At 38.2% G+C, this 127,482-nt stretch overlaps 8 protein-coding genes and 1 non-coding gene across 14 annotated transcripts; 6 read left to right on the top strand and 3 right to left on the bottom strand.

The window, feature by feature from the left end:
* Positions 1-11,280: 11,280 nt before the first annotated feature.
* On the bottom strand, positions 11,281-19,806 carry LOC141767119 (uncharacterized). Of its 2 annotated transcripts, XM_074634357.1 has the most exons (7): positions 17,936-19,806; positions 17,640-17,767; positions 15,550-16,314; positions 15,125-15,248; positions 14,686-14,760; positions 13,601-13,753; positions 11,281-11,975 (listed from the first exon to the last, which is right to left on the bottom strand). In XM_074634357.1, the coding sequence occupies exons 1-7, from the start codon at positions 18,284-18,286 to the stop codon at positions 11,772-11,774; spliced, it is 1,800 nt and encodes a 599-aa protein (XP_074490458.1). In that variant the 5' UTR covers positions 18,287-19,806; the 3' UTR covers positions 11,281-11,771. The 2 variants fall into 2 exon arrangements, with proteins under 2 accessions (XP_074490458.1, XP_074490459.1); XM_074634358.1 differs by having other exon boundaries at positions 17,640-19,806.
* A 7,611-nt stretch (positions 19,807-27,417) lies between these two features.
* rpl27a (ribosomal protein L27a) lies at positions 27,418-32,024 on the top strand. Its single transcript, XM_074633752.1, has 5 exons — positions 27,418-27,503; positions 28,182-28,245; positions 28,332-28,407; positions 30,211-30,385; positions 31,842-32,024. Exons 1-5 carry the CDS (start codon positions 27,501-27,503, stop codon positions 31,968-31,970), a joined length of 447 nt encoding a protein of 148 aa, XP_074489853.1. The 5' UTR covers positions 27,418-27,500; the 3' UTR covers positions 31,971-32,024.
* On the top strand, positions 29,653-29,781 carry LOC141767158 (small nucleolar RNA SNORA3/SNORA45 family). The gene has a single exon (XR_012593811.1). It is a non-coding gene; the product is annotated as a small nucleolar RNA SNORA3/SNORA45 family (small nucleolar RNA).
* A 1,049-nt stretch (positions 32,025-33,073) lies between the features above and the next one.
* Positions 33,074-36,792, top strand: akip1 (A kinase (PRKA) interacting protein 1). 3 transcript variants are annotated; one of them, XM_074633750.1, is made up of 5 exons: positions 33,074-33,218; positions 34,814-35,005; positions 35,095-35,169; positions 35,253-35,393; positions 36,347-36,792. In XM_074633750.1, exons 2-5 carry the CDS (start codon positions 34,847-34,849, stop codon positions 36,494-36,496), a joined length of 525 nt encoding a protein of 174 aa, XP_074489851.1. In that variant the 5' UTR covers positions 33,074-33,218; positions 34,814-34,846; the 3' UTR covers positions 36,497-36,792. The 3 variants fall into 3 exon arrangements, with proteins under 3 accessions (XP_074489851.1, XP_074489850.1, XP_074489852.1); XM_074633749.1 differs by lacking the exon at positions 33,074-33,218 and adding an exon at positions 33,219-33,360; XM_074633751.1 differs by lacking the exon at positions 33,074-33,218 and adding an exon at positions 33,238-33,254.
* c4h11orf16 (chromosome 4 C11orf16 homolog) lies at positions 36,782-43,228 on the bottom strand. The gene is made up of 8 exons (XM_074633747.1): positions 43,089-43,228; positions 41,632-41,845; positions 41,173-41,535; positions 40,621-40,742; positions 40,195-40,330; positions 39,357-39,594; positions 38,118-38,621; positions 36,782-37,055 (listed from the first exon to the last, which is right to left on the bottom strand). Exons 2-8 carry the CDS (start codon positions 41,836-41,838, stop codon positions 36,832-36,834), a joined length of 1,794 nt encoding a protein of 597 aa, XP_074489848.1. The 5' UTR covers positions 41,839-41,845; positions 43,089-43,228; the 3' UTR covers positions 36,782-36,831.
* On the bottom strand, positions 42,160-47,700 carry LOC141766697 (nuclear receptor-interacting protein 3-like). Its single transcript, XM_074633748.1, has 7 exons — positions 47,379-47,700; positions 46,292-46,468; positions 46,099-46,181; positions 45,870-46,009; positions 45,704-45,756; positions 45,000-45,088; positions 42,160-44,180 (listed from the first exon to the last, which is right to left on the bottom strand). Exons 1-7 carry the CDS (start codon positions 47,544-47,546, stop codon positions 44,156-44,158), a joined length of 735 nt encoding a protein of 244 aa, XP_074489849.1. The 5' UTR covers positions 47,547-47,700; the 3' UTR covers positions 42,160-44,155.
* Positions 47,701-50,826: 3,126 nt separating this feature from the next.
* On the top strand, positions 50,827-66,140 carry znf143b (zinc finger protein 143b). Of its 3 annotated transcripts, none has more exons than XM_074633742.1 (15): positions 50,827-50,954; positions 55,190-55,305; positions 55,675-55,863; positions 56,022-56,102; positions 56,561-56,757; positions 58,147-58,215; positions 58,301-58,417; positions 58,594-58,669; positions 59,767-59,892; positions 60,872-61,051; positions 61,366-61,593; positions 62,372-62,520; positions 62,679-62,831; positions 63,918-64,046; positions 65,780-66,140. In XM_074633742.1, the coding sequence occupies exons 2-15, from the start codon at positions 55,200-55,202 to the stop codon at positions 65,861-65,863; spliced, it is 1,884 nt and encodes a 627-aa protein (XP_074489843.1). In that variant the 5' UTR covers positions 50,827-50,954; positions 55,190-55,199; the 3' UTR covers positions 65,864-66,140. The 3 variants fall into 3 exon arrangements, with proteins under 3 accessions (XP_074489843.1, XP_074489846.1, XP_074489844.1); XM_074633745.1 differs by having other exon boundaries at positions 63,918-64,086; XM_074633743.1 differs by having other exon boundaries at positions 50,842-50,954; positions 55,193-55,305.
* Positions 66,141-67,909: 1,769 nt separating this feature from the next.
* On the top strand, positions 67,910-77,278 carry wee1 (WEE1 G2 checkpoint kinase). Its single transcript, XM_074633746.1, has 10 exons — positions 67,910-68,884; positions 71,144-71,355; positions 71,777-71,843; positions 72,786-72,958; positions 73,366-73,634; positions 74,405-74,494; positions 74,614-74,699; positions 74,801-74,971; positions 75,658-75,803; positions 76,118-77,278. Exons 1-10 carry the CDS (start codon positions 68,378-68,380, stop codon positions 76,272-76,274), a joined length of 1,878 nt encoding a protein of 625 aa, XP_074489847.1. The 5' UTR covers positions 67,910-68,377; the 3' UTR covers positions 76,275-77,278.
* Positions 77,279-80,609: 3,331 nt separating this feature from the next.
* swap70b (switching B cell complex subunit SWAP70b) lies at positions 80,610-116,597 on the top strand. Its single transcript, XM_074633741.1, has 12 exons — positions 80,610-80,817; positions 84,137-84,277; positions 94,235-94,408; positions 96,384-96,611; positions 97,604-97,750; positions 98,021-98,129; positions 99,560-99,741; positions 105,438-105,545; positions 107,492-107,658; positions 110,175-110,373; positions 111,227-111,323; positions 113,948-116,597. The coding sequence occupies exons 1-12, from the start codon at positions 80,722-80,724 to the stop codon at positions 114,064-114,066; spliced, it is 1,767 nt and encodes a 588-aa protein (XP_074489842.1). The 5' UTR covers positions 80,610-80,721; the 3' UTR covers positions 114,067-116,597.
* The last annotated feature ends 10,885 nt before the right edge of the window (positions 116,598-127,482 follow it).

Raw genomic sequence — 127,482 nt, 5'->3', positions numbered from 1 at the left:
TCGATTTCACAGACGCTAACGTCAGCCAACAAAATGAATATTCTTCAGACTAAAACCACTTCTCTGTCCCCCCTGAACCTCCTGCATGCGGTATTTTTCGACCCATTTCCAAATTATCTTCATTATTATCTCTGCCAGGAGATAATAGGATCGGTCTTGTGAGTGTGTGCATCTCTGTGTCTGTCCACGGCTAATCTCGCATACTGCTGCACCAAACTGCAGAATATTCTGGGGTCATTTTTGGCTGCATGCTCAAAGACCTCTCGTGGTTGCAGCGACTCACACGGTCTCAAAACACCTTCTATTGCCTGTTTGATACTGCCATTGATTGACTGCTGACTCCTCACTCACTACTCTTAAGGCCTTCACACACTGGCAGCGTTTTCTTTGTATTTTTAATTTGCATGTCAATATATTTTTTCTAACTGCTGTTTTTGTCATGAGTACTTTCACACAGAAAGCGAATATCATTTTCATCCGGAACAAAGTCAATTTTCTGATCTTTTGCACCACGAATAACATCACCATCAACCAATCGTGTTCTGTGGAACAGGTTGAGTTGTGCCTATCTTTATGAAACAACAGCACGGAGGCTCTGTAGTCCGAACCAAGACGACAAACTTTTTTACTCCTTTCAACGTTGACAAAGGCAACACAGACCAGATCCACTCCTTCCAGTCTTACCTTTCTCAATAAAAGACCTAGATATATATTATTCGCAGGCAAGTATTTTGCATTTTTGTGTTGTTTATTCATCACGCCCCCGGTGTGTAAAGACCTTTAACCAGGCATAAGTGAGACACAGTTTGCTCACTTTTATTCTTTTGGACTGCTAACAGCTAATGGAACTACAGTCGCAGCTGACTGTATCACCGCTGCTCAGCCGCTGCTCAGCCGCTGCTCTGCAGCCAGAAACACAGTTATTCTGTGCCTTTTTATTGAGTATCAACATCACTTTTTACATGCGTTTTGTCAAAAAAAATAGACTTGAGGCCTAAATAAACGCTTCAAGTTACGGTTACACCCGTGAGACGGCAGAGAAAGGTCTAGAGAAAGGTGATAGCTCTGACGCATGCGTCTCAGCTCCGTCTCCAACCTGATCTCACGGGAAGGCGTATAAATGACACGATATTACAAGGACATTTCGCATGTTAGGAGAACATATTTTAGTCTTTTTGCGTGTTATTTCTATGCACACAACAAAACTACGGGAACATCTGCAGTTAGGCAACAAAACCACTTTAGTTAGGTTTAGGAAAAAACATCATGGTTGGGATGAAAATAACTACGTAAACTAAGTAAAATATGTATAGAAACAACTTAACATAAGGACAGAAAACATGTCACAAAATCACTAATGTAACTTACAAAACAAAACACCAGTCTCCTGGTTTAAAGTCCTGTGTTTGTTGGACCTGCCCACCAGCTCTGAGCATAGCATATTTATGCAGGTGCCTTTACATTGCAGTCAGTTCAGACTATATGGCGTACAAATGACACGCCAAAAGCAAGAACAGAGATCTTATTGCACGCCTTTGCCTTGCGCAGTATTGTGTCATTTATACGCCTTCCCGTGAGATCAGGTTGGAGACGGAGCTGAGACGCATGCGTCAGAGCTTTCACCTTTCTGTTTGCGTGCAAAGTCGGTGACCCTCTTTCAAAAGAAAGTCTTAAGATTTTTTTAGAAGCAGCTGTCATGAGTTGGCTGCACTGTCTTGGTGTTAACGGCATTTCACAAAAAAAATACAACACTGTTTTAAGCCTTAATTTTGGGTTTTTACATAGTTTATATATAATTTATAATGGTTGGAAAAAATACCCCAACATTTAGGATTACCATGGCCCGATCCTCTCAAACATTACAAATGTAAACACAGATTTTACAGTTTAAAAATACGGCACATTATTCCACATGTTAGTCTTTGCATCAAGAAAGCTGTCAATCACTCTGAGAATGAAGAAAATGTTTCAAAACCTCCTTTTTTTGGAGTTCGAGCCGCTCCCTTCGTGTTGACTTTAGGATCATGGAGTTGGATCTTTAAATACAATAAAACAAAAGCTGAAATGAAAACAGCCTGGCCACATTATGCGTGTCTAAAGCCATTTATATTCCACGGCATGCCGACTGGATGGGCTTTTGAAATGTTTACCAAATTATGCTCTTTCCATTCAGCGATGTTTAGATATCATATACCCTGCAAATCAGCTTGCATGAGGCAAAGTAATTGGTACCACGTTTTAGGGGTTCAGATGAGGACTGAAATCACTGAAAACACGTCACTTAAATGATTTGGACTCGCTCATCAAAAGGAAGGGGAATATTGGAAAATAGAGAGATTAATATTGTATATTGGGAAAATGTGTTTGCCCCAATCACGCCTCATCTCAAACCAGAAAAGTATGAATTTTAATCAGCCTTGAAACTCTTGAGCTTCGTGACCTCCATCAGCTGCAGAAAATACATTATGCTCCAACAATACAAGAATTTAAATAAAATCACATTTCCTCTCATGCTTCTCATCGCCCGCACAAAAGAAGAAAGAAGTTTATTCAAGTATGATATTAGTATACTTCTTTTAAAACTTAAAATAAGAGAGTATACTTTCAGATTACTTTTCATGTACTTTTAAGAGATGAACTTAACAAAATTATACTGAAGTATACTTGGCTTATACTGACAAGTATACAGAAAAGTCTAAGTATACTTGGCTTGTACTTGTACTTAATCTTTTGATCGAGATATATTTTATAAAAGTATAATTAAGTATTCTTGCCATAAGCCTACAGAAAGGTCTAAATGTACTTGGTAAGTATACAGAAAAATGCAAGTATACTTGGCTTATACTGAAAAATATACAGAAATGTGTTAGTATATTTAACTAAGTACTATAAGTTAACTTACAAGTATACTCGCAGTAAAAAACTGAACTAAACTAGTAGTTTACTGAGAGTATTCTTTAAAGTGTACTTTCATAAAAAAAAAATGGGCTACAAGTATATAACTAGTAAACTAACAGTATACCTAAAGGTTCACTTGTAGTATAGTTCATATTTTAGTTGAGGTACAAAATACAACGTGGATGTAAATTAGTTGTGTACTTAAAGTTTACTATTGTTACATTTAAAGTATATTTTTCTAAATTAAAAAGTGGGACAATTTAGTCCCAAGAAGTATTGAAGTAGTACACTTACAAGTATACTACTAGTACATTGATATTAGTATACTTATTATATAAAGTATACTTGGCTTATACCAACAAGTATACAGAAAAGTCTAAGTATATATACTATAAGTTAACCTAAAGAAAACTTGCAAACATACTTACAGTAAAAAAAAACTAAACTAGTAGTTTACGGAGAGTATTCTTTAAAGTACACTAAAAAGTGGGTTACAAGTATATAACTAGTAAACTAACAGTTTACCTAAAAGTTCACTTGTAGTATAGTTCATTTTATAGATACAACTTGGATGTAAACTAGTTGTGTACTCAAAGTTTACTCTTACATTTAAAGTATACTTACTTTCAGAAACTAAAAAGTAGGCTAGTATTGAAGTATTACACTTACAAGTATACTACTAGGACATTGATATTAGTATATTTATTGCATAAAGTATACTTGGGATTATACTTGAACTATACTTAAGTTTACATCATAACATAAACTTGAAGTATACTTCTTTTTTGTAAGAGCGTCAAAGCTTCTCAGTGGATGTTCCTGTTTGTTCCCGTTGTAATCAGGAAGAACAACATTCCTGTGTTTAACGTGCAGACAGCGGAGGACTCAGCCATCCGTGGCAGCTTTTAATCAGGCAGAGAGGAAAACACCGTTTCTCCTGAGCTGATCAACACGTGGCTGCTGAGAGGCTTTCACATGGGACGACGTCATGTGCCCACTAAACTACACACACACACACCAAGACACACATTATTCTCAGCAGCTGCACACACACACATACACACACACACACACATACAGGAAACCTCAACAAATCAATATCAAAGGGCACCACAGTACGACATCATTACATAACGTCTGTGCACCAGGAATCCGTCTGGAAGGTTTCTGTTTATTCTGTGAATAATGAGATTATCTACCATGTTTGACATGAGAAAAGTTATGTTGGACTGGAAACGTCCTCGTGGCCGCGAGCCAAACAGGAGACGCCATTTCAAAACTAAATGGTTCCTGTTACTGAATGTCACTGCAATTAGGATCCTGATATTTATTTCAGAGATCTTGGAGAAAGAAATATTTACTTGTGTTTACATTTGGCTCTGATGCGTCTTCAGTTTAGTTTTGTTTTGGTTTAGCTTATCTTAGTTTAGAGTAGTTCACCTTGACTTAGTGACATCGTGAGACTAAATTATAATACAGAAATAGGCCTACTTAGTGTGTAACAAATTAAAATATATATTAACAAGGTAAATCGGATGAAGCATGTTTAGTTCATTTAAGCTCACTTAGCCATCTTGGCTTAGCTTCATTTGGCCTTATTAGGTAATTGAGCTCAGTTTAGTGCTCGAGTAGTGATGTTATAAAAACAAAATAATAATTGTAAGAAGCTTGTTTAGTTCATTAGCGTAGATTAACCACCTTAGCTTAGCTAGTTAAGTTGTTTCATTTGTTGTACCTTATCTTAGCCTTAGCTTAATGTATCTTAATTTAGTTTAGTTTGATTTGACTTAGCTTAATGGCCTAGTAATGTGTTAAGAATAAAATAAACAAAAAATGCTCAGTGTGAAAAAAACTGGGTGAAGCTTATTTAGTTGTTTAGCTCATTGTAACGTTGTCTTTTTATAAAAATCTTTAAAAAAAACAGATAAAGCTTATCTTAATTTGGTTGTCCAGTTTATTGTAACGTAGTCTAACATTAACTTAATTTAGTTTAACTTGACTTGGGTTAGTAATTTAGTTAGTCTATGTAATAAAAAACTAAATAATAAATCCAAAATACTGATTGTGCAAATAACAAACATATAAACATGACAAGCAACATGGTACAAAATGATACAAGACAAGATACAATCAGACTTAACTTAGACTTATTATCATAAAGCTTTTTCCTAAATTTGTTTTTGTATGTATGTCTGTAAGCGTTAAAAAAAAATATATATATATATATTGGCTTTTTTGTGGATGTATAATTCATGAGCAGTTTGCAATAAAAGTATTAAAAATAATTAATATCTACAAATAATCAGCAAATAATTACCACCTTAACTTTGAGACAGGTGATCACAGAGAGGATTGTTAATCTCTACCAAATATTTACTTATGTTTTACTACAGTTGAACATTTTTTATGGAAATGTTGTTTTTCTTTATGCCAAAAAACTGGCAGAGCGTTGTTGTTCTTGTGCAAAATGTGTAAAAAACGATGGAAGGATGGAAGGAGTGATACATGGAAAGAAAAATCCCAACTATCTATCTTTTTCAAGAAAGCCAAACATTGGATTTTGTTACTGGAAAAGAAAAGATTTATGGGGAAACGTGGTCTTAATCTTCAGCCACTTTTACAGAAACACCACTGACTTGAGATGGCAGCTATCGATCATTTCCAACAGAGGTCTCACTCTGTAATTGTTCCAAGAAATCTGAGTGACTTTCATGTTTAAAATGGCGCCTTTTCAATCCAATGCTCATGATCGTCCTTTTACTGTCCGGTCACGTCTGTTGGGTCAGTCGTAGTCGTTCGTTCTCTTCACAGATTCACACAAACATCTTGAACATGTTACTGTACTGAACCAACGTCGTCAGTGTGACAGCTGGATTGATGAAGTGTAGAGGCAGCGGCTGTACGATCACAAAGAAATTGTACGACACCCTTCATTCCCCTTCTTCTACTTCTGATCTCCCCTCAAGTTTGCTGCCCAAATTTGGGCATCGGGGAGTCGTTTTCGACATGTTTTTGACATGTTTCCACATCTGAGATGTTGAAATTGATGAAGTGGAAACGACTGATGACTGATGGTGTGTCGCTGGTCTTTGAGCTTATTCTATTTTGAGGATTGTGGCTTTAAAAGCATCCTAATATCTGTCTTCGGCGCAAAAACTCTCTCAAGTTAAATGTGAAAAATGATGTGCAACATCATCTTCTTTATGTGTGATATATCCCAGAGCTTTCACACTGAGATACAGTCATAAATAAAGTCAAATACGTCTCTGCTGAGCCAGCTTTCCTACCTCTATAACATCAGCTTTGGTCATAAAACTAAAAGGATGTACATATTTTTCAGTATCCACTCTGCTCTCAACACCGTCCAAAGAAAACATCATACACTCATCCCACTCTGAGACATGATAGTGCTATAATGCATTAACTTATCAACACCATAAGTGAGTCAGAATGACCCTAAATAACACAAAGAGTACCAACAAATCTTCCCTGATGAAAAAGTAGCATATCAAGTTTATTTTATGAAGTATACTTATGAAAAGAAGGAAAGTATATTTCCCCCAAGTATACTTTATGTAGAAAGTATTATCAATGTACAAGTAGTATAATTGCAAGTGTACTACTATTTAAGTACACTTAAAGTGTAAGAATAGTTAACTTTAAGTACACTACTAGTTTACATCTGAGTTTTATTTTGTACTAAACTATACTATAGGTATACTGATAGTTCTTAGCCAATGATTTATGTATTACATAAAGAGACTTGCTCCTTTTTCTATTTGACTGGACGTTTTGTGATGATAAATAAATAAATAAAATTAGTTTTTCTTGCATGCCTCCACGGTGAACGAAAAATAAAAAAATGTACATTATAGTAGTATATTTCCCCGAAGTATACTTTATTTAGTAAGTATACTATTATCAATGTACTAGTAGTATAATTGTAAGTGTTCAATGCTTAATTAATAAAAAATTGGCCCACTTTTTAGTTTATGAAAATATACTTTAAATATACTTTAAGTCTAAGAATAGTAAACTTTATGTACGCAACTAGTTTACATCTGAGTTTTATTTTGTACTAAACTATACTATAGGTATACTGCTAGTACTTAGCCAATGATTTATGTATTACATAAAGAGACATAAATCTAATTTGTTTTTCTTGCGTTCCTCCACGGTGAACGGGAAATTGAAAAACGTAACGTAACGTAAATTCATATCAAAACCATCGTTTACAAACGCTCATACACTTTAATAGGCTACTCTATCAAAAAGAAAGCACAACTGCAAGCCAAGCATATACCTTTCTGTAGGCCTATAAGGCAAGAATACTTAATTATACTTTTATAAAATATATCTCGATCAAAAGATTAAGTACTAGTATAAGCCAAGTAGACTTTTCTGTATACTTCTCAGTATAAGCTAAGTAAACTTAAGTATACTTTGGTTAAGTATATCTCTGATAAGTACATACAAAGTAAACTGAAAGTATATTAAATTTAATAGAAGTATACTAACAGCACTTGAATAAACTTCTTTTTGGGTTGGCGGGCAGCTTTTTGGAGGCTGCATACATCTTAAACAACTGTCCCCAAAGTGATGAATGTAAATATCAGGTGTCTAATCGTGGCTAATGCATGCTCTTGAGTTCGGGCTAAACATTAGATGTGGGTCTTATCTCAAAGACGAACCGCTGCAGCTTCTTTTTGTGTGATTCACCAAAACTTCAGACAGCGAGAGAGGAGCTGCAGGAGTCTTTTGATGTTCTTAAATGAAACATCTGCACATTACAACACAGAGAAAAAAAGAGACGAGGGAGAAAGAAAGAGAGCAGGCATGTGACTGAGGTTTACTGGGCTGAATAAAGTGGGTTTAAAAGACACAAGAGGGGAATAAACCTCCCTTTGAAAACATCTCACGGCCAATTTCCCCCCCATTTTATCTTAACATTAGCCACAGGGCTGCTGGCCGCCTCAAAGCTCCCCTCATCTCTCTCTGGATGTCTTCATTCAATGGCTGACATCTTTTAGATCCCAGTGGACGTACGCACAGATCAAAGTGTTTAAGGCCGGCACAGAGTGGGTTTTATCAGTGGTTGCTACAGATTTTGTCCATTTGAAAGTCTTTTATTGGGTTCGGGGAGTAAAAGCACTCATGGTGCAGCTTGCTTGATAGATTATATTACATAGAAGAGCAATTTGACAAAAGTGTATGAAAGTATGAGCTCTCTGGCTCAAATGGCAAAAAAAAACAGTCACTCTGTGCTTTTTCTTGTTTGACAAATTGCACTTGGAAGAACAAAATGTCCTGAAACAATTAAAAAAAAAAGTAGAATATCATATTTAAGAGATGAAAATTGAAAAACCACAGTCAGAAACTGACAGCAACAAGGCAACAGAGAGCAGACCACCGAGGACCGCAGCAGCAGAGTCCAGGACAAACAAAGCAGATGAATCGTGAGAAAACGTTTTATTTATTTAGAGATAATTCAAAAGAAAACATGAAAGAAATGCAACATGTCCTCCTTTAAATGATTAATCTGACACAAGTTATAAGATGTGAGGATCCTGTGGATTTCAACGGGCGTCACCGCGACAAAAAGAACAGTTGCTCAGTTTATCATTATAATTTATTCAGAGGAAATTCCAAGGAAAATGTGAAAAGCATCTTGTTATTACTACATACCAAACTATTCCATTTCTGATAACTCTGCAGTTAAAGCAACACGTTCTCATCCCAACTCGTCACACAATGACGCTTCGTCAGGACCCCTTGGCGTCATTTTCTAACACACTGGGTGACCCAGCGCGTCAAACTCTGCACTGCTGTTGCACAAAACACGTGGTTAACAATGTGAATTCAAACAAAAACGCTTGCTTATTGGTTTAGGCAACAAAACCACTTAGTTAGGTTTAGGAAAAACATCATGGTTTGGCTTAAAATTACTGTTTGTAAAGTGAAAGTGGAACTTAACGTTGAACACAAAGACAAACAACACGTTGTTGGTTTCACACGGGACATGAACAGTCGTCTTTTCGCTCATTAACCTACGTCACCACACTGCCCGACCAATTTATCCACTATATGGGCGTGACCAAGCGCAAGTATTTGGCGCTTTAGGAATGAGAATGGTCTGGTTATAATAATAATATTAGTAAGTCATTAATTAAGGTTTTTGAGTTTGTCATTTCTAAGCCATCGGTACGTTTGTCAATCAACTGCGTTTATAAATGTTAATAAATAACATTTAATATTTAATAAATTAATTAATATAGTAATTGAAAGTTTTTATAAATATTTTTTTGTCCAGACAGGTCAAACACTCTATATATCGGAGGGTTCTTTTAGCTAAAAGGACAAAGCAAGTTTGATAATGGAGGATTTTCCACAACCTGCCAACCCAAACTTTTTTCTTCTGATGGCTTGCAAATTAAGTATTATTAAACATTTGATAACCATAAATAAAGTGATTAAAAAGGCTTATAACTCTTTATATAGGGAGTAAAAAAGTACATAATTTCCCTATAAAATAACATAAATTGGAAATACTCAAGTCAAAATTGTCCATAAATACACTACTATACAGAGGGCATCTAGTTGAAGCTAATTATTATACACAAACTACAGCAGATTCAGGATAACAACAACAAACTGCATGTTTCTGTCTTCCTGTGACGCTCCCCCACTGAATCCCAGTCACAACAAGACATTCAGTTCATGACATGAAGCATTTTATTTAAACCTTCACAGTGTTTCAATGACATCACTCTGCATGATGTCATCGAGGTCACTGAGACATTACAGCCCCGACAGGATGATGGAGTTCATCATCAGCGGATCTCTGAGGTGACGCCAGCAAAGAAATCTGATGGAGAATATATCGAGTTATGGTCCTTTTTACTGTCTGAGGAATTTACATTTCACCTAATTATTTAGCAAATCAAGCCATAGGCCTATAAAACTTCAACATTTCCTTGTTTCTGTACATTTTTAAATCCAGAGCATGTTAAATATAGCTTTAGAGGTGCTGCTGTCCGAGCTAAGATGCCTGAAATGAGAGGATAAAAGAGTGGTTTTGAGAGATTATTTCTTGGACATGATATGCATTTTCTTGCTGTTGTTGTCATGTGATTGATCAGAAGCATCAGAAGCGTCATTTCATAAAGATTTTCAGCAGTTTTGTCTAAAAATCTGTGTCCACATTGAGACATGCCCAACCATCTAAATGCACACAATGATATAAAGACACAAAACTCGGGTACAATAAAATGTAGGACAAAAAAATAAAGGAGTAAATCTATTTAATTTTAATTTATTGTCTTGCTCTGTGGTCATTTTGTCCCTCAAAGCAAGATTGAGTGACAAAATCAAATCAGACGAACCCTGATGATCTCTAAATCTGCTGACTGAGTGCAGAAACCAGCAGGGAGCGATAAGGATCATTTATATGGAAAGTAGAAAGCACTTATTGCTTTAAAAGTCTCACTGTAATTTCAAACCTTTGACTGGATGTTCAAAAGATCCAATATAAAGTCTGAGATACAAACACACCCCCTGGTGGGGGAGTTGTGTAATAACAGCAAGAGCCTGGAGAAGAACAAAACAAAAAGATTGTCCCTAAAAGCCCAATTTAAAACATTACAAAAAAATTGTTTTTTTATGGGCCTCAATCCTCCACCTGCTGTACTTCATATATGAAAGAGAACTATTTATTTATTTATCTCTCTGTTTGCCTGTTTAACAGCAGCCACATATGCTATGACTTGTTTTACATGCTGATGGGTTGAGCTGTGATATTAAATTGTGAAAGCAGCTTTTATTAATAACTTCTGGGCTGGAAAATCACCACCAACTAATAAGGATAAATATTGCTTTTGATCATTTATCTACTGTATCTCACAGCAGAAGGGCAGCTATACTGAATGAAAAACAAAAAACTTCCTATCTGTAAAGTTAAATGTCTATTTAAATAAAGAAATACAAATCCAGTTTTACAAACTTTTACAGGCATGCACTTTCACAACTTCTCATGCAAATTCTGAATTTCAGTCCACAAAGTGTTCAATTACAGTTAAGCACATAACATTTTCATAACATATTTGAAGTCCATGTATCTGGCAGAACTCTACACCAGACAGAATCTGTCTTACACGTCTCTGAAAAGGTTCAAATTGGGGAATATGTGTTATATATAATAGCCTATACATTTTCCCTCTGTTGTGTTTTGTAGAGTTTTTCTTTGTACTTGTTCTCACTTTGTTTCTCGCTGATTGATGGAAGGACTTGTTGTTTCCCAATTTGAGTTATATGCAGTTTTTTATAAGCATTTAGAAATCCGTTGAACCGTAATAGTGACCGAACATATTACATATTACATACAATATTACAGTTAGCAATATTATGAAAGAGTGGAAAACCAGGTTTCCTCAATGTTTATATGACCATGTATTATATACATCACTTAGAGTTGTACTGAAGCACAATCTAAGTCATCACACAAAGTAAAAAACATACAGTACAATTAAAAAATAGATTAACCTTTCTAAAAGTTGATATTTAATATTGTGACTTCCTGCTCTACATCTTTCAGAAGATCAAAAATAATGTGATTCATTTGCATTTTATGGATTTCATTCTAACGTTATCAATCCCTTTAAAAAAAAAAAAAAAAAAAAAGTTTCCACCTGAAAGTCTGTGAAAAGACCTGAAATGTGAAAAAGACTCAACCTGAAGATTTCCCCATAATGAGCTCTGCTTCATGAAAACGTAAAAAGTACAAAAAGGATTGTCTAGTTTTTTCAAAATCCTCCATCTATAAAAAAGGGCTTTAAGGCAACAACATACAACTCTACATGTGTTGTTTATTAAACTCGTTACAGGTAATATCCCTTCCCACTAAAGACGAATCTCCTCTTCCTGTGGTTCTCCTTCCTCTTCCTGCTGAGCCACCGGAGGCGTGCGCTGTCCGTTCGGTCCTGGCTGGCCGTCGGGAACGTCCGCTCGGGAAAAATCTCCTTCAGTTTGCTCAAGAAAAACAGCTCGAGGCTTCGACCGGCCTGGGCCACCTCTGAGTCTGGCTGCACGGCAGGAAGAGATGAACGTAAAAATCACAAAGATCAGAGGCTATTTCTATAGTTTAAAACTGTATTTATCCAGAGATAGTGGACTTACAACAGGCTAGTTCACCATACGTTGCGTTATTTCACCTTGCTTGCACACTTGGGCCAGTTGGGCCAGTTCTAAGATCAGACTGATAATGGAGTTTTAAATTGTAGATATCTCAACAACTATTTTATAGATTGCCATGAAGTTTGGTACAAACATTCGAGGTCTGCAGAGGATGAGTACTTCTTGTTGATCCTCTGACTTTTATCTAGTGCGACCACTCCTTTGGGGCGCCGGCGCCCTCAACCGACTACCGTTTTAGGAGTAGCAGGCGCAGTTTTAGAGCTAGAGTGAAGATACTCCGGAAAGTACCCATTGGTACCAACCATGTCATGCTACTATGTCGGGAAGGAGGCTAAATATCGCTCCAAAGTTAGGCTAAATTTTGGCGAGAAAAAACTGGCAAGGCAATTTTCAAAGGGGTTCCTTTGACCTTTGACCTCAAGATATGTGAATGAAAATGGGTTCTATGGGTACCAACGAGTCTCCCCTTTACAGAGATGGGTCCCTAAACAGTCTTGAATTGCATAAATTCACTGTAAAGCTGAGACTCTTGTGGATCCAATGAGCTGATGCTTCTTGTTTTTTGCACTTTCCCCCACTGTGAGACTAATAAAGGAATATCTTATCTTATCTTACAACGTGTGGGAGGATGTTTGATTTGTGTAAGTTTTTGTTGCTGCTGTTTTTTTAATCAAAGGCCACATGGAGGACTTTGCTCTTGAAACCCAAGACGAGCTGTTACGCAAAATGTTCATCTTCCTTTTTCCATGCAAATAAAATGCATTTAGCATATTCAGCATTTACAGTTGGTCGAATCAAATGACCCTCACAGTAACAGTCCTGGCACAAACTACAGCTGTACTATTTACTATATTCAACATTTTTTGGAGGAGTGGGGTGTGGCACAATGAACAATCCATTATATTTTGGTGGCGATCCGGATCATTATCCGGCTTCGTGATTTTTTTAATAACTCCGCTCAGCCTGTGCATTAACACCACAGGCTTTAAGTGTTGATGGTCACCCTGCCTCTTTCCTTCTGCCGACAGAGGGACAGAGAGAGAGAGCAGAGGGTGGAGTGAGGGGGGGACACTTTCACTTTGTTTCTGTCCAGTTTGAATGAAGTGTTTTACGATGCTCCGCTACGTAAAGCTGATCTCAACATAAACAAAAATACACGTGGATGATGGCGCAAGCTGCACGGAGAGGGGGGGCAATCATACTCGGCCAGCTTGGCGGAGGTCTGCGCTCTCCGAGTGCCATTCTAGTTTTATCTTGTGCTGACATTAGCATTTAGCTCAAAGTAGCCTACTGTGTCTGAACACAGCTGTCAGCATGGCTCTTGTTAGATATCACCTGAGATTTAACATTAACTTGCCGATGGACACAACCTGATTGACAGTCGCTACATAAAGAAATCAAAGTGTAAAAGTGGCCCAGTTTTCTGCTACATGTGGAACTTATTCCCGCAGGTTACAGTGCAGAAATAATTCAATTACACTAGAAATTAGATTAAGGCGGGAAATCCACTCACGTAATTGAACGTAGCGCAGTTCTTGAACATCAGCAGGACGTCATCCACAAACTGCTCGGCGGTGAAGTAGTGGAGCGTGTTGCTCTTGTCCAGTTTCCTGCGGATCACCGACAGGTCGATGGGCCTCTTGATGATCTGGTAGTAGTTTCGGGCCTGGAGCACATTCACACAGATTACATCATTGTTTTCATTTTAACATTTTGTTATGAAAGGTCAGTGGAACATTTTACATGTTCAGTAAGCCAGTGTTTTCTCTTCTCAACCATTACATGCCATCACTTTGAGCTGTTTTAAACGAGGCCAGCAGTGTAGCTCTTCTCTTTATTATTGCCAAATGATTTATTTCTATTAAGTTGCTTTGTTCCATTTGATTTATTGTAGGGCCTACTTGAAAAAAGGCCATTTATCAGGATAAAAAAAAGGGAATTTGATGTTTGCAACAGAGAGTTTTAGGTTTATGTGGTGAATTATCAAAGGAAGATGTTGCAATATCTGTTGTATAGACATATAATGTTTATTTTGTTACTGAACAACACCTTTTTTTATATATATATTTTTCATATTTAATCAAGTTGTGTAATATAATCCTGTGTAGGTTGAACCCAATATTTATTTTTTATATCTATTTTTTATAATTTTCTTAAAGGAAAAGTGTGTAACAATTAGGGGGATACATTGTTAGAAATGGAATATAATATTAATAACTATGTTTTCTTTAGTGTATAATCACCTAAAAATAAGGATCATTGTGTTTTCGTTACCTTAGAATGAGCCGTTTATATCTACACAGGGAGCGGGTCCACTTCACGGAGGCTCTAGATAGGGCCAGTCGCGTTTCCGCATCGGCCACCATAGTTCTCCGACTACGACTTTGAAGTTGTTTAGTTGGTTGCAATCTGCAACCTCACCACTAGATGCCACCAAACCCTACACACTGCACCTTTAAGTACAGGCTGTCATGTAGCTATTATGACCTATATATTTGTACACTGATATATGTTATATTCAGTGCTGTCAGGGTGATTTATTTGATGTGATTTTACTATAAAATAGACGTGTTTTTAATGTAAATCTGTTGGACTGACCAGGGTGCTGACAGGCTCATGGAACGGAGCGCTGAGCGTGTGATGGTACAACAGCAGAGTCAGCTTCTCACACCTCTGAACAGGAAACACACACACACACACACACACACACACACACACACACACACACACACACACACACACATACACAGTCACTATAAAACATATGTTCATCTACTCATTGGTCTGATACTATATCAAGAGTCTTGGAAACAACTCTATACTAGTGATTATGCTAGTGTAAAAAAGAAAAAACAATGTTGTGTCCATTTTTTTCTGACTTGAATTAATGATTGCTTTACTTTTGGTACACTATATCAATTTGATGACTGTTTGACCACCAGAAACTGCTTTCCTGCTTTCTTTTAGGTTATAACAAAATAAATAAATGAACAGCTTTTACAGATTTGATAAGGGTTAAACCGATCCCGCAGCTCACCCTCTGGTCCTGGTTAGTCAGTGTGTACGGAGCTTTGACTCCCCCGCGGGAGTGCTTGTTCTCACAGTCGTAGGTCTCCACAGGTTCATGGTCAGTTCTGCACAGCGTACAAACCCAGTCACCTCTGTAGCAGACACAGGACCTCCATTACTTCATGATTTAGAGATTTAAAAACAATGTAAACCTTGTTATCGTTGCTAACAAATCACGTAAAACGACCAAAACCAAATGAATGTATCCCACAAACAAGTATTGTCTGTGCAGCCAAAGCCTGATATTTGTTTATGACACATGTCAAAGGTGTGTCTACGTACACAAATCAAATAGATTGAATTTCGTGACTATTTCAAGAACTGTTGTGCGACTGAGCTGGTGTAGCAGATAAAGGATAGTGTGCTCGTACTGGGTGTCCTTACAGCACTTACAGTGGGAAGTTGATGAGTGGAGGTATGTGACAGTCCAAGTGGTAAACTTTAGGGCAGCGGTCGCAGCAGAGCAGATCTCCTCCGTTCAGACACACAGCACAAAAATCTTCACTCTCCATCTCCTCGGGCCCTGATCCAGGTCCAGGTTTCTGCGCGGATGAGTCCTCCTCCTCCTCCTCCTCCTCCTCCTGTGAGCTGCAAAGATCAGGTCTTTGATCTTCACTATCGTCCATTTGAACTACTTCATCCTCCAGCTCCAGGGTTTCATCCCGATCTGCTTCCGGTTCTGGATCCAGTTCGATCAACAATGTCTGCTCACGATCCGGATCCAAATAAAATGTTTCTGAATCCGTTTTCCCATCCGGGTCCCATTCATCGGATCCATGATCGAACAGGATGTACAGCTGATCTGGATTAGAGTCACAGTCGAAGCCTGAGTCCTGCTCCGGTTCCTCGGAAGGGGAGCTGTCGGGACAGTACGGTTCAGTCCACGATGTTGGTGAAGGTTCTGGTTGACTGAGATCAGACTGAGGCGACACCTCCAAAATGTTTGCCTCATGATGACTGAATCCATTCTGTACCAGCGGAGGAAGATCCAAACAGGAAGCTTCATTGTGTAACTTGACTCGTGTTTGGCAGGGCAGTCGTACCAGAGAAACAACCGGCTGCAGAGATGAGAAGCACACGGACCGGAAGTTCAGACGCTCCAAGCTCACTACAGGTATGCAGGAGTTACCCAGAATCCTTTGGGCCTCTGGGTGAATCCTGTGGAAATAAATGAAGGCTTGGTCAGTGGAAAAATCTTTTTCATCAGATCCTAAATTTACCAAATCAGGAGTAGGCTACTATCCAACATGGAATATCAATAAGGGAGTAGTTATTTACTTATTTACTTTCTTTCAGAGAGTTAGATGAAAAGATTGATACCACTTTCTTTTATTCAATTTACATTTGTTTATTCTTTCTTCATGGAGTTTAAGAGCTTGGAAGTGATTAGCCTAGACTGGAAACAAGAGGAAACAGCGAGCCTGTCTCTCTCCAGGATTCAAAAACACACCCACCAGCATCTCTAAAGGACACTAATCAACATGTTATATCTTGTCTGTTAAATCCCATACTCAAACAGTGAGGTAAAAACAACAATATGTGGTTTTAGGGAGAGTCATGTGCTGTTATCTTGGCAAACAACGAAGCGGAACAATGACTTAACACAATGATGTACCATGAGGTTGCCAGGCAATACTGTTGTTCCCCATGATATTACTTCACGTAACTCCTTTTGAAAGCACAAATTCTTCATTTTAAAGGTGCAGATATGGTGAATAAAAAATGTTTATAGTGTCTGCACAAACGTCACACGGACCCTCATGCAGAAACTAAAATTGCACTTAAGTCCAAATTATACTTTCTGTTCACATATGTTGGTCATCTGGCCGTATGTTTGAGGGCCTGAGCGAACTGTCCGCATCCCAAAAGCACATGCACAATATGTGCTGACGATCATAGAAGCACATTTGTGTATGCAGACACCCATTGTTAAACAGACTTATGTATGCATCCCACTAATTAACATAATTTGTGAGCTTTAAAGTGTAGACAGAGCCCAGCTAGCTGTTTCCAATCTTTATGCTACGCTAAAGTGGTATAAATCTCATCTACCTCTCAAAAGAAATTTTCCAAATGTCAAACTATTTACCTTTTAAAGAGGACATATCATGAAACACTCACCTTTTCAGTGCTGGTGCACATACATTTGGAATATACCAACCCAAAAACAGTCAGTTTTTTTGTGGGCTGCCTAGATCACAAAACATGTGATTCAAAAAGCCATTCAGATTCGGCTCCCCTTCCTATGTCACAAACATATTTTTATCGCAAGCCAATCAGAGCAGACTGGACTTTTTAAAGAGACAGGCACTAAAACGGAGCGTTTCAGACAGAGGGTGAATACAGGTATATTCAGACAGACATTAAAGTATGTAAACATGTTCTAGTAGAAACCCAAAATACAAGTATGAACCTGAAAAGGAGCACGATACGTCTCCTTTAATACATTTTCCCATTGTGCTGTTAGTGTTCCCGTGTTGTACCTTATTCTCTTCAATAAAGCTGATACATCTTTTCCAGGTTTCCCAGATGAAGGAGAGACCACTCTGGTCTTTCCCTTGCAGGACCGGTTTGACTCCTTTTCCATCTCACAGAATCCAGTACTGCAGAGCTATTCAAAAAATAATTATAGATTTAGTGTCATTCTCATCAAACCAAAAGTTGAATTAAGTATCAATACCCCTCTTCCTTAACACTGTGAAACTCATCCAGCTGTTGTGATAACCGCCCTTCTCAATCATGAAACTGTTAATTTTCAACACTGTCTTTCGGCTATTACGTGTTCTGCTGGGAGGCTCGGCTCCTCTGCTGTTGTTGTGGGATTTGAACCAGTCTCGGATGACATGGCCTCCAGTGCCAGCTGTACTCTCCACTTGGCAACCAGTGGCAACAGGGTGGCACGCCTTTGGGGAAAGTTGCCATGGCATCTGTGAGGCAGGTGAGCCATCTCCAGGAAGATCAGGCCTCTTGGGGTGAGAAAACAGAAGAGAAAACATAGAAGAAGCTGCTGGTTTGAAATCTCCTGTGTGCCCAGTGTTTGACGGCAAAATACAAGAATCAAAACAAACAGAAACCCACCAAAGAAATAATAGAATAAACAGTAGAAGTACCTTTTTTTTAAACTGCTCATTTGTACGAGGAAAATAATATCTTCTACAAGTCAAATGAATGATGAAAAAAAAGTCATTAACGGTTAGTAACAGAACATTTATAGGAATGAGGTTAAAGTAGCATCATAATTGTACCTTACCTGTGAATATGAGCAATGAAAAACAAGATGTCTGCTTCAGAAAGCCAGGTGGATGTGAGCTGAGGATGAGAGGGATGGCACCGTTGTCCAGTACCAAGGGGGACACGGACGATGTGATTGGTGGAGAGCAGCTGATCCAACCTCAGCGCCCCCTGAGTCACTGCAAGCAAGTGTTTCCTATGAACTGTACTGAACAAACTGCTATTATTTGCCTTTCATGGATGAGTCTCAGCTGTGTAAATTTGTCTTTTCTGAAGGTGGAGGTACGAACAGTTCACTCCCAGTAAATTCTAACCAATGACAAGTCACAGCCTGTAAAGTTGACTCAAGCTTTGAATAACAGATATGACTGTATGTAAATCAACTGTAACTCTGCACCTGGGGGAAAAAAGCAGCAAATCCAACCCATTCATTTTCATAACCTCCAAGTTCATATGTTAATTTAAACCTATAGATTTACTGTACTCCATAAAATAGATCCCAAACGTGCTGTTATACTGTGTTTATTCTCAGTGGTGGCGGAAGGAAGGAATTCAGATCCTTTACTTTAAGTAAATGTACTAATTAAGGCTGTCAAAGTTAACGCACAAAATCATTTTAACGCCATTCATTTCTTTAACGCATTAACACAATCGATCTTTCGGAGGTTATAGCCGGCTCAATTTTAAAGCTAGAGATAATGACATCACATGAAACTAGAAAACCTAAGGAATCCATCGGTACCAACCATGTCATACTAGCTCGTCGTGAAGGAGGTTAAATAAGGCCATTTTCAAAGGGGTCCCTTGACCTCTGACCTCAAGATATGTGAATGTAAATGGGTTCTATGGGTACCCACGAGTCTCCCCTTTACAGACATGCCCACTTTATGATAATCACATGCAGTTTTGGGGCAAGTCATAGTCAAGTCAGCACACTGACACACTGACAGCTGTTGTGATTGTTATGTTATGATTTGAGCATATTTTTATGCTAAATGCAGTACCTCTGAGGGTTTCTAGACAATATCTGTCATTGTTTTGGGTTGTTGATTGATTTCCAGTAATAGATAAATACATACATTTGCATAAAGCAAGCATATTTGCCCACTCCCTATTTAAGGTACATTTTGAACAGGTAAAAAATGTGTGATTAATTTGCAATTAATCGTGATTAACTATGGACAATCATGTGATTAATCGTGATTAAATATTTGAATCGATTGACATCCCTAGTACTAATACCACACTGTAAAATACTCCGTTACGAGGAAAAGTCCTGCATTGAAAATGTTACCTGTAAATAAAAATAAAACCAGGAAAATGTACTGTAGAAATTGTACCTGCAGCAAAGCATCAGTGTATGTGTAAAAAGGACTTGTGTTGAAAAGTGCAGTTTTTTTCTGTGATTAAAAATCCATTTAAATATTGACTATTTTCTATAAATGTAAAAAATATACAGATTTTTCCTACTATAGATTACTTATACTAAGATATACTTGTAAAGGTGCTCAGAGGTTTGCTACAAAAATAATTTGTATACTGCTGAACTCTACAGTCACACATGACTCATCATCAAAATAGAGCATCATCATTTAACATGATGTTCACAGTAATTCAGTGATTTCCTACAGGGGAACTCCCTCACAGGTTGCAGTCAGATACTAACAAGACCCAGAAATCCTTCGGTGCACACAAAGTGAAGATCTTTAGGAAACAAGTTTAGAATAATGGAGTTCACTCACTGTAAACCGTCCAAAGATAAACTCAAGGCTCTGCTGTTGACTTATGATTTGACTATCAATTCAAATTCTACATAAATCATCTCATGTGTGAGTTAACTCCTAACAGCATCACAGTGATGTGTGAGCACGACCGGTGATGCTGAAAATGCTTGTTTCTATCACAGCTGACCTGGTTTCTGCTGTAAATCCTCATAAAAGATACACAAGTGCAATCCCACTGAGGGTTGACTGTGCAATTACATGTTAATAATGCATCTATATGTGCACCACTGAATGTTGTTTTACTTTCTGCTGGGATGAATTAATTTATTCAGTAACTTTTATTATGCAAGTAAATAACAATATCTTGTTCACATGAAATTTTAAATAAAAGAAGAACACAGAAAAAATAATGCCAGTAAATTACATTATATTTGGATCATCAATATGAACACCACACATCTTGGCAGATAATTAAGACATGAAATATCCTTCTGTATTATTTGTGGTGTTTATTTTTAAATGAAATAACCCTAATCCTATAAATACAATGTTTCCATCTAACCTAAAAAAAAAAGAAAGAAATACCCATATTACTACGTTTTGTTTTGGGAGTTGGAATATTTTGAAGTAATTTTAATCAAAGTTTTCCTCAAGGATTTTTGTGTTTTGACAAAAGTATACAGAGATTTTGGTAATCAAATTAGGAAATGAATGTGGTATGGCACAATATATAAAATTGATTTAACAAATATTTATAACACAACTGTAAAAACATTAGGCTATATCACAATCATGTTTTTTTATATAGCCAGTTTTATGATGTGATGTGTAAAAATGACAACTACTGTGATCTTCAAATGGTCATGAAATCAGAATCAGGTTTATTGCCAAGTAGGTTTACACATACAAGGAATTTGCATTGGTATTTGGTGTGTAACAATAAACACAGGAGAAAAGAAAAAACATGTACTACAAAAGTCAAGAAATAAAAACAAAATTTAAAATAAAAAATGTGAAAAAAATATATCAAAAGATATGCAAAATATATCTTCTTTTTTAAATAAAAGAACTGTAGGACAAGTAAAATTACAAAAGTATGAGCATTAAAATATACTTAAAGGTCTCATATTGTGCTCATTTTCAGGATCATACTTGTATTTTATGTTTCTACTAGAACATGTTTATATGCTGTAATGTTCAAAAAACACTGTATTTTCCTCATACTGTCGGCCTGAATATGCCTGTATTTACCCTCTGACTGAAACGCTCCGTTTTAGCTCATTTCAACGGAATTACTGCGAAATTGCAACAGAATTGCGTTGCTAGGAAACAGGGTCTGGGTATCATCGGATAATCCATTTTTCCTTTGGAATTCAGAAAGGAAAAAACGTTTTTTTATTTTTTCGTTTTAAACCAAAAACGAGAAAACGGCCGTTTTCTCGTTTTTCGTTTCTGAATCAAAAAATGAAAAACGAACCCAAACCGGGGTCTGGGTCTGGGTATCATCGGATAATCCGTTTTTCCTTTGGAATTCAGAAAGGAAAAAACGTTTTTTTATTTTTTCGTTTCTGAATCAAAAAGTGAAAAACGAACCCAAACCGGGCCGTTTGTTTGTTTTTGCGAATTCCTTTTCTCATTATTCGTTTTGAATTGAAGAACGGAAGTCACGTGGGTTTTTCGTTTTTTCGTTTTAAACCACAAACGAAAAACGGAATCACGTGGTGCTCTGTTTGTTTTTTGTTTCCAAACGAAAAACGAAAAAAACAAATTAAAAAAACGATCCGATTTAGTTTCTTCAAGTTTCTTTCTGTCATTTTCTCTTTTGAATCGAGGAGCGGAGAACGGCAGTCACGTGACCAGGAAGTGAAGGCAAACATGTCAAAATAAAAGCCAAGAAGATAGTGTAGTCATATTATAAAAGTGTAACATTATTTAAGCACAGGATCGAGGTAACAGTAGAAGATAAATAGGCTAAATAAATACATACTGTACCTAAAAAAGCCTAATTAATTATATATCCTAGACACCTACACTGTGCCAAAATCATGGAAATTCACAATAATTAGGCCTGTGCTAAAAAAGCTAGGCGCAAGTTAGCCAAATGATCTTTGGCCCATCGCAATAACCTCCATATTGTGTAAAACCATGGAACGAGTTCTTGCCAGCCACCTGACCAGCACAGTGGCTACTAAGCTAGATCTGCTCCAGTTCGCTTAAATAAGAGCGACAGAGTCCCAGACGACGCTGTGCTGACTGCTTAACACCGTCCACAAAACACCTTATGCATCCTAAAGGTTATGCCAGAGCTTTATTTGTGGATTTTAGCTCAGCTTTTAACTCAATGAAGACGCATATTCTCCTGAAAAGGCTCCTTGATCTCAACATCAACACAGGGTTAGTTGTGTGGATCAGAGGGTCTGTGTCAGGGAGAACATGTCAGACAGGCTGCCCACAAGGCTGTGTTCTTTCCCCTGTGCTATTCTCTCTTTTTACTAATGAATTTATGACCAATGAGAAACATTTTAGACTGTTTAAGTATGTGGATGACATGGCCTTAGTTGGCCTTTTACAGGAAACAGGCCCACTAGGTGAAGCTGCCTATCTGGCCCACACTACAGCCCTTCAGACACGGTGTCACACTAGCCAGCTAGAAATCAATGTGGCTGAGAAGAAAGAATTAATCATGTGCTGCACAAAACAACATTTGATCACAGAGCCAGTTTCACTTGATGGCCAACATGTTGAAACTGTGGAACACTTTAAATACCTCGGTACCGTCCTGGACACCCAGGTGAGCTTCTCTGAAAATACAGAGTATATCTTCAAGAGATGCTCACAGCGACTTTATCTTCTAAGGAAACTTAGTGGCCTCGGTGTCAGCCGGCAGATTTTAGAATTAGTGTACAAAACTATTGTTGAGAGGATTTTAACCTTTAACCTTCCTGCCTGGTACGGTCACCTACACTGTAGATAGAAGAATAAACTGTCTAGGATTGTGTCAATGGTAGGCAAAATAGGTGGTAAACCCCAAAAGCCCTTGACTCAACTTTTTACAGAAAGGACGAGGAAGAAGGCGAGGAGCATCCTGGCAGATAGCTCCCATCCTCTCTGCAGCCAGTCGGGAGGCGCTATAGAGCCCCTCTGGACACTAAACATGTGTTTAAAAAGTCTTTCATCCCAAATGCCATCAATACTCTTAACTCAACACAGTGACTGAGCAGATCTGAGCCACAGACACTGACATGAACTGTTTTTAATGTGTAACATAACCTGTCTCTGTTTTTTACTAACTGCTGTCTGTTGTTTTCTGTCTACAGATGTTATACAACAGGGAGGGTCTCTACAGATGTTATACAGAACTCTCACATAATTGACACTTTTCTCTCTCACACCCTTACTATGGGCTGTTTCTTTATGTCGGCAGGTGAGAAGCACTATGTGGCTAATCCTTTCAACACACCTGACACTTCCACCTGATCCCCTGCACTCCATTAGGAAGACTGTAGCCGAGTAGTTCTACATCATGATAATGATGATTTTTCAACCAGCGATTATGACATTAATGCCAGCTAGACAGAATAAAGCTCTGTCTGTCATGACAATACTGTACTGGACTGAAGGCCACTCCATCACTCTAGATACTGTAGATTTAACAGATACCTGCTGTCTTCAGACGGCTGTAAAGAGTCACCCGAGTAAAGGAAAGGCTTTCAGTACAGTTCTATTGTCATGACAGACAGAGCTTTATTCTGTCTAGCTGGCATTAATGTCATAACCACTGGTTGAAAAATCAGCCTTATCATGATGTCGAACAAATTAACTAAATTACATATTATACCAAATAGACTAGAAATTATTGAAAAGCCTCATAAACCACCAAACAGAATACAGAAAGTTAGTGATTTCAGTTTTTTAGTGAACTGTTGGATTTATTATGTACAAAAGTGCTTACAATGACCTGAAATAACCTGCTTATAAGGGAAGCTGAAAACTGTTGTATTGTTTCATGATTGCTCAATAACTGTCTCTCAATTATTAGCTTCTAAGGGCATAACTCAGGGTGAAGGAATGAAGGACTTGGGGCTGTTCAGTTGTTGTTGCACTGTTTTGTTCCTTGAGGAGGTGATTCGGTGACTGTAGATTTCTATATAGTCACATTGTAATAATCTCTGGCAGCATTTGGAGAGGCTTTGAACTACTCAAGGGCGAGGACAGGGGGGAGGCACACGGGACTGCATGTTCTGTTCTTTTCACAAGGTCACGGGAGGATGGAGTCAGAAGAAGAAACAAAAAAGAAGATATGCAGCAAAAACATCACGTGCCATAAGCTCATGACTATTGATATTGTGTAAACCATAAAAACGCTGGATCAGGGATAGCTCAGGGTTCAGACTTCGCGAACTGACCCATGCATTGTATGTTGTCAGGGACACGTTGATTGGATCCAGAATTCTGTAAACTCTGTTATCTTACTTATGCAACATTAATTGTTCGGAATAAATTGTATTATTATGCTTTAACCCGTCTGTTTGGAAAATCTCTTTGTCACACAAGATTAACCAACACGTAGCTGTGCCCTGACCTCTTGGAGGTAGAGGGCCGGTTCCTTCAGAACTCAGGCTGATTAATCCTCATATTAGACTATGATGTCTGAAGGTTGGCAAACATGCTGATCAACCATACTTATCTATCATTGACCAGGATTATTGACTTGACTTTTCATCTATAAATGCGTCAAAATTGAAAATTTGACTGAAAAGAAAATCCTTGGGGATTGAGGAGTGGTGACCTCTGACCCCTACGGTGGGTAACGTCACAGAAGGCCCACTCATAAAATGCACTGACTTCACTGGTACTGAATCTCCCTCCAAACTAAATTGTAAAGCTGACGGCCCCTCAATATGAACTGATCAATACAATCAAACTTTATTGTCCACCAGGGTGGATTTTTCTCTTCGGCTCACAAAACACAGAAAACAACAGACAGCAGTTAGTAAAAAACAGAGACAGGTTATGTTACACATTAAAAACAGTTCATGTCAGTGTCTGTGGCTCAGATCTGCTCAGTCACTGTGTTGAGTTAAGAGTATTGATGGCATTTGGGATGAAAGACTTTTTAAACACATGTTTAGTGTCCAGAGGGGCTCTATAGCGCCTCCTGACTGGCTGCAGAGAGGATGGGAGCTATCTGCCAGGATGCTCCTCGCTTTCTTCCTCGTCCTTTCTGTAAAAAGTTGAGTCAAGGGCTTTTGGGGTTTACCACCTATTTTGCCTACCATTGACACAATCCTAGACAGTTTATTCTTCTATCTACAGTGTAGGTGACCGTACCAGGCAGGAAGGTTAAAGGTTAAAATCCTCTCAACAATAGTTTTGTACACTAATTCTAAAATCTGCCGGCTGACACCGAGGCCACTAAGTTTCCTTAGAAGATAAAGTCGCTGTGAGCTTCTCTTGAAGATATACTCTGTATTTTCAGAGAAGCTCACCTGGGTGTCCAGGACGGTACCGAGGTATTTAAAGTGTTCCACAGTTTCAACATGTTGGCCATCAAGTGAAACTGGCTCTGTGATCAAATGTTGTTTTGTGCAGCACATGATTAATTCTTTCGTCTCGGCCACATTGATTTCTAGCTGGCTAGTGTGACACCGTGTCTGAAGGGCTGTAGTGTGGGCCAGATAGGCAGCTTCACCTAGTGGGCCTGTTTCCTGTAAAAGGCCAACTAAGGCCATGTCATCCACATACTTAAACAGTCTAAAATGTTTCTCATTGGTCATAAATTCATTAGTAAAAAGAGAGAATAGCACAGGGGAAAGAACACAGCCTTGTGGGCAGCCTGTCTGACATGTTCTCCCTGACACAGACCCTCTGATCCACACAACTAACCCTGTGTTGATGTTGAGATCAAGGAGCCTTTTCAGGAGAATATGCGTCTTCATTGAGTTAAAAGCTGAGCTAAAATCCACAAATAAAGCTCTGGCATAACCTTTAGGATGCATAAGGTGTTTTGTGGACGGTGTTAAGCAGTCAGCACAGCGTCGTCTGGGACTCTGTCGCTCTTATTTAAGCGAACTGGAGCAGATCTAGCTTAGTAGCCACTGTGCTGGTCAGGTGGCTGGCAAGAACTCGTTCCATGGTTTTACACAATATGGAGGTTATTGCGATGGGCCAAAGATCATTTGGCTAACTTGCGCCTAGCTTTTTTAGCACAGGCCTAATTATTGTGAATTTCCATGATTTTGGCACAGTGTAGGTGTCTAGGATATATAATTAATTAGGCTTTTTTAGGTACAGTATGTATTTATTTAGCCTATTTATCTTCTACTGTTACCTCGATCCTGTGCTTAAATAATGTTACACTTTTATAATATGACTACACTATCTTCTTGGCTTTTATTTTGACATGTTTGCCTTCACTTCCTGGTCACGTGACTGCCGTTCTCCGCTCCTCGATTCAAAAGAGAAAATGACAGAAAGAAACTTGAAGAAACTAAATCGGATCGTTTTTTTAATTTGTTTTTTTCGTTTTTCGTTTAGAAACAAAAAACAAACAGAGCACCACGTGATTCCGTTTTTCGTTTGTGGTTTAAAACGAAAAAACGAAAAACCCACGTGACTTCCGTTCTTCAATTCAAAACGAATAATGAGAAAAGGAATTCGCAAAAACAAACAAACGGCCCGGTTTGGGTTCGTTTTTCATTTTTTGATTCAGAAACGAAAAAATAAAAAAACGTTTTTTTCTTTCTGAATTCCAAAGGAAAAACGGAATATCCGATGATACCCAGACCAAACAGCTTGGGTCCATGTATACTTCCTGTCAGCTGATGACATTCACATACACTGCAACCAGGAAATAAACGGACACACATTTAGAATGTTTCTGTTTAAATCTGTGTAAAGGGCCTAAATATTGTATATTCGTGACATCACAAATGGGCAGAAATCCTGACAGCTTGTTTCAAATGCTCAGTTTCTGAATACGGGCTGTGTGTATTTCCCTGTGGATTGAGCGTTTCGATACCTTCACAGTATTTATGTAGGACTTAAGTCTGCTTTATAATAAAAAAACATGAAAATCTCACGTTTTTATAATATGGGACCTTTAAAGTACCAGAAGTAAAAGTACTCAATATGCAGAATAGCCCATGTCAGAAAAACATATATTATTGGATTATAATTATTGATTCATTTAAGCATCACTTTATTGTTGCAGCTGGTAGAGGTGAAGCTAATTTGAACTACTTCATCCTATATACTGCCATGTAGTTTGTGTTGTGTATTTCAGTCAGTTCTGTCCTCCACCACTGGGCGTCGCTGTAGGTTTGAGCCAAATCTCGCACAAAACCGCGTGGTTTGCAAATCCCGTTCCTCTTTCTCCTAGCCTCCAAGATGGTAGGTGCCATCACACATATCTGTGCTCTGAAATGTCGTTAAATCTGTGCCCATCCTTGTTCATTCGTACAGTAAACTAACATCCGATGACGGGTTATAGTAAAGACATCACCTACGGTCATTCACGCGATGTTATTTCCAGAGATTTAATGACATTTATGGGTATTTGTGAGGTCTTTACTGTGCACGGCCCTCGGCTGTTAGCAGTCAGACAGCATCTTCTGTCTGTACTCGCATGTTCTAACCACGTTTATAAACCTCCTGTAGTCTAAATATATACATGTGACAGTCCTGGTTTGAAAGGTAAAAGTGCCCGGTGTTAATGTTAACCTGTTAAGTGCTGAAGGTTCATTCTGCTGTACAGTCTAAGCGTTAAAAGTCTGCAGGTAAATGCAGGTGAATTAGCATTAGCTTCCTGGGATGCTAGGCAGCATGTAAACAGCCGGTTTTTAAGCTGTGTGTTAAAGAGAGTAATGTTACTTCGTTTTAATAGAAATAACAGCCTGTGAATGTCTGATTTACTGTGAATTGTTTGCTGTTAACTGTTTTAAGTTGACTGTTAATGCATCTAAGTAACATGAGAGGCTATGAGGCTAATTTAGCTCCACAGGCTGTGGTAGGATCAGGACTGTTGTTGCTTACTGGTTATTATAATCGATATCAAATCTATGTCGACAGCCTACCAAGCAGACCAAGACTAGGAAGCTCCGAGGGCACGTCAGCCACGGACATGGTCGTATTGGTGAGTTGTTTAACTTGATTGTGTACTTGAAAGTTGTCTCAGTATGTGACACATGGTTGACTATAACTTGTCCAACCCCACTACAGGCAAGCACAGAAAGCATCCTGGAGGTCGTGGTAATGCTGGTGGTATGCATCACCACAGAATCAACTTCGACAAATAGTAAGTGCTGCATGACAAAGATAAGATTCTGGAGATGTTTTGGAGCAACGTTTTTAGGGTTTCTCTAGACATTGAATCTGTTTTAGACCTGTATGTGTGCAAAGAACTAGCCCTCTAAATAAAATGTATATGACATTCATGTTTACAAATACTCTGACAAGGGTAATGCCAAGTTTTAGTTTATTGTTTTGGGGAAATTGGGCTAAGGCAGATAAGAAAGTTGATCTGCAATGTTTTCTGACATGGTACACACAGTTTAACTAGGGATGTCACGGTACCAGGAATCTAGTAGTCGATGCCAATACCAGTGAATTTACACGATTCTCGATACCAATTCGATACCACGGTTAAAAAAACCAAAAAACATGTAATTCAACATGCACTACTTTATTAAAACATTTAAACATTACAAAAAACAGGCATGTAGCCTTTAAGTAATAAATAAAAAAACATCTATTAACATTGCAAAACAGAACAGTGGCATGTAGCCTTCAAGTATTTAAAACAAACAATATTGTCTGGATGTCTGTCTTTGAGGTGCTTTGCTAAATTGGAAGTATTTCCTCCTATCGAAAGAAAAGTACGACGGCACCGTTACTGCATCGCATACTGGTTTTTGCGAATCTATTACTCCTTGTAAATCCGCCTCGAACGCAAAGTACTTCCATACCTGACTCTTGCTATTTTGTTTTTGTTTTTCTCAACGAGTTGAGGCGAAGGTAGCGCTGCAGCAGCTGCCATCTTTCACGTCTCGTGTTGTTTTCTTCTGTGCTGTTACGGCGTTCTTCTTCTTCCTTCATTTCACGGCAGATGAGAACACTTGTAAGCGTATACTGCCCCCATTAGATCCGTAAGAATCTCATCTCCAGTACCTCCGCTCCGGTACCAAATGACCGTTACAGGCATCGTTCGGTACCGAAGAAAACTAGTACCGTCACATTTTTTGAATTTTGGTACCGAGTTGGTACCAAAGTATTGGTTATCGCGACATCCCTAATTAGATCTGTTTTAGAGCTATATGTGTGCAAAGAACTAGCCCTTTAAATAAAATGTATATGCACATACATGTTTACAAATACTCTGACAAGGGTAATGCCAAGTTTCAGTTTATAGTTTTGGGGAATTGGGCTATGGAAGATCAGCAAGTTGATCTGCAATGTTTTGTGACATGGTACACACTGTTTATCTGTAGTCTTCCTTTAATCTGTTGTTATATCTTTTCAGTCAGTAGTTGATATGAATGTTGTAGAGACTAGAGTCTCATCTTGACATAATTCATTGTCTTGGTGTGCTAGAGTACTCTTAGAGTGAAAACTGTTCCTATTCACCGACTGGCTCTTTGTAGGCCAGTCAGCCACATGGTCAGTTACAAACTGTTGTGCGGTGATCTCACTGATTACTGATGCTGTGATCGCATCATATTAAAATTGGGGAAAGATGTTTTAGAAATATGATACATTCTTTGGAAAAGTGGTGTGGTTCTTTCTGAACTGTCTTGGCATAATTTTGATTGCAATTAATGCATAAAGGTGTTCAGAATATTGGAAATTAACTTATGATTGCACATTAATATGTAGTATGTTTTAATAACTGATTTGGAAGTAAATAATGTTGTGCAAAATTGAATGGGAATTTAGTTAGATGTCTTTGGTTAAAAGAATGCTGTATTTGGGTGTTAACTTGTATAATGCTGCCAAACACAGCCATCATTTTTTTCAGCTTAGGTCCTAGAGTCACTGTTTATTTCCCACTCTGGATAGACAGATGTTGACCTTTTTGTCTGTCCTCACTGTGTCTCCTCAGCCATCCGGGGTACTTCGGTAAGGTGGGTATGAGACATTACCATCTTAAGAGAAACACAACCCACTGCCCCACCATCAACCTGGACAAGCTGTGGACGCTGGTGAGCGAGCAGACCAGGCTCAACTACGGCAAGAAGCCCGACGGACCCGCACCCATCATCGATGCCGTGCGCGCTGTAAGTATTTACCAACATTGTCATTACCGACAAAATAATTTGTCTCAAGCCAACCATGGCAGAGAGTTTGGGGTCAGGTAGAGCCTGAATATGCGAGCCTCTGCACGTCTTGACCATAAGAATAACAAGCTGATGTATTGGTTTACTCTGGCTGTTGTTTAAGATTGTTTTTCTCAAGACTGTAAGTAAAGGAACATGGTTAACCTAGCTTTATCAAGAGTGGAAAAAAATACCTTTAAATAACTTTGAAACAGTGCTGTGTCTGTCGTATCTTCTGTGTGGTAATTGAACAAATCCCAGTCAAAGCTGGGTCTTAGGCATATTTGTGATAAGCTTGGTAGATAAAAGAGAAAAATATGGATTTAGATTGTTGAAATAGTTTTTATTTTTAGGGATGCTAACATTTCCCTAGTCCTTTGACTGTTCAATAGTCAAAAAATAAAAGATGTCTTTTCCTTGACCTCGATGGAAAACGTTGTGAGGTCAAGAAAAGATGTGAAGGAGAATTTATAAGGACTAGGAATAGACAACAGCGGTGCTAAGAAAATCCGACTGCACTGAAACTAGGCTACGTAATTATGCGACGGTGGATGCTTTTAATGTGGTGATGCCGCAAGGAATTGTGGGACGGCATTATCTCCTTTGGTAAAGGATGGTCCAGTTTACTGTATGCTAAAGGAGACAAGGAAGCATTGAAGCACCTTTCCTTAGCATCAAGAGATTTTGACCAGCAAGAAAGATTATTTGGCCGCAGCCCTAGTATTTGAGCTAAGCTAGGCTCAACATATCTCTGTACTGGATGCACTGTTGTCACTGTTTTCATTTGACATATGGCAAGTGTATTATGCAAAGTTAGATTTGTTCAATATGAAGTCCTCTAATTTTGATACACAAAGGAATTCCTGACACAAAGTGAAAGTTCTAAAGAAATTTAGTCCTAAAACTTAAACATGCAACAACTTTTTGCCTCAATACTTTTGTGACCAAACTGTAATTTTCTCCCACTGTCTGTAATTATTGTCTGTATATTTCAGTCTATACTGAAATGTGTTGCAAGCTACAATAGATGGAACATTAACTGACTTCACTGCATCCCACTTGGAAGTAAAATTACTAACAAATGCAAACAGTAAAGAAGAGTAATGTCTCACCAACATATTCGAATGTCTGAAAAGATATTGCTGAGCTTTGCGTTGGATGAAGATTTGTAGAACCTCAGTGCTGTGCTACATGTGCTTTTTTATGTAGTGTTATTGTGGCATTGCACAGGCCTTTAGTTTGTGCTACTGGACATTCAATTAATTTTATGCATTTTGTTGAAGATAGTAGTTGACCATAATGTTATGGGCTTTGTTTTCCTGCTGAGGAAATAGGTTTGCAGAATTTGCCAGATATAATGTTCTTAGTGTACATGTGGTTATCTGGTTGCACTAATATTGTGTTTTTAATCTCGCAGGGCTACTACAAAGTCCTGGGCAAAGGCAAGCTGCCCAAGCAGCCTGTGATCGTCAAGGCCAAGTTCTTCAGCCGACGGGCCGAGGAGAAGATCAAGGCAGTCGGAGGAGCCTGTGTGCTGATGGCATAATGTTCCTGTCAGTGTGTTTTTGCAAAAATAAACTGTATAAATGGAACTACATAATTGTCATGTCTAATTTAAATGCCTCCATATAGGGCAGTTTTGGTATGTGCTACATTTTAAGCTTGTGCTCTGTGAAAATGCAGCGATATCTGTTGCATGTTCAATTATGTGCAAATTTGGTATGGACAGTATTTTCAAATTGTCTGATGATCAAATGAAATAGTCCTGCACAGTAAGGTTTAAATCATTATAACACTGGTAAAATGTTTATTGTTGTACACCTGAGAGCAACTGTTGGGGACACTCGAGCTCAAGTATGCACTGTAATTATGACTATAGGATAACCTTGATCAAGACATCTCACACAATTATGGGCCAATGAGTCACCTCAGGGTTACTGCAGCCCTCAAAATGTGAATTTGAAAATGGGCTAAATGTCTGAAACCTGCTAATAGAGATTTAATGATACAGTTACAGAAGTAGGGCTGTCCTGAAACATTCAACAGTTGAGCCAAGGCAGCCTAATACTGCTATTTGACATAACTTCAGACCACCAAATAGAAACAAGGTCTGTCCTAAGGCATTTATTAGTTTTTGACTCAGAAAAAAATGGAAAATTCCCCCAAACTACTGCATCTCTGAACAATGTATAAATCACATACATTTAGGTTATTCTATGTGATTTTCTTTTAATAACTACTGTAATTTTGTTTCACTACAATAGCCTGTATTTAAAAATATATATATATTATTTTTTAAATGGAAACCTGATAGCCTGCCAGGTATATAATAACCTTTATTTACTATATAGCAGCTTTCAAAACACAGTTACAAAGTGCTTTACAATAAAAAACAGAACACATTTAAAAACACAAGGATAACGAAATGTACTTAAAGCCAAACACATAAAAACCCAGAGAGTAAAAAAACAACCAAAACGTAAATAAAATCACAGAAAACCAATTCTTAAAAAGTGAGTGAGTTTTTTAAAGTGAAGTATATGTGAAGATTTTTAGAAAGTGACCATTGACAGGACTGCAATTTGTTATTATATTATTATTAATTATTTTATTTCTTATTCTAATTTCCTTTCTTGGTATGAAAGGGGGTGTAAGAAATCAGCAGAAAAGTGAAACCTCTCCACATGACTTAGGGTGTTTGAACCCGGCATAAAGGGGGCGGGGTTTAACCTGCAGGACTTCCTGTTCTGTCACTTGAACGCAGCATCGCCCTGCTGTTGCCCTGCTGCTGCTGGTAAGAGCTGAACTTCACAGGATAAATCATTAAAATGTGAGAACTACATCTGACTACATGCAGCAAACTGAACTAAGAAGCACTGGTTCCTCTGAAAGCTTGAATATATGTGTGTTTACTTGCTGACCCGTGCAGTGAACAGGTAAATAATCTCTTGTTCACTAGAGACTTGTTGACACAGCAGTCAGTGATCAGTGAAGTTATCGTGACAAAACGTTAATAGAACGTGACGTATGCGATGGAACGTGGAATGTTTCGGTGTTTTAGTGTTGAGTCAACGGTTGACTGTTTAAAACAGAAAGTAAAGTAGCGACTGATAAAAGTAACAAACATCCTGCCTTCTAGAATGTAGAGGCTCAGTTGGGTGTTAATCTTCACGCATGCGCTCTGTGCCTGCTGCGTTCACTTGTAGGCTGCTAGATTTATCTGTTTGTAAGTGTTATCATTTTGATAAAACTGCCAAGAGATGCTTTCTGCAGACTTTCTGAACAGATTTTTGTAAATTAAACCATCACACTTAATCAATTATATTATACATTAATATTTCACTGATATACTGGGTTTCAAATTGTATTAATTTACTGATATAAAATTAGGGTTGCAACTATTTTTTATTATCCGTTAATCCGTCTTTTAATTTATTAAATGGGACCTTTTATGCTTTTGTGCTTTATCCCTTTCCTTTAGTGTGTTTTATAGTTTTTTTGTGCATGTAAAAGGTCTGCAAAGTCCACGCCAAAGGGTGTTAATCTCCCTTACAAAACACTGCTCCTTGAAGTCCCGCCTTATTTTACGTAAGGTGGTGAGGTCACCAGGTAACACATTTTGCCTAGCGGCTAGTTTAGCACGCCCTCAAGCAAAGCTAGCTAGAGTGGAGCTGGAGCGGAGTCCGAAGAGTTTGGTTCAATTGACCAATCACAACAGTGGGCCAAGTGGGTTCAATCAGAGCAGACTGGGGGAGCTCAAACAGAGCGTTGAGAGTGAAAAGAGGTGCTGCTGCACATCCGGTATGAGAAAATTAAAGCGTTTTTTTGAACATTAAAGCATGTAAACATGTTCTAGTAGAAACCTAAAATACAAGTATGTAAATGAAAATAAGCACATTAGGTCCTCTTTAAGAAAACGATTAAGGTGGTCTATAAAATGTCCATCTCATTTCTCAGAGTTTTTTAAACTGATGCCTTTAAAATGCTAGTTTAGTCCAGAAGATATTCTGTTTGATATCATAGAAGATTAATAAAAAGAGCAAATATTCATTTTTAATAAGTTGAAGAAGTTTATGATGTTTGCTTAAAAAAAAAATGGTGGATTATCACTGTTACCGATTTATTTTCCGTCAATCAAGTAATCGCTTCCGCCATATCAAATTAGTATAAAGTAAAGACCTTTCAACCGCATGGCATTGCTAGGCTACAGCTTGGGTCCCAGTTTACTTCCTGTCTTATCACATACAGTACACTGCAACAGGAAATATACTGGGACACATTTGGAATGTTTACATTTACAACTGTGAAATATTCTATATTTGAAATAAAACTCTAGTGTGTGAGGTAAAGGACAGTGGCTGAGGTCTCTGTGCTTGTTACTCCACTCAGGTGAGGGGAACCTGAGTTTAGCTCGACCTCTTCATGGCCAGCCAAGCCTGGTTGGAGTCTTCTCTGCGGCGCTCTGCCAGTCTGGGCCTGGAGGTGCTGGAGCGGGCCTCCAGGCGGAGTGTAGGCTGGACGAGCCCTGGACCATCGCAGTCCCCCCCTACTGCAGATGAAGACACACAAATCCCTGTCAAGGTGCCTGCATGTTTTCTGCATATTGACCCCATCATCATTTAAGTTTAGGTTTTGACTTGCTTTGACTCAATTGTCTTGCTCTTTTGCAGAGAACACACACAGAGCTTGATGACGTCTTTGCAACCATCGCAGACCTCATGGTCCAGACGACCCAACAGTGCAAGGTCAGTGATTATTTACCTGCATCTCTATAATGCTTTCAGCTCAGACCTGAAGACTAAAATGTGAATATTTCTCTGTGCTGCAGAGGTTTTATGAGTCTGGCTGTTGCACTGAGCCCACTGACACTGAGAGGAGACACGTGTCAAGGTTCCATTCACGGCCAGCTGTTGGGATCAAAACACCTGCACAGTCAGCCAGAAAACATGTACGAGCTCCACACAACAAGGTAAGAAGAGTCTGCTGCTTTTTCTATGAGTCATATAAAGCTTTCATCTGTCATATGTGATTTTTGATAATTAAGATACAGAAAAGATCTTAAAATCAAACTAAGAGGAACAAAGCCATGTCAATTTATCAGGTTACTAATGTGTAATCAAACAGCCAACTGACACAGAGTAAAATGGAAATCCTATTTAACTCATTGTGCAATTTCAATATCCACTGGCATTTGAGACTTATTTTGATACCCCAAAGTCCTGAGATAAATACCTGTATCTTCAGCTTGCTAAATATTCAACGTTATTCACCATCAGCCACTTTTTTTGCACCAGGAGGTTAAAAACACTCGGCTTGTGCCTCAAAAGACTAATCAGGGTTTGTGAAAGTTGTTTGAATTAATCATACAGAACAGCAAATCAAAACAATGAGCTGAAAGTCGCAAGCCATTGCTAGCAAGTGTTGATTCTCAGTGGGAATGCCAGTACTAGCAGCACTTTTACATAAGGACACTCTTTGAATCAATGTTGGTATAAAAAATATTGTTTAATGCAGCTCTAAAGATATTTGTCTTAATGTTAGACTGACATTCTTGCTAAAGAAATTATATGAAACTAAATAAAGAATAGGACAAAAATACCGTAGTTGACAGCGATAGGCAACCACAAAATTTCTTCTCAAGTAAAATGTCCTTAAATGGAACAGTGATTCTGACAACGCACATTAACAGAAGTGAAATAAATGACACAAGTCCACATTTTTTGGAAAGAAATTAGAGATTTTGGTGCTTTTTGAGTTGAATCCTGTGGGATTGCAGATTTCTTGGAGCCAGTGTCTGTAACATCCCTCTATTGGTCATTAGGGGAACTCAATTAGGGGAACATAACAATAGATCCACTCTTCACACATCAAGTAACAAAAAACAAAAAAGAAACTTTATAATTCAAGTCACGTTCTCTTCAGGGTCGAGTGTCGGCGGCAGGTGAAGATTTCTTCATCGAGGTTTCGCCGGGGACGTACGCCATCACTGCCAGCATGCCGGAGTTACATCAGCAGACTCAGCTGATCAGCGTCAAAGCTGGAGAGAGCATAAACCTCACCTTTGACCTCTGACCCCCTCAACTGGCCAAACCAGTCACCCTTAACCTTCAATACCAAAACTGACCAAAGCTAATGCTGTGTGTGTGTGTTTATTGCCTGTTTTTACACGGATTTCTGCTTCAAGAGTTTACATTTTATTCTGCTATCAAAATGTTTTATTTGCACCACATTGAGAAGCCATATTTATATTGTATTTTATTATGTAAATCATGTGTCCTAGAACATCATGTAATGCGCTTTACAATATTTTTACCTGCACTTATGCCGCATCAGTGTGTATATAAATAAAATGTTGTTTTTTTTATCAATTTCTTGTTAATATTGAGGTTCATTGGCAAACTGACATATTATGTGTAAACAGTAGTAGCGTTGTTGCCAGAGAAAGGCCGCAGTCCCGCTGGTGGTCGAGGTTTGAAGCTGGTGGTTCCAAAAACATCTCTGATGTTCGCTCTTCTTCCTTTAGCACCAGGAAGTGACTGAAACAGAGAGCTGTGATTGGGCGAGGCACTGATCTGAGGAACAGGGAAGCTGAACCTCACAGATTGCGATGTCCTCCTCGGTACCGAACTCCCTGCAGATCAATACAGAAATTTATAAGCATGACCAGATATGAAAACATTAGGAATAGATGTCAGGGGTGTCGTGTAGTGAAGTGGATATGTTGTGTCTAGAAGGCAAAACTCTCGTGAGATGGTTAAGGTTAGGCATTGACCTTGAATGGGTGAGGTTGGGATAGGTCGACGGCAGCGAGTCTGCAAGACTGCATCCAGACGCTTCTCATATTTCTTGGGTTCCAGTGTAGCCAGCGGATATCCGGGCTAAGACTTATTTGTAAATGTGCTGCTCATTGTTTACCGTCCGATTAGCAACTTGAGATGCAAGACTGGAGTTAGAGTTGAGAGACAACGTATACGACTGGATTCACAAGTAGCAAGTTTTCAAGCTAATTTTTACATCTCTTGTGCTCTCCACACGGACTGTTTTCCTGCATTCAGCCAAAGCCCACTCAAACATGATTGATCAATACTACTCGGACTACAAAAAAGGAAACCATAAAGCTTCCAGTACCAAAATCTTGTCCCGTTGCCTACAGATTCTGCATATAAATGCAGATTAGATGATCAGTAACCCTGCTTCTGGCATTAGAAAATCATTGAGCTGGCACCTTTGATTGTAATTACACACTTATATAACTTTTACTTAATTCTAGTGTTGCTTTCGAAAGAACATACATGGTAAAAGATTTGAAATTTTAGAAAAAATGATCTGAACTGTCCTTATACTCAACTTTATGACCTTAAACCTTAGTCAAACCAGCAACAGGTTTAAAGTTGAACCTTCTCTACAAGACTAGTGATTTCTACAGGACACAGTAAAAGGGTTCAGACCAAACCACAGGTGCAGTTTAAACCGCAGCTTCTCAAGGACGCAGTAATGGAGTTTAAGTGATCAGGTTTAAACTTGTCTTAATCCTTAAACCACAGCTAAACTATTGACAGAGCAACATCCCCATGCAAATTGAATTTGATTGCATTATGTTACTATGTATGCATCACAGCTTTGAGTGTTTGCATGTATTTTTGTAGGAATCTTAAAGGAAAGCATCAGTTTAGTCGTCGTCTGTGTTTCCTACCTGGCTGTCTGTGTTGTGGCTCTGGACCAGTTTGTCTCCAGTATCTCCAGGGAGGACGCTGTTGATCACTCCTCAGCATCACTGCTTTGCTCTCATCCTCAGAGAGAGATGAAGAAGAGGAGGAGGAGGAGGAGGAGGAGGAGGGCACCTCGGGGTCACTCCTTCTCACATCTGTATATTTGAGGTCCAGATATTTGTCCAGCTCTGCCCTTTCTACTCCATCCATTCTCCCGAAGCTGGACCTGTAGCTGGGTGGAAATAAGTTTGAGGCCGAGCAGCAGCGCGATGAAGACGGACAGTAGTCGGTGCAGAACATCTGGGGAGAGCAGGAGGAGCTGCGAGCACAAAGCCAGCTGCAGCAACGACTGGAGGCTGATGTCGGTGTTTGGAGCTCCCGGACTATTCTGTCATGTTGAGGAGCTGAAATGGGCCAAACCAGGCTGCCGGGAACCAGAATCACAGAGCGGTTCCACATCAGCACCCGGACGCTCGTAACTCCATCAACTGCAAAGTTGAGCAAGAGGGATTTACTGACAGGGAGAGGCATTAATTCAGTGCAAATTTGTGCAAATATTAATCTATTTATAATAATAAGAAAACATTGTCTTCTTATATGTAGAACAATTAAAATTAAGTTTAATAATAAAAGTAATAAGGAAAAATGTGAACCCATCAGGAAATGCAATTAAAGTAAGTTGAGAAATATGAAAATAATACAAAAAATAACAAAAAAACTGGTTAATACTTCAATAAGTACATTACAATGTGGATATACATTTTAAAAAATTGTTTCATGTAACAATTAAAATTAAGCTTAATGTTATAAGGAAAATGTGAAACCAAAAGGAAATGCAAATAAAGTAAGATGTGAAATATAAAAGTAAGACAAAAAAAAATAAGATACCAAAAAATAACTAATAAATAGTAATATGTTAGTCAATAGTAAACTGATTAAAAGTTTAATAAGTACATTCAAATGTAGATGAACATTTTTAATACAGTATATCATGGAATATTCTGTATCTATTGTACCTATTTCTATATGTCTCCACATTTTCTAAGTAAGCAATAAATTGTAGTAGAGAGGGTAAATAGAGGAACCTCAGAGGAACATTCATTTATTAAATAAAAAACTTTCTTTCTCAGTGGAATTTCACATCATATCAGACAAATCCTGAACTTCCACACCACTGAATACGGCTGTAAAAATATAAACCCAAACGCTATTTAACTCCGTACCTCCAAAACCATCTCTGCGTTCGGCGGCGACCATCACTCTCCCTGGCCCGTATCTCCTCAGATCTGGTTCCCATGGCGACAGGACAGCATCACCAGGTACCAGGCGACAGTGTGTGTGAGCTCTGGTGTGGTTCACCATGTCGAGAGAGCAAACCAGCTGCCTCTGGGAGGAGATGACTCCCAAACTGACAGCACCTCCTGGATGGTCGAACTCGACAAACCAAACTCCTCCACGACCCTGAGTTTATGGACACGTGGGAAGAAGATGTCAACATACACAGCGTCTCCTTTACTAGTCAGATTATGTTGGACACATTTTGTGAGTTTACTCCAGAATTTTAAATTGAATAATTGAAGGGATGACTTTAGGAAACAGAGAGTACTTGGACAAGTTAAAATAGGCTTAAAATAAGTCATTATGATGAATATATTTGGTGTCAAATCCTTTGCGGTAACGTACGCCACCGACCCACAGACATCAGTAATCATTTCACTACCACATGAATCTCCCCTGGTGATGCTCTGCCAGGCTTTCTGCCTTCAGTTTGATCTTCAGCAAATTAAACACTTAGTCAGATGAATGACACCCATTATACTCCTCTTGTTTGCTTTGTCTGTAGGATTATCAGTGTTGTGTTGTCCTAAACTTGGGTCACTGTAAAAATAAGTATAAGTATTTTGTTCAATATTTGACCTATCGAGGATCTAAATATCCTTTAAGCTTAAAGTCAGCACTTACAATAAACCTCATGGTCATTGTTTCATTTTAAACTCACTGTACTGTCTAAATACCTGCCTATAATATGATCACATATGTAATCATGCAGTATCTTCTCACCTGTACTTGCTGTATTACAGTTCCCAGGTAGTAGAGGCCATCCACCTCCCTCCTGGCCAGCACTCGGCATCCTGGGAAGAACTCTGGAGCACCCATGGTCTGACTGGACAGCATGCATGGATTACCCAGACTGCACCTGGGTGAGCACAGGAAGCCAAGAAACACAATGCAGGTATGTCATTTTATCCAGAGCACCTTACAGTATCTTAAAGAGCAACTGACATGTAAGGGCCCCCAGTGAATCAGTGTGAAGGAAAATTATGTGGACACTATATATTTTCAATAAAAATAGACATAAATATACACTACAGTGACATCTGGAGGCTTTTTTTGTAAGACATTTGTTATTTCCGCATCAAAAAAGACAAAACTGAAGTTACGTGTGCAACATATTGTTAAAAAAAAACTGTAACCATGGAAACCAACCTGAGCAGAGGTGATGATGCGTTGTGTGGGATTAAGACTGAAGTGGACGAACAGCAACACTTAACTGGAGAGATTGTTGCTGCTGATGATGATTGATTCTCCACCACATACAGAGGAACCACCTGACAACATGGAAACACACAGTCACAGTAATGTGTTAATGGTGTAAACCTTTACTGTAAAGGACATACATGAGAGGATCCCCAGTGTATTCTCCATCTTGTCCTTGGCTGCAAAACAACTCTGCTTTAAAGAAAATAATAAGACGGTTGTTAGCTCATCTGTAGATTCATCTATAAACTAGTGTAGAGTCTCGCAGCGCTCAAACCTAATTATGTTGCAGAAAGCGTTTGTATTTTTGTGGCACCTAACTAAAGATTTTCTTGTTAGCTCCAAGGGTACAAATCTGGATTTACCTTGTGCTTTATACCTTTCTGAGAAGGACAAGAGGGTCAAAAAAGAGGAAACATCCTGTCTTGGGGCACAATAAAGTGTGTCAATATTTAAACAATCCACCTTTTTTACCAGTCCTGTCAGTAAATGCAGCCTCACCTTCTCCAGCACGCCATTCAAACCAACTGGAATCACATAACAGCTCCCTCTTGTGGCGTGGGTCAAACACTGCAGGTAGTCTCTGGTGTTGCTCTCTAGCTGACCTCCTGAGTCCTGCAGGTAGAAGACGTTCACAGGCCTCCCGCCTGCCAGAGCGGGCAGGGCTGCCAGCACGGCCTCCGGCTGGTCGGGGAGGTCCGTGCAGAGCAGGTGGATGGCGTGACAGGCGGGGTCGGTGAGGGCCACACTCAGGGCGGCCAGGAGGTCCCTGCCGGGGCTGCAGCTGATGGAGTGGATCCAGGACAGAGCCATGTACACCGTGTCAGGAGCACAGGGCAGCATGTGGTGAGACCAGCAGGTCAACTGCAAAGGAAGAAGAGTAAATATTCTTCTAAGAGCCTTTCTGAGTTTCAGTAACTCTGATGTTGGTGTTGTAATGAGCCGTCAGTCCCACCTCACCTTGCCTGAGAACGTCATGATGTTGAAGAGAGAGTCCCTGAGTGAAGCCTTTGTCAGCAGGGTCTGGATCAGCAGGCGTTTCACTGACCCCAGAGCAGCTCTCATGCTCTCTGACCTGTCCACGACAAAAGTGACGTTGCATCTCTGTTTACCCAGAAACGGAGGAACCAGTGCAGCCTCAGAGGCCGCCGTCTGCCTGGACGTCATCCCTGTACTGCAGTGATGTCAGGAAGTTAGGACTGTCCTCGACCAAAGACAGACTTAGTCGACTAACACTCGATCGATTAGTTGATTTAATCGACAGATCTGTAAGTTATGTAAGTTATCTGTAGTTTCTCCACAAAGAATCACATAAAAGCACCACTTTAAATCTTGTGTTTACCAGAGATGTGCTCATAAGTTTCTCAGAAATAAATGATCCAGTATGAAAAAAAAGCATAAAAAATTACTAATCGACTGAAGAAATCTTAGTTGACCAAGACCAAAACGACCGATTAGTCGACTAAGAGGGAGCAGCCCTACCGGAAATCACACAATTTTATTTTATTTTCATGTTTCTTTTGCATAATTTAATAATTGAAGGTAACACGAAAAAAAATGCAAAAAAAAAGAGAGACAGGGAAAATAAAACAACGATAAGTTACTGAAAACAATGAGTCTAAAAAAATTTGGTCATTTATAGTTTGTTTTTTCTGCACTATGTATACAATTTAAACCATGAAAGTGCTCTGTACATGCAAGATTCAAACATCTAATATGCAAAAACATATGGCGGTTCACTTCTACAAAATACTTTTACAGCATGAGAAAACAGGACCCAGGATATAGGATTTAATATTAAGGGCTGTACATAATTGCAAGGTGTGCGTTATAGGAGAAGATAATAATATCATATGAAACTAGAAAAACCTAAAGAATCCATTGGTACCAACCATGTCATACTAGCTTGTCACAAAGGAAGTTAAATAACGCTCCAAAGTTACGCTAAATGTTGGCGAGGAAAAACTCATGGTCATTTTCAAAGGGGTCCCTTGACCTCTGACCTCAAGATATGTGAATGAAAATGGGTTCTATGGGTACCCACGAGTCTCCCCTTTACAGACATGCCCACTTTATGATAATCACATGCAGTTTGCGATCATGCGATTAATCACGATTAAATATGTGAATCGATTGACAGCCCTAGTAATAATACAACTATCTGAAAAGGACCATTCTGCCCAACAAGTAGGCTACTTTTAGTTTAATACTTTAAGTAAATTTTGCTGTTAATACTTTTGTACTTTTTCTTAAGTGAAAACTTGAATGTAGAACTTTTACGTATTGTTACAGAACGGTATTACTACTTTTACTTAAGTAAAAGATATGAGTACTTCTTCCACCACTGTTTAGAACGTATCCTCCCTTTGTCTTTGCTCTGAAAGTTAATACGCAGATAAACTGATTGGGTACATTACCTTCAGTTTTTATGTTGTTTTCAGTCAGCTGCAGACGACAACCTCGCCTCACTGTTGATGTTGGTTTCCATGGAGACACGTTAAAGACCCAGAGAGTCGGTCTTCTTCTCGCCCGGGCTGACCGGGGAGCGTTACCAAACACTGCTGTCATGTTACGGTTACTATGGTGCCGTCAGAGGTCAGCTGAGCAACTAAAGCTGCTCTCCATCCCTTCTTGAACAAGCAGGGGTGAGAAATTATCTCTGCTGGTGCTGTTCTGTTTTACATCTTATTAACAGTGATAATTATGTCAGGCTACCTTTGGCTGGCCCAGTTTCATAAATAGCTCTCAGATAAAATAAGGCCTAGTTATGTAAGATTTTCCAAAAGTGCCAAACTTCCTGTGAAAACTGATGCAAAAACTCAGATCATTTGTGATTTTATTTGATATTCAGTGCTGCACTTTGCTACAGTCGTGTGATAAAACACATCATAAGTGTCAGTATAATTTTGTAAACATTAAAAGGCAGTGACCTCAATGCAAATACACCTTTCTGACCTAGAAAATACATTTATAAAATAAAGTAGATAAACAGTCGTATGCAATAGATTGTGCTAAGTTTATCAGCTACACTTGACAGGAACCTTTGTTCTCCCGGATTGATTTCCAGCTATAATACTAGTGTATGTCTGGCAGAACGATGCTTATTTATGAGATACAAGAGCTATAAATCACAATTCTATCAGAATCTTAAAGTCTACAGCGCTACAAGTTCAGTAAATCATTTGTTTTCTAGCTGCACAATACGCTCTACTGCAGTGACCGCTAAAACATGATCATCTAAGAATGCTATTCATGCAGCGAGGAGCTGTTTGTGGGAGAAGCTGCTGTGTAAACCGCTGCATTTCTGTAAAGCTACGTGAAGTCAGAGCGGATTATCTGACTCATGGATGCAGCAAACACACAGGCAGAGAGAAAGTGAGAATTAATGAGGTGAGAAATCTGAAGTTCCCCAACGAGGCCTCTAGTTTTAAGAGTAAATATTTGTATTGCTTTTGGTCACTGTGTGTTGTTGTTGTTGTTGTCGTCACAGCATTCTGAAGACAGAAGATCTGTTGTGCAAAAAGAAGAGAAGAAGCAGAAAGGACTTAGTGAGTGTCCATTTTCCAATAAAGTCAAATGAATTTTTTACACATACCGATTCAAATAAATTACAGTTACAACGATTAATCGATTAGTTGTCAACTATTAAATTAATAGCCAAGTATTTCGATAATCCATTCATCGGTTTGAGTAATATTTTCAGTCAAAACTTTCTGATTCCAGCCTCTTAAATCTGAATATATCCTGGTTTCTTTACTCCTCTATGACAGTAAACTGAATATCTTTGAGTTGTGGACAAAACAGGACATTTGAGGACATCATCTTGGGCTTTGGGAAACACTGATCGACAATTTTTCACCATTTTCTGACTTTTTTTGACCAAACAACTCGATCGATTAATCGAGAAAATAATCAACAGATTAATCAACAATGAAAATAAATGTGTTTTGCTGGAACATTTCAATATATAAACAAATCTAAGATGCTATTTTTAAGTAGTATTTTGTGATTGCGAGTGCATTTAGTGTGATAACCTTTTGCACTGGTTTGCAGCATTTCTGTGGATTAACAGTTCAATTTGTTCAATAACAGCCAGAAATGCACAACTGCCACAACAGTTTGTCCACAAAACAAATTTGGCCACACAATATTTGCACCATGAAAAGAGTTTTGTGGAACAATATGCACTTTATTCCACTTGTTAACAATTAATGATATAGTATTTATATTATACTCATTCCACATAAAAGAGTGATATGAAGTATAATTATACCTAAAAGAGGACGTGAACTCTCAGTTTTCACTCTGTTATGGTACTGAAATGTTACCTTTCGTTGAATGGCTTTTTGGCAAACTGAAGTTGTTCCCTCACACTTGTCCCAAACACCAACATCTGCTTCTCAGTGTCAATTACACACTGCAAAAAAAAAGAGAAAGATAATATACCAACACATCACACATTTACATGCAGGTAGAAACCACATTTGTACTTATTTTGCCCCACTAGTGGTAAAGATGAAAGAATAGCAAAGCAATTGTGTCTATTAGTTAGTTAGTCTATGAACTCTAATTATTTACGTCACTATGTTGCTGAAGATCTTAAAGAGTTCCTCCTGTGATTGGATGATTGATTGAGTCTGAGCAGTAGCCGTTGGGAAGTAGATGATTTAAGATTCAAGGTAAATTGGTTGTAAATTAATTGAAAATAAATTGCTAACTTATTTAATTAACTGCAATATGCCTAACATTCCCCCAGTTCCAACTTTCCAGTTACTTTTCTTTGTCTTAAGTGTAAATTTAATTGAATATCTTTCAATTATCAATTAATTAATTATAATAATTAAATAATAATAATTGGCAAATTCATTGATAATGAAAATAATTTATATTTTAGCCCTATTCCTGACAAAAATCTGCCTAGAGGACAATGTTGGGTCGGCACAGCAAGACCACTAATTTTGGACAAGATATGAAATCAAAACATAATTTTATATGTAAAATATGAAGTCTCTAAAATAATTGCCATGCTCACCTTGAGTGACTTTAATGTCTTGTTGCCCAGGGACATCAGTGGTCTGTTACTTTCTGCAAACAAATAAATGTAATTGGCGGACAATAATATTATAAAAAATGTCTTAAAATCACTGGTTATAGTCACAAAAATCAGTGCTTTGTTTAATCTTATTCATCTTCCTTACCTATTATGGCAAAGGAGCACATTACTCTGAGCTGCCCGATGGTCAGGCTAAGTTCTCTGATGTGTCCATCGATGCAGAGCTTCCTCTGAAATGGAAAACCATCCGTCTCCATTTTGTTCTCCTCAACCAGATCCTTCAAACTTTGAGAGAAACAAAAAGAAATGACTCATTCAGTAGCCTGTTAGTGACCTAATGTACATCAAATGGACAGATAATGAGCATCTCTCACCCTGATCTCTCCACAGTTAGTGAAGACATCAGGTTCAGTTTGCAGCCGGTGTCAATCAGCACATTCACCTCCCGTCCTAAACACTGCAAACAAAGCAGCAACACATTACTGGTTATAATTCTGATGAAGTAATTATATTGGAGTATATGTTCAAAGTAATCTAAATATTTTTAATATGTATGTAATCACTCACCTTGCAGGGCACATAGATGAAATCTTCCTCCTCTCCTTCTTCTTCATCTTCATGTGAATTGAAATGAGTACTTCTCAGAAGGACGCCTCCGTTGTTCGGTGTCACTCCACACATGTTCATCCTTCCCCGGGACACCTTGGCCTCCAGCCAGCGCTTCTGCAGAATATGATGCGGCTGCTATAAATACAAACAAAAATAAAAACAAATACAGTTAGAAAATGTGGCCAAGTTCTCGTCTCATCCCTGTTGACCTGGAGCTTAAACACAAATAAATTAATAATAATTATAATTATAATTATAATAATAATAATGTAATAATGCTGCCTTTGACAATTAGGCTAGATAAACTAAAAAGAAAATTTGAGTGTTACTATGTATATATATATATATATATATATATTCAAGACATAATTTCTAGAAACATCTGGAGTCAAGCAAACAAAAAGGGAGACAAACTTCATTTAAATTTTCACAGGTTTTAAGAAATATCTTGTCAAAAATACAATTGAATTGCATTTCCAATCAATTATTTTACTATAAAATAACTGCAAATATTAGGCTACACTCTTCATTGAAACATCCTTTTAAGAATAAAATAAATAAAAAATCATAAAAAATTAAAATAATAAAATCAATAAAATATAGTAAAAACAGTGACTCCCCATCATCATAATTTGCAATAGTTCAGCCTACTGTAATAAAACCTGAAATTTGATTGAGGCATAATAAGCCCAAGCATGTGTCTATAAGATAAAATAAGATTACATAAATATAAACAGATAAATAAAAAAGTAAAATAATAATAATAATAATAATAAGAGGTATATAAAACTAAACTAGAATAGAAGTAAAAAATATAAATTATCTTAAATTAAGTATTCATACATGTTTGTCTGTATATGGAAATATAATGTAATAAAAGAGCATAACATAATATTGTATAACATAGTGGCCTACAGTATAGTATAGTATGGAATATATTAGATATACAAGGTGAAATGTATTAGGCTAATATAGTATAACATAATATAGACTATATTAATAACTATGTCACTATATAATATGAGGCCTGTTCTAGGAGGCTCACCCCCTGTTTGGAGGTCCCGAGCTTCTTCAGTCCATCCAGAGGCAGCAGGTCAGCTGAGTCTTGATGGAGGAACTGGATGGCCTGTTTCAGCCTCCTCTGCTGTCTCAGAGCTGCAGCATCCAGAACCCCCGAGTCTCCCCGGTTCTCTGTCCGCGTTCCGGTGTACATGGTGCGGCTACCAGAGTCAGAGCGAGGCGGTGTCTCTGGAGCTGTCTGACTGAGTCTGTAATAATAATGAGGGATCCCTGGTGATGAGTTTTAATGAGGAGGAGACACCCCCATCACCATGATCAGGACCTGTGCAGGTAGTCAAGGTAACAGGTAACAATGCGACTTCCGGTCTAAACCTTCAAAATAAAACTCGAGTTTAAAAAAAAATGTGGCAAATTATGTGAGATTTTCCTCCTATAGGTTTGTGAATTGAAGACAACACAAGTGCAATCAAGAAAACAGAGCTTGAGACCACTGATACATTTCAATGTGAATTAATTTCAATGATTTATGAGCCAAAGTACCACAAAAAAATATGAGGACATCAAAAAACTGAATCTCTCTGACTTTCTGTCAAATTAAACCTTTAAAGGTCTCATATTGTAAAAAGTGACATTTTCATGGCTTTTGTACTATAAAGCATGTTTAAGTTCTATATAAATACTGTGAAAGTATCGAAACATTTAATCCACAGGGAAATACACACAGCCCGTATTCAGAAACTCTGCATTTGATACAAGCCGTCAGGATTTCTGTCTATTTGTGATGTCACAAATATACAATATTTAGAGCCTTTACACAGTTTTAAACAAAAAAAAATCTAAATGGGTCCCAGTTTATATCTTGTTGCAGTCTATGTGAATTACATCAATTGACAGGAAGTAAACATGGACCCAAACTGTTGCCTAGCAACGCAATTCTGTTGCAATTCCATTGAAATGTGCTAAAACAGATGAGCAAGATATGTCCCCTTTAAGAGAATACAATATTTATAGCCAAAAAATTTTAAACAAGATGCCTTTAATACAAAAAGATAAAACAGCTGAACCACGGAGGCTTGGAAAGTATCATATCTGCTATATTTAATTCTTAATAATTGGCACAATTGTCCAGTAGTTGATCATTCTTGGCCAGACTAACTAAATTGTAGCCCCCCAAACAACAGACAAGTGCTTATTTAAGACAATTGTGAAAGTTTATTTAGCCTGTTTCCATACAAATGCATTTCAAAGTGCTTTGCATGGGAATAAAAAACAAGGAATATCATACAGCCACAGAAAAAGAAAATATAAAAGAGCCAAAGTACCCTACTAAAAAAAACCTAAAACAATAATTATTAAGATGCAAATAAATTATTAAAAAGTTATTAATATGATTCGCTATAAACAATGAATTGCATAAATACTAACTGCAGTGGTTTAAGAGGGAAGACCACAAGAACTTATAATACCTTGTTTTTGTGGGACTGTAGCAGTTTAATACAAAAAGTATTAAATGAGGGCTTTTATTTTGACGGTGTCCTGTCTTGTCTCTTGTGGCAGCTTCAACCTGGAACAAATTGAATCGTGACTCCATAAGAAAAAAAATAATATTTTGAAAGAGAAATAAGAATATAATAAATAATTATAATAAAATAAGTCAAAGTCTGACTTGTTTTATTTAGGAATAACAATTTTCCTCACTGAGATATTGAAGTAATACACTAATCTGACATACAGGGGGGAAAAAGACACACATAAATAACATAACACATAAATTCTTTTAATTAGTTTTTTTATTAATCATTTTACTGTGATTTTGCACGATTATAACTAGGCTACACAACACAAACATCCAATAAACGCAAAATAATATAGGCCTACATGAAATGTAGTGGAAATAATCTACTAATGACAAAAATGAACATGTGTGAACATTGTTCCACTTACTCAAAATGAGCAGAGTCTAATTTGTTAATTATGTCCAAATGTTCATTTTAGGAAGCTGGCCACTCTGTGAACATACAAAATTAGATTTAAAGGTCCCATATCGTGCTCATTTTCAGGTTAATAATTGTATTTTGTGTTACTACTAGAACATGTTTACATGCTGTAATGTTAAAAAAAACTTTATTTTCCTCATATATTCTGCCTGAATATGCCTGTATTCAACCTGTCTGAAACACTCCGTTTTAGTGCATTTCAACAGAATTGTGTTGCTAGTCAACAGCTTGGGTCCATGTTTACTTCCTGTCAGCTGATGACATTCACATACACTGCAACCAGGAATAAACTGGGACACATTTAAAATGTTTATGTTTAAAACTGTGTAAAGGGTCTAAATATTGTATATTTGTGACATCACAAATGGACAGAAATTCTGACAGCTTGTTTCAAATACAGAGTTTCTGAATACGGGCTGTGTGTTTTTCTCCGTGTATTGAGCGTATTGATTTTAAAATTCTTTTATTAGTTTATGAGGCACTACATGGCCTTGCAGCAGACTACCTTGCAGCAATGCTTTTGGTTTATGAACCAGGAAGGCCCCTCAGATCCTCCGGTTCTTCTCTTTTAGTTGTTCCGCAAAGCAGAACAAAAACATTTGGTGATTCTGCTTTCAGCCTTTACGCTCCCAGCCGCTGGAGCAACCTTCCAGAGGAACTGAGAGGAGCTGAAAATATTGATATTTTTATGCGGCAACTAAAAACCCATGTATTTAGTCTGGCTTTAATGTCATGTTTTATAATTTTATAATTTTATTGTTTATCATTATAGTGTTTATTTGACTATATTTTGTTTCATCAACATTTTATTGTTGATCATTATCTCTTTTATTCTATTTTATTAAAATGGCATTATTTTTAATACAATCTGCTTATTTTGTGTAGTTTCATAATTTTTTATTTATTTATTTTTATTGTTATTTTGGGGTTACTTTTGGTACTTTAAGTATATTTTGATGCTAATATTTGTAGGCTTAATTTACTTATGTAAGATTTTAATGCAGGAATTTTACTTGTAAAAGAGTATTTTTTACAATTGCAAAGTATTGCTACTTGTACTCAGCCTGGTCAAACTGTTAGATGCTTTAAATGTGTTTGTTCTGATGCATTGCTGTGTGTCTCTGCTGTCAGGTATCAGCCTCTCTTCTCTTCTTCACTGCATTGCCCACATTCCCTCCTGTTTTTACCCACACGACCTTGTTTTCAACATGGATGCCGAAAAACCTTCATCTGTGTTTATGTTGCAGCAGAACGAATCTAACCACCTCCTGAGGCTCACCGTGGCTCATAACCCACGGTGTCCTTTCACGGTATATATACGTATTAAAGCTTAAACATTGATTTCCTAACAAACGCCGCTGCTGCGCATCAATCAGAGAGGAAGAGCCACAACACGAAGACTGACGCGGAATGGCGTCCGCTCAGAGGGACCCGGGACGCTGAATAACAACAGCACATCCTCGAATCAACCAATCAGAGCGGAGTAGGCGGGTTCAAGCAGCGGAGGGTTCTGCTGTCATACATGTTCCCGGCGTGGTGGAGGCTGTTTCCTGCACTGGTGCATGGTGGTCGAACAGGAGGAATTGTTGGACATTTTTTCGGAGGTTCGTATATAAATTGGTTTGTTACCCAGTATGCATTATTCCCACAGCCATGTCTGCGAGAGAGAGGAGAGGAGGGAGTGACAGGCTGCAGCTGGGACTCATATAAAGGATGGATATTATAATGTTTTAATATGAAACACTTGATGACATGCAGCGAGTCTAAATGCTTTATGTTATCATGAAGTAGCTCGGTGTTGTTTCCGAGTTGTAGGAGCTTCAGAGGAGACAGATAGCTAGCACCTCCGGCTGTCACACACTCCGCTAACACCTCGTTTATTCATTTATAATGGTTATATTCACATTAACGCGACAATCTGCAAGAAACTAGTAAACCACTAAGAAGAAGTCGTGACAGCAGCGGTTCTGTTTGACGTGTTTAGCTGTTAGCATGGGTAGCTAACACCAACGTTACTCCAACGTTAACGTGACATCTAACATGCTGTCAGTTCAATCAGTGTTTCTAAACAGAACAGCTTCTCTGTACATGTTAGATAATGTTTCATTATTACACAGTGACAACATGTGTGCAAGTCATAGTTGTGCTAACAGCTTGTAGCTAGCTGGCTAGCCTCCCACAAAATGCTATTTTCAAAATAACAAGCGCCAAACAGCTGATATGAAATAAGAGAACATTCAGGTCAGGAGATGAGCACATATTAGATTAACAACTAGAATATATCTGAAGTTAGATCTATAACTACAGTTATGTTTGCTAAATGATATATCCTTCATGCTGGTAGCCTCAACCAAGACTTACCCCATCATATGAAAACTATGAGGACTTTAAGAACTTTAAGCATGCACTATATCTGCAACCACTTTACACTATACATCCTATATACCACTTTATAGACTGCACATATGCACATATTACATTTATTTATTGCACATACTACATTTATTGACTGCACACACTATGTTCATCTATTCACTCTGTATCTTTTATATCTCTGTTATTGTTGTAGGATAAATAATATTTTTTAACAGTCTTGCTTGTCAAAATGTATTCGACAACTTTCTCCCTAATAATGGGTTTATATATATATATAGAGAGTGTTTGCTTCTCACTCTACCAGATCTACAGTAAAGCTGCCCTTTATAAAAACTCATCTTTTTAGCTTTTCTATTACCTAGTTATTATTACTCTATTGTTATTCTTTAACCTGTACACTTCTGCTAAATGTAGTTTACAGCAACTATGAGTTTATGGTGGGAACATGTTTTTTGCAAGCAGCATTTATGTAAGTAATAAATTCAGCTAATTAATGTGTCAGATGACGAGGTAAACAAGGCTGGATTAGCATCTGCTCTGGGTTCCTCAGAGCTCCAATCTGATTACAATACTTTATGTTCCTGTACTATAACACTTAGATCTAAGGTACCTGCTCTGGCTTTCAGTGAGTCAGTTATTCTTGGATAAATAATCATTTTAACAGTCTTGCTTGTCAAAATGTATTCAAGAACTTCCCCCTAATATTGGGTTTATATATAGAGAGAGAGTCACTCTACCAGATCTACAGTAAAACTGCCCACAGCTGATATGAAATAAGAGAACATTCAGGTCAGGTGATGAGCACTCATTAGCTTAAAAAGTAGAGTATGTCTAAAGTTAGATCTATAACTACAACTGTTATGTTTGCTATATTATTATGTCTCTGATAATCTGAAGTATTAAAATACTTTATAGCACTTAGATCTAAGGTACCTGCTCTGGCTTTCAGTGAGTCAGTTATTCTAGGATAATTATAATTTTAACAGTCTTGCTTGTCAAAATATATTCAATAACTTTCCCCTTAATATTGGGTTTATATATGTATATAGAGTCTCTGCTTCTCACTCTACCAGATCTACAGTAAAGCTGCCCTTCATATTTTTATCTTTTCTATTACCTAGTAGTCATTAGTACTCTATTGTTATTCTTTAACCTGCACACTTCTGCTAAATTTAGTTTACAGCTATGAGTTTATAGGGGGAACATGTTTTTTGCAAGCAGTATTTATGGAAGTAATAAATTCAGCTAACTTTTATGTGTCAGATGAAGAAGTAAACAAGGCTGGATTACCATCTGCCCTGGGGGCCCCAAAACTCTAGGTTCAGTCAGTTATTCTAGGATAAATAATAATTTTAACAGTCTTGCTTGTCAAAATGTCTTCAAGAACTTTCCCCCTAATATTGGGTTTATACCTATATGGAGTCTCTGCTTCTCAGTAAAGCTGCCCTTTATAAAAACTCTTTTTAGCTTTTCTATTACCTAGTTATTACTACTCTATTGCCATTCTATAACCTGTACACAAATCTTGCTTACAGCTACAATGAGATTATAATGGGAACAAGTTTTTTTTGCAAGCAGCATTTATGGAAGTTATAAATTCAGCTAACTTTTATGTGTCAAATGAAGAGGTAAACAAGGCTGGATTGTCAACCCAATTCCCAGAACTTCAGGGGCCCCAAAACTCTAGGTTCAGTGTAGGGCTGTCCTAAATACCATTTTTTTGGGCTCCAAAGCTTCGGTGAGAAATATTCGAAGGTTTTCGAAGCTTAGCGGTGCTGCAGGCTGACATGTTCTTCGTTCTGTCTGTCAAGCGCCAAAAAAACAGCTGATATGAAATAAGAGCCCATTCAGGTCAGGAGATGAGCACCCATTAGTTTAAAAAAGTAGAATATATCTAAAGTTAGATCTATAACTACAACTGTTATGTTTGCTATATTATTATGTCTCTGATAATCTAAAGTATTACAATACTTTATATACACTTAGATCTAAGGTACCTGCACTGGCTTACAGCTACAATGAGTTTATAATGGGAACATGTTTTTTTTGCAAGCAGCATTTATGGAAGTAATAAATTCAGCTGACTTTTATGTGTCAAATGAAGATGAAAACAAGGCTGAATTACCATCTGCCCTGGGGGCCCCAAAACTCTAGGTTCAGTGTAGGGCTGTCCTGAATACCATGTTTTTTGGGCTTCGAAGCTTCGGTGAGAAATATTCGAAGGTATTCGAAGCTTCGCGGCGCTGCAGGCTGACATGTTCTTCTCTCTATCTCGCCCGTTTCAGTGCCGCTGCTGCACCACTTTACACACACACACACTTCTACACACAATAAACAGCAATATCCATCTGAGAATAACTAATAATAATGAATGTTGAATATGAATAATTCATAATTTTGTGGGATTATTCTTTATTTCATGGGATTTATACATTAATATTACATACATAGAGATTCGATCATGTAACTTTGTATCCACTTTTAAAAAAAAATTTAAAACTAATTTTTTCATAGTATAAAACTGTGTGTATATATATATATATATATATATATATATAAAATAAAAAAATGAAGCATTCGAATAGTGATTTGGAGATTGAATACCATGGCAGCAGTTGAAGCTTCGAAGCATTTGGGTCAGCCCTAGTTTAGTGTGTATACTTATTGATTTTTCAAAGACAATGCACATTGATCAACATCACTGTAAATGTGACCGTGTTAGGAGTGTAATTTTCAATTGTTGTCCCTTGGACAGATGTTAAATTAGCCATTAAAACAACAATAAAACACATAACATGTCAAATTAGAACAGGCGAAAACAAAACATGAAGATAAAAAAAGCTTAGAGGAGTGAGGCAAGCATCATGTAAAGTACGACATGTATGGACATGTTGTACATGTAGGACAATACAGACAATTACATAATACAAAACTATGTTAAGCAGACTATTGGCACAGGCAGTTAAACATGACAACATCACATGACATCACATTACATAAGATGTAGGTAAAACCAGACGGGACTAGGTATGATTGCAAATTTGTTTTTATGACAAAGTTTTACGATTTTGGGAAAAGGAAGGAACGATGAGAGTCACTAGTATTTAATGGAATGTTAACTGTTATTTGTTATAATTTAATAGAAATGTATATGGGAATATGCACCACAAAAGCACAGTTACTGACATGATTATGCTTTATTACCTGAACTTTAGGCTCTTACTTGAAGTGGGTACCTGTGTCAAAATCTAGGTGTAAGGCCTTTGTTATTACAGTTTTGTACTTATATGTTGCATATCCCTAAATTAATGTGTTTGATGCATTGCACATGTCATCAACACACCACTAGCTGTCACATCTCCATCCTCAGTGTCAGTGTGTCTCTGTGTGTGTGTGTGTATCCTGACCTGTGGACACCAGTATAAAATTATAAATGTGTCTCCTGTGTGTGTCTCCACTCCAGCAGCTGAAGCATGCTCTTAGCCCAGATAAACCGGGACTCCCAGGGAATGGCAGAGTTTCACGATGCAGACGGGCAGCCGGTAACTCTCTGTCTCACGGAGGCCGTGACTGTGTCAGGTGAGCTCCCAAACTTGAATTTGTCATTGTTATAACATAAGACTGGAATACAGCTTGAGGTGAACAACCGCTGCAACCAGATGCAATAGAAAAAAACATCTCATTCCATCCTAATTAAGTAATTTTAAATTTACTTTAGTTGCCCAGTGAAAGGAGTAAAATCTAATCAGTGAGTTGTATTTATCAGTATCAGATCTTGGTCATCTGTTGTCTGTGTGTAAAAGCTATGAGATCATCAAGTAGGTAAACATGATCGTGCAGTGTGTATTTTAAGGGATATGAACTAACTCAGTTCAAAGTTGCCATGGGTAACCATAACATGATGATCTTCTTACTTTATGTATTGTCATTGTCAAATGATTTTCCCAGATGGCGATCAGATGGAGAGCATGGACACGGTGAGCCTGCAGGCCGTTACTCTTGCAGATGGATCCACCGCATACATCCAACACGACTCCAAAGGGGGTTTTTCAGATGGACAGATCATGGACGGCCAGGTGATCCAGCTTGAGGACGGCTCTGCTGCCTACGTTCAGCATGTGTCGATGCCCAAAGGAGGTAAAACACAAATCTAAAAGCAATCGTTTATTTCATCTGGATGACATATTGCCATCTTACTGTTGTATACATACTGTGGAGATATCCGGAAACTCAAGCTATGCGTAGGTTACTGTTGGTGAGGTCAATGTGCCTAATGTTTTTTTTTTCTGTTGTAGGAGGGGACAGTTTACAGCTTGAAGACGGACAAGCAGTTCAACTAGAAGATGGAACAACAGCCTACATTCACACACCCAAAGGTAAAACATGTTTTACACATAAGAGAATTCCTTTCATCTCATTCTTCAGTAATTTTATTTAAATACATATCAATGTAAAGGAGTAAACCGTTATAAAAATACTAATATTGTTATATTTCATCAGTCGGTTGTATTCAGTTCATTCTACAAGTCATTTGTGATGAAGAGTTGTAATGGGTTTTTTTTAGGTTTAGAGTTTTTATGCTTATTTTTCTCAGTTTAACACACAACAAAAAATACATTACAAACTTAAGACAAGAAGAAGAAGAGAAATAACGTAAGGAAAGATTAAAAAAATGTTGTGATTAATGTTTTGGTTTACCTTCTTTGATTCAATCTGCCTCTGCTTTTCCATAATGCCTTTTTAAAACCTCTAGAGAACCATCTCAGTTTCATTACTGGACCTGAGCCCAGTTTCTCTGTCTCGACATGAACATCCTCTCCTTGTTTCTGTGCAGATACATACGACCATAGCGGCCTGCAGGAGGTGCAGCTGGAGGACGGCAGCACCGCCTATATCCAGCACACAGTGCACATGCCCCAGTCCAACACCATCCTGGCCATCCAGGCCGACGGCACCATCGCAGACCTGCAGGCTGAGGCCACGGCCATCGACCCGGAGACCATCAGCGTGCTGGAACAGTACACCACCAAGGTAAACATAATTTTACTGATGTGTCACTAACTCTGGCAAACCTGTCATTTTGTCCTTTTTCCTTTGGAATAATCTATTGATGCTATACTGCACTGCAAATAATACTGGAACCCTTTTTAGTTATACTTTTACCTTCCACATACATAATAATAATATTAATCTGCTGATTATTTTCTTGAATAATCAATAGTATAATAGTCCGGTCTATAAAATGTCAGAAAGTAGTGAAAAAATGTCCATCCCAGTTTCTCCATGTCCAAGGTGATGTCTTTAAATGTCTTGTTTTGTCAGTCCAAAACCCAAAGATATTCAGTTTAATATGATATAAAACAGATAAAGCAGGTAATTTCCAAATTTGTGAGGCTGAAAGCAGTATTTTCTGATTACTTTAAAAGTTAATCGATTATCAAAATTGCTGGTGATTATTTTTCTGTCAATCAACTAATCGATTAGTCAACTAATCATTGCAGCTCTAATATATACAGTATATCCTTTTAATGTCTAAAATATCAGTGACCTTATATTAAATGCATCTAGACTTATATATGCTTATAATATATTTCTTTTCTTTTCCAAAACTTATTTTGTAACTTATTTTTTTCCTGCACTGACATTGTTCATTTTTTCTTTTATCTGTTTATTTATTTTTATTTGATTTTTTTCTTCCTTTTTTTCGTAAAAGCTGAAATTTATACAATCATATATTGGGGATACATCAATCTGCCTTTTTCAGTATTGGCCGATACTGAGTACCGATCCGATACTGAGTACCGATCCGATACTGAGTACCGATCCGATACTAGTTAATAAGCTGTATGCCTTATTATGTGGACTGTGTGTAACTGGGATCATTCTTTTATGTATAAGGCAACATCAGGCTTAACTTAACATTGCTTTCCTAACTTTGTAAAACAAAATGTGACAAATAAATTCATAGATATAAATTCACTAAATTGTTATTTATTATTAAAATAATAAATCGTACACCAGTAACTTGGTAAAAACAAAATCTTCAAAATTACAATTTAAGTGAAACCTTGTTAATGCAGCAACAAATTGGTCAAAACCTAAATTTCAAAAGGAATTTTAAATTCCAGTTTATATTGTATATAGTTTATAAACAGAAATAAATTGAATAGATCGGCTCCATTGTCACCGATACTCGATCCAGCTATTTGAGTCAGTATCGGCCCGATATCAGATCCAGTATTGGTGCATTCCTAATCTAAATACACAATATGATGGGAAGCATGTGCTAATGGAGACTGTATTGATATTTTCTTACTATATAGATTGAATTTTTATCCCTTACATTTCTCTTGGTTGTGAATGTTCATAACTCTGACAGCACACACTCTAATAAGACGTGTCCTTTCTCCTTCCTGTCAGGTGGAGAATATAGAAAACCCCTTGGGGTCCTTCGGCAGAGTGGAGGCAGACAATGGCGTCCACATGCGGGTAATTTTTCTACAGTATTTTTTTATTCTTTATTTTATTTATCCTTTGTCCAGGTTTAGTGAAGTCTAATTCATGTTTCTTTCAGATTGTGTTACAGGGTCAAGACAACAGGTCTGGAAGGGGCTCAAACGTAGGAGAGAAGTCTTTCCGCTGTGAATACGAGGGCTGTGGAAAGCTCTACACCACTGCCCACCATCTCAAGGTCAGTGTGGGTGTTTCATAGTTGTGTGTGCGCGTATATGTGGTCATGAAAAAAAAAAGTGTTGCTGTGCTTGCGCCTACTCAAGTGTGAGATTGTTTAAAGACAAAATTTCCGTTACACCATCTTCCTATGATGATGATGTTAGTTTGCTACAGTTTTGTTTGTGTGTCCTGCAGGTACACGAGCGCTCCCACACCGGAGACAAACCATACGTCTGTGACTATCCTGGCTGCGGGAAGAAGTTTGCAACAGGTAGCTGCTCATTAATCTTTATTATTATTTTTCAAATAACTTCCAATAACAAAGAAGCAAACGTGTTCTCATCCAGAAGAATGTCAAAGGCACAGAGATTATTGTCCAACATTAAAATGAAGCCTTCCCTTACATGTCAGACATTTGGAAGATAGTAACAAATAATAATAATTAAGTTATAAAGTAAGAAAAAAAAATGTGTTTCACTGCTTTTCAAAGGGGTTACCACATTGTTATATTCCTTTCATACTTTCTCTATTTGTATATTGTGTCAACCTTCACATGGAGCAGAACAATTATGTATTAAAGGGAGTTCAAATAATTAATGCAACTACAGAGGACCACTTACATTTACACCTCACCCGCCACATTCATCACGTTACTTAGATCGACATTCTCCATATATTGTATAAAAAGACCCGAAATGTTTTCAAAAAGCGATTGTTTACCTTCAATAATGTAAGAATTTTTTTTCCAGAGGTAGAGTTATGGACAATTCTTTAATCCAATTAATAAACTTTGGTTTTACGGTCTTTTTCTGAGAGAGTGAGAAAAAAACTTTTTTCAAGCCGTAAAACTTTAAAGCCATTTAATACATTTTTGAAAATAATTTACACATTGGATCATGTCATATTTATTTAGTTTTAGGACATATTGCTTAATTTAGTGCAGAAAGAGATCCAGCACTTCATCAGAACATTTTGGCAGATTGCTTTGGAATTATTTATTGATTGCTGTAATGCTTTAATTCAATTCAGTTTATTTTTATGTAGCCTAAAATCATAACCGAAGTTATCTCAAGACAGCAGATCTAGGTCACACTCTATAATTTACAGAGACCCAACAAGAGATCACCCATGAGCATGCACTTGGTGCGACAGTGGCAAGAAAAAACTCACCTTGAGCACTTTGATGAAAATGTTATAATTACCATAGTGACGTCACAAATTAACACTTTGAGATCAAAATAAAATTGGACTGATGTGTTCTATATGCTACAGCAAAAGATTGTACAAAAATGAAGGTGTCTTAACCAGGAAAACGGGCTTAACTGAATGTGACTGACTCTCAATTTCTGTTTTTATGGTGATTTAAAGGGTATGGACTGAAGAGTCACTCGCGCACACACACGGGGGAGAAGCCATATAGATGTCAAGAGTTAAACTGCTGCAAGTCCTTCAAAACCTCCGGAGACCTTCAAAAGCACACAAGGACTCATACAGGTACCAATAAAATTGTGTTACGTCATATGCTGGAAAAGGTGTGTAAATGTCTTATATGTGAGTTAAAGGTCTGTCACAGGCTTTATCGGCTCTTTACTGCTGCTGGGAGCTGATAACTGCTACTTGGCCTCATGGCTGTTTACTACAGAAGTGAAGAAGAGTGTTTGCAGCTGAAATTATGTTATTTTGGTCAAAACTACCAGACCAGAGTTTTGCACCACTGGTTTTTAAAACAACACAGATTGGGGTTCAGTGCCTCCATCCAGAATTTGTTGAACACTTTGCAACGTTTTATTATTTGGATGTGTTGAGCTCTAATTTCCCCACAAAGCCACTAAAGCGCTGGAGGAGTTTTCAGGCACATGGTCATCATGAGAAGCATGACTCTGAGGTACTGCTGTTTATTTTTGAATAACAGGATTTTTGCAGTTTGCAGTCAAGTTCAACTGGATTAATTTCCATTATTATCAACAGCTGTGGCCGGAGGCTTTATGTTTTTGGGTTGTCCGTCTGCCTGCCTATTCTCGTGAACACAATATCCCAGGAACGCCTTGAGGGAATTTCTTCAAATTTGCCACAAACGTCCACTTGGACTCACGGATGAACAGATTAGATTTTTGGTGCTCAAAGTTCAAAGGTCAAGGTCACTGTGACTTCACATCTATCCCATTCTTGTGAACACAATGAACACCTGGAGGGAATTTCTTTGGAATTTGGCTCAAACGTCCACCTGGATTCAAGGATGAGCTGATTAGATGTTGGTTGACAAAGGTCAAGGTCATTGTGACCTCAAAAACCCATTAAATCTAGTTTACACATAAAACTGGTCACAGCATTATTGAATTGAGGATTGCTTTTTAATCAAACACCAAAAAAATATCAACAGACCCATACAATGTGTTTTGAAACATTATGGAGATATAAAACTGGTCTGATGGGTAACCCCCTTAAATCCTCACATCCCATTTCTTGTCTGCAGGAGAGAAGCCTTTCAAATGCCCGGTCGACGGCTGCGGCAGATCGTTTACCACCTCCAACATCCGCAAAGTTCACATCCGAACACACACCGGGGAGCGGCCGTACTACTGCTCTGAGCCAAGCTGTGGACGGTCATTCGCCAGTGCCACCAACTACAAGAACCATATGAGGATACACACTGGTGAGTCCTTTTACATCAGTCTGTCCCTACCAACTGGTAATGAGTTATGAAACCGTAGTTTAGTTCCTACTCCAGTTGTATGGAGCCTTAAGTTAAGTATGTAGTACTTTTTGAGTCTTCTTGAGTGATCTGTGTGAATAGTTTGCAGAAAAAATTATGGATTGAGGATGGAGTTTTGCTTGAGTACGATTTGTTTACAAGAAAGAAATGGTTAAAAGATATATATAGATACTTTAACATTGCAGTAAGGACTGAAAATTTCACAACTTTTATCATTAAAAATGAAATTCAAACCTCTTTTTCTACTTCTCCAGGAGAGAAACCTTATGTCTGCACAGTGCCTGGCTGTGAAAAGCGCTTCACAGAATACTCCAGCCTTTACAAACACCATGTGGTTCATACACCCTGCAAACCTTACAACTGCAACCATTGTGGGAAAACCTACAAGCAGATCTCAACACTCGCCATGCACAAACGCACAGCGCACAACGACACAGAGCCCATCGAGGAGGAGCAGGAGGCCTACTTTGAACCCCCAACAGGTCGGTGGATATATAATGATTGCTGGTTGCAGCTTCTTCAGTGGGAGAATTTTTCATATATAAAAAAAATGTAAATAAAAAAGTAAATGATTATATTTAAGGGTTGGACTGTTGATCAAATACAACAAGTAATCTGAATATATTACATTGAGTTGCGGGGAAATTATGATAATTTTTCTCCCGTTTCTGACTTCAACAAACGAACAAATGATTAATCGAGATCATAACTTTCAGATTAATTGATTCCTAGGGATATTTGAATATTAGATGCTTTAGTGTGTTATATATGATAATAAACTGAATATCTTTGGGTTTTGGACAGATGGTCAGATAAAACAACACAAAGGAATTATTAATAATGTCAACTTGGACTTTGGGAAATTGTAGCATTTGTCACTTTTTAAACTGTTGTTTGAAAAAGAAAAATAATTGTTAGTTGCAGGCCTACTTGAATGATATCCACAGAGAATGTGGCTGATATCAACAAAAATAGGATTACAAAGAAACATTAAGATATAGCCTACATAATTGTAGTGAAAATGAAGGTATAAAATATCCCACCAATGACAATAATAACACTAGACCATATTAAGCAGAAATAAGTATGTGTACGAACACTACAGCATGAAATCTGCTTTAAAAAAAATGTTTACAATGTGAAAATGTACAGGAAATATACACAGAATGAAATTAAACAAAATATGAAATTACATAATGAATATCATGAAATGACATTATCTCAATAGTGACAAAACAAACTCTTTCAATCTCATTTCAGATGCCATTGATGACCCCAATGTCAGCTACACGACAGCGGTGGTTGAGGCGGACGACTCCGGCTCAGAGCAGGTTCCTGTGGAGAGCGTGGAAATGATTGGTCAGCATCACGTTGCCTTGGTAACGCAGGAGGACGGAACACAACAGCAGGTAATGGAATATGAATGATATATTCCGAGGATAACTATGAAGCTAATACTCGATAGATATTTTGAAGAGAAAACGTCAAAACTAAACATGACCGTGTTGTTCAGCATTATTTAATGTGAAACTGAATATTCTTCACTCTGTATTGTGTCTCACATCAGGTCAGTATCTCTGACGCAGACTTACAAGCTATGGGTGGCACAATCACCATGGTAACCCAAGAAGGCACAACCATAACCATCCCAGCCCACGAACTGGCGACGCAAGGTGCTCACGCGGTTACCATGGTAACATCAGACGGCACAGAAGAACAGGTAAACAATTGACAGAGTTTTTGTGTAGACTGTACAAAAATGTTGTTGCAGAAAACTGCCTTTTTAACCCTTTTACCACCTCCCCTGTCATACGGTGCACCTATTTAACAATATATTACAAAAAAAACAATTTCTTCGTATTTTTATATCAAAATCTAATTTGGATGGTAGAATTTAATCCGCTTTTTCATTACACCTTACATTAAAAATAAAACAGCAGCAGTGCTGGAGACAATGTGGGCAGATGAATGCCAATCCCTCACATATTTTCTGGTTATGTATAAAAATACAAACATTCCGGGACAGGTAATTCAGATTTTACACTACAAGATTCTCAGGGTGCCCCAGATTGTTTATCTGGGATTGATACCCGGTGACATAATTCACAAAAAGACATCTAAGTCTTCACAGCAGGTCTGACAAGAATGAATCAAAGGTTGTAAACCTTTTATTTATTTATTTTATTTCTATTTTTGTCTGTGTCATTTTGTTATGGATTTTGGTCAGTGTAATAGTAACTGAAAAATAAAGAAAAAAAAGAAATGTTACAAATAGACAAACAATCACACCACAACAGAGATTTTAAGGCTAAACAGGAAGGCAATACAGGCACTCCAAAGTCTTAGATCAAGTGACAAAGCCTTTATTGTAGTGGCTAAACCATTTAAAACCAACATGTTTCCACAAAGGAAGGTCTTCGTCAGGGCATTGAACAAACAGAAAAAAGGGGTGTGGTCTCACCTTTATAGTATCAGCAACCAACCCTATTACACAGAAAAAAAGTTATTTATATACATCATCATCGATGGAAAATAGGTACCCATATATAGGTTTTATAGGCTGTAAGAAAAAAAGGGAAGCCTATACAGAGAAATGAAAATACAAAAAACATGTGAGGTCTATCTCCTCATTGAGACCAGGCTACTTTTTCAGGCGTCTGCCCATTTTTTAGCCTTCATGGTGGACAACCAATTCTCTGCTGGACCTCCATAATGGCACCATATGTTGTCAGTCACTATCTGATTTGTGACCAAACACCAAAGCAGTCGATTGATCTGTGTACATCAATGTCTCTGTCTCCCTCAGGTGGCCATCATGACGCCGGACATGGCCGCGTTCCAAACTGTGGAGGAGGCAGCCTACAGCCAAGTACAGGATGACATTCATCCTGTCACGTTACTGGCCACGTCCAACGGCACTCACATTGCTGTGCAGGTTGGTAGACCGACACCGTAGGAGTGAATAGACTGGTGGGGTGAGTTCCAATCTGTGAATATGTTTAGTTCGTTTTATAGAGGAAGAAGAAGAAGACTGGATACATCTGCCACTCAGTGTTCTGTTGTTGAAATGCAGAAAATCTGTGAAATGGATCATTTGGGAATGAAAGTTCAGCAAGAGAGGCCAATTAAATTCAGAGATATTAGTTAATAAACTCTGAGTCTGCTGCATTTCTGCATTGATTTGTTTTTGTTTTTGCTGAGAAATACACTCAGTGTTCTGTTGTTGATATGAAACTGACAGGAGAATCAATCATGAGGGTATTTAAGTAAGTCCCCCCTTAATAATCCCTTCCCAGGTCCCACCCTGTTGTACTATTTGCTTAAACACTTAACTAAAACTCATTGGTAGGTGGGGTTCAGCTCAGGGGGTGTAGGTGTTTTGCCGCTCCCCTAATGGTGCATTTGATCAGGGATCAAACTAAACCTAACAACCACTGGATGTGTGAGTTTACATGTAATCCAAATTCATGATGACCACCAGCACTCGATCTACAAAAAAGGAAGCCAAATCTGATCAAAAGCGTATCACCAGAAGCAGAAGGAAATTAGATTTTCCATACATTATTTTTCATTTGTGGGGTGACATTATGTGATTACACACATTGACTCAAGACAATATAGAAAGATGACAATCTTTAATTAAAAAATACATGTTTTAACTACATACTTTACTGTTTGATTTGAATTAGGGCTGTCAAAGTTAACGTGGTAATAACGCATTAACACAAATTTGTTTTAATGCCAATCATTTCTTTAACGTGTTAATGCAACGTGCGATTTTTACGTTGTAGCGGGCTCATTTAATTTAATGCCAGAGGGAAGATACTGGTACCATATGAAACTAGAAAACCTAATGAATCCATTGGTAACAACCATGTCATACTAGCTTGTTGTGAAGGAGGTTAAATGATGCTCCAAACTTATGCTCAATTTTGGCGAGGAAAAACTGACGTGGCCATTTTCAAAGGTGTCCCTTGACCTCTGACCTCAAGATATGTGAATGTAAATGGGTTCTATGGGTACCCACGAGTCTCCCCTTTACAGACATGCCCACTTTATGATAATCACATGCAGTTTTGGGCAAGTCATAGTCAAGTCAGCACACTGACACACTGACAACTGTTGTTGCCTGTTGGGCTTTTTGAGCATATTTTTTTATGCTAAATGCAGTACATTTGAGGGTTTCTGGACAATATTTGTCGTTGTTTTTTGTTGTTAATTGATTTCCGGTACAACAAATATACATACATTTGTATTAAGCAACATATTTGCCCACTCCCATGTTGATAAGAGTATGAAAAGATCTCCCTCTAAGGTACATTTTGAACAGATCACTGTTCAAAATGTACCCCCCCCCACCCCCCCAAGGGGCTACGCAGGTCTCATGACTAACCTGTATTCATCCTGAAAAACACTGTTTTCATTCACCCCCTTCTGCTCTCTCTGTCATGTTAATGACAAAGCAAACACTGTTTCTTTCCACCTTTTCGCACCATGTGACAGTCTTCATTGATATTCAGCAGCCTTTAACACATTCAGTACCGGTCACAGGTGGTATTGTCTTTTAAAGGGGTGTTAGAGTAAATTAGTCGTAGTGATCGATTAACAGCGGCTATCAGTACGTCAATCACTGTTTGTATAATGCTTATTGTTTTCCTCCTTCTGTAGCTCAGTGATCAGCCTTCGCTGGAGGAAGCCATCAGAATAGCATCAAGAATACAGCAAGGAGAGTCGCCGGGCCTGGATGATTGATGGACTCATTATGGACCATGATTTAGGATCAAAACCATCTCAATTGGACTATATCAACGAGAGAAATCACAAGTCTTCCTCCATGTTTTTTTTTTTTTCACAAAAGAACTAGCTTTTATGTGTACATAGGATTTTGATAACTGGAGTTCTGCTATGCTATTTTGTCCCTCAACCAAAAGGATGGGAGAGGGGAAATTGCTTTCTAATGTTTATGGTGCACAGTGCACAGTGCAGTGTACAGCTAATGCTATTTCTAATAAAAAAGAAAAAAGTGTGATTAGTTGACTGTAGCTGATTTTGAAAACCCAAATCTCCCTGTTAAACATTCAAAACCAGCATACCCACAGCAGATACAGGAATAAATATGATATAGATAGATATGTATATGTGTATATATATATATACACATATACATATATGTATATATACATATACATATTGATTAGTTGCTCGATTATGTTTAATCAATTATGTATGTACACACACACATATACATATGTGTGTGTGTGTTATAAATTCAATTAAGGGTTACATAAAATGTAATTTATGAAAATGGATTAATATTAAGGTGTGCAACATTTGTTGTAGAACTTAGTTGAGACAAAAAAAGAAAAATTATATAAGAATACATGTAATAGATATTGTGAAAACACGACCTTAGTATAACCTTACAGATGTAGATGACACATAGAGCAGAGGTGTTATCAGCTGTCAGCCTTATCATAAACCACTGATAAGAGACAATGTTCAAGGCCCATATTCACACGGGTGTTTCTACAATTTGGGAATTTTCCACCATGAATTGGAAAGTTTATGTTTTAAAGCCCCCCTTAGACTTAAGCAGTGATTGAAATGAAGTAAGTACATGTATTCAACTATTGTAATTCAGTACAATCCTGAGGTACTTGCACTTTAACACGAGTTTTCTTATTATGCTTCATAGCTCCTAGTTCACCTAGGCGAATATTCTACTTTTTACTCCATTACAGTCATTTGACGGCTTTATTTATTAGTTTGTTTGCAGACTAAGAATAGTAAAGGTTACAGTAACCAACAATATATAAAGTGGCCAAAATTAGCTCAATCTCAACCAGCTACAAATTTACAATTATACTTTGTTAGTAATATATATCATATATAATACAATAAGTAACACTCTCAAGGGGGCCTTTCTGCATAATGAGGCAATTAAGTAAATTTCTCTAACAATACTTATCTTAAATAAGAATTTAAATGGTGTGTTTACTTAATAGAGTATGTTATATTGATATTAATTTCAATTGAGTATATTTATATGACAGCTGGAGTTACTAGATACTTTACAGATGAAGGTTTTATAAACAAAATACATATGGAATTATAAAATATGACACTGCACTATAGATTAAACTATCCATCCGTGTAAAAAGTAATGAAAATGTGCTCCACCTCCACCAGTTGTAACATTAAAATGCAAGTTAAAGAATCAGTAATAATATTGCAATATGATAAAACTATCTGAAAGGCACCATTCTACTCATAAAGTATTTCAATATAAACATACTCAATTGAAATTAATATCAATATAACATACTCTATTAAGTAAACACATATTATGTATTTATATTTACAACATTTCCCTCTGAAATTTAGTAGAGTAGAATGGCATAAAATTAAATACTCAGGTAAAGTAAAATTACCTCAAAATTGTACTTAAGTACAGTACTTGAGTAAATGTACTTAGATACTATCCACCATGGTGTTTTATTACTATAGAATAATAGTTTTATATGTATTGTGTGTTGTATAGCTGAACAGAAAGTGGTCTATATTCAGATTTGACCTTTAATCTACTCATGTATTGCGGCTTCATTGATCATACCGCCTCAATAATGGACCTATTGTCTCTCAGACTTGATGTAATTAATTGTATTGTATGATGAAAGGCGGTTCGCGCCAGATCGCACTCTGTTGCCTCGGATGACGTAACGCCTCCCACTTCCCCCACCCCTCAAAACTCCATTCTAGAACGCCCATCTTTCAAAAAATCCGAGCCTCCCTCTGATTGGCTGCGCGCGGAGCCACCTGACCAACGGTCGCGGGAAGTCCTTCTTTTGCCACGCGCGTGATAGGAAGAACCTTCAGTTAGTAGTTGACTCATTCAAAACTTTTTTTGTAAACATTGGTGTGTTTTTTGTGTGATTTTAACACGGAAACACGCGTTTTCTAGCGTCTGCGACTTATTAAGAAGCTAGTGACGGATACTGGAGCTCAACTGGACCGAGGATATTGTGTTTTATTGTAGTTATAACACCGTTTCATCGACGTTGACGCCATTTCTCTCCGCTCTGGATGGGCGTGTTGCAGTTACATGTTAACGGACCTTTAAGCGATATTTTTGGACAGTTTTTGGACACGATACCTTTCATTTAAGGTAGTAAAAAGTGTGTTTTTATTGTAAGTAACGCTACTACAACAGTAGTGGTGTCCAACCGTGTGATTTCGTCGACGAGAGCAGGGTTTAAATCCTGAAAAATGTCGAGCTACAGTCGCCACCGACACGGACCTGCGTCTCTTAAAGCTCCACCGATCCAACAGAAGCTCCAGTTCACATCCAGCGACGGAGAGGATGAGCCCATAGAGGACGTTAACAACAGCACCGGAGGAGAGTCCGGCTTCACGGAGATGGACTCCCCGATGCCAGAGAGACGAGACACCGTGGAAAAGCTGCTGCTGGATGGAGACGGAGGAGGCAACAGCAGCCCGTTGAATCAGTCCGACGTGGAGCTGTGGGACGAGGAGGGCTTTGGGTCTCCATCGTCTCTCCTGCGGTCACCGAGCAGCAGCGTGATCTTCAACATATGCTCACCGTCACCGAGGAAGGCTTCTCGGTTGTACGGAGGAGTTGGGGGGTCACCGGAGAGATCCTACATGCAGGACGACGGAGAAGCATCCAGTTCACCGATCCCAGACTGCCCCGACACACCTCCACACAAAACCTTCAGGAAACTCAGACTATTTGACACTCCACACACACCAAAGGTTGGTATTTTGTTGATATAAAACAATGTTTATTAGAGATCATTGGCATAATTTACATGCATGTTTTCATGGGACACATTTAAACGTTTATCAGCTTGCAAAAACAACACTTCCACACAACATTTAACAGTGTCATTTAGTTATTTTCTTATATATTTTGTATTTGTTGATATATAACGTATTTTTAATTGTTTTAGACAATTAAAGACTATACAACATAACACAAAAATAAATGAATAATATAAAGTGCAGGAATAGGCAAAAAAACAAAACACTGGGCTAATCTGAAGCCTCCACCTAGAGACAAGATTAATATAAATAAATAATATTTCTTTATATTTTTAAAAATAAAGAAAAAGAATGATCATACCAACAAGTGGACAGTCAGAAACAAGTAGGATTATATATAAAACCTTCAGAAAACTCACTCTTTGACACACCACACACACCAAAGGTTAGTATTTTGTTGATATAAATAGAGATCATTGGCATAATTTACATGCATGTTTTCATGGGACACTTCCACACAACATTTTACTGTGTAATTTATTTATTTTTTTGACACCACACACTAATAAGATAAAAAATAGTGCAAGTTTAGTGCTTTGTTAATTACTTGAAAGCAGCAGCAGAGAGAAAAGAGTAAAGATTTAAAAAGGCAGACCATCTACTTTGTAAAATAGTGTGATTCCAAACAAAACCTGGTTAATAAACAATATATGGTTGGTAGTTATGAATTAAAGTATTGTGGAATATATTAAACTGGGTGAAGTGCAGTGTAATCTGTAAAAAAACAACTTCAAATCATCTGGCTGGCTGACTACAGAGGGAGCATTTTGTAAGAGTACAGTTGTACATGAAGTGGGTCACTGTGGTTAACTGACACAGCAAAACTATCCTCTGGAATTCAAAAACCTGACCTGATTTGTTTGTTTTAGCTTGTTTTTCGTTGATTTTCTTTCCAATTCAACACATGACAAGATGCAAAATAGGATGGTCTGCAGGACAGATAATAATGCACTAAAACAGTGCACTTTCATAGACTAAGCTACTGGAGTTACCCTGCACCTCCACATAAAACCTTCAGAAAACTCAGACTTTTTGACACAACGCACACACCAAAGGTTAGTATTTTGTTGATATAAAACGTATATTTCATTTAATTTCAAAATGTATTTCGAACATGTAGAATACAAAAAAATAAAGAAAAATAGAATGATCATACCAACAAGATGACAGTCAGAAACAAGTAGTATTTACATACAATGAAAAGCATAAGAACAATAAATTGTCAACACTTGTTTTTCGTTGATTTTCTTTCCAATTCAACACATGACAAGATGCAAAAGAAGCCAAATAAATGTGCAAAAAAAGGTTGAGACATTTAGAAAACACAATTACACTGTAAAATGTTGTGTGGAAGTGTTTTTTTTGCAAGCTCACATATTAAGCTGATAAATGTTTAAATAGATAGATAGATAGTAACTTTATTGATCCAGAGGGAAATTCAAGTTTCCAGCATCACAGTTCCATAGTGCAAAACATGTTAGTAAAAAGGCAGAAAAAAGTTAGTAGTGCAAAGTACAAAGTACAAAAAAAATATACCAGATATAAAAATACAAGGAGATGAAGAAAACTGTTAAAACTGAATATACTGCAGAGTAACAGTGGTGATACACGACTATTAAAAAAGTGAATATAGTGCAGAAGAGACTGTTAAAAATTAGTATAGTGCAGGGTAACTCCAGTAGATTACTCTATGAAAGTGCACTGTTTTAGTGCATTATTATCTGTCCTGCAGACCGTCCTTTTTTGCATCTTGTCATGTGTTGAATTGGAAAGAAAATCAACGAAAAACAAGCTAAAACAAACAAATCAGGTCAGGTTTTTGAATTCCAGAGGATAGTTTTGCTGTGTCAGTTAACCACAGTGACCCACTTCATGTACAACTGTACTCTTACATAATGCTCCCTCTGTAGTCAGCCAGCCAGTTGATATTAAGTTGTATGTCTGGGCATGTTTTTTCTTTTACAGATTACACTGCACTTCCTTTTAAACACCCAGTTTAATATATTCCACAATACTTTATTTCAGAACTACCAACCATATATTGTTTATTAACCAGGTTTTGTTTGGAATCACACTATTTTATAAAGTAGATAATCTGCCTTTTTTAAATCTGTACTCTTTTCTCTGTGCTGCTGTTGCTTTCATGTAATTAACAAAGCACTAAATCTGTCTTTTTTTTGTTCCCCCCAGAGTTTGCTGTCCAAAGCCAGGAGCTCTGGCTCGGGATCCTCCAGCAGGAGAGTTGCCCTGTTCAAGAATGTGGAGTCTTCAGGAAAGTCAATCACAGACAGCATCAGGAGACAGCAGACCCCTCTGGTCAACTTTAACCCCTTCACCCCTGACTCAATCCTCATCCAGTCTGCCACACAGCAGAGAAACAGGAAGCGAGCACACTGGAATGAGTAAGTTTTTCTGTCTTGTTAGAAATACCCTTTGTTCTTTTGAGAGGGATAAATCCCCAAATCTAAAAGACCTGCAGATTGTAGTGCTTTTCCATAATAGCTGGGGGGGGAGTTGACAAGCTGTAGTCAATATTTTGGTTACAAACTTCCTGGTCAGTTGGTGTACAATAACTTTTCATCTTTGTTATTACGGAAATGCAAAACCTGTTCACAAGTTCAACCGTTATCTTGAACACAGATCAAACTCATTGTTGTAATAACCCAGATACGTTAAAGCCGTTGACTAAGGCCAGGGGGTTTGGCTGGGAACCAAAACCTCATGGTTACTGGTTAACTGGGCCATGTGCTTGTGAAGCCTCCAGTGCTGCCCTCTGCTGTACAGAATGCTAACCAACACCCTCTTTTGTCTGTTATCTTTCAGCTCTTGTGGAGAAGACATGGAGGCAAGTGACGGTGAGGGAGAGGAGGAAGCTTTGCCACCATCTAAGGTAATTAAATGTGATTTGCATTAATTACACATAGTGATACGCACATATGCAGTTAGGAATACAGTTCATTTATTTCTCTTCAGTAGAAACTTGTTACGTTTTGCAGTTTCAACTTTGTTTTAGAGCTGTAACTAATGACATTTGCATTATTGATAATTCTGTTGGTGTTTTTATCGCTTAGTCGATTGATCATAAGACTATAAAAGGCCCGAAAATAGTACAAAAAAATAATAAATCCCAGAGCGTTTTAAAATTCTTGTTTTTGTCCAACCATCAATCCAAAACCCAAACATATTCGATTTACTACACTATAGAAGAGAGAAAAGCAGCAAACCCTCACATGGAATGGAAAACAATATAAAGAGTATATTTATAGTGGACTGAAGGGTGGGCGCTACGCTTCTGCAACAATGTCGTGGGTCGTGATGGCTTTATCAGCTGTAACCATCGTATAGAGCAGCGACCATGTGCTAGCCAGTGGGGACACAAACATGCAGGAATATGCCCTGACATAACGCAGCCGGACCAGCTATGTCGACAAAGCACAGAGAAACTCGGATTACGACACACACAGAAGGAGAACGACTTTGTTCTCTGCTCAGTTAGACATTACTGCTCTTTATCTTAACATAGCAAATAGTTGTTTGCTGCTATATTAATGCTCTGGATATCGTATATAGCACCTTTAAACATCATAACAAATGTCTTTGAACCATAAAGGCATATTTTTTAAAAAGACTACACAGAGAGTCAGTAGAGATATTACATAAATAGTTGTAAGTGCAAAATATATTAACAAAATCACTACACTATGTACCTTTTTATATGTAGATTGATTAAAACCAATTAGCCGAGGAAACCTCTTGGTTTCAAAGGTCTTTCTAAATGTCTGAAGCAACTGACACGTAAATGTTGATAATTAATTTGTTCTTCTGCCCTCAGAGGATCACCATGATGGAAAGCAACATGATGTCCAGGTACACCTCCGAGTTCCTCGAGCTGGAGAAGATCGGCTGTGGAGAGTTTGGTGCTGTGTTCAAGTGTGTGAAAAGACTCGATGGCTGCATTTACGCCATCAAGCGATCAAAGAAACCTCTGGCAGGATCAGTAGACGAGTAAGTTGACTTTATAACAATCTGAGAAACTCTATTTTGGGGACTGGTTGCCCGAAGTTCAACGTCCAAAGTGTCTAATCTAAACGTTAAAATTATCTAAAGATGATATTTAATATGTTAAAACTACCACCAGTTGAACATTGTGCTACTAGTCATTTTCGTAATAAAGGTCACACTTTTCAAAGTGGTGGACATGCCGATTTTAAATGAAACTTTCCCCTGAATAATCAATATTATAGAGTACATACAGTACAATGCACCCAAGTTCTCATTTACGTAATTAGACATACAGGTCGATAAAAGCTGTTTCGTGGAAAGACTTGAGGCACCATTTTCTCCTTCATTTTAACTACAGAACTTACCCCAGACGTGTCTTAATTAAAACGGTCTGTTCCCCTCCTCCACAGACAGAACGCCCTACGGGAGGTGTATGCCCATGCCGTGCTGGGCCAACATCCCCACGTGGTGCGTTACTACTCAGCCTGGGCCGAGGACGACCACATGCTCATCCAGAACGAGTACTGCAACGGCGGCACGCTATCAGACGTCATCTCAGAGAACTACAGGCGACTCAGTTACCTGACTGAGCTGGAGCTGAAAGATCTGCTGCTGCAAGTCACTCGAGGACTCAAGTACATCCACTCTACGTCTCTGGTGCACATGGACATCAAGCCAAGTGAGTACTTTGGGATGTAAAAATTATACTAATTGTAGTAGTGATAATTGTAGTTGTGTATGTATAGAATTCTGCCACTGACAGAAGAAATTATACAGTTAACACTTTCAGGGTTTATGCTTTAGTCTTTATTTTGACGGCCAGTATGGACATATGTTTAAATAGCCATATGATAGCATATATTTGACATAACTTGAAAATAAGTTTAAAGAAGAAGCAGTCTAAAAAATAAAATAATAGGCTGGTCGGTCCGATTTCCAAGTTTGTCAAATTCAAACTAGTATTGTGCGGCTTGCAGGGCTGTAGCCTACCGAATAGTTTGAAGCTTCATTCATAACATTGACGTTCAAATTATTATTAATACCTTACCAAAACATTGCGTGCAGTCCACTTTCTCTTTCCCTCTCTCAAGCACGCATACACTCTCAGCGAGTGTATTGGATTAGAAGCACAGCAGAGCGGAGGCGTTTAAACTTTTGTATAGTATAAGTTTATATATTTAAGTTGTCTCGGCAACATATCTTACAATATTAGGCTGTTGAATATGCTATTAAGTTATTTATATATTTATTTTGCATATTTTCCAACAGGCATTTTGGCCGTTGATCATTTAATCTGCCGGACAACTACACGTAATACCGGCTAACGTAAACCCTGAACGCTTTCGAGAGCAACTCTATATTTGTGTCTTTTATACAACAGGAGCTAGAGTCTTAACATGAACATTTACTGGTCAGTAACTAATGGAAATTTGAATGTCTTTGTCCTAGGCAACATCTTTATTTCCCGAAAGTCTACATCCAGCTGTGATGAATGTGATGACGACGAAGCGCTGACCACCAACGTCGTCTACAAAATAGGTAAGCCGCTTCCACCTCGTCTTCTTGTTGCGTTGTTCCTTTTTACTGATATTTTCAAAGTTTACTTGCTGTAAATATGGTCATGACTTTAATCTGTTCTGTACGTGTTCTCCCTCCAGGTGATCTCGGTCATGTGACACGAGTGAACAATCCACAAGTGGAGGAAGGTGACAGCCGATACCTGGCCAATGAAGTTTTACAGGAGGTTTGTTATCTTAACTTTAAAAACTGCTTTTACATTTGAATAATTAGAGCTTCACAAAGGTGTTAACATTTCTCCTTTATTGGTCTGATTTTCTTTTGTAGGACTACAGTAAGTTGACGAAGGCAGACATCTTTGCTCTGGCTCTGACGATCGTCAGCGCCTCGGGGACCGAGCCTCTTCCCACCAACGGAGACAAATGGCACGAGATCCGACAGGGCAAACTCCCCGCCATCCCCCAAGTGCTTTCTCCAGAGTTTCTCAGTCTTCTCAAGGTAACAATCAACACTATATACTTATTCTATCTTGTTGTTTCTATTGAATAAAAGCAGCTATGTGAGGACTAATGTTGTCATTTTGAGTGCCTTGTTTTGCTTCCTGTCAGTATGTCTGCATGTTGATCATTCTTGTAGATTGTTTTAGATGAAGGCCTTAAAGAAAAGGTTTTTTTCAGGCAAATAAATCCTGTTTTGATCAAAGGATCTATAGCTAACTTTCATTTATTGCTTGTCTCTGCTATAAAATTGTTACTTAATTTAATTTATTTTAACTAAATTTAGCTAATAAATGGCTATTAAATTGATTTTTAAGAAACTATTAATCTTTTTACTTAATCTTAGTCGATTCATCGGTCATTTTGGTCTTATTCGACCAAGATTTCTTTAGTCGATTAGTCATTTTTTATGCTTTTTCATGCTGAATGACTTATTTCTCAGAAACACATGAGCACGTCTGGTTAACTCAAGATTTAAAGTGGTGCTTTTGTGTGATTCTTTGTGGAGAAACTCAGTTTTACAGATCTGTCGATTAAATCAACTAATCAATTAGTCGGCAAAATCGTATGAGCATTAGTCGACTAAGAATTTCTTTGGTCGAAGACGGTCTTAATTTCTTATCACATCCTTGTTAAGCAGCTTTTCCTTTTTTTATTTAATCTTATATTTCTTTTCTGGTCTTTCAGCTGATGATGCACCCTGATCCGAGCAGACGGCCATCAACGTCTGAGCTCATCAAACACCCGGTGCTCCTCACTGCTGCCAGAATGAGTGCCGACCAGCTCCGAGTCGAGCTCAACGCAGAGAAGTTCAAGAACGCACTGCTCCAGAAGTAAGTATTCGACAACAACGAAAAAAACATTGAACCCATTGTTACTCATTAGTGGGTCAGACCCAGTGTCTTAGATAGACATTGCTTACATGGCGAAAGGGGTTGGACAAAAAGTTTTGTGATGAAATGTTAATTACTTTGGGAAACTGGGATGTTTCCATTAGTTTCTGACTTTCTATTGACACAACAATTATTGAGAAAATAATAAACTGATTAATCTATAATGAAAATAATCATTAGTTGCAGCCCTAATGCAGTCAAAGAAACTGACTTTAGCTTTCTGGTTCTCATGAATACCCCTTTATCTTCCTCAGGGAGCTGAAGAAGGCCCAGCAGGCTCGAGCTGCGGCAGAGGAGAAGGTTTTGACCACCGACAGGGTCCTGACCCGCTCCACAGTCCAATCCAACCCCAGAACCACCAGACTCATCGGCAAGAAGATGAACCGGTCCGTCAGTCTCACCATTTACTGACACTGTCATCCGCTCTGACAGGAAGTGAAACACGAAGGCTCATGGACCTTTTTAAATCAAAACCCGTTCAGATGGATCAGTCTCTTTTAGTTTTTCTTTACGAGGAGCACCATGTCTGTCGTGGTGGAAGATGTTGAACTTGAACTCATCTCGATAGACTCTCATTGCCAACATAGTTCAGCCCTTTTTTCCGATGGATTTCTACTTTGGAAAATAAACTTTCATTCCTGCAAGGTAGTTTACTTTACCTTTTTACACTCGGTCATTCCTTAAGTTTTGCATAGACGTCAGGCTCTCTCTCCGTTTCTGTCCTTGCACTTCGCTTCGACAAAGCCGAAGCCCGTTGGCTGCGGATCGAAGCCGCAGTGAAGCTCTCTTCAGAGTGAATGTACTTGCCATGCGCACCTTACTGCCTGTCAAATGCCTGATGCTGGGTACCAGAGGGTCTGAGAACTGACGATTTGTGTGTTTGTATGGAGCACTTTGGAGGCAACACCAGCCACATTTTTTTTAAAGAGAAAAAGAAGAAAAAACCTGCTGCTATTGATGTTTTGTGTGTATCGGGGTTTGGCCCATTTCAGGTTGGATCGTTCTAGAGGCTCTTATTTTCAAGTGGCAGGAGTCCGTTTCCCCACCATTTAATGTTTAATCTTCTGGTCGGATGGAGAATGGATCATGCCATTTGTGGAAAAAAAATCATCCGTTTTGTTTTGAAGTACCACAACCAGTGAGCTGACTTATTTGTGAGGTTAGAACTGATCCATAGTGTTTTAATTTCCCCTGTTGATTGGTGCTGCCAACCCTGCCTGTAGCATTAGCACAATCATTGTCCTGTTCTTTTAGGTTCTCATGTGTTCGATTATTTTTTTCCTACAACATTCATCTTCAAATTATTGTTTAGAAAAGTCATTTTTTTGTTCTTGTAACCTCTTAACACAAAACAAATCTGTTGTTGTAACCTTGTACATATGTTCTTTTAATAAATTCTCACCATCTACACTTAATGTTGTGTTCACGCTGTGATTATGTGTTGAAGGATCGAACCTTCACAAGCACTGGAAATCCATCAGATTACAGTATATAAAGAACTTAAGTTGAGTCAATACAATACGGTCACACATCTAAAACCTCACTGTGAAACTGGTTTCCTCACAGTTTTGCCTTCAAGTGATCTGGGTGAAGGCACCTTCAGTGTTCTAATGCTTTCTGTATACATGTACTGCACAGTTTCTCAAAGTGCAGCTTGCACGCCAATGGTACAAATGCCATAGTATAGTATGCCACTTTTTACGATTTACTATGCTGTGACTTTTAAAGACATTTTCTCTGGTGTACTGTCATAAAACCGGTCATAAAAAGTCATGGTATACTATGACATATTATAGGAGGACATTTGTTTGACATACTAGGACTTTCTATGATTTTGTTTTTTATGACACTCTACTGACTTTTCAAAATACTATACTACTACACTACATACATTACATAAAACGGTCATAAAAAACATGTTATTCTATTGCAGTTTTTTTTTGACAGCCTACACTGACATTTTGTATGACATAATAATACCGTCTTTTTTATGAAGTTTTTGATATACTATACTATGATTTTTTTATGGCATACTATACTATGACTTTTCTGACATTATATATAGGGATGCACCGATAGCAAAAATTCTGGGCTGATCTCGATGTTTAAAACAACAATTTGGCCAATTCCAAGGTTTTTGTTGATTTTATTTTTTCTGTTATTTATCTCCCTTTTGTGTCAGGGAAACAAAAAACCTCTTCAAAAAAAAACCCGAACTGAGCTGTTTTAAAGTCGTTCAGCATTTCATTACACCGTCTTAAAAATGAGCACAAATGACTTTGCAAACGACCTATGACTTTTTTTGACATACTATACCATCGCTTTAATTATAGCATACTGTACATAATATACATATATATATATTACTTTTTATGACAAACTGTACTACAACTATTTTCGACCTTTTTTTGAATTCTTTTTGTGAAGTACTATCGTATGACTTTTTTCAACATGTGACTTTTTTTTTGACATGACTTTTTTCAATTTTTTTTTTTTTTTAATACTATACCATAAATTGTTTTGCCGTACCATACTATGACCGTTTTTACGTACTATACTATAACTTTTTTCATTTTTTTGACTTACTATACTATGGCCTTTTTGTTGACTTTTTTTTTCGACATAGTATACTATGACTTTTTTCGACATGATATACTATGGCCTTCTTATGACATTGTACTATGTTTTTTTTCGACATACTATACTAGGACTTTTTTTTTTTTTTTTGACATACTATTCTAGGACTTTTTTGACATACCACACTAGGACTTTTTGCAAAAAAAAAATGTTTTATACTATACCACAAATTGTTTTGCCTTACCATACTATGACTTTTTTTTTATGTACTATACTATAACTTTTTCATTTTTTCGACATACTATAATATGACTTCTTTCGATGTCCTATACTATGACCTTTTCATTTTTTTCGACATACTATACTAGGACTTTTTTGACATGATAAACTATGGCTTTGTTATGATTTTGGGAAAAAAGTCGTAGTATAGTAACGTCGAAGTATTTCATGAAAAAGTCATAGTATAATATGTCGAACAAAATCATAAAAAGTCATAGTACAGTATGTCGAAAAAATTCATGAAAAAAAGTCATAGTATAGTATGTCGAACGATTTCATGAAAAAAAGTCATAGTATAGTATATCGAAGGATTTCATGAAAAAAAGTCACAGACTAAATCAACGTATTTTAATGTGAAGCTCCTCATTTCTGACATCTTCCTCTCTTCCCTTCCCGTCAGGCTCGTTCACCTTCGCTTGTACAGATCACTGTAAATACTGTATCATCTCCTCCGACACCCTTCTCTGGTCTGGTAGTGTTAACTTAAAAAGTCTTTCTATGTGGCACGAATCTGCTCACGCCGTCAGTGTTTAATCAGGATTTCAATCAATTCTAAATTCAAAAGATGTATGTCAAAAAATGTCATGAAAAAAAGTCATAGTGTAGTATGTCGAAACATTTCATGGAAAGAAGTCATAGTATACAGTATATGATGTCGAAAGATTTCATATGAAAAAAAGTCATAGTATAGTATGTCGAAAGATTTCATATGAAAAAAGTCATAGTATAGTACGTTGAAAAAAATCATTAAAAAAGTCATACTATAATATGTTGAAAAATTTCATATGAAAAAAAGTCATAGTATAGTATGTCGAAAAAAATCATAAAAAGTCATAATACTTTGAAAAAAAAGTCATAGTGTATGTTATAACATTTCATGAAAAAAAGTCATTGTATATGTCTAAATTTTATGAAAAAAAGTCATACTACAGTATGTCGAAAAAGTTCATGAAAATAAGTCATAGTATAGTATGTCAAAAAATGTAACTGCGAGAAAGTCATAGTATAGTATGTTGAAAAAATCATAAAAAAAGTCATAGTATAGTATGTCGAAAAATGTCATGAAAAAAGTCTTATTATAGTATGTTGAAAAATTTCATATAAAAAAAGTCTGTCGAAAAAAATCATAAAAAGTCATAGTACTTTGAAAAAAAAGTCATAGTATAATATGTCTAAAAGTTTTATGAAAAAAAAAGTCAAACTACGGTATGTCAAAAAATTTCATGAAAAAGTCATAGTACGTTCATAAAAAAGTCATAGTATAGTATGTCAAAAAAATTAATTGCGAAAAAGTCACAGTATAATATGTCGAAAAATTTCATGAAAAAAAGTCACAGTATAGTATGTTGAAAAATGTCATTGTATTCGACAGTCTATACTTTGACTTTTTATTTTTGTTAAACTTTTTTGACATAATATACTAAGACTCTTTCATGAAATTTTTCGACATACTATTATAACATGACTTTTTTATCTTAACATTTTTAGACACACTATACTGACTTTTTTTTCACATACTATACTATTACTTTCTAAAAAATTTTTTTTTTTACATAGTATACTCTGACTTTTTTATGACTTTTCGACATACTATACTATAACTTTTTTATAGTTGAGTAGAAGTAGAAAGTGGCATTAAAAAAAAGACTAGTACCTCTAATCTGTAGCCTATTGAAGTATCCTACAGTACTAGTAAATGTACTTAGTTTCATTCCACCACTGCTCTACAGTTCCAGCTCAGCAGAAGGTTTTGTAGATAATACATAAACCCATAATGTGATGAATACACACATTAGTTCTTGGTGTTTGTGTGTTTTCCTCGCTGAGAGGTGCTGCAGCTCTTCCATCATAATCACACTGAGTGTCTGACAGCGCAGTGCGTCATGTGACTTTTCCTCATCGTGTCCAACAGAGAGTTCAGACTGTCAGAGAGGAAGCGAAGAGGAGTCGCACACACAACCACAGAGAGAAGAAGAGAACAGAAGAGTTTAATCTCAGCATTATGGCTCTAAGGGAAGAACTGTTAAAGTCTATATGGCACGCGTTTACATCTCTGGATGTGGACAAAAGTGGGAAAGTCTCCAAATCTCAGCTGAAGGTAAGTTTATTTACTTTTACGCATGTGTTTGTGGGAGTCTGAGATGGTGTTTGGTCGAGCAGGAAACTCTCCCACCACTGGGGTTAATGTTTGCTATCTTTTTAGTTTGTTACATTTAAAAACATCTCGTTTTTCATCGTGTAAAAACACACAACTGAGCTTCTGTTTGAGCACTCAGCAGCAGAGACGCACCTGTTTCTCCTCACACTGATTGATCCAAGTAAATAGTGCGACCTCAGCTTGTTTCCAGAGAGAAAAAACAACACAACAAAAAGTATAAATTAGTGGAGGAATATTGGAGTAAAACCACTGAAGGTTAAATGAAGAGTTTAAAGGAGTTTTGAAGTCATTAGAGTATCACTTTGTCTGTGTTTGAGGTTAAAACTATCATCACAGGAGGCAGCAAAACAGCACCAGGAGTGATAAAGTGATGCTAACAGAGATAATAAAAGCCTTAAAGTAGGTTAAAGTCATGATATACGGTTTCTAATAGCATGATAGGATAAACAGTGACGGAGGAAGTACTCTGATCCTTTACAGTACAAGTACTAACACTGTGGAAAAAAAATACTGTTACAAGTAAATGTCCTGCATTGAAAATGTAGTTTAAGTGTTAAATCACTTTTTAAAACTCACTGTTTTAGAATTGCTTTTCTGTGATTAAAGTTATGTTTTATGACATTTTAGTTGTTTTATTCTCTGGGTTTTTATGTGGTTAGTTATTGGCTTTATATTTCATTATCCTTGTGTTTTAAATGTGTTATCTTTTTATTGTAAAGTACTTTGTAACTGTGTAAACACTATGTAAACATGACCACTGTGACTGTTATATATTATATCATTAGATTATGGGAATTGAGGTGGAGCTATTTTTTTTAAACTATTTTGTATCGGACTGCAACTAATGATTTCTTTCATTCTGGATGAATCTGCTGATTATTTTCTCCATTAGTCGATTGATTGTTTGATTTGTAAAAATTCTGAAAATAGTGAGAAATGCTCATCACAAGTTCTCAGAACCCAAAGTGACACCTTCACAATGCTCATTTTGTCCAACCAACAGTCCAAACCTCAACATTATTAAAAATAAGTTTAAATAATTAACAGGAAAAGCAGCAAATCGTCACATTAGTGAAGCTGGAACCATGAGATATTTTGCATGAAAAATTACTAAACGATTATCGAGATAGTTGCAAATTATTGTTCTGTCAATAGACTAATCATTTCAGCTCTACTTGAACATTTTCATATGTTTTGTGTGCAAAAATGTTAAGTTGTAACGTAACTAAAGCTGTCAAAAGTACAATATTTCCCTCTGAGATGTAGTAGTGGAGTAGAAGTATAAAGTGGCGTGACTCAAGTAAAGAACAAGTACCTCAAATTTGTACTTAAGTACAGTACTTACACAATAATTAGCCTTCATGTCAGAAAGTGTTCTCAGTTTGGGAACGTGCTAATTGGAGCATTGACTCGTATTCATGCCAGATAATTTCACCTTTTGTTGCCTTTCGGGGGGAAACTAGTTAAATGTATTGTTCATCGGGAGTAAATTCGGTATCTGTATCAGTGGAAAACAAAGTAAACTTTTTTTTAATTTCCTGTGGATAACTCTCAACGTGTATACAACATCATGACACACCCACATAGTTCCAGCTCTGTGCCAGCCAGACATTGTTCACCAGTTTAGAAAATAAATCAACAATAAAGGTCAAACGTTTTGAGGTCAGCTGCTTCTGAATCTAAAGAGGAAAAGCAGATTTTTAGTTGGATTATTTTGCACCAACACTGGAACAGCTGTTTTATGTGTTGAAAGAGGTGAAACTCCCTTTTCTCCCTCATCATCTAGTGCTGACACCATGCTCTACGAGAAATGTGTGTTCACCGGAACATTTGATTGACAAAGTATTTCCTGACATGTGTTGGACAAAATGAGGGTCAGATTTGTCTTTTAAATAACTTACCATCTACTGAGTAGCACTGATTTAATGTGTTATTTAAGATAGATACTCCTTCCATAAAGACAGACGATGCAACCTGAAACTACTCTGCTCAGTCAGGTGAAACACTGCTCAGTATAAACACCTGTTAGTAAGAGGAGGTTACTGAACCTTGATAAGGACACATACTGTACTTAACATAAACACCTGCATTTTAGAAGAAAAGAGGATTTAGTTTTGTACTCGGTGAAGCAGAGGCTGAGATATCCTGAAGCTTTCTGTTAGAAGACTGAGAAGACATTGTACAATTTGTTTTCATTTCAAGATGTGTGATGCTCTTCATGGCGAGGAAACTGCCTTAAGTCCTTTTGCTTTTTGCATCCTAACTCTTAGTGTTCAAATTAGTGTTAAAACAATAACTTAATTAGTTTAGAGACGGAACATTAATCAGAGTGTTTGTTTATTAAGTCATTCATCAAGCAAAAATGCCCAAAATTGTTGATTCCAGCTTCTCAAATGTGAATCGTTGCAGATTTTATTTGTTTTAAATGATAATAAACTGAATATTTTGGGGTTTTAGACTGTTGGTCGGACAAAACAAGACTCCTGAAGACGTCACTTTAGTTTGTAGGAAACTGGGATTGTGGGCTTTTCTCAGTATTTTCTGATATTTTATAGACTAAACGATTCATAGAGAAAATAATCACCAGAATAGTTGCAGCCTGACGTTTAATGCAGCTCAAGACTACAAACTTTAAACAGGAAACCTACGTTATAAACTTGTTGGCTGTGGAGTTTGATGTGAGCATTTACCAGGCCGGATGGGTTTAACACAAGTTGCTATTGAGTAGCATTATGGGAAGTGTAGGATCCAGTGTTTTTGGAGCTTGATCCATATAAAGGAGTAAACGTCAGGGTATCTCAGTCTCTGCTGCAACATAACAACACTAGAGTTCTCTTTCAAGCTCTTCCTTTTTCTCCTTTTCTTGGAAAATAATCAGTTCCTCAAATACAAACACTGGTATTATTCTCCTCAAGTATCTCAGTGCTACTTAGTAAGTTATTTACGTCCTTGGGTGAAGAGGAAACTTTACAGATGAAATCCTTTTGCTTCATTTCCTAAATAATGAACACTCGAGCTCTGGGAAATTGTGACGGGCATTTTTCAACTAAATAATGAATCCGTTTATTGAACTAATTGTTCAAACTCGGGCTGTCAATTGATTGCGTTATTTCGCCTCCTTCCCTACAAGCTAGTGTGACATGGTTGGTATCAATGGATTCATTAGGTTTTGTAGTTTCATTTGATGCCAGTATAGCCCTAGTTCTAACTACAGCTAATTGAATCGATGATAAACAGAAGATGTTTCCCATCATTCCAGGTGCTGTCCCACAACTTATGTACAGTGATGAGGATCCCACATGACCCCGTGGCGCTGGAGGAGCACTTTAAAGACGACGACGAGGGTCCCGTCTCCACCCAGGGATACATGCCGTACCTGAACAAGTTCATCCTGGATAAGGTATTGAAACATGTCAGATAATACCATAAATTAATGCCACAGAAATTGGAGTTAAAAGGTTCACACTCTGTACATCATAACTGACAAGTACCACTGATTTCTCTGTATGATAAGAGGAAACGGTCAGTGAGGTTTCTTTTGGGAATAGTGAGTCACCGATCTGTGACTCTTCATCTCTTTATATGGAGAATGATACATTATCAGGAGTACAAAAAGAGAAACTTGGCTGAGAGGATTCTCTGCAATCACTATTCGGGCTTAAAAAAGCAGCTACCACCTCCTCTACTATGTGTTATTCTTCTTCATGAATTACAGGTGACCATGTTTAATTATAATATTCTCCTAATAAAACACTAGAATTGAGCAACTGAGGCAGAAAAGGATGGCGCTCTTTTTTTTGTAAAGATGCAAATACATTTAGTATCAGACCTCTGTCGGTAAAATGTGATTTTAAGTATGCTAGTGCATAAATAATGTTCCAATTGAACCTATTTAAATGTTATTTGTTGTCTCATGACGCAGCAGATCTTCATTGACGAAGCTGGTGACAAACTATGTTATCAGACTATAGATTCCATTGATTGACGTGCAGTATTATTAGTTTATTGTGCTGGTGACGAACTCTTTTGTGTCCATCAGTCATTGTGCTCTGCTGAGCTCAGACAGCAGCACAAAACCAGTTATTGAACGCTGAGTCGGCTCATTCAGCTGCCTCAGTCAGTCCCGCAATGATGATGTCATAACGGGTCACTGCATGAATGGTGATTGTTTATTGATGAATCGTGACGAGTGATTGTGATAAGAAGCGTATGGACTCTAGTAGAATTCCTGCTGGCTGGTTGGAATTCTTGTCGTGTGTCGTCATAACGATGCAGAAATAGCAGTTGCTGAATGTCTATTGCCGTGACAACCGGTTTGGAAATCTGTTGTCATGACTCTCCTGACGGTTGTAGAACTTTTGACCTTTTGGTTTTATATACTTCTTTTCTCAACACAGGTCGTCTAGCGGCCCGGTCCACATGTATACGGATATTTTTGAGAACTAATATTTTCCTCTACATTTTGACCTCTTGTCCATACGCAAACAGAGTTTAAGTCACTGAAATGGAAGGTTTTCTTCTAAGCTGAAGATTTTTCACAACTCTGGTTACTTAAACTGCGTTTCGATCCACAGTGTACATAAACCGTACTCCCTGGTCCCTGTTCAGGGAATGTCAGTTAAGGGAACTTCCCTAAAAAAGTCACCAACGCAGACATCACTTCCTCCGTGCGTTGGTAAAGTAAACACCTTATTGACCTGTTGGTGCTACTGTGGAAATGTTACACTACTGAAATATATTATTGAATATCTCCTGCCGGGACCCTGAATTAATAGTTGGTTATCAATGACGTTATCGTTAAACTCCGCAATACTCGGCGAACAGGGGCTCGAAAACGCCGAAGTAGTGTAGACGCTATGCATAAATGTAGCAAATGTTATGCGTTTTAAAACTAAAACATATTAATGTTGATGTAGCCCTAAACGGAGAGGACAAAGGTTTCAAAAATATCTGAATACGTGTAGACAGGCCTTTAATCCTTAATCCAGCAGTTGGTCAGCGATTGTTGTTTTAAAGAGAACCCTTCCATGATTATGATCATTCGTTAGATTGAGCATCTGCCACCGGAATAATTACAAAGCAAAAAGAAATCATGATAAGACAATTTATATGTCTACTTTCTTATTCTGTCTTTAAATGATGGATCTTATAGTTTAATCTGTAAATGTTGGCTACAGTTTGGAAAGTCTGTCAGAGGATTTATGTGTCTGAGAGACCTCCTCTTTATGAGCTGTGTTATTCTTTGTGGTGCTTTAACGTTTCAGTATACAACCCTTTGATAATCATGTACTCTCAGAAGTTTAGACATCACTAAAAACTCCTTTATGATGTTTTAAAGGGATTGTGGCACTTTCCATGTGACATCCTGGTTTAGTCCTGCCTCCGTTTTTATGATAAATCTGTTACACAATAAAACTTTCCGTCAGAGAGATCTTAACAGTGCATTGTGTGAATTTCCCCGCGGTTGGATTTTGTCGACGTTTGTCACGATCTCATGGTCAGTGGTGAAACTTTTTAACCAGAAATGATTCGACTGCCCTTTTTTTCATTCGAGACTGTGAGAATCAGTAAGTTTTGAGCAACTTCAAGGTTGTTATCTTTAATGTGACCTCAGTAGTTCCTTGTTCTGGCTCTAGAGACATTACCACAGTAGGTAGATTCAAAGAAAGTTGTACAACGTGTTTAACCGCCAACGACATTGCGCCAGTTATGTCTGTGTGTGACGCAGCAACACACAATTTAACTCCTTAACATACAGTGCCCTCTTTTTAACTTTAAGTCGTTAAATTGTCTTGTCTGAAAGCATCGTATATACTGAATATTCACTGAAGCTACATGATGGTTACTCTGAACAAAATATATTTGGTATCTTTTGAAACTTTGGGACCTACACTAGAGTTATAAATAAAGTTCTGTAGGTTTAAGCTAAATTTGGCTTCACAGCGTGAGTTTGTAATGATCGACTATTGGTGGGTTAAACTGCACTCCCTCTTTAACAGGGACGCTTTTCTTTAAGGAAATGTAAATTTAGCATTTAGGTTCAGGAAGACATACATGACGTCATGTGCAGACGTCAATAACCCCCCCTCCACCACCACCAGTACTGTTGCGTACTTTTCCATACACACTCGTACACAGCCATCCCACCCACCCATTGAAGTGGAGGTGACCGGGCCGCGGAGAGCGAGGAGGGCGTCGGTCAGTACATTCAACTGCTCTCACTCCTGAGGAAACTCCACCCGGTCACACAAGGAAACTGTGTATGTGTGTTCATGTACTAAAAAAGGCTGGACAACAGGAGTCCTATTTTACACGTGAATGGAGTTGCTTTAAAAAAAACCTACAAAAATATAAACAGAAACTAGAATTACCATCTCTATGCCTCCGCCAACTAGTCAAGTTGCAGTTTACATCCATGTCTTTCCAAAAATGTCATCACTTCATCATTTTATCCTGTTAGACATTTGTGTGACGTTGTCATAATTAAAATATGAATTCTTGAGTTATGGCTAAAAACGGGTTTTGTGAGGTCACAGTGACCTTTGATGACCAATCTCTTATCAGTTCATCCTTGAGTCCAGAGGCTGTATTCGAAACCATCTACTACATACTACTGATGAACAGTGGAATGTAGTATACAGTACATACTGCGTTCCTCAGTAGTATGCAGTATGCTAGGCCAGGCTTTAGCCTCTAAACCAGCTCTTAAAGCATTGGACAAAAAAACGAACTTGTACCACGACTGCAGTATCATCCAAAAATACAACATTGATTTTTTTGGGGGGTTTATGACCAATGTTTGTTTACTTTATAAGATAGTGACAGGTTTAGCTCCATCACACCTTAAACTATTTATTCTAATAGCTCATGGTGAAGTGAGACAAACAGGATCATCAACAAGGGGAGACGCTAAATATAAAACATTGATTGACAAAATTTAGTCAACCTGCTTTTTCAGTTACAGCAACGAAATAGTGAAATGATCTCCCTACAAATATTAGAGTAATGTTAAAAGGGGTCACGTTGTCTCATCGAGTATCTCTCTGCCCTGTCAGAAAATGTTGGAGCAAATGTTTGATTCGCTATCTAATATTGTAAAAACTGCCAATATTCAAAATCTACTCAGTTGATTTCTCGCCTCAAAATATTTTTTGATGTGAATTTAGTGAAAAATGTAATAAAAAAACAGCAGTTTTTGGCTGTTGTTGTTGTTGTTGTTGTAACCGTAGCCTGTAGCACTCCAGCCCTTTGCATTGTGGGATACAGTAGGTGAAGTAGACTGGTTCAATGCATACTGGAGACTTTTTCCAAATCAGTACAACATCCGGGTACTTTTGGCATACTGTAGATTTAGCTTTTGTTTGCATACTACATTCTACATTTTGGCCAAATCAGTACGTACTACTAGTATAGTATCTTGTTTACAATACAGCCCAAGTGTTTGTGCCAAATTTGAAGAAATTCCCTCAAGGCGTTCCTGAGATATCACGAGAATGGGACGGACGTGAGGTCACAGTGACCTTTGAACACCAAAATCGAATCAGTCATTTTTCATATCCCTCCTGTCCAGTGAAAACCTAAAAATTTGGTGGTTTTTGAATTTGGTTTCTGATAAACTGAAAGATGAAGTGTTCCTTCATGTGTTGAGAAAATCCTCCTCGTTTTGAAGCTAAATAATCTCTTTAAAAAGCCTCTTGGATCAGCTGGAAAATGCATCGTCACAAAGCTGAAAACAGGCTGTTTATCTGACACCATGAAAAGAGGACTTTTTAGAGATACGATTTTATAGACCATGATGCATTGCTGTAGATGAAACTACCCAACAGGATATAAAGGAGTTGAAATTCCATCTGTGGAAGTTTTGCTAGATGATGCTTATGAGGACAATCACAGATCAGTGTCAGTGTGGTGTGATTGTGGAGCTCAGTAACACTGAAGACTGTTGATTTGGCAGCAGTGACGCTGAAGCTCAGGACTCAGCACTTTGTGGTTTGCTGGAGCTGACACAAGTGATCCTCTGTGACCCTGAAATACCAACAATCACTCATCACAACGACCAGCTGCAGACCAGCTTTACTTAAACATCACATTGTTGTGCTCGTATTGTTTCTCTTTACGTATTTTGGGGTCATTTGTTTTATATTCCTATCCTCTTCTTTTATATTAAAAATTAAACTAATTCAGTTTTGAGGGCGAGTTACAAGTCTTATTCTGTCTCTGCACTTGATCATTTTACTTTCAAAACTGTGTTTATAATGTTTTTTATATAGCTGGCAACAAGTTTAACATTTTACAGGTCAAATAATCTGCTGCTGTAGCCCATCTGCTTCAAGGTTGGAGGTGTTGTGCGTTCAGAGATGGTATTCTGCATACCTTGGTTGTGACGAGTGGTTATTTGAGTTACTGTTGCCTTTCTATCATCTCGAACCACTCTGCCCATTCTCCTCTGACCTCTGACATCAACAAGCCATTTCCGTCCACACAACTGCCGCTCACTGGATATTTTCTCTTTTTCGGACCATTCTCTGTAAACCCTAGAGATGGTTGTGCGTGAAAATCCCAGTAGATCAGCAGTTTTTTAAATACTCAGACCAGCCCGTCTGGCACCAACAACCATGCCACGTTCAAAGTCACTTAAATCCCCTTTCTTCCCCATTCTGATGCTCGGTTTGAACTTCAGCAAGCCGTCTTCACCACGTCTAGATGCCTAAATGTATTGAGTTACTGCCATGTGATTGGCTGATTAGCTATTTGTGTTAACAAGCAATTGAACAGGTGTGCCTAATAAAGTGGCCGGTGAGTGTATATATATATATATATATATATATATATATATATATATATATGATTATCCTAGAGGTCACCACAGGTCATTTTATACAGTGAGATCAAGTTTAAAAAAAATGGTCTCACTACAATGAAATGTCTCCTATGGGGACTAACATCATCACACATGAATACAGTTGGGCTCATTGGATCCACAAGAGTCCCAGCTTTACAGTGATACCCAATTTATGTAATTCAAGACTGTTTAGGGACCCCAGTGTGTAGAAATATTCAAACACATCATTTAGAATAGTTGAAAATAACACATTAAACCGCATTCAAAACACTGCATGGTTTTTGCCCCAAACTGCATGTGATTATCATAAAGTGGGCATGTCTGTAAAGGGGAGACTCGTGGGTACCCATTGAACCCATTTTCATTCACATATCTTGAGGTCAGAGTTCAAAGGACCCCTTTGAAAATGGCCATGCCAGTTTTTCCTCGCCAAAATGTTGCCTAACTTCGTAGCGTTATTGCGCATTCTTCCCGACAAGCTAGTGTGACCTGGACCAATGGATTACTTAGGTTTAATAGTTTCATATGATACCATCACTCTATCGTGAAAGCTCAGAGTGGTAAGAGGACACCCGCTCCAACACCTGCAGATTGTTTTGCTAATTTTGTGCTTTGAAGCATTTAAAAACTTGTACTCATTTCCCCTTTTTAAAAATGACTTTCATTTCCTAATCACATCTGAACACTCGCCTGTCCCCGTCACTGCGGGTGAATATTTAATTTGCAACAAACCCTGAAACCCATTAAATAGCTGACAATCCTGTTCAACTGGTAACAAGCCTTTTTAATTGTCGTCCAACCCGACACCGCTTTGTCTTCTTTTTAGTTTTGCTCTGTGGAATTTCTGTAAAATGCTGCCGCAGGTTTCGAGATGCAGGAGATAAGGCTGGATCCTGAATCCTAATGAACATGTGGCCGTGGAGAAGGAGGGGAGGCAGCGCTGACAAGGCTCTCATTGTTTAAGTGTAGCGAGAGAGAGAGAGAGTGATTGATGGAGAGAATGAGGGAGGGATAGAAAAAGACAGAGAAAGCCAGCGAGCCATGAGGACAAAGGAAATCAAGACGAGCATGACACATCAACGTTAGACGAGGAACAAGCTTCACTGCTGTCATCGAGCCAACATGCTGAGTCATTCAGAACCACACGTCTAAAACCAGCAAGCCACCTGAACACAGCCATCATCATCATCATCCTCACATTCATGCTGTTGAGTAACGACAGGACGACAGACTTTAGTTTTGAGTTGGTATCTAACGTCAGAGCGGTTTGAAATGTGAAGACAGAAGAGTGTTTTTACAGCGGCATGCTAGCCTTAATTAAAAGTGACACTCCACCCAAAATCTATCTTTAGTGTCAAACCCCACCTGTAGATTCAGAGGAGTGTAACAGCAGCAGTGTTCAGCTTGACTTCATGTCGGTGTCGAGTTTTATTTTGTCATCCCAACGAAGAAAAATAGTTTAAAATATACAAAAACATAAAACGTCTAAAGTGTGCGGTAACGATGGATTCTGATGCCGACAGTTTTTCACGTCGGAATAAAAGCGTCAAAACATCCGTAGAAACTTTTCAAAACACTCCTGCAGTATTATGAATTTTTTAACTTCAGAATTTATTAAATCGAAGTCTTCAAAAGAAAACTGCAAGTCTTTCAGGTTCCTGAATGCTCACCATTATGATGTCACTACACTTGAACATGTTCCTTTAAAAGCTGTGTTAATAATGTTTCTACACAGCTGACACAAAGTTCTTAAAATGGGCTGCAAAGTTAACGCCACTAATTTCTTTAGGTGGCAGCGGGCTCAGATTTAAAGCTAGAGTGAAGATACTGGCATCATATGAAACAACAAAACCTAAGAAATCCATTGGTACCAACCATGTCATACTATCTTGTTGTGAAGGAGGCTAAATAACGCTCCAAACTTGCGCTAAATATTGGGGAGGAAAAACTGGCATGGCCATCTTCATAGGGGTCCCTTGACCTCTGACCTCAAGATGTGGGAATGAAAATGGGTTCTATGGGTACCCACGAGTCTCCCCTTTACAGACATGCCCACTTTATGATATTCACATGCAGTTTGGTCAATCTAAATGCTAAATGCAGTACCTGTGAGGGTTTCTGGACAACACTTGTCATTGTTTTGTGTTGTTAATTGATTTCCAATAATAAATTTATACATACATTTGCATAAAGCAGCATATTTGCCCACTCCCATGTTGATAAGAGTATTAAATACTCGACAAATCTCCCTTTTAAGGTACATTTTGAACAGATAAAAAATGTGTGATTTAATTTGTGATTAGTCATGGACCATCATGTGATTAATCACGATTAAATATTTGAATCGAATGACAGCCCAACACAGTACACAAAGTCTCGAGTCAAGTCTCAATATCCTCATTTTTGTAACCGAAGTCTGGCTTGAGTCCCGGTCTCAAGTCTAAGTGTAACTTCAGTGCACTTCCTTGCCAGTTTATTAGCTGAAACTGATCCTGTCTGAAACAACAACCTTCCTGTCAATCCTACTTTCATGAAGGTATAATGTTTCAGGTTCAGGTTGTAATTTGTGGTGCTGTTGAACTGGATTGTGTTTTGAACCGTTTCTAATATTCAGTCGTGTACACTGTATTTAGTTATATTTTGGGGAAACGATGCTTGTTTTGAACATGCTGAGCATTTGGATGGACAACAGAGAAGTAGTTTGTGCTGCAGGAGTGATTTGAGAAGTGCTGTGAAAAATTTAAATGAATTGTAACTGATTGACTGAATTCAAGCAGAACGCAGCTACAGATTTATTTTGGAGGAAGTTATTAATAATTGAAGGACTGAACTAGAAATGTTTTACAGCTAACTTTCGAGCCTACAGGGGATGAGTTGTTGTTTTTTTGGTTGATTTTTGGGTGGAGAGTCACAACACAGGTTTCCACACAGGGACTCACTCTTAAATTAACACAATAGAGAGTTACATCAGATCCTGTGTAGCTTTAGAAAAGTTCACTCGCCAAACTTAGACAGTAAATGTGACACTCGGTGAGTTCAGTTTCAGGGTTCGCTTCATGCTCAGATCGGTGAGCGTTGGGAGTTGTTTTGTTGTGTTTTTTTTGTTGCTAGTGGCTTGTGTGACTGCCAGCAGGACGAGATGTGCTCCTCCAGCCAGGAGTCTCCATGGAGACGCTCCTGTTCAGCGGCTCGAGGAGAACATTTCCCCTCCGCAGCACTGATTGTACCTTTTTTTTCAAGAGCCTTCCTCCCATTTCTCTCTGGAATTTTAACCCTAGAGAGTCTTTTTTTTTTATCTTTCCTTTCACATTTGTTCTGACAGTTTTGCATTGCCAGGATTCGTGCCATCAATCTGGGAAAATATACTGCCAACATATATAAATATATTATAAAAGTGTTTATGTGGTATTCACTGGTGGCTCAGCATGCCAAAGTTAAACTCTGTGTACTCAGCATATTGTGCGTTGGAGACATTTTGTTCGCCATCCCTTCTCTCCCGCATATGTTCAAATATTTAACAAGCTAACATGTTTAAAAAGTACTAATAATTTGGTACCACTTTCTAATTCACCACCCTTTATTCAGTGTTTATCATTTTAATAAGCTGTAAACATTAATAAGAAATATTGGGTTGCCAGGTTGTGAATAAATCCATTTGACTGGTGTTTATTTGGTAATAATAGTTATCGCACATGATATATCACTAACATAGTACTTATATTTATACCACAGTCTTTACTGTATATATTGGATCGATAATGTATACATTCATATTCATATCATTCCTCCAGCTGTTTATTTATTATAATCTCTTACTGTACTTAAGTACAACTTTGAGGTATTTGTACTTTACTTGCATATTTCCAACTCCACTACATTTCAGAGGGGAATATTGTACTTTTTACTCCACTACATTCATTTGACAGATATAGTTACTAGTTACAAGAACACTGTGTGACGTATAAACAGAATTATGACATTGACGTCTCAGAAAATCTATTGATCGTGTGAACAAAAGTTATTATTTTATTGGTTGGTTTGTTTTTTTCGGCATCTGAAATTTGCAGAAATCGAAAAGCTGCAGGTAAAAAAAACACCAACATTTGGTGCGGATAGGCTCAAAGAGATTGATGGGTTTGAATTTTCAAACTGGCGTGTGATTTATTCAATTTAATTATTTGCATTAGGTCTGAAAATCTTTTTTTATCGTTAAATACTGAATAGTATCTTATCTCTTTGTGTCTCTTTAAAACTATTCAAATGGGCGAAATGAAGGCAGAATCCAAGACTCACTCTTCAGCTCATAACTAGAAATATGAAACTCGTGTGCTTCACTTTAAAGGTTAAAAGCCAAAAAAGATTTGGACCCACTGACCAACATGTTTCACTGATGGAAACGTCAGCAGAGGGAATGTTTTCCAGCTCCAGATGTTTTCTATCTGTGTCTTCTGTCTCTTTACAAACTGAACTGTTAAACTGACTCACCGTCGTTGTCGTTGTTCTGCTCTGCTTCAGGTGACGGGGAACTTTGACCGTCAGGACTTCAACAAAATGTGCTGGACGTTGTGCTCCAGGAAGAATCTGGATCAGAGTCAGCTGTTCATCTCCAACGACGACGCCTTCAAGATCTGGTGCATCTTCAACTTCCTGTCTGAGGACAGATACCCGCTGACCATCGTCACTGAGGAGGTGAGAGTTAACGGACCAGGACTCTACTACTAATGCAATGAATTGGTATTAGATTACTTTGCAGTGGTGGAATTAAACTATTTACTCAAGTACTGTACATAAGTACACATTTGAGGTACTTGTGTTGAGTACTTTCTTTACATGCCACTTTCTGCTTTAGTTACTTTACAAATTAAGTTTTTTGCACACATTCAGGGAGCTTCTAAAATATGATTCTTTTAAATATAAATTAAACTACCCAATAGTTTATACAAGTACAGCTGAAACGATTAATCACTAAGTCTATTGACAAAAAAATGTATTGTCAATTTTGATAATAGTGTAAGTATTTTCTTTGTGCAAAAAAACAGGAATTTTATAGTCGCAAATGTAAAAGGAAAATAATTAATTATAAAAATAATAATAATAATGAATTAATTAATAATAATTAAAAGGAAAAGCAGCAAATCCTGCTGCTTTTCCTTTTAATTATTTAAATGTATTTAAAATATTTTTTATTTTCCGCATTGAGTACTTTCACTTTTAATACTTTAAGTACATTTACAACTGTATTTTTACAGTGTGGTATCAGTAATTGTACTTTAAATAAAGGATCTGAATACTTCCTCCACCGCAAAAGTAAATAAACAAGAATGTGAACAAACGTTTGATGTTCAATAGTTGGAAGTCCAGTCCAACCTCAGAAAAACCTTGTTTTTAATGCTGCTGTCAGTGAAAGCTGTAGTTTGTTGACTGCTCTAAACACTTCAATATTACATCTTCCAAACTCCAGAACTGTTTAATTTCCCAAATTCTGATCTTGAATCAGTTTTTTAGAACAAGAAAGCTGATTTACAGGTACAATGAGGAGGATTAGTAGCGATCTTGCATCACCCTGAAGGGGTTTATTTCACAACAATGACCCGCTAGCTGTACATTATCCCGCTTATTACACAGCTATTTGCATTAGAAATCAATAATTTGACACAAAAATGGTCCTCCAGAGTCCGACATCAGAACCGCGTCCATAGCAACGGTCTTTTATTCGTAGCAACGGTCTGCTATACAGATATAACAGACGGTAGAACGCCGTGATTGACCAGTCAGAATCGAGGATTCAACAAAGCCGTGTAATAAAAACAACTTAGTGACCAGGTGTCAGATCATAAGCACGCATATCCAAGAGGAAGATACAAAAATGGCAGACACAGTGCTGCAAAAATGCAAATACAGCGAGGCGAAATGCCAAACGCTTAAAGGTCATTCCAAAACGAGACAGAATCTGAGGTTCACCCGCTGGCCGTTGAGCCGGAGAGGAGGAGCCAACTTCGAATTTTGTGTTTACAAAAAAATCCTACTCATTGTGCCTTTTAAAGGATCCTAATTCATTCACGATAAACTGGGTACTAACTTTTAAACCGGCCGCATACTTGCTGATGAATCTCCTAATTTAACATACCGTCCACCAAAAGTTCTTTAAATCGAAAAACACTTCCTCCGCAACGGTTGGTTACTCATCAGAATGGAAGAAGTTATTAATATAAGTGTTCTAAATATAATAAAATTAGCACGTTTGTCCGTGTTAACTTCCCACTCCACGCACAACTCCTTTTTAAATGGTCTTTTGTTCATTTCAATATCATACAGATCAGACAGCCACTAACTGTTGTACATTCAGTGTTGAAAAACGTCTGTTGCTTAAGAGCAGAAAAGGAAGTGTCCAGCTTCCTGTTCTTTTACAAACGCTGGAAGATTTATTGTTGGGTATAACAAACATCGGAGCTGAATCACAGGAAGAAGATGTAGATTTATGTGCTCCAATCAGCCCACGTAGAGATGACCAGCAGGAAAAATACAGAACCGGGACAGTTGTCTTCAATATGAACGAACAGTTTTAATAAAAAAGTGGAGCTGTATCGTTGTTTTGCTTGTGTTTGTTGTGTGTGCTCTACCGTATGCTCATGTGTTATTACCCTTCGTGTGTCTCCACGCACAGATTGAGTACTTCCTGCGTAAACTGACAGAGGCGATGGGGGGCAGCTGGGTGGAGGAGCGTTTCGAGGACTACAAGATGCAGCTGAACGCGAAGCAGCAGAGCCTGAACCCCTGGGAGCTCATCATCCTGGTGGGGTCGGGTCAATTCAGCAAGGGCATGGACCGCCAGACGCTCTCCATGGGCATCAACGAGGTCTACCAGGAGCTCATCATGGACGTGCTCAAACAGGTGGGCGGCACACCTGCACAGAATGATGATACGGTCTCTGTAAATGATTGTTTGCTGAGCTCCATCACCTTTGTTACTACGCCTGTTAAACTATCCATTTATAACACGGCACATATTCAGTTTACAATGATAACGGGGATATACGACTGTCTTCGATTTCACACAGAAGTAAACAAAAGCAGGCTTCTTTTTCTAGCCATCGACAAACACTGTGGCTCTTTACAGTCTCAACTTAAAGGTTCACTAAAGCCAAGTTCACACTACCAGACTTTCAAAGTCGTTAGATCGCTGTACTGTTCACACTACACAACTTGCTGTCTTGTCATCGGGAATCTTTAAGTCGTCGTGGTTTTCACACTACCGGAGACAGGGGGGGGTCACACACTACAAGATCTTTCACTGGGAGGAATCCCAGATGAGGTCTCCAAACTATGTTTTGTCATGAAAACACGCAAGAAATACATAGTAAATGACATGATATCATACGCGAGACACATTATAGTGCTGATGCATAAAAGTGTGCATCAGCTGGTTACATATTTTGCAAGAATAAAATGTAAAAGTGCACTAATTAAAAAGATTCATGCACAAAAAGAAAATATGTAAAAAGCTGCAAATAAAATAATAATAATAATAATTAAACACTTCTCAAGACAAACATAGATATAACAGACAATGATTGTCAACAGAAGAAATCTGAGTTAAAACAGCCCTTTGCAATACATATAATATACAAGATAAGGAAGTGAGAGTTTGTGGTGATGTGTGGCAGGTCTCTCTATTTTTGTGTGAAAGTGTTTCTGGGGTTATGTAGAGACTTAAACAGAAAGCAAGTTGATGCAGAAAACATTCACTATTGTCAAAGTGAGCTAAAGAAAGAACACGAGGGTTAAATGTTCTGTAAATTATAATTTTATAATGAAAATCAGTAATGTTAAGAGTAGTAGTTGAGTTTAATTTAACTCGATTCACGTCCTCCTTCGCCTCTGCAGGGCTACATGATGAAGAAAGGTCACAAGAGGAAGAACTGGACGGAGCGCTGGTTCATGCTGAAGCCAAACGCCATCTTCTACTACGTTGGCGAGGACCAGGCCGAGAAGAAAGGAGATATCTTACTGGATGGAAACTGCACTGTGGAGGTAAGAACCTGCTGCTTTTTAACAAAACTCCCACTTATCTCTCCGCCTCCTCGCCTTCATAGTGATCAATTTCATATCTGAGACCAGGGTGTGTAAAATATCAGGAATATCACCTGTGACTAATACACAGACCTAAGCTTTAGGTCCAGTCAGCACATTTGAAAACACAAGATATTGATTGTGCGACTGAATTATTGTGGTGTACTCCTCTTGTTTACATTTCTGTATTTATCAACTGGTTTCATTTTAATCTGTTGTCTTTCTCCGCAGCCTCTACAAGATAAAGACGGAAAGAAGTGTCTCTTCCTCATCAAGTCGTCACATAAAAGCTTTGAAATCAGCGCGTCGGACAAGAAGAAGAAGCAGGAGTGGATCCAGGGTGAGTAGTGACGCAACTTCAGCCATCATTCCTCTTATTATTTATCATGTTTAAAATGGTTTTATTGAGCCAAACATTATACATACAGTATTTTCTTGTGTCAATGCTCATTTCCATTTATATGAAAGACTTTAAGTTAAAATTATATTAGTGTACATTCACAGATATAAAATGGATGATATTAAATATATAGGATTATATTTTGAGATTGGAACAATATCAAAAATAAGCAAATTAATTGGAGAAAGGATTTTTTTTTTAAAATAAAATAAATATATAAATTAAATTAAAATAAAAGGGATAAAATAAATGTGTATATACAAATATAAATCTATATATATAATTTATAAAAATAAATCTAAGAAAAAGAACATTGATTTCAACCTTTTTCTTCCCCTAGTCTTCCTTATCTTAAACCACTCCTGTTTCCCCTGTCCTCATTAACTCATTGAATAAACTCTTATTACCATTATTATTATTATCAGACTATCATTATTTAATGCTGAAGCTGCAAGCCTCAACGTGGTGATTCATAATGTTTCTCGTTTCACTTCCTACTGCTGCACGAGCACTTTTTGAACTTTTGTTTTTTAATGAAAGACAACTTCTTTTGCTGCATCATCAGTATTCAGGTTTTACTGTAAAATTTACTTAAACATTTTTTTTTCATTTGAGCTGTGTCAAGTTAAGGAAGAATACTTTGTTAATCTCAATGGAAAATTGAGGACAAATGGGAAATTAAATTAGGTCTAAATACAGAATACTTGTCCTACATTGCAGTTTTAAAAACTCGGCCAAATTGTAATAAAAATAAATTTCACAAAAAGGTAAATTAGAAATAACCGCCCAGGTTTTTCTTCTTCTTCATTTCATACAGTAATTCCTCTTATGATACAAAGTAGGGCTTCAACTCACAATTATTTTCATTATTGGTTTATCTGCAGATTATTTTCACTCTTAATTAATTAATCGCGTATTCTATCGAATGTCAGAAAATAGTGAAATATGCACTTTTCAGAACCAAAGTTGAAGTCTTCAAATGTCTCTTTTTGTAAAATGAACAGTTCAAAACCCAAATATGTTCAATTTATAATCATAAATGACAAAGCAGGTAAGAAAAGCAGCAAATACTCACATGTGATAAACTGATAGTTGATAATATTTGGCATTTTTACTTAAAGTGTTTGAAAACAACTAATTTATTATCAAAATAGTTGCCAATTCTTTGTTTATCGACTAATCGTTTCAGCTCTAATATGAAAGATATTTATAAACATATGATTTTTGTTGTCACATAATTGTATAGACACATTAATCCAAACCGTCACAGCTCTTCACTGATTATCTGGGCCTTCTTATTAGTTCTATTTTAGTGCACATACATTTACAGACATGATTTTAATGTCTCTCCTCCATGTTTTTCCTCTCAGCCATTCAGACCTGTGTGAGCCTGCTGCGTCAGGGCCGGCCGGCGCCGCACCGCGAGGCTCGACAGAAGCGGCGGGAGATGCGATTGAAGCAGCAGGCCGAACAGGAGGAGCTGGAGCTGAGGATGAGCGAGCTACAGACGGCCAACGAGGCCAAACAGCTCGAACTGGAGAACATGAGAAAGGTGAGGAGAAAATAAAACACACATTAAATGTTCCCACTGTGAGTCCAGTCTGGTCAGGAAACGTCTGGTGCAACATCAGTTCCTTTTTGTAGTAATTTAGAATAGCTCAGCGTGGAAGTGTTTCTTTCACACGAGAAGGGCGGGACGGATCCATGATGACATGATATAGAGAAGACTGAACCTGTTCCAGATTTATCCTCTGTCTATGTTTCAGAGATTGTAACTTCTACATGTTGATCTAAGCTGCACTTCCTTTTTCTTTGGGCCAAAAATAGTGCATCAATAGTAAAAATGTGCATCAGTTGTGGAGGTTGTTTCCATTATTATAATGTAAAATACCTTTAATATAAAAGAAAAACACTGAACGTAAGTGATTAAAATTCCTGCAAAATCAAACATATAAAGATAAAAAGCTCATAAAACTACTGGTGGAAGAAGTACTCGGATCTTTTACTTAAGTAAGAGTAACGTTACTACAGTGTAAAAATACTCTGTTGCAAGTAAAAGTCCTGCATTCAAAATCTCACGTAAGTAGATTAAAAGCACAAAAGCATTAGCATTAAAATATACTTACAGTAAAAGTACTCATTAGGCAGAAAAGCGCATTTCAGATTCATATTTATTATATTATTTGATTATAATTATCAATGCATTCATGTGTTCATCTCTTTAATATTGCAGCTGGTGAAGGTGGAGCTAATTTTAACTACTTTATGTACTGCTGGGTAGCTTAATCTAATACATAATAATGTATTTGTTGATTATATTTTGTATTAGTAATCTCAATCTGCAAAGGAACTAATGTTATCAAATAAATGTAGTGGAGTAAAACGTACAATATTTGCCGTCAAAGTACTGGCAAGTACGTCAAAATCCTACTTAAGTAAATGTACTAAGTTACTTTCCACCACCGCATAAAACACCCGACACCAAGACAAACAACACCAAACAAACAGGTGGATTGGGACAGACGAGCTACACCTACAGCCTTATCAGCAAAAGGAAAAAAAAGGAAAGGGCGATCCAGGAAGTAATTCACTGGAATTTGTTTGTGAATGAAGCCGGATGGATTCCCCCAGAGGGAATGTCTAAACATGTAAGATAAAAAAAAACAATTAAGGTAATCAAAGCACACAAGTCAGACGAGTTTAACAACGGGAAGTAAGGGCAGGCATTCCCCTTCCAGGATCAAAGTCAAAGTGACTTAGAGGAAGAAGACACGTTGTTCCCAAACAGTTTTAGTTTAAAAATGACTTTGTGTTTCAGGCTGTGTGTGTATTTAAGACACAACTGTTCATTTTCATAGCTGACTCAGCTGTTTGGATGTTCTGTTCTTTATCAGGAAAGTTTCTGTCTGCTCTTGTTCTGTCTACAAGGACAGAAATCTCAATTTTGGTTTGGTTATCGCTGACTGAATCCGTAAAGTTCAGACTGACTTTTAGCCTTGTGGGGGAAAAACATTCATTAGTACAATCAAGAACACATTCCTGTTAGATTACTTTGTAACATCAAGACCATATTTCTGCTGTGTACCTCGTGATAAGATAAAATAATTGCCGTCATGATAACTTTCTCGTCTTTATAATATTATCAAGGGCTGTGCAGTGTTTTGGCGTCTGATAAGCATAATGTCCCTTAAGTAAAAATAGCAATACTTCATTGTAAAAAAAACTCTACACGCTACAAATAAAAGTCCTGCATTCAAAATATTAAAGGTCCCATATTGTAAATAGTGAGATTTTCAGGTCTTTTACATTATAAAGCAGGTTTAAGTGCTATGTAAATACTGTTAAACTATCAAAATGCTCAATATACGGAGAAATACACACAGTTAGTGTTCAGAAATTGTGCGTTTGAAACAAGCCGTTAGGATTTCTGTCCATTTGTGATGTCACAAATATACAATATTTAGACCATTACACGGTTTTAAATGTAAGCATTCTAAATGTGTCCCAGTTTCTTTCCTATTGCAGTGTATGTAAATAACATCAGCTGACAGGAAGTAAATATGGACCCAAACTGTTGCCTAGCAACGCAATTCCATTGCAATTCCGTTGAAATGTGCTAAAACTGAGTGTTTCAGGCAGAGGGTAAATACAGGTATATTCAGGCGGACAGTATGAGGAAAATGAAGGTATTATCTAAACATTAAAGCACGTAAACATGTTCTAGTAGAAACACAAAATAAAAGAATGAACCTGAAAATGAGCACGATATGGGACCTTTAAGTACAAAAGCAATAGCATGAAAATATACTTAAAGTATCAAAAGTAAAAGTAACTCATTATGCAGAATGGTCCATTTCAGATTCATGTATATTATATTATTAGAAATAATTATTGATGCATTCATGTGTTCATCACTTTAATGTTGCAGCTGCTGAAGGTGGAGCTAATTTTAACTACTTTATATACTGCCGGGTAGCTTAATCTAACACATCATTATGTATTTGTTGATTAGATTTTGTATTAATGATCTGAATCTGTAAAATAACTAAAGCTTTAAAATAAGTGTAGTGAAGTAAAATGTACAATATTTACCTCTGACATGTAGTGGAGTAGAAGTATAAAGTACAAGTACCTTCAAATTGTATTCAAGTACAATACTTGCGTAGATGTACTTATTTACATTCCACGACGGTATCATGTCATGTAAGAATTCCTTTGATGTCCAGCATTAATACGCTCAGTAATAACAGAGGAAGGAAATATGTTTTCCTAGAGGGAGATACTGTTTATAGATATCTTCTCAATCAGTTATATCATCGCTGTAGTGACAGTACGTACTGATGATGTCATCACAACACAAAGTCTCAAAGCTGACTAAACAACATTCCTCAGAGGTAACGTCACACCTTTAAAACAACACAGACTGAGAGTAACGTGTATTACCTGTAGAGCTTCTATAAATGACAAACTGCTGGTTTCAGGCTCGCAAACAAACACAAACACAGTTCACACAACAATTAAAGTAGGTCACCTAAAAGCTCTGGTGGGTTTCCTCTGAAACTCACTTCCAGCTCATGAATACCAATAATAGCTCCGCTCCGCCCCGCGGCCCCCGACTGATGAATAGTCTGTCACAAACAGAGGAATGTGTATTGAACCAGGAAGGAGGCGGAGGGAGCGACATTAGTCTCCATTAGACATGTTTTTCCAGTAAATCTCCCTAAACCTGATTCACACTTCTGTCTGTTGACCACGCTGACTCACTGGTTGTGATTATGTGGATTCTCGAAATGCTGATGATGAATGGCTGCTTCCTGTTAACACTGGAAATGGCCGTGAGGTTAACCCTTGTGCCAAACTAGGGACATTTTTTTTTCAGTCATTTTGGGTTTGTCAATGTGTATGGCATACATTTTGGCAAGGGTGTGAGTTTTGTTTGAGAATTTATGGCTGACGTGTTGCATTAGATTGTACCGGTGTCCCTAATAAAGTGGTCACTGAGTTACAATATATCAGTTCATGAGGTATAGAACGATGACCTCCTGAGGGCCAGATGATTCAAATTGTGTGAACTAAAACATAAAGCTGGACATACGCATGGTTCTGTTTTATAAATCTCAATCATTGTGAGACTGGGCACAGCCTCGTTTCTGCCCCCACCGTTAGCCATAAACGGATGTAGATGCCCTTAATGACTAATTTCCATATCAATACTTCTGCCTGCTCCACTACTGTAGTGTTTATACCAGTCATTAAAAATAACAGCAAAGAGGAAGCTCCATGTTGCCACATTGGGAAAGGCTCTCCAGCAGCACCAGAGCAGCTATCACTACACACAGTCGTGGACATTTATGGCACCATTATTAATAATTCATCACATGTTCCTGTCAACCCTCATTGGCAGTGATATCTCAGTCGTCATTACTAAATGCCAGATATATAATCAATGACTTAGTTTACAGTAATGGTATCGAAACTAACTTTACAAAGTGTTTCACAGTACAGGATACAATGAAAAGCGTAAAACAGGAAATAAAGGGTTAGTCTTAAATCACAAAGCAACCCACAACATATTATTATTTAGATTCTGTCTCCACCTCATCATATCACTCATGTTTATCATGTGTAGACCTTGTCTGAGTTATATTCCTCACGTGTGCACGCTCTCACTGCATGTTCTGCTTTTTCTAAATAACAGTTTATGTGTGAGGAAATGTTTTTGTGTGTGTGCATGTGAGCATCAGTTATACATCTGGCATCAGGACATACAGTATTTCCACCATAGTCCCTGGTCCCATAGTCACTAGTTCACAGAGTCGTTGTGTAACATACAGTTGGAACAGAGAATAACGGTTTGTCTTTGTGTGGGACGACTCTGCTCTCCATGAATGCACAACAATCTGCCATTGAGGTGAAAGTCCTGTCTCGCATAGATGGCTGCATCAATGCACAATGAACACACACATGTATGGCTACACACACACACACACACACACACACACACACACACACACACACACACACACACACACACACACAATAGGCAGTCTGGCTCTCACACTACGCTGCTATATATAGTAGACTGTCGCAGTCTTAAGACGGTTCACAGCTGGGTGACATGAGTCAACATGAGGTTACTGATTGACCACCCGCATAACTCGATTAACTTGAAGATTAACTTCTCCTGTTACATCTGCTTTAATGTACAACACAATGGAGACGCGTTCCAACGTCTTAACTTCTGTATAGAAATACAAATAATGTTTAACCGAAAGGCACTCGGAGACCAAACGTCTGCTGAAACTGCCTTTCCTTAACTCACTGTTTCATTCCTCTCTCTCACATTTAACGTTTTTTAATTAAAAAAAGAAAGAAAAAACACAAAACAATCCAAAAATAGGTGACGACAACTAAAGGAAGACAAACTGAGTTCACTCTTTACCATTTCAAATATAGAGTAAGGTAGAGTTATACGTAGATTTACAGACTATGAGTGTGTTAAAGGGCTGACGGAGAAGAATGAGCAGTGACCAACAACTTTATCTTTTATAGTTTTTATTTTTGTTAAGTGTTAGTAATGTTAGTTTTATAATATTGTCATCTTTGGAGGTTAAAGCAAACATGAGTTGTGTATGAATGTGAAGGTTAGGGGAGGGTAGATCTCTGAGGAATATGGAGGAGCAGACAATATAAGTTTTAGTTTATTTTTTAATGCTGCAAAAATCCCTTTCTGAGTTGGAATAAAATGTCTTAATCTCTCATAGTATCTCTCATAGTCATATCTAGACTTGGATCCACAACAATTCATTGCAGTCTGTCTGTCACTATGCAGTTCATGCAGTTACCTTTTCAGTACGTTTTTTATTTCAATATGCATGTCTTAGCAAGAAATCTTTTAGCAGTGGACACTACTTATGTTCACTCTCAATTCCTCTTCAGAGCTTGCATCTCTGTCTTTGTTAAATAAAGGTTTTACATCTCAAGAACTATTTAGATGTAATGTATTCACTTCTGTTTATAAACTGTAGGCCACAGGTTGCTTCTTGACCTTCAAACTAAAATAAGCAGACTGTAACCCTTCCCCCTGATAGGGCCATGGCCTCCATTTAAACTCTCTGTTTAGATGTTTCTGCCTTCTTTATTTTTATATTTCACATGAATTTAAAGGTGAAACCCAGTTGACAGAAAGTAAAAAGGTGCTTTTATCTACTGGGAATATCTGACCTTTTTTGTTTCTCTTTTGGCCAGGCTCTGGAGGAGGCGGCGACTAATGCAGCAGAAGAAGAACGAAGGCGTCTTCAGACCCAAACTGAACTCCAGGACCGCTACAGGATTGACCTGGAGAGAGAGAAAATGGTACGTCACTCCTCGTCATCTTCCACAGAGTTATGTCAGAGCAAGTGGTGGAGCAAGAGCAGCTTAAAGGGATAGTTTGGGTGTTTTGAAATGGGGTTGTATGAGGTACTTATCCATAGTCAGTGTAGATGACGGTCGGCACGCCCCCAGTTTGGAGAAGCAGACAGGAGTATCGACACCGGAGAAAAGCAATGTACTGCTGTGGACGGGGGCAGCAGCAAAACGTATTTTAGACAACTAAAAAAATCAATATCAGTTTAAGTGTACGCTATATTTAGAATATTTTCTGCGCTTTATCTTGCCGTCAGACAGCTCTTTCCGTCGTATCCATCTATGCTCTTGCCAAGGAAAACCAGACTCCATTGGAAAAAAACTAGTTTTACCTCGCAGAACACGGGGGTTACTGGTCTACCGCTGTCTCGATCGGTTAGTTTGTTTGTGTTATTGAGCGACGTCGGAGAATCCGAACTAACCAAAGTCACACAATAACACAAACAAACGAACTGATCGAGACAGCGGTAGACCAGCAACTCCTGTGTTCTGCGAGGTAAAAATTACTGTTTTTTTTCAATTGAGTCTGGTTGCAAAATACAACAGCACTGTATTGCTTTGCTTGTGTGTGGTAACTCCTGTCTGCTTCTCCAAACTGGGGGCGTGCTGACCGTTATCTACTGTAGGTAATACACTGACTGTAGATAAATACCTCCTATAACCCCAATTCAAAACCCCCAAACTATCCCTTTAAATACAGCTTTCTCTTTTTGGTATACTGTACTGTAGGTTGTTTTTTATTAGTTAAGTACAATATTGTCATGTGACATTTATCTACCGGTGTCAGGTTAAATGAAATGTAAAAAAGATTCTTAGTAGAACAACTTGGAATAGATTTAAAGTTAAGTCACACTACAGCTCAGAGTGAAGCTGAAACAGCAGACGAGTTGTTTTAAGTTGTGTTGATCACTACATTTAATAACGCAATAGGTGGTGAAGACATCTCTACGTAGCTTAATATTGACATGCTTCGCTGCTTGATAGTAATTGTAGAACCGTACTGGTTACTGTAAGGTCCATTTGGTAAATGTAACCACCAATAAGGCTTCTACACTGTGCTTCACTGCCTCTGGTGATAGCTAGATGATGTTTAACATCCATCAGTGTCTTGGTGGGCTGTTTTCACGAAGAGACAGCTTGAGTTAGATTTTTATTACTTTAATGAGTGAAACCGGTAAAGTGCAACCAAGCCTCAACACGTGTATCTAGTGCACATATTTATACAATAAATATAACATTGTCAGGGTTAAACACTGTATAACCTCACCTGTACCTTCACATTTTAAAAGTTCACATTTAAAAATACAAACACAACATCCTTAAATCATAGAGCTAAAACAAGTGATTCTTGTCATTGGCAATTCATTTCTGTATTATTTTTATGATTAGTTAATTATTTGGTCTATAAAATATCAGAAAATTTAGAAAAATGCACATTATAATTTCTCAAAATTGCTTGTTTGGCCAACCAACAGTTGAAAACCCGAAGATAGTTCAACGTAACGTGAAATAAAATGAAAAAAGGTGCAAATCCTCACTTTTTAGAAGCTGGAAGTGGCCAATGTTTTACATTTTTGCTTGATAAATAACCAAAACAACTGATTATTAAAATAGTTGATAAAGTTTATGTTCATCTCTGTGCTAATCTATAAACTCCTTAGCAGAAAATCTAATCTAGATTCTAGTAAAATGCTGATTAATCACAGGCTAATGTACTTTTGTACACAGTATGTGTACTTTACACCCACTATCACAGTGCTAAAGAGTTAACATAGAGCACATAAAAGTACTTAACATAGACTGGGCTGAAATAGTCACTTTAAGGGTAAGATGTAAGTCATTTATTAAAAAAGTGATGAATAAAGTGTTTCTCTGTATTTTTCCTGGTTCAACAGGTACGGCAGCAGATGGAGGAGCAGGTGGCCCAGAAGTCCACTGAGCTGGAACAGTACCTGCAGCGGGTTCGGGAGCTGGAGGGCATGTACGGCCAACTGGAGGACGCTCTGGAGAACGAGAAGCGCGCCAGACAGGACGAGGAGGCCGTCCGCAGGCTGCAGGCACGGTCAGTCATTTGTCTGAGTGCAATCCTGGCCTACATTACTGTTTTTAAGAAGCTGTAGCTAGAGTGAAGACACTGGTATATTATGAAACTAGAAAACCTAAGGAATGCGTTGGTACCAACCATGTCATGTTAGCTTCTTGGGAAAAATGCTAAATAATGCTCCTAATAGGTCCCTTGACCGTTGACCTCTAAATATGTGAATGAAGATGGGTTCTATGGGTACCCACGAGTCTCCCCTTTACAGACATGCCCACTTTATGATAATCACATGCAGTTTGGGGCAAAAAACATGCAGTTTTTTGAGTGCAGTATAAATGTGTTATTTTCGCCTATTTAAAAATAGTGTATTTGAATATTTCTGCATACTGGGGTCCCTAAACAGTCTTTGAATTACATAAATTTGGTATCACTGTAAAGCTGAGACTCTTGTGGATCCAATGAGCCCAACTGTATTCATGTGTGATGATGTTGGTCCTCATGGTAGCCCATTTTTTAAAACTTGACCTCACTGTATAAAATGACCTGTGGTGACCTCTAGGATAATCACAGCCTCATGAAACTTTACAACCACAAACTAGAGAGCTAGAGCATTAAGAGGATGTATGGCTTTCCTAGGTACTGTAGATTGACAGTAAGGGGGTTTCTGAGCAGTTTCCAGAACAGAAGTGCTCGCCATCCAATCGCTGAAAAATGCAATTCTCGCAGAAATCTCCAAATGTCAAAAGTTTTTGATACCAAATTGCAGCATGGCTTTTTCTATGGTGTTCCTCAAGGTCTTGGTGTCTTAATGTGGTATTTTGGAGGGATTATCAAGTGATAAATGAATGGTTAAATGTAGCACCAAATCTGTGTAACAAATGGTATCAACCCAAAAATTGCTGCAACAACTTGCAACTCACCGGTTGCAACAGCTACATTTCTAGTTTCAAATGATACCAGTACCTTCACTCTAGCTCTAAAGCCGACTACAGCCTTATAAAGACAGTCAAGTCAGTCGTAGGTCTCAGAGGGTTAAAGGCCAACTGAAAAGCTGAAATTAAACTCCATGCATCAATAACAAACGTGTTCAGATTAAAATCTATTGAGTTATGATGAGATACCCAAGTTGAACACTTTTTATATAAAAACATAACCAGCTGCTAAAACCACCAGAAGATGCATCATATCATCCAACAGGTTTGTTTTTAAAGTTTGTATGAACAAAAACACACATGCATGACATGATAAATATCACGTTCTGCGGATGTATCGAGCTGCTAGTCGCCTCCTTTTATCAGCTAGTCCAAGTTGTCCACTCCAGATATGAGATATCTTACTTCATATTCGCTGTTAGTTTATCATGAAACCATCTGTAAACAGCCACATGGGGCCGAGTCTGCTCCTCTTTTTTTTCACGAGTCTCTCACGCAGCCAGACATTCAACTTGTACTTCCCTCTGTCCACCACATTTCCTCCCTTGTCCTTCCTTCCTCTCTGCTGACATTTACTTTCCACCTCACATTTGACTAACCAGTAGTGAGCATGTCAGCGCCATTGTACTGACCGCGGTGCTTAAATTAAACCACTGTGTTAAAGAGACGGCGACCGGTCCTTTATCATTAGATAATGTCGGGCAATTAACGTCGTACCATACAGAGGTTTTTTGGTTGGAGGGTAGGCTTAGGGCAGATTTGAGTTACTTGTGTGTAGAGATGTAGCAAATAGTTTAGCAACTTTTCTTTCCCAGTAAGGTATTCATTGTCATAATGCCAACTTGATTTTTGTACATTTTGTCAGTAGTACATTGTAGTTCATGTATACAATGTGCAATGTTTTTCTATTTCTTTCAGATTATATTTGATGCAAGATTAATGCAGTCAAAAATCAAACAAATGAAATGTTAATTTACTTTATTTCATTCATTAATGAAAGTATATAACAGTGGCCTTACATTTTGGTTCAATGAATCTTTGGCTGCCTTTTATATAAAGTGTGTTTGATAAAGAATATAAACACATTATCAAAGCATAATCTTAAATACATGGTCCATAATTGCACTATAGCACCACCTGCTGACACACTGACATGTCACAACCACCTCCACCTTACTATTGATTTACACTTTAGTTGCTTAACTTTATTACTTGGAATGAGGAAATCTTTGCTACATCCTCTTTCACACATTTTCGATTTAGATAAGGGTTGACATTTGATACTTTCGATTAATTTAAACTTTTACAGTCTAGAGACATTTAATGTTTTCAAACAGTTAAAATATACATACAGTTTGTATTAATGATGGGAATTGCAAAAAATGTTGGGATTGTATTGCGGCTCATAATGTCTTTAACAAGAAAAGAATGTCAATGAAAATAAATGAGGAAAATGCACACACTGTGCTCAATTTATTTTTTATTATTATATGCCTCAGCGTAGATGGTGTTTTATGTGACAATGCAGGGCTCAGACCAGCTGGAAATGAGAAGCCTATATACAGAATTATTGTACTCACCCATGTTAATGTCTGTGTGGAGCAGGTTACTGGAGGAGGAGGCAACAAAGAGGGCAGAGTTGGAGGAGCACCACCTGCGGCAGCAGCGCGCCATCTCCCAGACGGAGGCTGAGAAAAAGGAGCTGGAGAAGGACCGTCTGGCCAAGGAGAGCGCCCTGCAGGCAGCGATGCAACAACTGGAGGAGCTGGAGGCGGAGAGGCAGGGGGCGCTGGAGCAGTACCAGGTCAGCTGATTTATACTCTTATCAACATGGGAGTGGGCAAATATGCTGCTTTATGCAAATGTATGTATATATGTATTATTGTAAATCAACTAACAACATAAAACAATGACAAATATAGTCCAGAAACCCTCACAGGTACTGCATTTAGCATAACAAATATGCTAAAATCATAACATGGCAAACTGCAGCCCAACAGGCAACAACAGCTGTCAGTGTGTTGACTTGACTATGACTTGTTCCAAACTGCATGTGATTATCATAAAGTGGGCATGTCTGTAAAGGGGAGACTCATGGGTACCCAGAGAACCCATTTACATTCACATATCTTGAGGTCAGAGGTCAAGGGACCCCTTTGAAAATGGCCATAAGTTTTTCCTCGCCAAAATTCTGCGTAACTTTGAAGTGTTATTTAATCTCTTTCGCGACAATATATAATGAACAACAATGTGTTCTTGCACTGTATACCTGTTATGACAGTGATAACAGGTATACACAGAAACTCCCCCTCATTGCTGTTATTTAGGATTTTTTACAGAGTAAATAATTAAGAGCTATATTACATTATGACTTTGTATCCGTCTACATTTACTAAAAAATAAAAAACTTCAGTTCATAGTTAAGTAGTACCTTTCTTTACCACATGGTGTCACTAATATTACTGCTGGATGGGAGGCAGCTATTTAGACATGATAGAAAATTATGCAAGAAACTCAATAATAATTACATTTTATTTGTTGATACAGTATTCCAAAACAGTGCTGTCATTAAATTAGGTTTTCAGAAAAGAAAAACCTCCCCTTGTATTTTACTACCTATAAATAACTTTGTCTCTGTGTTTTCTTGCGTGAACCAGACGGTGATGAAGAAGCTGGAAGATGCAACCAACAACACCAGGACCTGGAAGCACAAGGTGGCTGAACACGAGGGCATGTTACGACTCATTCAACCAGGTAACGGCAACACACACACTGTTTGTACTTGTATCTTTGTGACTGGTTGAGGGGTACGACTTGACTTTAGGATTACGGGTAGAATTAGTTTTAGGGCTGTCGCAATAACCGTAATACCGCATCGGTTCTGCGGTTAGCACTGCACGTTCGGTGTTTTTGTTACTGGTTGGCGAGAGAGGAAGTACTCTACCTTGTGCCGAAATTTACTATAAATATACTCCTCAAAGGACCTAAGATAGTAACACTGGCAAAAAGCGTTGTTAAAGGATATCTTCAGCATATTTCAACCTGGAACCTATTTTCCCATGTTTTTGTGTCAAAGTGACTAATGGGGACAACACTTTTTGAAATTGGTCCAGTATTGAGGGAGAGCGCCGCCGCTAATGTACGCTCACTAAAAGTGCTCGTTTTTGCCACTGACAGGCTCAGGTTGTTATTTATGTGTTTGACAACATTATGGAAAAGACCCTACAGACACTAATAACAATCTGTCAGTGGCAAAAAAACAAGCACTTTGCACTATAAGAGCCTGTTTAACGGCTGCCGGTTACAGCGCTCTGGCTCAATACTGGACCAATTTAAAAATGTTTTCCCTTTAGTCACTTAGACACAAAAACATGGGAAAATAAGGTCAGCGTCGAAAAATACAGAAATGACCATTTAAAGGCAGAAACTCCCATCAGGATTTGAACCTGATACTTCTATTGGATAGAATAGATGTGTTACATACACCACAGGAGTAGCTTTACCATCACGCTCAGCCAGCTCAACCCCTTTACATCCATTAATAACATGTGTTTTTAATAGCTTTAACGGCCGTTCTTCCATTGCATCCATTATCAGCTACTATATCTGCGACAACAAAGATATTACTAAACTAGAATTACCTCGTGGTTGTATGCCTCTGCCAACCACTCAAGTTGCAGTTTACATTCATGTCTGTCCAAAATGTCATCACTTCATCATTTTATCCTGTTAGACATTTGTGTGAAATTGTCATACGAATATTTAAGAAGGCTCAAATAGGTAATAAAGACCAACTTCTATGAACTTTAAAGGGATGTAACGATTAACAGTTTCACTATAAACCACGGTAAAATTCCCGGTGGTTAGTATTACCTTTTAAAATTTTAATTATCATTAAAACTTTGTTTGATTACCGCCAGTGTTTTGCAAGCCCGGCGTAAACGTTGGCGAGTGTGCGGTCATAGCGGAGCAGCTGTGGGGAGAGAGACAGACAGACAGACGGACAGACAGACGGACAGAGGGATGGAGACAGAGAGCGACAGACGGACAGAGAGAGAGTGACACAGCAAGAGAGCGAGAGAGAGCGTGACAGGGAGAGATAGAGACAGAGCAACAGAGAGAGAGAGAGAGAGCGTGACAGGGAGAGATAGAGACAGAGCAACAGAGAGAGAGAGAGAGAGAGCAACACAGAGACAGAGAGAGTGTGAGACACAGAGACAGAGCGAGAGAGAAAGCGATAGTTACAGTGAGAAAGCGACAGACAGAAAGCGAAAGAGAGGGAGAGAGAAAGCGAGAGACAGAGAGCAACAGAGACACAAGAAGACAGAGAGCAAGAGCGTCAGACAGAGGAGGAGAGAGACAGACAGACAAAGAGAGCGACAGAAAAAGAGACAGCGACAGAGAGAGGAAGAGACAAAGAGCGAAAGAGACAGAGCGAGAGAGAGAGGAAGAGACAAAGAGCGAAAGAGACACAGAGCGACAGAGAGCGAGAACAACAGAGAAAGTGACAGAGACCGAGAGAGCGACAGAGACACAGCAAGATAGAGAGACAGAAAGAGAGAGCGGCAGAGGGAGAGAGACAGAGTGAGAGACAACGACGGACCGAGAGCGAGAGAGAGAGAGCGGCAGAGAGAGAGCGAAAGAGACAGAGAGAGAGAGCAAGCAAGAGACAGAGAGCAAGACAGCGACAGAGCGGGGGAGAGAGGGACAGAGAAAGAGACAGCGAGAGAGAGAAAGAGACACAGAGAGCCAGAGAGAAAGAAACATAGAGCGACAGAGACAGAGGGAGAGAGACAGAGCGAGACAGCGACAGAGAGACATAGCGAGAGAGAAAGAGAGACAGAGAGAGAGAGAAAGAGAGACAGAGCGAAAGAGACAGAAAACGAGACAGCGACAGAGAGAGAGACAGAGAGCGAGACAGCGGGAGAGAGAGACAGAGCGAGAGAGAGAGAGTGACAGAGAGAGAGAGAGAGAGAAAGAGACAGAGAGCGAGACAGTTGGAGAGGGAGAGAAAGAGACAGAGAGCGAGACAGCGGGAGAGAGAGAGAGTGACAGAGAGAAAGAGAGAGCAAAAGAGACAGAAAACGAGACAGCGACAGAGGGAGAGACAGAGAAAGCGCGACAGAGAGCGAGAGAGACGGAGAGCAACAGACAGACAGACATCGAGCGACAGAGAGAAAGAGATATTATAGCGAGGGCCATACCTAGTCGCATTGCTGCAACATAACACACAGGACACAGTTCAATTTTCCATCTGCAAATGAGACTCGATGTCTGCTGCTTTGACTTGTCGTTTATGATGCATTTTATAGACAACACTAGAATGAAACATTCCTACCTCTATGGTGAACAGTCTCTTGATCATTTCTCTCCTCCAGGTTCCAAGGGACAGCAGCTGATCACCAACTGGGGCCCAGCAGCCTTTTCTGACGCAGAGCTCAGCCTGAGGCAGAAGCAATGGAAGGAGATGAAGAACCAGACAACCCAGGCCCAGTAGAGACCCCGTTAGCCCTGAACCTTAAACATGTCCACAACACAGAGGAGAGGACAAGAGAGGGCTGCTGGGATATACTGTCTGGGACACAACATGTCGAACTAGTGACTGGGAGGAGTTCTCTGGTAACTGGATGTTTCAGTGGAGTCCAAATTCAAGATTTATCAGGATAATATGAGGCATTTTCTGATTAGGGGGCATTCAATAATCAATGACCTTTATCCCGTTTATGAATATTTAGTGGGAACCAGCACTGGTTGAGCTGGTACACCTTTGAACAAGTCTGTCATTGTAAGACATTTAAAAGATTTTCACATGAGGATCACTAATTCTAGCAGGGACCCAACAAAAATACTAAGTGAAGGAGTGATAACACCAGGAAACATGCTGGAATAATAAAAGCTTTGTTGTTAAATGTATTGATTGCCATGTCAGTTGCTTGGGCTTGTATAATTGAGCAGCTAAAAATGTAGATTGGCAGTGTGATTAAAGTCCAATTAGTGGGGAATTTTCATTCCAAAATGATGTACAGGACATACAATTTGTTATAAAGGTAAAAGAACTCACTTCATTAATCTTTATTAAGCCACAGAGGCTAACAATTTTGCAAATTAGCAATTGGGTAACATAATGCAGTAAATGCAAAGGCATAATGTGTGACGTCACTTTGGCCAAGCGGACACTTGCGGAAGTGGCAAGCATAAATCACGCTTAATAACCACCACAGATAAAGTATATTACAGTAATTTGGGCTACTAAGGCAGGCAATCTAAAATTGTTAAATAGTTTAGCATTGATCCAACATTTACCCAGAGCTAATGACTCCCCAGTCCGAGCATTACAGTACACTCAAACGTACAGGAACTGGACACATTTTGAAAGATCACTCTACTTTAGACCATCTGGGCTCCTGTAGGAAAACTGCAAGCTCGCTATTGAAGCTTCCGGTCTCTTTAAGCAACATTGTTAGTGTGTAGGATTTGGTGTCATCTAGCGATGAAGTTGCAGATGGCAACCGTCTGAAACCTCTCCCATGTGCCAATCGTGTAGGAGATCTACGGTGGCCGACTCAAAAGTGTGAAAACGCAAATGGCCCCATCTGGAGCCAGTGTTTGGTTTGTCCTTTCTGGGCTACTGTAGAACATGGCGGCCGGCCCGTGAAGAGGACCCGCTTCGTATTTAGATATAAACGGCACATTCTAATGGTACATATCTGCAGCCTCCGTATTTTCCACGTTTCCCATTCATTGTCCATGTAAGCAGCCGCGTGATGCATTCTGGTAGCGTGGCGGCATGATTCGAGACACTGGGCGCCCATAGGCCGCTCCTCATTTGCATAAAGTTGAGGTCTAGGCTACTTTTACGCAAAAACGCAAAAATAAAGACAGCTTAATTTTTTATTGACAACAGCATGACTTATTTCTCTCACAAAATGTTTTCAGAAACACATTTCAGTGAACTATTTTTGTGATATAAGAGAAGAAAGTTTCCAAAAGTTAATGTACCATAAAGTAGCAAAAACACGACGATTCTTATTTTCAGGCGATTATACACGAAAGAAAACATATTATTAATATTATATTCCATTTCTGCCAATAGATCCCCCTAATTGTTACACACTGTTCCTTTAACAGTGGACACAGTCGATTATATAAGAGCTGACCGTGGCTAAAACTCCCACTGAGCTAACGATACATACATAATTTAAATCTGTTGACTTTCGCAGGTTATTAAAATTCATGAGTTCAAGAGTGCCCACCACTACCTATTATCATTTTGTCCTGACAGTTGATTTATATCTATGAAATGCACTACTTTTTAACCAGAGTCAGACCTGTCCAACATAAATTGTTTGAGTGTGTTTTGGGTTCAAGTTGTTGTAAAGTTAAGAGATGTTGAACCACATCAATCTATTAAGTTGTAATATCTTTAAAAAAAAAAAAGCATAATCTATTTGAAACTGCCACAAACTGTTCTCTTTCCTGTTGCTATTTTCCTATTGACTCTTTGGGACCATTTTTACATGAAAATATAAATATAAGGGATTTTTGTACATATATTAACGATGTTTTTTGTTTTCCTTACTAAAGTTCAGCTGCATGAGGGCAGCACCAGTAGCACTTGAGGATGACATGTCTAATGTAAAGTCCATGATGTTTAACAAAGTTGTCTTCTAAAAATAAAACAAAAACAGCCTGAATTGAAATACCATGTACACGATTCACTAAACATTTTCTCATCATCATGAAAGCGCTTTTTTTTCTCTCCGGTTTGTCTGACCTAGATTTATATCTGTCTAAAGAACTGGCTCTTAAACATTTCCTGCTTGTAAACACAGTGTCAGAAATAGGGCATTTAGCCAAAGTCTCACTCCGAACAAGAATGCTAACTGCAGAACATTTGTTGTTGTACTGTAACCATCAGTGCCTTTGATACTGTCATGAGTGAACATTGTGATTTCTATTTTATGTTTTTATATATATATGTAAAAAGCTGAAGACTGAACTATGGAATAAAACACATCTTGACTAACAGGCTCACTGTATTGACTGTATTTTGTCTTTGAATAAACACTAATCAAAGAAAACAGTACTGCACAAACCCACGGCCAGCTGCACCGTTGCCTTGACCTGATATGTTCACCAGGGGGCGCTAGAGTGCCACAAACACCACACCACTACAGAAACCGGTTAGAGAAGTTGTGTAATTCTGATGGCTAAAGACAACAGAAGCATGGGGAGTTACACTTACTGTCACACAGTAATAAATGTGTAAAGTGTAGGGGACAAAATAATTACAGAGAAATGGTGACTTCATTTCCATGACCTCACTGTCTAGACCTTCCATTTTCCAAAATAAAGTTGATCACTGTCCTCTGTCTCGCTATGTACGATATAGTCATTATCATCAGGATCATGTGCTATTCTATAATTGTATTAATGTGCAACTGAACTGTCATCCTGTTTTTGTAATGTCTGGTCGACGAGGGACTTCAAGTAATTCTGGGGCATGCAGAGAAGTTTAACAGAGACTGAGAGAATGAAATCTTCCTTAATTATCAAACTAAGCATTTTTGTGGGTATGTGTAATGTATTCAAGGGATTTTATGTTTTTTTTAATGTTTGATTTCATGAACATGTTTTTTACAAAACATTTTTCTCATTTCACTCTCAATACTAAATTATGCCGTATACAAGAACATCTCTCAAATAAATGGATTTGATTGAAATCAGCAACTATCTGATGAAAGATTATGCAAATGAGAGAAGTGCAGAACGATTGGTCAATTAATCAACTACATGACAAGTTTATCGGCATCTATTTTTATAATAGATTTAGGGCTGTCTCAATGAAGGAATTTCCCCTGCAGTGATAATGATCGGCTGAACAGCGTGAGATGCAATATCACTGCCATGTTCTTTTTTTCTTAATTAATCCTGATTTTAGAGCTATATAAATAAGCTTTATTGTTAGGCTATTATTACGTACATAGTTGCTTTGAAATGATTAAAATGACAGTTTTAAAATGAATTAAATACTTGTTTTTGTTCAATACAGAACACAGAAGAACAATGTGGCACAGCGATTTATTGTTAAAAGGACTATTTGTAACTTTCAGAAATGCTTGTTAACAGCAACACCTGTGGCCGTTAAGTCAACAAAAGTCAGCGTCGGGCTCGCACTTGCTCGCTCTAAATAGACATGAACGAGCATCGCTCAAAACAGTGAGGCGACACACGTCAGCTAAAACCACAATATCACTCTATATTTCACCTGCTTGGCAGTAATGTTAGCTGACCAGACGAAGGTCTCTCCATGAATCAATGCTGATCCTAGTGTTGGCTTTTCCTGCCTCAGCGCAGTCTGAGGCAGCGGGGCTCCGCAGCGAGTAACGTTGTTGTCTCCGCCCGCAACCGGAGAGAGCAGGAAGACACCGGCACCCGGTCGGTAACGAGACGATAACATTTCTCCCTGCGGAGCCCCGTCACTTCACAAGACACCTGAAACCTCTGTTGGTCTGGAGGAGCTGAAGCATTTGTTTCTGCACAAACGTCCACTCTACATTCACTAGATATTCTCAGAACTAAACTAACTCTTTTGCAGTGTGGAGTGAGTGGGCGTTCACGTCTAGAGGTGGAGCGAGTATGCGAGAACGTGCGCTGTGTGAGCGAAGGCAAGCAGGCAGCGGAGCAGAGGCCCCGGCCACACGTGAGCGCGCATATGCGAGCGTGCATGTGTCCCGACCCCGTACATTTATACGCTTAAAAAGTTACAAACAGTCCCTTTAAAACAGTGACGAACGCAGTGTTTTACCCAAAGTTGGACATTTTTCAACTCTCGGCGACCAGAAAAAAAAACACCATACGTGCAGCGCTCAGTGCAGTATAGACGCTCAGTGCCTCGTCACGCTGCTGGCATTTGCAGCATAGTGTAAACGCTCCCATTGCAAAGAATTACAAAAAAAAAAAAAAAAAAAAATGAACATAGCGGTTGTTTGTCATCCTCTGTGGTTGGCTTGTCAATAGCGCTGTATTGCAATATTGCGACAGCCCTAAACAGAATAGTTGTTTAGATCATTTATCAAGCGAAAACGTCAAATGTGAGGACTTTGGGTTCTGGATATAAGCGATGTGATGACGTCACATTGGGCTCTGAGAAAACTGTGATGGCCATTTTTCACTGTTTTATTGTGTAGACTTCATTTAAAAAATGGTTAAAATTATTCAGTTTTATTAAAATAATTGTTAGTTGCAGGTATTCACAAGATTACAAATCCAGCCACACATTCGATGAACGCTTTCATCCAAAAAATTCATACCTAACTGTAGTGACAAAATAACCATATTATGTTGTGTTTTAATTAGGGCTGTCAAAGTTAATGCAAAAACGCGTTAACGCAAAATCGATTTGACGCCACTAATTTCTTTAACGCAACTTGCGATTTTTAGGTTGTAGCGGGCTCAGTTTTAAAGCTAGAGTGAAAATACTGACATCATATGAAACTAGAAAACCTAAGGAATCCATGTCATACTAGCTTGTCGAGAAGGCTCCAAAAAGTTCCAAACTTACACTAAATTTTGGCGAGGAAAAACTGGCATGGCCATTTTCAAAGAGGTCCCTTGACCTCTGACCTCAACATATGTGAATGAAAATGGGTTCTATGGGTACCCACGAGTCTCCCCTTTACAGACATGCCATATTTTTAATGCTAAATTCATTACCTGTGAGGGTAATTGTCATTGTTTTGTGTTAATTGATTTCCAATAATAAATATATACATACCTTTGCATAAAGCAGCATATTTGCCCACTCCCATGTTGATAAGAGTATTAAATACTTGACAAATCGCCCTTTAAGGTACATTTTGATCAGATAAAAAAGTTTTGATTAATTTGTGATTAATCGCGATTAAATATTGTAATCCAATGACAGCCCTAGTTTAATGTTTGATATTGACTTACATCAAAATTGGAAAAAAATGACTTATTACATCCATATTGTCAAGACCTACAGTATCTGTCCATGATCTGGATCAAAATTGCTTAGCTTATTGCTCAGAGTTCCAACTGGGAAGTTAATTGCATCAGGGCAACTGAGACTGTAAATAACATGAAACAAATAAAGCTGACATTGATGAACTAAGCAGGTATTTTATCAGACTACCCTGCGAAGGTGCTCCGTGCAGGTTAACTCAAACTGAGAATTAACTGGAGGCTGTATTTGACAAAGACCTGATGTGCAATCTGCAGGTCAGGAAGTTTTCCTCCCCTTAAAGCAACCTGACAATGAGCGTCTAATCCTGACATGATTCAATACGCGTAAATGTGTCGACGCTGCCAGAGTAGAAAAACAGTATCTGAACGTTATGCAAAACAGACCGCCTTGTAAAACCTGCACTTCTCGATCAGCCCCCGCTCCAAAGATCCCCAACTAAGTTAATTCACTCCATCCTCCCTCCGTATCGTGCAACAGTCGTTAATTTGAGTGAGACGGGACAGACCAAACAAACACACACAAAATACGTTCCCAAAAATCTGCCGTCCAGATGCGCTCGGCACATACCACAGCTGCACTAACATTGCTTTATGCAACAAGATGGTCATTACCGCCAAGTGCCGCGCCGGATGCGCTCTGTCAAACCCCCCTCCTCCCTCCACAGCCCCCCATAACCCCCAGCAGCGTCTGTATCCCATCATTCCTCTCTCTTTTAAACATCCTCACACTCATCAGCCGGAGGTTATGAGGCTTGTGGCACGCGTGCTGCATTCCTGGGAGGTGATGCGAAACAGAAATGCATTAAATTCCCGATCTGGAATCCATCGCAGGGGGTGTGTGTGTGTAAAATGTGTGTGTGTGTGTGAGTAGGGCAGTGGGGGGGGGGTTAGGTTGGAAAATAAGGATAAGACGGGGTTAAGGGGTCTCACTGCCCCCTCGAGTATCAGAGCATCTGAGATACAAAGAGTCTGAAGACGTCTGAGGAATTCAAAATATATAGGGTTCGAAAGTTTTAGGAATTCTGGGTATTTACAGCGAATGGGGTTCTCGGGAGCCCCGGGGCCTGTAGAGGTTTACGGAGCAGAGGGGTACTCTTGGGACAGTAAAATAAAACGTCTGCAGAACATTTACCTTCCTTCACAGTATCGCATATGACAATTCATGGACCCCAGGGGTGTGATACGGGCGTATTAAGAGTTCAGAGAAGCATCTGGCGAGAGAGTAGACAAAAATAGCATATCACTGCATCTTCACATTATAGATCTCTACGGAAGATTAAAAGGTCCCCGGAGGATTCCTGTAAGGGTCAACGACGCCAACAGATGTCCTCCCTCCTCCTCATAAAACACCGAAAGTGGGTCCAGAGAGTGAGAAATTAACGGCAGCATTCCACTTCACACCAACGCCGACGACTATTACTGTAAAGAGCTGCTCTGGTGGAATGTCAGCTTCAACCTCATTTCACCTGCGAGTCATCCCTTCCTCGTCCACCAGCACATGTTTCTCCGCATCGCCCTCATGACATTTCACAACATCCCATTAGAGCTGGATTCGTGTAATGTGGGACTTACACCAATGACTGAAGGTTTTAGTTTAGAGATTTCGTGAGGTTCAAGGGTGCAAGGAGACGGAATTTGGGACAAAGGATCTGGCTCCAATCAGCGCATCTGACTGAGGTTGACTCTGCACCCACAGGAAGGCCGAGCCCGAGGCCAAAGCGGGGAAATCAAACCCATCTTTCTCAATTGTTCATTCCAGATATAAATATCTTTTGACAATGCAAAGAGCCGCAGTAAGGGTGAGCCGTGTGCCACTCTGACCTCCCATTTGTATTTTTACCCTCACAAGTCAGAGGTTACTGTGGATACATGTTAAAGAACATGCACATACACGTTTACCGACTGTAAATCATGTGCAAATGCATGCACACACGAAACACATACACCTGCACGCATGCATAGTGTCCAAACCTGGATGCATGAATGCCCACACTTAAATGTGTTTACATTTACACACCGAAAAAACGCATAAATGCAGCAAGACACACAACTAAATACCTTTACCTAAATGTGCTAATGACACACAGATGCACAGACAATTTATGTTTTAATTCAGCCTGATATGACCTGTAATAAGACAGAAGAGGGGTGACTACGTAGTCCTACTCCATCTGTGAGGAATGCTTTACGTGACAAGATAAAAAGACTTCAAAAGCCAATGTCTCATCCTTTTCCTCCCCCATGAACACAAAAGAATGTGTGGCAAGGCGCAAATATAAAACACAAGTGTTTCTGTGAAAAAGAAAAAAAAGAAAAAAATCCTTGCAACCCCCATGGACTTCGCTGGAACTCCTGCCAGTTATTCCTTTTTTTCAGTTGAAAGCGTCTGACTCGTGACTGAGCCAAGTTTGGAGCTGGCCTCCTACCAGAGCATTGTTTACCAGCATCCTACCTAATTGCAACAGAGTATATGCTAGCTATGCTAAAAATATCCCGTGGCAGCAGGCTTAAAAGGAAGTAGGTGAACGAGTCAGCAGAGTTCTTCTTTACCGGGTGAAAGGCCAAGTGCTTGATGAGGCGACGCCTAGGGTAGAATTACCTGCACGCTCCTGTATCATCATCCCTTCCCTAAATACACACCCTTTCTCTTCCTCCGGGATAAGCGTGTCATCAGGGTAAAACTGCAACTGCTATTTAAGACCACAGCAACACTACCTGCTTTGTTCTCCTGTCAAAATGAAGACGTATGAGTCAAAGGAGGGAATGGCACCGAATCTTAACTGTCTTGATCGTCCTGTAGTGAAGACACCGGCCTGGAGCTTCACCACTCCTCCGCCTCCACACTACCTCCCTTATTGGCTTTGTCAAAGTGCCGCAATTCATCTTGAACATCATTCTGAGTTAATGTGACTTCTCAAAAAAGTATGTGTCATAATTATTTAGATCATTTGAGAAAGAACATTTTGGTAACGAGTCACTGAGGATATAAAACCCTGTCTGGATGAGCTCCTAAATCACTTTTACATAAACGTCACAACAGCAATTTTACTAGCTCGAACCTAATCACATTTCCACTACACACGTCTGAATTGAATGTCATCAAATTAACACGGAAGGCTACAGCAGCACAAGGTTAAATGTGGACAAAGAGTAATTAAATGGTTGTCTTGTTAGCCTTATTAAGAACACTGCTGTCATCGGTTATGTACAAAGAAAATAAAAGTGGTTTAATCAACCGCAAAACACCATGAATGAGCCAATTTCAAGTTAAGATTGTACTCATATGGGAGCTGTTCATAATGTATTTACCAAAAACAAAAAACATGTATCAACCACGAAAACCAATCTGCAACTGTTTTGATAAACAATTCATTGTTTTTCATTTTTCAAGAAAAAATGCAAAGAAAAAAGAAGATAGCTCAAGGTACACAAATGTGAGGATTGGCTGCTTTTCTTGGTTGTATATTTTTGTAGATTGAATATTTTGGTGTTTTGGACTTTTGGTCGAACTTAGTCTCGCATAACCAGATCTTTCTTTAGTGTCTGGCTGCACCCGTTATCATTCTGGTGTAGGGGAAAAAATGTTCTGGCTGGTTTGTAATTCATTAAACCAATCACAATCGTCTTGGGCGGCGGTAATTTGGCAGTAAGCTTCATTGACTAAACTGAACAAAGTCAAAACAAAAGATAAATGGATTTCCAGCACCGTTAATCCCTCACAGTAGCTTTACTGCTCGATTTCTCTGTGTCAATTTGGCTCACCTACCAACCGGATGTTGTGACGTCGTTGGATAGAAAGGGTGAAGCCAGTAAAATAGTTCCGTGGGAGAAATCATAAAGCTCTGGGTAGCCCTGCACTAAAATGATTAATTTCTCCACCATATGTTTACTGTAGACTTATATTTACGGAAGAAAGAAAAGATATCTGCCGGCTGTGATTGGTTGTTCCTCAGTCACGTGACATGTGGTGCGCAATGCAGAATTCCGAGAGTTCAATTATTTTCATCTCGTGGCACTGCCGTCGCACCCTGAGAATTAGACGCTAGGGAACGATTTTGTGTCGCAACGCAATGGATTTTAGGGCCCCTAAAACATCAATGGTAAAAATCGGTTTTGAAATCCATTCATTCATATCATAACATTTCAAGTCACCAACAGCGCTCCATCTCATCCACCAGTTGAGAAATATCATAGAAACACTGAGGCTCTTTCTGCATTATGTCCTGTCATGTCTGCTTAAAGCCGTGACGAACATTTACATAATTGACAAACATGTCTGAGTGACAAAAAGCCGTCACTTTAACACACAGATGAAGCCAGCAGTCATGTTTTCCATGTCTAAAAAGGGCTCAACAAACCCTCACAACCTCTACAACAACCATTTGAAAGAACATTGTCTAAAAAAAAAAAAAAAAAAGTAAATAAATTCCTCGAGTTACTCACTCCATCTCCCCCCTTAATTTGAAAGTGATGAAACATGCCTTAAACCACAGAGTCCTAATGAGGACAATGTGACAGTAATCCTTTGGCTCCAAAAAAGGTGGAGATAAACTCCCCAATTCTAATGAAGTGTTACACAATCATTTAGCTCACAAGAGTGCCAGAGTCACATTTCAAAGGGTCTGAATCACTCAGCGGGAAGACCGGGGGTGAGTGATGGGCAGCGACGCTCGCCAGATTCGTTTTTTGATCCACTATCAACGCAGCATTGGGTGAGGACTGCGGTGAGTTCAGCGTGCGATGCTTCCGTGACAACAGATGACTCATGGCAGCAGAATGTGATGGAGCAGGAAACATCACTTGCAATTACACTGTTAACTTCACGGGGATAACTACAGTAAACATGCTATTTTCGAAACACGTTTATGGGCCACTTGAGGGACATCCATCTGCTGGAATTGGAGAAGACAATGTGGAATAAAGCCCCAAAACATCTTGAAAATGTGATCTACATTTGCTCTGCTTGTTGCCTTAGTACAAAAATAAAAAAGGAGAAACAATTGAAGCCAGCGCCCAATATATCCTCACGGGTTATACTGTGTACGTCTGTGCATGCAGTTTGGGTTTTATTGGCGAAGAACAAGGAATTTATTGCTTTTAGATGCACATTTCAGACGAATCTTCAAGAAATTAGGGTTTTAAAGCCAATTTGTTACGTAAGCATCTTTTGCATGTCATTATTTGTTAGCGTGACTTACACAGAGGTGTTTTGGAAATAAGTAGAAGCACTACACCCATACTGAGAACAGATTCGAGTAGAGAGAATTCTTAAAATTTTTAACAGGAGTAAGAACTAAGATATTTATTGGCCAACAGTACAAAATGTTCTATATATCTGTGGGGGGTTGACAGTGTTGTTGATCAATATCGATGACGTCCCTACCAGGTGCTGAGATTTTTGGCTTTTCAAATTCATTTTCCATCCCGCACCCCACCCCCTGGAATTTCAGGACTCCTCCAAAACGATCCCTGACATATTTGAACTTTCAACGCAACAATGAAAGACAAGTGAGAAACCAATATCACCAGACACGACAGTTGTAAAACGTAAATATGTCTCCTCTTTTGTTGAAGCAATTGGAAAAGTAACTTCTCTTCATTATGAAAATGTGACGTGTGCGTGTCGTTGGGTTGTGAAAGCTCTGTCTAATGACTATTTAATACCCTCGTACACTTATCTAACATAGAAGGAAACATAACACCGACTACATGAGCAAAAACTACACAACCTTTGTTTGCAATTGGTTTAAAAAAATAGACGCAGCTAAACTATAGCAATTTGTTAATTAATCAACTAAAAATTAACCTAACCAATTTTCTAAGTCAAAGTCATTTAAGTCATAGGTTTTAAGCAAAAAAATCACTATTTCCAGCTTCTCAAATGAGAATATTTACTAATTTTCCAAATCTTTCTTCATCTTCCATGATGGTAAACTCAATATATTTGGGTTTTGAAGTATTGATCGAACAAAACAAGCAATATCAATAAGTCTAGAACTGCGATTATTTTCATTGTCGATTAGTCTATCAATTATTTTGTTGATTAATCGATTAGTTGTTATATAGAATTTCAGAAAATGTTTGAAAAATGTCAAATCAGTGTTTCCCAAAGCCCAAGATGATGTCTTCAAATGTCTTGTTTCGTCCACAACTCAAAGAAATTCAGTTTATGGTCATAGAGGAGTAAAGAAACCACAAAATATTCACATTAAACAAGCTGGAAAAAAAATATTCAATTCTGATTAATCGATTATTAAAATAGTTGGTGATTATTTTAATAGTTGACAACTAATTGATTCATCTTTGCTGCTCTAAATAAGTCAAATTGGGCTCTGGAAAATTGTGATTGGTAGGTAGATGGAGCCGAGAACATGGATAAAATGGAAATGATTTTTTTTAGCTATACTAACTTCATAGCTCAATAAATGGCAATATCGGTCGGTTGGTCTACCACTTTGGTCCGGACTGAAATATCTCAACAACTTTTGGATGGATTGCTTTGAACTTTTTGCACAAACATTCATGGTCTCCAGAGGATGAATCACACTGTCTTTGGTGATTCTCTGAGCTTTACTCTGGTGCGAGGTTGACATTTTTGGCTTTTAATGAAATATCTAAAAAAAATATTGGATGCATTCATTGCCAATAATTTGATACAGAGACTGGTTAAAAAGCAATAGTAAAACTCTTGTTGATGTTTTTTTTTACAAATTTCTGAACATCTGGTGTATGACTAAGTCAAAAGGTATGAAACTGCGGGTAGAGTATAAACCAATGAAATCTCAACCATTTGTCATCTGTGTTGATATCTGTGTAATTTGTGAAACACGGAGGAACAGCACCATTGGAACTTAGAGACGCCACTCTTTTGGGAAATATTGACTGCTTTAAAGTGGGACATGTCGTAGCCGGTTACAAAATGGTCAGAAAATCAGATTAACTAACATCTGTGGCTTAACAATGTGTTGAAATTTCTGGCCAACAAAAGTTACTATCTGGTTTGTATTGGAACAAAATGTCGCCCCCGCCCCCGCACCCACAAATATTCTGACACGCTACTCACATTTTGAACTGCCTAATAATGGAAACCGTGCTACCATGGAGCTACTAACAAATCATTCTAGCCTTGTATGATCTTAGTGTTCAAAAATTCAACACTGTCAGCTCTCACGCAGCATCAAAATGTTGCACATAGCATGTCATCTTGTGGAGATCCACCGATTAGAGGCTGTGAGAACTGACTGCCAAAACCTCTGACTGCCCCCTCTTTGTCGATTAATCTAATCGGTCGTTTTGGTCTTAGTCGACCAAGATTTCTTTAGTCGATAAGTCAATTCTTATTTCCAAGAAACTTATGAGCATATCTCTGGTAAACACAAGATTGGAAGAAGTGGTGCTTTTGTGTGATTCATTGTGGAGAAACTCAGTTTTACAGATCAGGGTGTTAGGCGACTAAGCCCTAAGTTTGGCATCTGGACACTCATCTCTACCACATCTCAGTTTTTGATGGAGGGTGATAAGACGGATTTATATTTCGATAAAAATCTAGAGTAAATTTAGAGTAGTACAGTGAAAAAACAATCTAATTCAGTAATTACTCTCATGAAACAGAAAAAAACAAGACTGACGGTTTGCCAAAAGTCATGAAGACCATCTAGCCATGAGGGTATGTACTACTGGGAATTCAGACCAAAAACAGCCCTACATTCAAGAAAAAAATGCAATGAGCTGTGTGAAATTTCAATTATTAGTAGCCGTGTTTCCATTCAATTGTCAATTGACTTTTAAGCGAACTTTTTTGGAATGGCGCAAAAAAATAAATGCTAATTAGGCGCGTTCCATCAACTGATTTGGAGGGATAAACTCGGCTATAGCGCAGTTTGGTCAGAATCTGGCGCTATAGGCTACGATTGGCTGTAATCCA

The sequence above is a fragment of the Sebastes fasciatus genome, chromosome 4 (assembly GCF_043250625.1).
Source record: "Sebastes fasciatus isolate fSebFas1 chromosome 4, fSebFas1.pri, whole genome shotgun sequence".
NCBI classification, from domain to species: Eukaryota; Metazoa; Chordata; class Actinopteri; order Perciformes; family Sebastidae; genus Sebastes; species Sebastes fasciatus.
Note: the sequence above shows the minus strand (reverse complement) of the source record. Positions and strands in the feature narration are given on the sequence as shown.

Coding starts and splice junctions, on each gene's coding strand:
- LOC141767119 (XM_074634357.1), bottom strand. CDS start 18,286: ATGAGCAGTTTAAAAAAAAGGTACTTCTACTGTTTATTCTATTATTTC. Junction 15,249..15,549: donor CCACTCATCAACTTCCCACT/GTAAGTGCTGTA, acceptor TGTCTGCTACAG/AGGTGACTGGGTTTGTACGC. Junction 13,754..14,685: donor ATGAGCCTGTCAGCACCCTG/GTCAGTCCAACA, acceptor AATGTGCTCCAG/GCCCGAAACTACTACCAGAT.
- rpl27a (XM_074633752.1), top strand. Junction 28,408..30,210: donor AGAATCAACTTCGACAAATA/GTAAGTGCTGCA, acceptor GTGTCTCCTCAG/CCATCCGGGGTACTTCGGTA. Junction 30,386..31,841: donor TCATCGATGCCGTGCGCGCT/GTAAGTATTTAC, acceptor TTAATCTCGCAG/GGCTACTACAAAGTCCTGGG.
- akip1 (XM_074633750.1), top strand. CDS start 34,847: ATGGCCAGCCAAGCCTGGTTGGAGTCTTCTCTGCGGCGCTCTGCCAGT. Junction 35,006..35,094: donor ACACACAAATCCCTGTCAAG/GTGCCTGCATGT, acceptor GCTCTTTTGCAG/AGAACACACACAGAGCTTGA. Junction 35,394..36,346: donor TACGAGCTCCACACAACAAG/GTAAGAAGAGTC, acceptor CGTTCTCTTCAG/GGTCGAGTGTCGGCGGCAGG.
- c4h11orf16 (XM_074633747.1), bottom strand. CDS start 41,838: ATGACGTCCAGGCAGACGGCGGCCTCTGAGGCTGCACTGGTTCCTCCG. Junction 40,743..41,172: donor TGAATGGCGTGCTGGAGAAG/GTGAGGCTGCAT, acceptor CCATGTTGTCAG/GTGGTTCCTCTGTATGTGGT. Junction 38,622..39,356: donor ACGCAGAGATGGTTTTGGAG/GTACGGAGTTAA, acceptor TCAACTTTGCAG/TTGATGGAGTTACGAGCGTC.
- LOC141766697 (XM_074633748.1), bottom strand. CDS start 47,546: ATGTACACCGGAACGCGGACAGAGAACCGGGGAGACTCGGGGGTTCTG. Junction 46,182..46,291: donor TCATCTATGTGCCCTGCAAG/GTGAGTGATTAC, acceptor CTTTGTTTGCAG/TGTTTAGGACGGGAGGTGAA. Junction 45,757..45,869: donor GTGCTCCTTTGCCATAATAG/GTAAGGAAGATG, acceptor ATTTGTTTGCAG/AAAGTAACAGACCACTGATG.
- znf143b (XM_074633742.1), top strand. CDS start 55,200: ATGCTCTTAGCCCAGATAAACCGGGACTCCCAGGGAATGGCAGAGTTT. Junction 56,103..56,560: donor CTACATTCACACACCCAAAG/GTAAAACATGTT, acceptor GTTTCTGTGCAG/ATACATACGACCATAGCGGC. Junction 62,521..62,678: donor AGGACGGAACACAACAGCAG/GTAATGGAATAT, acceptor GTCTCACATCAG/GTCAGTATCTCTGACGCAGA.
- wee1 (XM_074633746.1), top strand. CDS start 68,378: ATGTCGAGCTACAGTCGCCACCGACACGGACCTGCGTCTCTTAAAGCT. Junction 71,844..72,785: donor AAGCTTTGCCACCATCTAAG/GTAATTAAATGT, acceptor TTCTGCCCTCAG/AGGATCACCATGATGGAAAG. Junction 74,700..74,800: donor CCAATGAAGTTTTACAGGAG/GTTTGTTATCTT, acceptor TTTCTTTTGTAG/GACTACAGTAAGTTGACGAA.
- swap70b (XM_074633741.1), top strand. CDS start 80,722: ATGGCTCTAAGGGAAGAACTGTTAAAGTCTATATGGCACGCGTTTACA. Junction 84,278..94,234: donor ACAAGTTCATCCTGGATAAG/GTATTGAAACAT, acceptor GCTCTGCTTCAG/GTGACGGGGAACTTTGACCG. Junction 98,130..99,559: donor GAAGCAGGAGTGGATCCAGG/GTGAGTAGTGAC, acceptor TTTTCCTCTCAG/CCATTCAGACCTGTGTGAGC.